This window comes from Argiope bruennichi, chromosome 11 (assembly GCF_947563725.1).
Source record: "Argiope bruennichi chromosome 11, qqArgBrue1.1, whole genome shotgun sequence".
NCBI lineage: Eukaryota > Metazoa > Arthropoda > Arachnida > Araneae > Araneidae > Argiope > Argiope bruennichi.
In genome coordinates this window covers 25,036,940-25,158,835 of record NC_079161.1, presented here as the reverse complement: position 1 = coordinate 25,158,835, position 121,896 = coordinate 25,036,940, and the positions used below count along the sequence as shown (strand labels likewise).

At 29.1% G+C, this 121,896-nt stretch overlaps 4 protein-coding genes across 4 annotated transcripts; 1 reads left to right on the top strand and 3 right to left on the bottom strand.

Annotated features, from left to right (window-relative positions):
• The first annotated feature begins 2,763 nt into the window (after positions 1-2,763).
• LOC129957504 (uncharacterized) lies at positions 2,764-21,066 on the top strand. The gene is made up of 5 exons (XM_056069833.1): positions 2,764-3,033; positions 8,565-8,688; positions 12,883-13,028; positions 19,784-19,919; positions 20,812-21,066. Exons 1-5 carry the CDS (start codon positions 2,994-2,996, stop codon positions 21,047-21,049), a joined length of 684 nt encoding a protein of 227 aa, XP_055925808.1. The 5' UTR covers positions 2,764-2,993; the 3' UTR covers positions 21,050-21,066.
• Positions 21,067-25,073: 4,007 nt separating this feature from the next.
• On the bottom strand, positions 25,074-49,588 carry LOC129957137 (integrin-linked protein kinase-like). The gene is made up of 11 exons (XM_056069301.1): positions 49,224-49,588; positions 42,484-42,649; positions 41,545-41,640; positions 39,779-39,875; positions 37,409-37,489; positions 37,235-37,320; positions 34,903-35,134; positions 32,880-33,001; positions 30,574-30,673; positions 29,403-29,533; positions 25,074-27,711 (listed from the first exon to the last, which is right to left on the bottom strand). Exons 1-11 carry the CDS (start codon positions 49,310-49,312, stop codon positions 27,565-27,567), a joined length of 1,347 nt encoding a protein of 448 aa, XP_055925276.1. The 5' UTR covers positions 49,313-49,588; the 3' UTR covers positions 25,074-27,564.
• A 4,847-nt stretch (positions 49,589-54,435) lies between these two features.
• On the bottom strand, positions 54,436-56,334 carry LOC129956444 (uncharacterized). The gene is made up of 2 exons (XM_056068325.1): positions 55,838-56,334; positions 54,436-54,620 (listed from the first exon to the last, which is right to left on the bottom strand). Exons 1-2 carry the CDS (start codon positions 56,108-56,110, stop codon positions 54,471-54,473), a joined length of 423 nt encoding a protein of 140 aa, XP_055924300.1. The 5' UTR covers positions 56,111-56,334; the 3' UTR covers positions 54,436-54,470.
• Positions 56,335-63,496: 7,162 nt separating this feature from the next.
• Positions 63,497-64,294, bottom strand: LOC129957107 (alpha-crystallin A chain-like). Its single transcript, XM_056069256.1, has one exon. It carries the CDS (start codon positions 64,199-64,201, stop codon positions 63,674-63,676), a length of 528 nt encoding a protein of 175 aa, XP_055925231.1. The 5' UTR covers positions 64,202-64,294; the 3' UTR covers positions 63,497-63,673.
• Positions 64,295-121,896: the final 57,602 nt, after the last annotated feature.

Here is a 121,896-nt window from a genome sequence, read left to right as displayed (position 1 = left end):
AAAATTCTTTTTGTTGTTCTTGGTGTGTGTTTTTATTGTTGAGCAGGCGTTACAGTTTTCTGGCTTTCATTGTTATAGGAACTTAATTCATCTTGTTGAAAAATACATAAGACCATCGAATAACGAGGTTCGGTTTACCGTTAATAATCACAATTGTTCGTGTGCTTTTCCTTTACTTAATTTCGTCCTTGAATTTAGAGATCAATAAGAAAAACTGTGAAAAAAAATGTAAAAACTTCACAGTTTCTAAAATATAACTGTGAAATAAGTTATATTTTAGAAATTTATGCATAATATTGATGAAACTTCCATAAGACCAAAATACCTGTTAAATACCAAAAAAAAATTTTTTTTTTTTTTTTGAAAAAAAAGTGGGAGGAAATGAGTGTCTTTGGTTAAATGTTATTTGAAGTAAAGAAATTTTAGTTTTTAAAAAATTTGTCAAAATAACTTGGTCAAAGTCTCGTAGATTGTTTGAGAAATTTATTACTAAATTACGGAACTAAGCAAGAGGGAATGGTTTCCGCAAGACTTTCTCGCAACATAGTCTTTTTCGAAATATTTGGATTTTTAAGTACTGGTAAGAATGGTTTCCTTTTTTGGTTGATTATAATATATATATATATATATATATATATATATATATATATATATATATATATATATATATATATATATATATATATATATATATATATATATATATATATATATATATATATATATATTTATATATATATATATGTATATATATATACCTTGGAGGCTGGGAATGTGCATCTTAGAGCGATTTTTTTAAACTTTTAATTAGAATTTTAATTAATTTAATATTAAGCAAAATTTTGACCTTTTTTGCGCTATAACCTCCAAAAATATTACAGCATAAAATTGATTTTTACATCACGTTGAAGATCAAAAACTAATCTTTTCAATGATACTAATATTTTAACCAACAAATTACATTTCTATTTTTAATGAATTTTTAGAAAATAATTTAATTATATTTTTCACAATTTATTTTACTCAAAATAAAAATAAAATTTAATCTACACGAGCACTTAATTAGGAAAAAAATTAGCTTTTATCAACGTGCTGCCAATAATCTTTTCAATGATGCCAATGATTTAGTCTATAAATTAAGTTTCTAATTTTAATTTTTTTTAAAGTATTTTAATCATATTTTTTAACAATTTATTTCGCATCAATTGAAAATAAAATTTAACCTACACGAGAACGTCATGAGTGCGTGAGAAAAAGTTGCCATCACCTTGACAAAAACTCGAATTAAAAGATTAAATTAAATTTCAAAAATTCTTACGATAAATGAAAGATCTAGGAAATTGTAATATTTAACATGTGTTTACATGAAATGGAATGAATATGAAATGTAATATTTTCTAAAAAAATGAATGCGAATTTTTTTTTTTATTTTGAGGTTTTAAAATAGTTATACTATTATTTCAGTTTTAATTATGACATACATAGTTTAATATATACAGAATATCAACTCTAATCAGTGCACCACAGCTAATTTTTAAAATTTTATTAATTGATATATATATATCTAATAACAACGGACTAAATTAAAAAATAAATATATTTTATGTAGATTGTAATCAATAAATGTTCTGATAAATTTTAAATTTTTATGCAAAACCTCTGTTTTGTGAGTCATGTTTAATAAAATATTCTAAAGACACTAATATTTTAAATTAAAAAATGTCTACTCTTTTTCAATTAAAGCTGATTAGAGTTATCAAAATTTAAATGCCTCTGTTCTCTAAAAACATGCAATTTTAGACCTCTCCATCACCGTTTTGAGAAAAATACGGCAATAAACTTTTAAACTTTCTCCGATATTGTTTGTCTAAATGAATGAAACCATTGATTGTTCTAAAATGATGAAATTCAAAGCTTTATAACTCGGTCAGGCGTGATCGCAGAGAATTGAAACATTTAGTTTCTCAAGATAATTTTATTGGATACAGTTTATAGGATCAGAGGATTATATAAAATTCAGACTTCATAATTGTTTTTAGAAGTATATTTATTGGTTCAAATAAAATTAAATATTATTTAACGTAAATCGTTTTGAAGTTAAATATAGTATAAAAATATTTTGTGGCACACATAAAATTACAATGCAAATTTACAAATAAAATGAAGAATTCGATCTATTTAGGTTATATTTTTAACTATATAATGTTTTAGGGAAAATGTTTTCGTATTTATCGAAGTTCTATCTCTTCCATTTCACATTCAAATTAAATCTTACGGCAGCTGGCAGTAAATTAGAAAGATAAATAGCACAATGAATAAAATATTGTGAGCCTTCTATAATAACATGAGTCATGTGACTATAGAAAATTGAAGTTTAAAAATATTTTACAAAAGGAGCAATTAAGAGAAAAAGGTACATAAATATTTAATTGAAAGTTTCAGGGAACATTAATTCTGGCAAACCAGCTGGTCGCTAAAGGCGGCTAGATATGTATATTGAGTAGGACAGATTATTTGAATGAAGAAATAGGAAAATAGAAATGTCTTTAATCATTAGAATCAGTTAGTCTCGAGTGCCAAAAGGTTTTTAACCGCTATTTTACATTGCTCTTCAAGATCAAGGTTACGCAATAAAATTTTTGGAACCATTCATTCTATTGCCTTTCTTCAAAAAATCGTCTGCAATCAAACTCAAACGTAATAAACAAGATTTAATCGTCCCTTAGCATCGTCATAAATACTGGAATAGAGATTTCAAACAGTCACACGCTTTGATTCATATCTCCGTAAGCGAATTTTACAAGCAAGTGTAGTAAAGGCTGGCGCAAGAACAAAAATCTATATTTAGTAGTCAGTTATACATTCGGTGAAAAAGTCCCATGTTTCGTTTCGGGAGATTTTGATTCAGATGGCAAAGAACCCACGTGCAAAGAGCAGATCCTGAGCATTCGGCTCTTATGAAATTTCTGTGAGATCTTAATTTGAACACAGAGATGATTTTCAAGATATTTGGATTTTTGCTGTTAAGTATAGGTAAGAAACGTTCCATTTTTCTTTAATTATTTGGCATTCCATATATGTTTTTATACATACAATAGCAACATTTAAAGAAGGAAAACTTTTATTGGATGAAAGATAAATTCGAGATAAATTAATTTTATCTTAAAATGCTTAATTTTAATATGGTTTTTAAAAATAAAGAATTAAAAAAAAGAACTATTATTTAAAAAATCAAACGGTCACTTTCAAATCAAATCTTTCTGCAATATCCAAAAATTCAACAACAAGAAAAAAATATTTCAATAAACATTAATACACTAATTTTAACTGATTTAATATTGTCGGAAATAATTCTTATGAGACCAAACGATAAAAACAAGAATGAGACGAAGCGCTATGATATTAGTTAAAATATTTCTCTTTCGGAAAATGTCGTCTGCTTATTAAAATTATGGCTTATCATTTTCTGTTCAAAATTGTTTGGTTTTATAATTGAAATCATTTTTCAAAATAAATTATCGTCTGTATGAAAATCTGTAAATAATATCCTGTGTTATTTGTTAACTTGCATACATGTTAAAAAGTATTATTCTCTAATGACAATTAGGTGGAATTAATATTTTTAATATGAAAATTTTTAGGTTAAAAACGCTAAGCACTTCTATGAAATTCAAAATATCGCACAAAACTGATTTTTTTCACACACTCATTAGATACTTCCATTTTATACACTTATGCATCAATTCCCAAGTTTAAAAAAAAAGTTATATTTTTTTTAATTATACCAACCTTGCAAATTTTCAAAAATTTTGAAAGATTGGAAAAAATGTTTTTTTTTTTTTTTTTCCATAGCGTTGAACCCTAGTTTTTATTATTGCAAAGAAATTCATATTGCTTTTATTATTTTTGAGATATTTAATTGCTTGATTTATTTTCATTATTAAAAGATAAAAAATGGATTTTGTTAATTATTTACAAATTATATCAATAATCAGAGAGTGAAATTACTGTATTATTGAAGACAACGTGCATTTTGAAAATAATTTACCTGGATACTTAAGTGCTTAATGGTACTATGCAATGACATATTGATGCTATTAATTTTGCTCCTTTAGAAAGGTTCATGTACACAATAAAAAAACAGGTGCAAGGCTATTGAAATAAGGCATCGTAAATGCATATTACAAGCTGGTGCTTAAAAATACTTAACTGAAGTCATGCATATTAAAAAGAACGATAATATACACGAAATAATATTGTAAAAAGAAATAACAATGCTTTAAAACAAGATAATTTAAAAATATTTTTTTCAATAACTGCTTCTGAATTTAAAATTAATTATAAATATGACCAAATTTTCAATTTTATTGAAAGAATTCTTTACATAGATTAGTTTAATCGGGTTAATTAGTGCAGTATTTCAGATAGTTACGCAATAAGAAACCGTAATTTTAAAAAATTCATTATAAGAAGAAAGCAGTTTTTAACCTAATAGATCTACAACATATTCTTGTGCACGAAATAATAACTCTACAAAAGAAGAAAATAAGAAAATAATTCTACAAAGAAGAAATAAAAGAATAATTCTACAAAAAGAAGTAATAATGTTTAAACAAAAATGAATTTTAAAAAATTTTCGTCAATAAATACGTTTGAAAAAATTAACTATTAACTTTTAAGTAATAATAAAATTATTAATTATTATTTAAAAAATTAATAATTGCATTTGGAAAAATAAGACACAAACAAGATGCATTTTAAAATTTTTTTATAAAAAATATTATTTACTCAGATTATTGTAATCAAATTAATTAACGTAATATTTCAAATAATTATTCAGCACAGATTTTTCGTTTCCTTAATTTAAAATAAATTCACTATAATAATAAAACTTATTATAAACTAAAAGAGCGATAATATATTGTTATACACAAAGTAATATTACAGAAAGAAATAGCAATGTTTAAAAACAAACGAATTTTAAAAAAAGTTCGCCAATAATTAATTTTGAACTCAAAATTCAATATAACTAAAACAAATTTTCGAAAATTTTATTAAAAGAATTCTTTATTCAAATTAGTTTAATCATATTAATTAAAGTAATATATCAGATGATTATTCAATACAAATTTCCCTGAACCTTGATTTTTAAAAATTCACTACAAAAAGGAAAATATTTTTAAGAGAAAATACCAATAATTTATTTTTATACACGAAATAACTTTTTTACAGAAATTAATAGTATTTTTAAGAAATATTTTTTTCAGAAATAAGTAATATTTTATAAGATATATTTTTAAAGATAAAAGTAGCAACATTTAGAAATAAACGAATTTTTAAAAATTTTCACCAATAATTGCTTCTGAATTTAAAATTAACTGCAAATAAAACAAAATTTCAAATTTTTTATTAAATGGATTCTTTACTTAGAAACCTACTCCATAAGCCGAATCTATAAGCCTTAATCATCAAGAATGGAAGAAAACTCCAGGAGGAAAAATCTGTATCAACATTGAAAGCGATTTGAATGTCATTGCCACCTAAAATATGCATAAAAATATTTTAAACATTAATTAAAATTAGGTAGAAAATTTGTTTTGCAACTAAATTGGTATTATTCAAAATATAATATTTTGAATTTTAATATGGGATAAAAATGATTTTTGTGCTACGAATTTTTGAAAGTTATGGTGGAAAAACTTCAGCATTTCATTTGATGCTTAATTAGTTAAAATTTAAAATTCGGTTGTGCGAAATCTTTCCAATCAATCAAGATACATCTGTACCACATATGATAGATCTTGGTCTGCCGATCTGACCTGTAGTGCATCATACACACACATCTTCTTTTATTAAAAGTAAAGATAGAATCTTTATTTTTTTTCTCTTTGCTCCAAGTAAAGAATACTATTTATGAACTATAAAATTCCTTGGTATCATTTAATTGCTTTTAAATGTTTAATCTACTGTAAAAATTTTCAAAAAGCACAGTTTTAGTATCTTCTGTAATTTAATTGTAAGGATTTTCTTGTAAAATTCGAGTTTTCCAGTAAATATTTAAAGTCCTGACAATTTAACAGATCTTTCCAAAACTTTTTATCCGAAATATGAATATAAATTCGGAAACCTGTGAGTTCGAGAAAGTACAAGAACTGATATAGAATTATGGTTTTGAGTTTAAAATGCAAAGTGTCCCATTCGGTATTCCAACACATGCTGGTGTAACTGATATGGTGCAACTATATGCCGAATTCCGCACATAAATTTTCAGAGTATTACTCTTTTTATTTTCGAGTCATTTGCAAAGAACTCGGGCATTGTAAAGATGAGTTAAGTTTAGTTGCATTAAAATCTCATTTAGAAGAAATTGTGGAAAGTACGAATATTTGATCAATTTCATCTATATATACTCTGATTAATTTCTGTAGGCCATATGTAAATAGCCTCATAAAACTTTATGTCTCGTGTTATGCAGTAATAATCTGATTCTGAAACGGGAGTTACAAATGCCAGTTCGCAAATTGTACAGACTAAGTCTATGGCAAAGGATACCGACGTACTCTGATTGGTTTAAGCCTTGGCATCTTTTTGGCAATGTTTTGCACTCATAATAGTGTAGTTGTCTCTTATTTGGCTCAAACCTTGTTCCTTTCATTAGTTTTATGGAAGATACGAGTGAATATCAACACGATCTCATTTTTATTAACCTAATTGTTTTCTCTAAATATTAGTAGTAATGATACTAATACTAATTATTATTAATAATGATAAATATTACTAATAATACTAGTAATACAAGTAACTGATGTTGTTTATGCACAGAAGTATAAAAACAAAATGAAAGTAATGACTCAACATATAATGCAGCAATGAAATAATTCTTATTTTTCTATGATTTTCGTGCCTTTATTAGATAATTTATGCAGACATTGAAACTTGTTGCTGAACGTTTGTTACTTTCCCATCAACAACATATGGGGAGATGATTACTTAATGCCCAAAACGTATAAATATGCAAGCTTTAACGGAATATGTGATTTCGTAGCTAATTTTTTTTAGTTGTATCAAAATAATATTAAGAAGAAACACACACAAAAAATATTTTTTAATAAATTTTAATTTTTATATTTCCTGAATTTAGGTTTCAGGATTTGATCTTTTCTGCTGTATATGTGTTCCAGATTAATATTACATGTAAACCGTAAAAAATAGAAGGGGAGATAAATTCACAAATTTTATTTATTTTTATAAAAATTTATTTCGGTATGGCATCTTTTTGGCAAAACATGGCCAAAAAGATGCCAAGGCTTAAACCAATCAGAGCACGTCGGTATCCTTTGCCATAGACTTAGTCTGTACAATTTGCGAACTCGCGTTACAAATCATAACAGATATAATCTAACAAATCAGTTGCGTAATTTCTGTCATACATCGGAATACAGTTCGAAATTCGTGGTCTACTTCAAAAATATGATGCTACTGCTCCAGAAAGGGTTGTTATAGTATAACAAATCAGTTTCAAATTAATTGCTAAATATCGGACATACATTTGAAAACAATTAAAAATCCATGCTTTACTCCCAGTATACAGTGCTGTCTCTCCAAAAAGGACGTATCTGAGAAACATTTGCAAAATTTCTTTTATAAGCAAAAGAGTTAGCAATCTCTGCAGAGATTTCGTCAAATAAATATCATAAACATTTGTAGCAATTTTTAAATCTCATCACTGTGTTCTCATCACTTTTTTACTTTCTCTTATGAAAGGGGCATAGAGAGTATATATTGTAATCGTCAAAAAATTCGAAATTTCGATGAATCTCTACCTTTCAGATCTCCCTGAGATCGAAAAGCACATTTTGGGAAATAGTCTGTCTGTCTATCTGTAACAAAGATAACTCAAAAATGCCTTGAGCTGGACGATTGAAATTCGGTATGCGGTCTTTACAACAAATTTGCATATTTCTATCAAATTTTGATCAAAATGCGTTCAGAGCAAGTCCGTCCATACAGCTGTTCGGATATAATTTAACACGATAACGACAAAATGAAAAGTACTCGATAGATAAATTTCGCTACACAGATTTAACTTAGACATCTATGACATTTTGATCCAAATTCAGGAAAAGATTGACCGTCTGTCAATCTGTACTTTCAGAAATATAGAAATACGATAACTGAAAAAAACAATAACTTATATACATTAGATTTGGTATGGTATTTTGTGACTACAAGTGCAGTTTTGTGTAAAATTCTGGTTTCAATCGGTTGGGAAAAACGCGTCTAAAGCACAACCTCGATTTTCGGACATTATTAACCGCGTGCCAAGGATTAATTGCCAAATAACTCGCCAAGGATGACACGATAGATTCATTAAAAGTGACAAATTCACGCTAAAGGTTAATTTGTCTTAACTATTCTACGCCAATGCCATACAAGGGGTTCTTAGGGATAACATCGTTATTATAGAGTATTCGAGAACGTTTTGGGGAGACCATTTCCGCTGTTTAGTGCTTAATGTATGTAATTATTTTAAAGCGGACATTTTGTTTTTCTATTTTTTTTATCTGGGGTTCGAGCAGATAGCTGCAACCTGGCGGAATTTCAAAAATGCGTAAGCCAAGCTTCAGATTTCGCCGACGGCTATTCTTTTCATATTACCAGTCCAGATGAATTCCAAGAAAGTTGTGAGTAAGTCTGAATTAATTATAAGTTAAAAATAATCTATCTAGGGAAATAGTAATGAACAAATATTTCAAGAGCCATGTATATATCCATCCAGTTAAATAATGTTTAGCAATTGTTTTTATTTTTATTTTCACCGAACTTTTCAAAAACAGAAAATTCTAGATTATCCTTGGACAGTTATATACTTTTTTTATCATTCAATTATATGAAGAAGAGGACAATACAACCCTTTTATGTCAAAATGTTATTGAATAAACAACATTGGCAAACAAACGTTTTTATGACAAGAAAAAGAATATGTATCAACTTTTTTAAATACAAAATTTAATTAAATATTCAATTAATTAGAAATTAACTAAAACTTTTCTATATTTTTGTAAAAACTTTGGAGCAAAGTATTCCTGAAAAAATATTTTACACCATCTTAAAATTCAAAATTTCACTTTTTCAATGACATTAATTTCATTTCCGTGTTATTCTTCCTTCAATTTTTATAAACTTTTCTTAATTAAGTAATAATGGAAAAATGCAAACGATTTTGAAAATGAAACTCTCTGTTGCTAGGCAACGATGAGATTTTGAATTATTCTAACATTTTTGATATTTCTATTTTATTAAATATTTTGTAATATTTTATTTATCATCTTTTATTTCCGTAAAATTTGTTTCTTCCATTATTCTTGTCAAAACTAACGTTATGCAATGTATGTAATGTTATAGTTTATTGTTGAAGAATAAATATACATGCGAAAAACTGTTGCGATAACACATTAGAGGAATTCTAGAAAAAAAAGTTGAAAAGCAGTCGATTAATAATTTTATCAAGAAAAATTATTGATTCTACTCATTTTAATTTTTCAGGGAAAAATTAACAGTTTGATTATTTTTTTTTTCAAAATCTTTATTAACGTTTGTCTGTGCCAAAAATGTTTATTGACTACATTTTGGATGATTTTTAAAAAAAAGCTGTAAAATTATAATATTTTTGAATTTTTGGATAAAGCAAATTGAAAGAATATCAATGGAACAAAATATTCCAGTTAAATTCCAAAGAAAGTTTTAAAATTAGAAAAAAATACAAGGTTTTTTTTTTTTTTTTTTTTTTTGCTGAAAAGAGATATTAAACAAAAAGCTGCTAGTTGAAAAGTTTATCAAAGATTTGTTCAATTTCTTGCAGATAACTTAATAAATATATTTTTTAGCTCCTGAACTAAAAAAAGAAGTTTTCGTTCTATCTAATTTTTAAATATTAAGGTTCGCCTAGTAAATAAATTAAAATTTTCCAATTTTTTTTCTCATTGCTAAGCGATAAAAGTAACTATAGATTATTTTTAAGTGAATTCATTGCTTATTCTCTAGTTCAGAAGCTGTGGAACATATTGCGAAATTATTATAACAGCTTTGAACAAGAATATGCATTAGATTTTAATTTGCGATGGTTCTGTAAGAAAATTTTACAAAAATTTAAGATTTGACAAATTCATATTTAAATTTGTGAAATAACATTAAAGCCTGTATTAAGCAACTATAAAAATCGATGTAATTTCCCAAAACAAAATTCTAATAGCTTTTATGAAGAAGATTGTCCAAAAACTAAGAAAATTAAATAAAAAAATATTTGATATTTTTCAAAAAACTAAATTTTTAACTTAATCACTAATATCAAAAAGTCTTTTATATATTTTGTAAACAAAATTTGAAGCGCTTACATAATAATAATAATCAAATGGGGAAAATTAGTTAATGTCAGTTATTAAAAAAACTTCTTTCAGTTGATAATCACTTTTAACTTTGAAAAATACCGTTTCGGATAGTAAAAGGACTTTATATATCATAACATTTTACAGAAAATTAGTTTCGATATTAAAAATATTAGGCAAGAAAGTATTTTAATCTCGAGAAACGTGGGTTATATCATCTAATCAAATAAAATATTCCTCATGATAAACTGGAAGGCAAAGATAAATTATTTTCATCTAAATTATAGTTTTCGAATTCCTTTAAATCCTTAAAAAAGACTTTGAAATATTTAATTTTGAAGTAATCATAGAAAATGAATTTATTGCTATCACAAAATTTATTTATTGCAAAGTAAATAATATTCAGGTAATAAGTATTATAAAAATAATATACAATTATTTGTTACGAAATTTATAATATTGGAAAGATTTGAAGTTTTTAAGAAGTTTTGTATTGGTCAGCAAGAACTAAACGTTTATCGCTGCGTTTTAAACATTATATGAAACAATTAATAAATGTTCGCAATTATTCTTCTTTTAAATTAAATAAAGAGAATACTATTTTATGATCGAAAGTACGAATTTATCATTTGAATTTTCAATTATATTAGAGGGAAAAAATCGTCTGCTTTTTTTTTCAAATTAATATTGGGGGTAATATCTTAATATTTGTAGTTTTGAATATTTCTTCTATAATCATTAATTAGAGCAAAAGGAAATTTTTTAAAAATTATGATTTTTTCGGTATTTCGGTTCTGAATTTCGATACTTGAATGTTAGTTGCATGCCATTATCGAACTTTAGGCTTAAATGTATGTCATTGACGAACGTAGTTAATATACTAAGATGATATTTTAACGATTAATGTGTTTAATACGAGTACTCATACTTTGGTAAAATCGATAATGTTCGTCTTTTTTTTTTAATACAGCATACTCGCATTAACGCGGCAGACATCAAATCAAAGGACCATAAAATTAACGAAAGTTCCGAAATAATGCATACATTTAAATAACAAAACTTACCTTTATTGCACAAATCGTACAGTATTTCGTAATATTCTCATATAATGAATATTGCAAAACGTAATTCAAAATTAAGTAGTAACCTATTTTGCGCTTTGCCATGTTAATTGGCATCCGATTTGTAAATTGGTTTATTACTATAATAATCAGTTTTATTATAAGTCTTTTCTTTGGATAGAAAGGTTTAATTTAAATTTCTTCGACAGTATTTAATCATATTTAAAAGAGAATTCTATTTCTCAAGAAACAAACAGATTTCAAACGAATCCCTAACAGCTACTGAACCCATAAACAGTGACTTGAATTTTCGCTTTTGTGCATATTGTCATGAAGAAAATACAATTTTAGGAAATAATTCTAAGTATAATTTTTATAGGAGAAATAGCCGTACAGGAGAATATAGTACAAGCCAAAATATGATGCTAAGTTGTATTTTTTTTAAAAACAATAAATATATTCAAAAGAATTAAAAAGCACGTAACTTCTGGAAATTTTAGAATTGATCACTTTTTCATAATATGTCATTCAATCTTTCTCTTTTTTTTATTTTTATTTAATTAGTTTTATTCAAATCTTTAATATTTACCCACGTGATTTAAATAATTTCAAAATATAGGAATGAAATAAAGATTGAAGTTTTATTTCAGTTTTTTTCAAAACTGGCAACATAGATTGTTGACGTTAAAAATAGTCAAAAATAAAGTTTGAAAATCACTATTTTCAGCCTCTAACTTCTAAATAATTACAACTGTCGAAAAACTTTAAATGAAAAAGTTGTTCGCCTTAATGAGGGGCTAATTCGGCTAATTTGATTGATTTTTTCTATGTTCGGTATTAAGGAAGCTACTGGAAAATGAAAATTTTCACCACCATTTCCACTGGCTTTAAGACTGATGGCCCATCTACAAACTCATCCGAGGTTTTTACATTTTTTTTACAATTATTCCAATCCGGTTAAAATTCAAACAAAATTACTCTAGTTATTTTTTTAAATATATATATAAAGAATTGCATTCTTGTTATTACAGTTAAGAATTCCGCAATACTCAGAATATTTCTTCAGTACTTTGCGGTTTCATTTTTTTGTTTTAATTTTCACATTTCTGATTTTAAAAAATTGTATTCTTATTAGAACAATTACAAATTCCAAATTATTTAAAGTATTTCTAACAGTGCCTTACATTTTTACATCTTTTTTTTAAATTCTATATTTTTTTGATAAAAAAAGAAGAATATATTCAGCTTTTTAGTAGAATAAAGAAAGCAGGTTTTTAAAACTTTCTATAGTTATTTTCTTAGATTCGTAATCACAGTTTAGTAATCAACTTTATTTCTAAATGTTTTCACAAAAATTTCAACTTACAAATGATTTTCTGGAATTTTCTTCTGTATATTTCAATGAAAGCCTAAATCTTAATTTTTATGCATTTTAGTACAAAAACAGCCGCCATGGACTGTGTGAATGATTTTGTCTCGAGATGCATGCCAGGTACACAAAAGGAAGTTTTTAAAGCAACTACTGGTGGAAAGTTAAAACTAGTTGAAGAACTGTGCACGCCTGGAACTGACTTCAACAAAGGTATGCCACGTATTTTTGAACATTGAATGTGAACTTGAAACATTTTGATTTAAAATTTTGTACCTATTTACAGCCATTCTCAAAATAATTAAAAGTATTATCTCAAATTTTTATATCTCTGTTAATAATATAGGAGATTGTCTGTGCGTCTGAAAGATTACATCATATTTGAGTATGCATTTGACTACAAAATTGACCCTTTGATATAGAGCTGCCAAATGTGGCATAAATGTACTTCAGAAAATGACAATAGGCACTCATGAGTGAATATTTTAAAATTTCATTAGAATTTTAATTAATTAAAGTTAAGCGATGTTGCACTTTTTTCAACAATAATGCCCGAAAATATAATTGCACAAAACTGATTTTTACAATAGTTATGCTTTAACAAATTATCCTTTTAATGATAACCAATTTAAATGACATGCTATCATTTTATAAATATTAACAATTTTAAAAAAAAGATATTTTTCATAATTTTTGACTACAGTTTTCATTGCAACAATGAAATTCAAATCGTTTGCACTCTTTCATTTAAGTATATTTTAAATAAGTCAAATACATATCACGTGATTTTCTACTATTATTGAAAGCTAAAGAAGGAAAGTTCTATTTAAATTCTGTTAATTTCTGTATTAATAATTCTTGTTCTATAAACAAGAAAAAAATAATCTTTATAAATTCATGTAATTTAGATGAGAAATGAGAACGTGCTTTGAAAGAATATAGATAAATCGAACAGTTAAATTTTGAATAACTAAAATGTCATGGAACTGGTCTCTATTAAGATGGTTCATATGCATAATGAATAGAACAGGTGCAAGAGAATTAAAATAAAATGGCTTTAATGTATGCTACAACATTGTGTTTAATAATTTTTATGAGGGAGTCCTGGACATCAAGTTATGTGTAATGTATTTAATTTATATATAAAATTAAAATTATTATTTAAATATAAATATTTGAAATATATTTTTAATTAAACAGAACTAATATTCTCGATGAATCAGCTGATCACCAAAGGCGGCTAGTTCAAATTAATTTAGGAACGTATATCAAATTTTTCAGAAGTGTTCTATCCTTGAATTTCTCGTATATGAACATAATATAGCAAGTGTATATGAAAAAAGCAAAAGAAACAAATGATATATTTGGAGGGTTCCAAGATTTGACTTAAATCTTTAAGTTCTGTATCAAAATCACATATCAAACATAAATTATCTAGATTGCTTGGGGTTTTTTTTTTTGGAACACAATCACATACACACGAACTGATGGATCGACAGACAATCCACCCTTTGAAAAATTTGCTCTAAAATTTGAAGAATATCTCTAATTCTACAGATACTATACAAAAATTTCATCCACCTCTGACTCTTTGTGCTTTCGATTTATCACATTCATTTTGATTGATTTTCGCCGCCCTGATGGGAACAGAGAGAGGTAAGGATTGGCTACCTCCCGTCGATGTCGGGGCGTACTTCCCTATGGAAGGGTTGTGCCGAGACCGGTAATGGCTCTTAAGACTCAAACATAGTTCTCGCCATTATTTCTGTCGTGGTCCTTGTAGTCATTCAGTTTTACTCGTGTGCCTACGGGGGGGGGGGGGAGAGGTCGGAATAATCATTTAATGGTATAAAATTTATTTGAACACGGATTGATAGACTCACAGAATTGTCGCCTTCGGATTTTAGCGAAAATTTGGCAGAAAAGTATCTAAGGGTAAGTATCTAATTCTCCTTTAATGTTCAAGAAAAATTATTACCCACACAGTAGAGATTCCTGTTAGAAAACTTCCATTTAACTAAGTTTTCTGCTTAAAGAATTTTTTTACGAAATCTTGATTTTAAATGCATTTTTAAAAATTATAACTCACCATATTACAATAATTATTTACTCTCCGTATTGCGTAATTTGTAATACAAAATATTTTCCATTCTACGAACTTTCATTTTTTACAGAACCTTGACTTTAAAAGATATTTACATGTTATTTATTCTCTATGTTATGAGAATTATTTTCACATTTCGTATTATAAAGTTTGTTACATAAAAGAATCTCTATTCAATGAATATTCATTTAGTGAAATTTTCTAGAGAGCCTTAACTTTGATTGATATTTACATGTTATTACTCTTCATATTATGAGAACTATTTATTATTCGTATTATGAGAGCTATTTTTACTCTTCATATTATGAGAACTATTTATTCTTCGTATTACGCGAGTTATTTTTACTGTCCATGCTATGAGATTTTTTTTTACAATAGAATCTCCATTCAGGAATCATCTTTTCAACGAAATTTTTTACTTACCTTCACTTTGAACAACATTTAAGTGTTATTTACTCTACATATTAAGAGAGACATTTTCTAGATAATGATATATTTTTCAAAAAACATTTCATAAAAAACAGTGGTGGGTTGTCTCCCTAAAACTTCATCGCATTCTCTCTAATAAAGGTGTTATTTCCCTTCGCCGCTTAAAATTGTGAACATTGGATAAGGTTACGAATCACAAGTACTCAGATTTTTATTTTGACATGTGAAAATTGTATGCTTACTTGTATAGTAAAGGAAACTGGTTTTATGTCTTAACTGCCCACCATTAGAAAACAGTAACTGGAGCAGATCCATCTTCGACGTGATTCCAATATTTTTTTCTGAATCTATCGAGCGATACTATTCGATTAATCGCTGATATCCAGTCAATGCACAAATACCAGAAAATAGACTATGTATTTGGACGGATTTTTTTCCCGACAGATTTAAATCAAAGTATGACGTAGAATTATCATTGTGGTCACAAGGTCATATACTAAATTTCATTATTTTAATCCATCATGTTTGCTAATCATTATATTAGAATGTACAGGCCCAGAGACGATCAATCCACCCTTATACGGATTTGCTTCAAAATATCACATGGATATTTATATATATTCACAAAATTTCACCTTTCAATTATGTACCGAATTTCATCTGTCTAGCTGTATGCGTTTTGCCGTTATCTTGTTCCCTTGCACAATCGAATAGACACTTCACTCGCACTAAATGGATTTTGTTCAAAATTTGACAGATATCTACAAATTAAGTGAAAAGACCATATACCAAATTTCATCCTTCCAGCTCAAATCTTTTTGAACTATCATATTCACAGACAGTCAGACAAAAATTCTAGACACAAATTCAGGGAGGTTTGAAACATAAAGATTCATTCGTCAAAATCTCAAATTCGAATTTTTCGGCAATTGCAATGATTTCTTTTTGTATACTTTTGTAGTATGAGAAATAAATAAAGCCATTAATTTTATTCCTTTCTATGGAAAGTTCGATACAGATGGGAAAAAAATGCATTTGGTTGTTCCACGTTGATTTTCGAATTCCATTTTAAAGGCATACTTCGAATTCCATTTTGAGGCACACTGGCAGAAGCTAGAGTGCATTCTATTTTTGTGTAAGCTAAATAACGGTTAAAAGGTTCCGTTGAGTTCTAGTTTCACAAACATTATTTTTACCGTTTCTCACATGAACTTGTCATTTGTCAATTAGAAATGCCATCCAAAAATACTTCGCATCTTCTTGGCGTTTTAACACGATCAATCCACCCTTATACGGATTTGCTTCAAAATATCACATGGATATTTATATATATTCACAAAATTTCACCTTTCAATTATGTACCGAATTTCATCTGTCTAACTGTATGCGTTTTCAGGGAGGTTTGAAACATAAAGATTCATTCGTCAAAATCTCAAATTCGAATTTTTCGGCAATTGCAATGATTTCTTTTTGTATACTTTTGTAGTATGAGAAATAAATAAAGCCATTAATTTTATTCCTTTCTATGGAAAGTTCGATACAGATGGGAAAAAAATGCATTTGGTTGTTCCACGTTGATTTTCGAATTCCATTTTAAAGGCATACTTCGAATTCCATTTTGAGGCACACTGGCAGAAGCTAGAGTGCATTCTATTTTTGTGTAAGCTAAATAACGGTTAAAAGGTTCCGTTGAGTTCTAGTTTCACAAACATTATTTTTACCGTTTCTCACATGAACTTGTCATTTGTCAATTAGAAATGCCATCCAAAAATACTTCGCATCTTCTTGGCGTTTTAACAGTCAGCTTATTTTTATAAGCGCTTAAAAAAGCTATTTATTTTTTGTAAAAGATTATTTTTACTTCTTTGTATATGAAGTAAATGAACAGAAAATATAACTGTCAAATTCGACTGCCTTATTTTGATGGATCTTTTTCATTGTGATGGATATGCTAGACTTCATTAAGACCAAACGATATATTTGCTTGAGAACACGATATCTCAAAAACAAACAAAGGAGGGGGAAAAAATGAAAAACAAATAAATGAAAAACAAAAAAATGAAAAAAAACAAAAAAAACAAAAAACAAATGAAATTTTCTATGCGAACTAGTGATTAAAAATTGTACATATGTTTTAAATTTTGGGCGAAATTCACTCTTTAAAATCTTTCTGTCTATTATTATTTCTATTTTAGACAGTAACTCAAAACCGTAACAAACTGGACAAAAAATGAACCAACTTTTTAAGAAGTGGAAAAAAAAATATTTTTTTTTATAATACTCAAACAAAAAAGCTTTAAAAATATTTTTATTATTATATAAAAAATTTATATATATATATATATATATATATATATATATATATATATATATATATATATATATATATATATATATATATATATATATATATATATATATATATATATATATAAATTTGATTTTGCAAACAATTTTTATAATGTATGACTGAATAGTACTTTTATTATTATTATTTTTATAATACGATAAGCAACTAGTTTTTTAATAGTATAAATAAGGAAAGACATCTATGTATCAAAATAAAATATACATTAATTTGAGAATAAATTAAATCGATCTAACAATTTCATATTTAAAAGCTAATCAATGGAAGAGAATTCTATCAGCTTTCTTGCATCCTTTCATGATATTGCATGTAAATTTTTAGTCTTCATTTGACAATCAAATTGCAAATCATTTCAGTTCTTTAAAATCCAAAACGGACACCTAAACCCGTTAAGAATCATTGTTTCATGCCATTATAGAGTTTTTGCTCATTTTTTCAAATATAGGTGTCGCTGGCTGCTAATAAAGTGATTAAACTCGTCGTGAAACTGCTGAGGATGAACCATCGTGAAAAACCGGAAAACATTTCAATCGGTTATTTAGCACAGTTCAATTTTTAAACAATATTAAGTAGCTTAACATATACTTTTGTTATTTTTTAGCCATATTTTCTTAATTATGAAAGATATTTAGAATTTTATGAATTGGAAGTCAATTATTGTTTGTATTATTTTTTATTCTTTCATTTAAATTTTGCAAATCTAAAACAATTCATTTAATTATTTTCGAAACCCAGTAATTTGTTATTTTTAAAAACCTGTATTATACAAATTTAATGTATATGTCCATTTTCAAATATATTTGTTCACCGATTGAGTACAAATCTACAGATATTGTCAGTATAATATAAAATTAATGGTGCTAGTTGATTTTTTTTTTTTATGATATGAGACATGATGTTGTTTGGGTGTGGGGATTTGAAAGCCTCAAAATGCACGGACGGAAAATTGGCGATATATCGCTTTTGAGGCATCAGTTTTTCGAGTTAGAGTTATAAGAAAACGATAGAGAGGCTGTCACATTTGGTGACTTATCGTCAGCAAAAAAATAGAACATGGCGCGAATTTCCACCAGGTACCCGAATCTCTCGTCTGACCAATAAAGAACAGGATCGTAAGAATTTATCGCCCGAAGAAGTATAGAGAAGAAAATGTTAATGCACATGAAACAGCGAGGGGGAGGTATCGAAAGTTATATATATGTATTTAATTTTCAATTTTTTTTTTTTAGCTAGAAAAAAAATTTTTGGAGCTGAAACGATTTTGAGATAAGGGAAAAAAAAAAAAAAAAACGCTTGGCTTTTCTAAAAATTGATAATTGCGCAATACAGTAGTCACGTGATCATTCCAAACTAGTTTAAACCAGATTTTCACACAAACACAAAAAAAATTCTTGCCTTGAGATAAAGTTTTGGAACCCGAATGATTTTGAGATGAATATATATATATATATATATCTGTTTTTCTAAATATTGACGCACGTGTAATCTGATAGTCATGTGATTGTTAAAAACTGGTTTAAACTGGATAATGACTTAAATTAATTAAGACAAACAATGACATATTAAAAAAATAATAATTCTCTCGCATGATAATATGAAATTTGCAATAGCAGATTTCATTCTTTTTTTTTTTTTTTTTTGAGATTGCATTCAAATACACATACTTGATAGTTATAAACAATTCTTAGAATAGAAAAAAAAAAGAACTTTCCTTTACATGCTTTATCCAAACTATTTTATAAGTGAACGATAAAAGAATTTGAATCTCCGAAATGAATGCGTTTCGTTTGAATTTTTTTCCAAACTCCGATGGGTCATAAAAAGATACGAAAATCGATAACCAATTGAATTTATTTTCAAACGCCATGTTCAGTCATGGTTACTTTTCAATAAAGAGTGTCCTAATATTAATATTACATTTTGATATTTAAAAAGAGTCAATCTTCTTACTGCATATCACCTCTCTGAGGAATAGAATCATCCAAAATTGATTCGCTTGATTTTCTAAAACAAACAATATACTGTTTTTTGTGCACGATATTAACAGCTCCAATTAAATCTTTCCAGGATATTTGTCGAACATGGATTGCTGGAAGAGGATTGCAAACGACATTTCACACTGCAACGCTAATTTTGAAAAGTCGCAGATGATTCTAATGCAAGAGGATATGAAAGAGAGGCTTAGGATGTTCCACAGCTGCTGGTATGTCATTTTCTCATTTAAAAAAAGTATATATTTCTTATATTAATACCAGTGTTGGTTCCTTATTTCAGAAATTAGAGTTGTTATAAAGATATTTATCAAGAAACTGCAATTTATATAATGCTATTTTACCCAAATGTTTAAATGTTAAAACTAAACGTTAAATTTGAATTTACAAATGCTGTATCTATTAAATTTCCTAAAAGTTTTTGCAGAATTTTTAAAGGCTTTTTTTTTTAATTTTTTTATGGAAAATGATATAAATTATTCGCATAGTTGACAGTTATTATTATGTGAGAACATGATGTTTTGGCTTGAGGTTTTTTGAAGCGATTTGAAAACAACAAATTGTTGAAGCCTCAAAATGCGTAGACAACAAATTGGCGATTTATCACTTTTTTTTTATTTTGGAGTCGGCTTTCACAGTATAGTACAGTATTTCAAAAAATATCTATCGTCTGCTAATGTAGTTTTATTTTTGTAGTTTTGGAACTTTAAAGTGACTGCCTCCCTTAGAGAGTTTTATGTACGCGATAAACATAATATAACTACGACAATTAAAATAACACTTTTTTTAAAATTTCAAAAAATTTTGTGCGAAATCTTGAACATGGAGTTATAAAAAACGATTCATCTGAAATTAAATATAACTAATATACCCGGCTGGTCGCCAGATGCCTATTTAATATTGCAAAAAATTAATATTTCATATACATTTATTTATTAGACAACTAGGCTAACATCTTTTAACCAGGTAAGCGGGCCAAGTCTCGTCAAAACCGCTTTGATAATATGCGTTTAAAAAGAGGCAACAGGACTCTTATGGCAATACCTTATTCTTATGGCCTTATCCTACCATTGTTCCTTATGGTTTTTTTTTTTCTTATTTCAGTGCCTACGAATGGCATAAGCAGTGCAAGGCAAAAGCTGCAGAATCCAGCTGTTCCGAAGAAGCCAAGGACTATGTCGAGCGTGTATCAACATTGCTAGGAGGTCAAATACTGGCCCAGCTCTGCGGGTCTTCTTCTTCTGATTGTTATGGGCAGCTTTATGGGGTCAATCATGGCGCCTTCTTTTATCCATCTGCTATGATAACTCTGCTTTCATTTGTGCTAACATCATATTTTTAATAAATAGTTTTTATGTATCTTATATAATCAGTTATTTTCAGTTATTTTTGCCCTTGTTTACGAAGTATGAAATGTCCAAAGGATATACAGGATTATCATTCCAACAGTGTTTTAATAGTTCATTTCTAAAGCGTTTGAGATAAGCATATACAGTCAAATATTGTCTAACGAGCAAAACAAAATGTAAAAAAATTGACTTGCTTAGCGAGCGATGTCTCGCAGAATGAGTGGTGAGGAGATACCGTGACTCAAATACTAGATAAGCCTATATCAGTCTGTATTGAGCACTTGTTTGAAAAAAACAAAACTTATGTTTACGTGGAAGAAGTTTTGGATGGATAGCGTTGTCGAATGCGACTACGAAGGGTTTGAGAAAATGCCAGTATCACCTCAATTGACTGCATTTTGTCTCTGAGAAAGATTATGAGACTAAAGTTCAATAACAACGATATCGATGAGCTCGTGGAAGAACATAGCCAGAACTCAAAAAAATTTATGGAGTTACATTCTGTGTCACAGCAAAAAGCTGCGGAGTAGATTTGATCAGGGTAGAAGCAAATAATAGATGCAATCTTCCAGTAAAATAAAGCAGACGCTGAAAACATAGTAATCACTCCGATAAGGCAATAGCTGTAGCTGAACGCTCTACTAAATCATTTAATGATAAAGAAGTGGTCTCCTTTTTGTCACATTTAAAGCGTTTCTAAAGACAAACGTCTTTATATATATTTTTTTATTAAGAAGTTTATGTATGTAAATAACAAATTACATTATTATAATTCGTAATGTAAATGTAATTCGTCAAATTTATTATATACTTATTTTTATAATATAAGATTATTATATTGAATTTGAGTTTTTGAATGGGAAGCATTGATCTATTTTACATGGATTCTTATGGAGAAGAAATTGTTTAACTTAACGAATATTTCGCATAGAGAATTCGTTAAGATAAGTTCCACACAGTATTTTCGATTGAGAAAATATTCTAAACGACGTAAAGAATCACATTCTGTATTCTTTGAAACAATTTATTTGCTACTGAAAAAATTCTAATGTCTAAATTTTGCCTTTACAGTTTCCCTTCCTATTTATTATATTTAATAAAATAACCATGATATTATAAAGAAAAAAAATTGTCCTCCCTTTTTTACGCCCAAAATTAACTGAGTTTATGAAGCTTTGAATTCATTACTATCCAATCAAAAGACGTTTTGAGTAAGCGTGGCTTGCCGTTCGATGGATCTCTTGCTGAGGAATTTTGCAACTCCAGGTAATACGCAGTATATCTCTCGTTTTCTAAATTAATCAATTTAGTTTCATAACTAAGCACCTTTTTTGTTTACTCAACTTTTTAATTCTTTATTTTAGTAATTTCTGATTTTTAAATTTCACATTTTGATAGTCATATAACTCGTACTAATTTAGGAGTCGTACAGCGTTCTGTTTATTGCTCTGTATGAATCAAATTTCTATCATTTAAAATAAAATTTGATTTCGAAACGTCCTTATGCAACAGCAACCAGATAACAAAGTGCTTCATCTCAATACTCTCTTCTGCATCGAGATTTCGCAGACGATAATTTTAGTATACTGATTCGTGCCGCCCATTGTGTGAGATGAAATACATTAGAAATTAAAAAAGAAGAAAAAAAAGCGCTACAGATTAATCCTACATTTATTAGCTTATTTCGAATGTTAATTGACTTTTTCTTCTTAATAATTAACGTTTCTGATCGTCTGCGTATTAAACAATTCATTAAGCTCATTCTATACACGTCTCGAAGTAAACTTCCCGAAAATAAACCAAAAGATATCAGGCTTCCAGAACAGAATGATCATATTTGTGTTCAGTACGTGAGACCGTGGTGTCCTAGTGATAAGATCTTGGCTTCAGGGCTGGTGGGCTACAAGTTCAAGATCCTTTACGGAAAATAGTCTCACGTTAGTGTGGAGATGAGGTGGCAGCTCGGGTGTCGCCCTCGTCATCTGACTGGTTTCAAAATTTTATGGTCCATCCCAAAATAGCCCTCATGTTACTTCCAAATGAGGCGTTGATACGATTAAATTTGTTCAGCACGTATTGTGAAGCATAGCTTTAATAGGGAAAAACTTGGGGATAAACAGTTATCTCAAAGTGGCAAAGAAACCAGCTTATCCCTAGACATAAAGTAGAGAAAATCATAAATGTGTCTTCTTTTTTTTATTCTCCCCCCCCCTACTTACTTTACTTCTCATGATTATTATTATTACTACCTTTGGCGACCAACTGGTTCGCCAGGGATAATGGTTATATTTATTTTCCATTATGTCGATAGTTAATTACGTTTAGATATCTCACAAATCCATAATTTCCTCAAATAGTCAGATATTAAAAACGAGTTACTTTAATTATCTCATGTTCATATCGTACATATAAAACTTGATAATTGAGAAAATTTTTATAACTATTCTTCTAAGTTCATCTGTTGATCGAAATCAATTATTTAATTTCAATTAAATATGGATACATTGTAAAAGCAAGATAAAAAAAAAGTTTCCAAGCAAAAGTCGAGTTGCCGTATTCTAGTTTTTGATGTATGCAAAGAAAAATGAAAAGATGCAATCATAGTTTGTTGCACGATTCCGAATCGGGCACTTCCGAATGATTTAACTCCGAATAACCGGTTCTATTTTTTTCTAAATTTCACGCAATAGTAACTTCGTTTATTATTATTATTTATTCGTCGTATAAGTTACACAGATATTAAACAGAACCCTTCTTTGACTTGCAACAATAAAAAAAATACCACGGGATGAAATATTTGAGGAAGTAGGTAATGAAAACGGTTTGAATTTCAGGGCAACGGTCGCAATATCTCTCTGAATCATCGTATATAAAAAATGAAAATCTCGAAATCTGAATCTGTGCGTTTCAATGACTTCCCAAAACGAATAAATTAAAAATGAAAACTGTCTGCATATATGATAATTTGGAAACACTACACGGTAGCCGGATGAAATTTAGCATTTAATTAGCTTTGAATCAATACTATTCATTTTTAGCACGTTTTGTCCAACATTTCCTTATGAAAGTCTATCTAGAACATATATAATAGCACTGTAAAATGCAGCGAATTTAATGAACAAATGAATTCGAATACTGATTTTTATTATTAGAATTCTAAATCTGTATCAAATTTTGGAACAAGTATGTCAAAGGATTGAGTATCTAACAATCTAATCATTCGTACACATGTGAATATGACATCTCCAATTTCAGAAGAAACTCGATGAGTAAATTTTAGTATGTGATCTTTATTCTAATTATCTAAATTGACCATTGATTAGGACAGATAATATATATCAATCCTCATCCTGTTAATCAAGAATTAAATTATATTCAACTCATTTTGCATTTAAATATTTAGAGATATCTAGTCAACAGGTTAGGAAATATCTTTCTTAATCCTCAAGCAAACAGTGCAACCTATTAGTAGCACTTCCTTTTTGGCTTACAGCAATGAAAATAATTGTTGTAAAATAATTGAATAGACTGAATAAAAATTATTGAATTATAGAAATAATGGAAATTATTGAACGAAAGTGGTTTGAATTTTACACTAGCAATGAAATGTACTTTTAAAATCAAGCAAAACATTTTTCAAAAAAAAAAAAAAAAAAAAAGAAATGTCAAAATTTAGGAAAAAATTGCATGTCAACTAAAACTGGCATTAAAAAAATATAATTATTTGAATTTTTAAAAGGTGAAAAATCATTGAGTAAATATATTTTTTGAAACTATCTAAAGAAAATATCAAAACGGTTACTCAATTCTCAATTAGTTTTTTTAATTTTTTAAATCATCAAGAGATGAACATTCTTACGTTTCTAAGTATATTTGTGACCAATTCGGCAATTTACGTCCAACGATATCCCATGTAAAGCTTCAACACATACACATTTTATTATTATCATTGGTAGTAGTAGTAAAGTTAAGTGTAGACCGGAATAAGAATAGACAGTTGAAAGGAGTCATCATTTTTTAATTAACATATTCACCACAAATTATGGAAATATTTTATTGCACATGATAAAAATATCTTAGCACTTGAAAACACCTCACATAAAAAAAAAAAACCTTTCTGGAACATTATCACATCTCAGTGACATACAAAACAAGTACAAGAGCAGCTAGTCCAAACATTTTGCAACTTCTACTTATATTCTAAATGTTAATAACAGAATTATAATGCTTCATATATATTTTCTAACACATTAATACAATGGCTTAGCAGGTTTAAAATTAAAGTTAGTAACAATTATTAATTCAGCAGAGATACAATAAAACTAAATAATTAACAAACCAGAGATCACACTTTTTAGTACTTACAAACACTGTAAAAAATAAGATAAAAATGTAAAAATAAAAAGATATATTTTTGATTTTCAAAGTTAGAAAATGATATCTCCAAGGTGAGTTATACATACACCAAAAGTATAAAATATATAAATATGATGATAATATCTGGAAAAATGCAAAGATGAAGTAAAAAAAAAATTGCTGAATATTTTTAGGACATAAATAAAAGATAAAAAGATAAAATGAAAGTCAATTAATAAAAGTGCCAAAAAATTTATCAAAACAATTGAGGTCAAACAATATATAAATCCTAAAAGAATAAAATCAAACAAATTTAATCTGAGGGATATTTTTTGTCAAAATAATTCATAACAAATTTCTTTGATGCTGAAAATATTCCAGATAAATTTAAAGCACAAAATAAAATTTAGTAAAGCTAAAATAATTTTAAAAATTAATTTAAGCAAAATTCAAATTAGAAAGAGCCTAGCAAAATTACATTTTATTTCATACAAATAAAACCAATAGCAGACATTAGAGGAAATATACATTTCAAAGCAAGATTATTCAAGGAATATGGTCATTACTTTAGATCTTACAGAATTTTTTTGTTATTTAATTATGAAAGTAGTTCATTACACAAGTATAGGAACTAATTTACTTATAGTTTTAATAAAAACTCTTTATAAAGGCAGTGATATTCTTTATATACAAGTTTCATTTCTCATATTAGAAAAGTTGTTATTTAAATTGTAAAAATAATACTCCAGAATTCTTATTTGATATACACTGGATATGTTTGTGACATTATAAGGAACTTTCAAGCTACTTTGGCTCGCTGTAGATTTGGTTTAGTAATCCAATATTTGGATTTTAAAAATAAAGTTATTTGTTGAAAATAATTGTACAATACTGAAATTTTCTGTGTTACCTAATATCATACATATCCAAGGTTAAAGGTACTGTATAATAACATACAAAATGGAAAGTCCCATTTGATATACATTCTCAAAAAGGTACCAAAGTTAATGACTTTCTTTCCTCAAACTAGTTTCATCCAGGATAATATTTAAATACTGCATTTAATCAAAAATGATAATTAAAGATATAAAAATAAATATTGAGTATCAAATATATGATAACACAGTTTTTTAAAAAGTATTCAAAATTAAATAACTAGTTTCAAAAACAGATCTTTAGCTGCTACAACTACACATTTTAAAATGCAACATAACAAACATTACAAATATGATAATTTATCTAGGTCAGCAACTAGAATGAGAACATACAAACAAGACATGCAAGATCAAATCCAAAATCTACACTCAGGATTATAGGCTGTTACTAAAACAAATTTAACAAGCTAATGCTGCCATTTGCCAATAGTAGCTCTAAACCTAATTATGTGTTTTATTTAATAGTTATCTTGTTTTAAATTTTTTCTATGTTTATTACATTTATAAAGACTTTTAACTTAGATTTTAAAAACTGAATTAAATTAATCTAACTATGAAGAAGAGTTTTTACTATGAAATGAAAAGAATATTATAATTATCAATATTTATAGTAAATCAATTAATAGTTAATTCCATTATAATTTTTTTTTATTACAAGAAAAAAAAAGATGAAAATACAATAGAGCTCTAATTTTTAAGATTAAATGGGACCAGAACTAACTCAGACCATCCAAATATTAGATTTTTCAAAATAAAATTAATTATTAGAGTAAGGTGGTTGCTAGAAAAAATTAATTAAATGACTACAAAAACAATGCTTATATTTTGTATATTTACATACTGCATTAAAATATCCCTTACTTGAATATATCAGTAAAAGTAAGTTGTTTTACTATCCTGACTCATTCTCTATTTGCAAGATTCTGTTTTCGGACACTACTTATTTTTCCTCAAAGTGATCTGTATAATTGGCAAATCAGATAATTAGAATCTGGATAGTTAGAGTACAGCTAAATATATAAATTTTGGTAAATGGCAGTGTTACCAAGTTAAGATTTCTGCAAATTCAACACGGGGCTTAAAACCATAAACAAGAACACAAAAGGTAAAAGCTGTAAATGGCACAAATTCCTCCAAGCACTGAATAAAGGCAACAGTTAATATACTTTTCTAAATAAACAACACATGAGAACTTCAACAAGTAACAGCATGATTTCTCATTGCTTCATTTTCTCGAGAATTGGTAGAATCATATCAAATGTGGGTCTTTTTCCTGGATCTTCATTCATACAAATTCGAATAAGTCTGGACATGTGCTGGGAAATGCCAGGAGGAATTGTTATCCTGAGACCTTCTAATGCAATCTGAAATTACAAATAAATTTAATAAGAACAATTTTTAAAAATGCACATATTAATATTTATTAATTTGCATAATCATTATTGCTTTAATTTATTATTTATTACAAATTCTTAATGTACCAATCAAATTTTTCTTTATAAAATAATTATGTTTGTAAGAAAGTTTATTATATTTCCATTTAATTTGAAAACAAACATGAGGACTATTTGGGGATGTACTTAATTTTGATCTGTGGTGACACCTGAATCAGCATTCCCTCTACAAACATTCTACTCCAAATTAAAGGGGCTATATTTGACTCAGATTAACTTAACCTATACAAGACACATTTACATTCTAAATCTTACATGGAATCAGACATTGAACACGGAAACCTCCAAGACCAAGACTTTAAAACCAGGCCACCATGGCCTCTTGTATGAAAACTAAACTAAATTAATTCAACAAATAATTAGGCTTTTAAAATATTAAAATAATATGTTGTCAAGAGATTGCATAAATATATACAAATGAATGTATACTGGTCTTGGGTTTTAAACCCTATTATGATCTAATTCTCAAAGACTGCTATTTTTGTATGAATTATAAAAGATATGAGGAAATGAATAAAAGGCATATCATAAAATGACAGTTTCCAACCTTAGAAAGTATTACTTAAATTAAGATTACATTCAGATGATGTTTATTGCCCCTATTTTATTTGCAATTCATAATTAATCTACTACATAAATGGAGCTGAATAATTATACAATTGTTAATTCCCCTAATTGTTCATTTATTAACCAATTTTGAATTATTCATTTCCTTATTCTAAAATACTAACACGAAATGATATTCTTATGGCCACCTATTTTTCTTCCTCCACTGCTTTGACCTATTTTAGTTTGGAATATTTAAATTAACCATGACTTTGTTTTTTACAATGCTCCTAGGAAGGATTGTTTAATGCTAATCAAAGAATGATTAAGAAAAATTTTAAGGTTTAAAAAGACATTTTCTTATCATTAAAAAATGAGCTGCAGTTGAAAAAAATTGAAATATTTTCAAATTTATTATGATATAGTAGTTTTTCAGTTTTTAATCAAATTACTTTACAATGAAACAAACAATAGAATATGAGATAGCGTAAATCTGAGTATAAAGATTTAATTGATAAGGAGGAACAGTTAAATGTATAAAAAAAACAGGTTAAAATATTTTACTATAGTATGAATTAAAAATCCATGAAACATTGAAGTGAATTTTGACTGATTGATTATTGAATCAACTCATTAAAATTATATTATATATTACAATAATTTATTTGTTTATCAATTCTATATGCATCGAAATTCAACCAAGAAAAATAATGAAAAATATTAAATTTTTAAAATTATTTTTGAGAAAATTAATGCTTTTTATAGAAAATATCTGCATAAATTACAAATAAATTAATAAATTTAAAATAAACATAATTAAATTTAAATTAAAGAAACCTACATTGAGAAATTCTAAAATGTTATTAGTTAACTAAATTATAATCAGCTAAAGAAATAAAATGAGATATTTCAGAATGACTTTCTTTATTCAGCAGTGTTACCCAAACAAATTACAGTTTAAAAAAATGTTAACTCGCATTCAATTAGAGTATTTAAAAAAAAAGACTCCAATCTGAAAAGATATGCAAGTTTTTCTGTCGGGTCCGTCTCATTACCTTCATTCCACATTCCATTGCCGATAAATCTGAGAAAGGTACTTCACGAGTAGCCAACTCCCATAACAATATGGCATAGCTCCACATATCAGCTGCTTTCACATTTATCTCTTCTGGTTTCTTTTGCAGAGCTATGGGGTAGAGAATAAAAAATATAAATCATACATCACTTTAAAAGGAAACATTTCAACATAGTATGCTTCATTTAAAGGTAAATACAGCTTAAGAGAGCTTAATCATAAAAACTATTTTATTTCAACAATATTTTAATTATTTATTTATCCTTTTTTTTACATCAACAAGATTGCAATATTATACACTGTAAAGGGTTGTGGCTAAAACTACTAAAGAACATGGTAGAAACTTATTTGGAACTGCAATTTATCACCTTTAAAAAATTACAGTTTGGTAATTGTATTGTATTCTTTACTTTAGTCACCTGTGTCATTTAGTTATAAAAGATATCAATTTCAAGATGAAAAAAAAATATTATGATTACACATTCTAAAATACAGGTATTAATTTAACTAAAACTTTTTTGTAATTAATATTTAAAAAGTCACACCAAATTTAAAATTCCAATAGGGTTCTAAATTGTGAAAACTATATGAAAAAAAAAACATTTCATATCTTAGATAGCATATTAATTATGTTTTATTTATACAGAGAAAGCATCTGTACATTATACAAGATGGTCAAAAAGTTTCCCTATTAATTTAAAAGTCAAAAGTTTTTGTGGCGATAAACACCCCCCACCCTTCATTTTTTAGATTTATAAATTTCTAAAATATACAATTAAGATTGAATTAAATTTGTAGAGTTTTAATTGGAAAGTGAATGTCTGGTTATTTGCTTTCAACTTCAATAATCTTGCATCTTCTTCTATATCCGTTCAATTTTGAGTTCTACAATGATGGAATATGTTCTATTGAACAAAGCTAATATGCTTTGGAATATTGTTCAAGAATACACAAAATGATGCATATATGACTACAATTTTTTTGTCTTAAAATGAAAATGTTAACTGATTACATGTATTTATTCAGTTTGAATTCTTGTCTATAATCAAATTTTTCAATCTGAAGCAGAAATTAAAGACAAATAAAAACTATTAATCTTTAAAAATCATTGATGCATTTTATAGACCACTGCATATTTTATAATAACTAACCTTCTGGAGATATCCAGGCAGGACTGTACATTTTGCCCTTCTCTTGGAAAGAAAATTTGGCATCTGCCATATTCACTCTAGCCGTGAGATCATCATCAATCTATTAAAAATTTGTACATTTATCAAAAAATATACACATGTTTTATATAGAATACACTTATTTTATAATAAACCAATTATTATACAAACACAAAAAAAGTTTTAAAGAAAATGTATTGTAAATAAAAATATTAAAAGAAAGTATTTTCTTAAACAAAAGAATAAATAAATTCTATCAATTTCAATTCAACTGCCACAATAATTATTTAATGCAATAACCATGATTTAAAAAATATATTACTAACTAAGATAAATGCCATAGAATGGAACATTTAATACTATTTTTAACTAATAAGTTGGATAGGCTGAAAATTGAATTCGGTATGAAATTTAATATAATAGTAATAGATTTGTAGGATGTTCATTCAACGAAATATGAAAGTGCAATAGCATGACAACTCTGAGAAAATGTCCTTCAAACTTTTTGCATAGCTTATATAATAGTAATTTTCCCCCCACATTCAGCAGCCCAATGGCATGGTTGTCTAGTCAATCTTAAACTCGAGGTTAGAGTTTAATCCTTGGAGCATCTTTTTTGTTTTCTTCCAAAATTATTCAGATTAAATTAAAAATGTTCACATTGTTTTAATTAATATGTTTTTTAATTGTTTATGTAAAAATAAATCCTCATATTTGAATTATGATTTAATTTTTTTAAAGAAATTTATAAATATAAATGTGTAGGTGTTTTTTTTTAAATTCAGAATTATTTAAATCAAATTAATAATTCATATATAATTTTAATTAATATGTAATCTTTTTTCATGCAAAAATAAATGTTCATTCACGTAACATGTAATTTATAATTTAATTTTTAAACAAAAAATAATTATAAACATAAATGATTATCATTATTAATCATAATTACTCACATCATAACAAAATTTTATTCAATATTTCCAGATATTTATTCTACACTCAATAATTTTGAATCACATGTAAGAATAAAGTTGGTAATTATTATAAAAACAATAGAAAGGAATTACATTTTGACATCTTGCACAATTGATAAATCATGATTGTTCAAAAGAGCAATATTACTTTAAGAGATATATCAGAAAACAAAAATCATTTACATTCAAAAATATTTGTATTTCATCAGAAAACTGAGAGTGTATCAAGCATACTGATTATCTTAGCATCTTGAAACGTCTGTCTACACATTCAATAACTAATATCTGCTTCCTACTTTCTTTCTCTTTTTTTTTTTTTTTTGTTTTTTTTTTGTTATTATTATTATTGGGAAAATTTTCTTACAGATATAAAGAAATTATTAGATACTTTTTGAAATTTCAGATATAAATGCAGTTTCATTGATATAAAACAAACATTTCATTATTACCAACTTCCAAAAATTTTAAATTTCTCATTCTTTTAAAATGATAATAATAATTAAAATTATTTATAACATTTAAACTTATATTTGTAATTAAATTTCTTTTTAAAATGAAATAGTTTTTAAAGGTGAATAAATATTTCTTTTTGCATAAAAAATGAAAACACATTAATTAAAACTGTCTGTAACTTTATTTAATTTGACTATTTTGAAAAAAAGGATGCATTGAGGACCCGACTATGACTTCCTGTTTATGAAGGAATTGTATTGACAATCATATTGGGCTCATGAAACACAGTACAAATTACTAATATATCAACAATGCCATCATCATGCCCTCCTCTAGTCAGATAAATATAGTATTAATATTAAACATAATTTAAAAAAATTTTAATATTTTTAAAGCTGGAATAGTCAAGTCATTTATTTTTTCTTTTCATTTTAAACAAACACACAATGATTTATTTATAAATTTAATAAGAATCAGTTTTCTAATAACTACCTATCTATTAAATCTTGCTGAGTATAAAAAGTTATAGGCATCAATTATTAGAAAAAAATTAAAGTGAAACAAAGATACACAAAAAGAAACAATAACATGTACTATTATTTGAGGGGGGGAAAAAAGAAAATCATCAATACTCATAAGAAAATAAGCATTTTAAACAAATCATTTTTTACTATTACACAGACTATTATCTCCATCTATAAATGTAGAATTATTTTATGAGAGAAATTTAATATCCAATTTGGACATTTGTGTAAAAGAAATTATAAATAAAATAAAAATTATGCAATTATTAAATTAAAATCTACACATATAGTTACAATATATATGCAAAAATTAGATATTCACATTATTTTAACATACCATTACATGTTTACTACTCAAATACAAACGAGGAATCAGTGGATCTAGAGTATGGAGAAAAGCCATTCCTCTACAAATATCTATAGCAAATTTCAAAGCTTGGGCTGTATCCACAACGATTCCTGAAAAGCGACACATATATAAGGTACTATAAATTTTATAATATATACATATATAAATGTTCAAAAGAGAGAAAAAAAAAAAAAAAAACTTCAGAAAAAATTAACTAACTGGCTTTGATCATTCCGAAAATAAGAAACATTTAGAGACTTAGAAGCAAATACATAATTGATACACCTTTCTATTACAGTTAGTGCATGGGTGAGATAAATATTACACTTTCATTAAACAAATAATTTTTTAAAAAAAAGACCAACCAGAATAGCCTTTAAAAAAATTACACCCAATTATAAGGAATTAAATACACTTACATCCAAAAAATGCATAAATCTAGAATTTACAATGCAATTTATAAGAACATAAACTTAATAGCATTTGCAATTATAAAATTTATCTAGATTTAAATAGATATTTTTATCTATATACAAAGAATACAAATTATTTGACAGATACAAGCAAAAAAAGACATTTAGACAAAATTGTGTGCTGTCCAATATATTACATACATATATAATGGAGAATATATGTAATATGTAGTCCATTGGTTCATTGCATGTTTCCAACCTATATATATTGTTCATTCTTGGATTCTGAAACCTTCTGCATTTTTGTGGATGTGTCAGGTGTCATTTACTTTATCAAAAAATGGGTGAGAGGAAAGATGAAAGGAAGAGACATTTACAGTTAGCAACAGGGTGAACTCAAACTATTCGAGAAATTAGAAGAAATAACCAGGTTTTTTTTTTTTTTTTTCCATATTACCAATTAATGAAGTGCAAGTGCTGAAAAGTGCTAGTCACAGGATCCTGGAATGAAAAGTATATATTGTAAGGAATTTCTAGTGTTTCTTCCTAGAACATTCAAGTTCCATGATATGAAGACACTTTTACAAGTAACACAAAGGGATGTTAGATTAACGAGTCCCAACCTTGACAACAAAACTGAAAATTCCAGAAATAAAACAAATCTTGTAAATAGATCCATTAGGTATGCATCTTTCAAAAATCCTTCCATCATATTCTATACTCTGACACAGAAATCATAAACAGACAGAAAACAAAGCTGAAATCGATTGCTACTGAGTCAAGTGACAATCATCTGAAACGAGTTCAAGTGAATAGTTGAGTGAAAATTCTCAGAGCAATTTATGCTTTTAAGCTAATCTATTATCAATTAATTGTTTGAGAGATACTTTTTATTCCAAGTGCTGTTTTGTGTGTGCTTTGGATGAGTTTTGTTGCCTGTGTGTTCGAGTTTTTGTTTATAATAAAGCGTCTTTACTTATTACTGAGTTTGTTAATTGTACACCCACTCAATCTGAACCCTTGATTTTGAATTTTCTGTAAAAATATATATTTCAATAAAATTTTGGGGGCAAATTAATGAACATTAAATTATCTCAAACACCTAACTTTTCTATTTTTGAATTTTATCTTACTAAGCAATCAAATAAGGTACAAATTTAACCTTTTTTTTTTTTCTTCTCATTTTTATATAATTTTTATTTTTAACCTACTTCTATATAAATTATAAGAAAAAAAATCACACATAAGAAAGTCATATTTAAGCACTTATATAACATAAAATTTAACACTAGTACTACTCATTAAAGCATTGGATAAAAAGCATGGGCATTAATGGGCTAAAATCCTACTAGCAGGATATAATAATGCTGAATTTTTAAAATGAACATATACAAAATGTGGAGTTATCAACCGATAAAAGTTAAGTGTGCTTTATAATTAATTATCACATAGAAAATCACTTAATAGAACATATTGATTTTATTTAGAAAGGAATTTATTTGAACAGAAATGAACATACTGCAATAGTTATTCATTGGAGTTTTTAAAGAATAAAAATGATAGTTGATTTGAAATTCAAATTGAAACTTTTCTCTTACCAGTTCCTTCATGTAGAACAGTGTAAAGTGATCCAAAAGGCATATATTGGTTGATTACAACTAAACTTGGTGGATGGCAACAACAGCCTATCACTGGCAGAACATTTGGATGTGAAAAGATTCGGAGACGTGGATATTCCTCATTAAAATCTCGAGTCACACGAGGAATCACTTCTCTAACTTTCAGGATTTTAGCCACAACATCATTCTTCTGCCATCTACCTCTCCACGTCTGAATTAAATAAATAAAATATTGAATACTGCTATTTTTATGCACAATACTATTTCAATGTTTGAGTATAATTGTGCCTTTATTATTTAGTTATACAAATAATTAATGAAATCTGTCTAATAAATTACCTTTTATTCAAAATAAAAATAATTTGAAAGCAATCTTTTATTGATAAATTAAATTAAAATGAGCAAAAAATTTTCACTTAAAATTTTGTAATTAAAAAAAATATATAAAACTGTAATGCGTTAATATAACTCAGAGCATAAAAGATTTTAATCTTGCTTATAAAATTTCTATTTTGAATAAAAATTTAAAAAATTTCATTTTTTTTAAAAATATTTATTAAGATTGAATTTCCTAAATATATTGTTGTTGTTTTTTCTTCAAAAAAAAGTTATTTTTATTAATTTTCATTTTTAATTACTTTATAATTTATCACTATAAATATAATGAAATTCTGTAACAAATTTTTCTCAATTAGACTACTGGATGGTCTCATAAAGAATCAAGCCTAAAGAAAAATGATTAACTACTAAGTAACTTCCAAAAACATAAAAGAATTTTCTTGTTTGGAAATACATAACTGTACATGATTTCAGAACTTTAATAAACTAAGAAGTTAATGAAAAATAATAATTATGAAATTTTATTTTCATAAACAAAAAAATATTTTTAAAAAACCAAAAATTTGCAGTGAATTTTTGTTTTTTCATAAATGGGAGTAATAATCATAAAAATGAGGAAAAAAGTACTAATATAATGATAAAAATTAAGAAGACTCTTTGATGCATTTAAAAATTGCAGTGAGAAAAAGTCAAAATTAAATTTGTGTGTGAATGAAATGGATAAAATTAAGTAAGAATGAAGCAGACTTAAAGATTACCCTATTTAAGGATGAAGCAAGTGTATTTCATCCTTACTGGTATTTCTATCTGTAAAATTTTTTTCATGATTACAAACGTTGGTCAAATTATAAAAGTTGAGTGTTATAATCTTTAATGCAGTTATAAGAAAAAAAAAGGCATTTTTTTTTCCAGAATTAATTAGTAGAAATAACTTGAAATCTTTTTTTGATTCTGCAATTTCCATAAAATTTGTTTTAAAAATATTCTTAATTGAAATTCTTTTTTGCTCCTATGTATTAGAAAGTCATTTTTGATAGGCCAAGAGAATTTCTGTCAGAAAAAAATGTCTCAGAAAGTTATCTCTGAAATACAGGTGAATTTAAAGAAGCTTTGCTATTGGCTAAACTAAAAAAACAAAATGCTATGTGTGAATGATAGTACAAATACAAATATCTAGATGTGAGAAACACTAAAAATTTTCATAAAAAGCTTCTTTTTTTCCTAAAGATGCATGAAATCTCTAGTGTTATTTTATAGATTAGAAATTATAAACATTTCAGCAAAAATTATTTTATAATGTAAAACTCCACAGACTACAATCTCGATCATGTAGGTAAGATAGAGGAAGGGGGAAATGAGATATCCACAAATAGTCTAAATTATTTAAGATAGCAAAACAACTGACTTTGACTAATAGAATCAAGAAGTGATATTTTAATACAATATGGAAGTATATTAAATATAAATATTGCTCTTGCAACCATTAAATTAATTCATTACAAGGAAATCTAAGCTAATTCCTGAGAAATAATCTTTGCTTCATCAATATCAGGTTATTCCATTATTGAGATTGAATCTGGAATAATTGGATTTTTACTGCATACAGGGAAAATAAAATAATTACTAATTAAGCAAATATTAATTACTAGTTAATATTGTCAAATTAATTATTAGTTAATAATGTCAGATTCATTATTATTTGCAAATCTAAAATGATATAAACATGTTTATAAATATTTAAGATAAATAAATCATAACTCTTTCAAGAGGTACGATTTATGTAACTTAGATTTCTCATTAAATATATCATCAATAGAAAAGGTTCGACAACAATGTGTGAAGATGCTTATCCGAATATAATATGTAATGTCAACATTTAACACAGAAAAATCAATTATTTAATTCAGAAACAAAGTACTAATGTCTTTTAAAGGACAATAAAAATTAAAAATGACAGCAGAAGAATATCTACCTCTCCTGAAGGGGTCACAGCCAATTTTACTTGAAAACTTATTTCTTTAAGATTTATTCCAGAGTGCCGAGATAATGTTGCATCTCCTAAAAATATATATCTTAAATAAATAAATTATATAATAAGCAAAGTACTTTAAATAATCAAGTCAGATTTTATGAAATGCTGTCTTACGAGATCTGGTTTTGGTGCCCAGCCAACTTTGATCTTTATATGCAATTTTTGTTGTATCTTGGCCAAGCTGGACAGCAAGGTCTGAAAAGGAAAATTGTATTACTTTTAAAAATCAAAATAAATATAATCTAGTTTAAAAATTCAAATATTCCCAATAATATAGTTTTAATTTTTTTTTTTTTTTTTTTTTTTTGACAGTGGAACCCAGATTGTAGACAAGCTTAATGTTATTGACAGAATAGAATAATGCCAACATTTCTCATTTAGTCTAGCCCTTAGCAAAATATTAAAAGATTTTCACTAATATATAATAAACACGAATAAAATAGAATAAATGGGGCAGAATAAAAATGAATTGTTGACATTTTTTTTCTAATCTTCCATCATTTTCCATTGAATTAAGAAGTGGTGAAACAATTCCTTTCAATTATTTAATTTATATATTTCTTATAAATGGAATTCATGGATACTGTTGATTCCAATATGTGTAAATTTTACCAGGCAAAAACTTTTGTTTTATATAGATAATCTTAACAAACACACAAATTGTTGTTCTGAAGAAAATCCTAAGTTCCAGGGGAAAGTTCAACATAAAAAGATTTTTCAATACATGGAAGTTCAATATGTAAGGCAGGGGTGTTTGTGGGACCCCAAAAAATCCCCTGAAACATTTACGGACTTACTACCGGCATTTTGGAGTTTCGAGAAGGGGGGGGGGAGAAATGAAAAATTACAATTATGAAGTATTGAATGACCTAATTATAAAAGTTCAATGAATTACTTTTTTTGCAAAATTAATAACCATAAATTTTCAAACATATAAACTACTACATTTTATGCAAATATTTTAAATTACCTAAATTAATTCTTTTAAAAAAAATTATCTAATTTCTGCTGCTTTTTTTTTATTTTCTGATGTTTGTGGGCTTGTCTTTCTTTTGTGGTGAACTTCATAATTGCAGGAAGGTTGACTTTTATTTTCCTCATTTACAGTTGAAGAAATTTCCTCGAGAACTGCACATGCAGAGGTAGAAGCAGTTTGCTTTTCTGCTAATGTAGAAGGTTTTTCAGAGACTTTTATAGGTGAGTCATCTGAAATACATGTTTTTAAGTCCTCTTGATATGTTTTCCAACTTCTGTTCATATTCAGTAAGAGATCTTTGTGAATTGGATCAGTCATTGGATTTTTTGAGCCATATTTTTCACATGAGGTTTCTTTAGAAGCCATTAAATCATATTTAATAGTCTGCACTGCATCTAGGGAATCAATCTTAAGAGAGGTTCTATAGTCAGTGACAAGTGTATCCATTAAGTTGAATGCACTTTCCACTAATGGGCCATGGAAGCAGCTAAGGCAGGCTTTGACCAACTTAGCCAATGTAGGATACTTATAATCATTTGTGAAATCATCTTTTAAATTAAAAACTTTAGACCAATATTTATCAATTGTACACTTGACTTGATTTCCACTTTCATCAGATGTGTAGAGCATTTCTTTGGTGATATCAATATCACTCTGGTATAACCTTATTTCAGCTTCTACTTTTGACTTTTCATTATCACTAAAAATATGGGGCATAAAAGATGATAATTTTTCAAAAGCTAATATTGTACTGGTTTTACCTCTTAGCTCTGGATCTAATGCTGTAGAACTAATTAGATATGAATTTTTAAGGGGTAATTTCTGTTTCATATGCTGAAATTTCTAAATGAAATTCTCTTGCGTACATAAATAAAAAAATATTTCAATAAGCGAAACGAAAAATTTACACGTGCATCAATAAATGAAACGAAAATTTTACACAGCGGAGAAAAAAAAGTTGCGAAGCGATCAATGACAAATAGCTAATACGGCGAAAAATTCCCCTTCTCTACTTATTGGCGCCACGCCAGTAGAGATAAGACCTTTGAACCCAGAGTCACGTTATCGCACATCTGGTCGAACGAAGTCTCCCCCTTTTTTTTCTGCCGCGCCTACTTGCCGAAAAGAATCCAGAAGAGAATGTCCGAGAACCGGGGGAATGAGTCATAACTCGCAATAAGGAAAGAACAAAAAAGAAGTTTTTTCCCCCTTTTCACGCATTATCACTGCCTTTGGAGAAAGAAAGGAAAAGTTTTCACCACACACACTGACCTTGCGTTTTCTGCTTTAAAAGCAAACAAAATTACCCAGATCAAAATAAATAATTCATTATTATTCCTACTTCCTTTTGAACGACGATCCCCGGAAATTCCGGGGATCGAAGTTCAAAATCCCCGGAATTCCGGGGTTTCCCCGGAGCACAAACACCCCTGGCTAAGGGTTTGATTACAATTTGAATTATTTCAAAGAAAACACCAAAAAAAAAAAAAATAATAATAATAACATACCAAGTAATTTCTGGGCCATTGCACCCTTGCACTTATCTAAAGGAGTTTCGCTATATTTATTTGATATAGCTACCAAAGCACCATTATTAATCAGATCCTAAAAATGAAATATTTTTAAAAGTTAATAATATAAAACTTCAAAAGTATAACACACTTGAATCAATTTTAATACAAAAGAATATATAGTTATGGAATATATCAAATCCATCTAATATTTCCTTCAAAATATAAAATAATTTAAACTGATAATTTAAAGATAATTAATAATGAAAAATATAAGGACATTTTACTTAATTAATACACTAAGGAAAGAAAGAAACCATCTTCAAAGAGTTTAGCATAATTTACAATTAAAATTTTATCATATCAATTTTCTTAAAATTTTGTTATATTCATGTATACTACCTCTCATTTTGCGATTATTTATAGTATTCAAATTCTATAGTTTCAGAAATTCATGTCTGCAAACCCATTTTTTCCAAAAGGAAGAAGAAAAAAAATGTTTATAAAATTTACAAAAGAAAAATTTTATGCATTCGCTAATGACTAAAAAGAAATGAGAAAATGCATATGCATTATTTTATTTTTAGTCAAACAAAATAATTTAACACTTATTTTAGATCAATTCATATTAGATGCTTTCAATTCATTTTGTTGAATATAATTTTATTCTTTTAATAAAAATTCTAAACAATAATAAAGAGGCACCTTTATTTTGCAAACTCTTAAATTCACTACAGCATCATCAGATAAAAATTATTTAAAATTCTGCTCTCCTTTTTTTCCCAAGCTGATTTTGGTTATAACAATGCTATGATTATTAGAAGGTTTAAAATTTTAGTTTCAAATTTAAACTAAATTATTGCTATTATTTGGAGAAATGATTTTTTAGAAAAATGAATGAAAGACTGGAGTTCTAGTTCAGGGAAATTTTCTGCACCATTGATTTAACAGATTTGCAAATTTTCAGACCACAGATTTCTTATTAAATTAGTACAATTTGAGTATAAAGTGTCAAGAAACTGAACATTGATAGCAGATTTTCTAAATTTTTAGATAAATAAGATGCATTTAGTTTTTAATGTGACAATACATACATAGTAATATTTTACAATAGCATTAATTAACACAATGACATTTGTAATCTTTTTTATAAATTATAAATGAAGATTAAATGGACATACAATTTTAGACATTTTGTTGCCACTGTTAAATCAAACAATTACTAATTGTAGCATTTTAATTTCTTTGTAAAAAGCAAAATTGTACTCATGTTTAGAAAAAAAGCTTTCAAATATTAAAAAGTAAGAAAACATGAAAGATAGTGTTATAAAGCAATTTTAATAAAAAATTTTAATTATAATTCACAAAGCAGAAAAAAAAATGCTATCAGGTCCCCATTATTAGTCATTCAGCCATTATTTTCCCCCCCTTGACTTAACTTGAAACAAGAAAATAAAAAAAATTATATGATTTATTACTTAATATATTTTTCTATTAGCAATGACCTACTCAGTCAACAACATGAATCCAGGCACAATTCTGCAAGTGAAGATTCATCCCCAAGATTTGGAGAGTAATTACTAAGTTCTGGAGGATTTTCCTTTGAGGCTTAACAAACAAAAAAGTAGCCTATATTGAAATCCACTCTAATTACAAAATCTCATGAGATTTTTCCCATTCCAGCAATATAAAATGACTATCTTGTTAAAAATTAACAATTCCATTAAAAATATTACAATGGAATAAAAAAAATAGATACATACCTCTGCTATGGCTTGATAACCCCAAAAGCAAGCATAATGCAAAGGAGTATTCCCATGTTCATTCACAGCATTAATGTCTGCTTTGTTTCTGAGCAGCTGGAAAAATGATAATTTAAGAATAAATAAAATTACCATATATCTTTATTCTAAAACTATTTTTTTGACATTCCTGGAAAGAAGAGGTTTAATACTACATTTTTTTTTCATATTTTATAAATCAATAACTAATTTATTCACTCTAATTGCAGCTCCAAAGTTAATTTTTAAATTACTAGAAACAGATAGTTTAAATGAAAAAAAAAAATGCTCTGAATGAAATAAATTATACATCACTTTATCTTAAATAATAAATGTACTAATGAAAAAATTATAATAGCCAAATTTTAATACAGTTCTCTGCACATATTAATAAAATATTCTTAATACACTAAAATTTTAAACAAAAAAAAAAGCTCTCCTTTTTTGGCAATTAAAATTATTTAAATTATGAAACTTTATATAGCAATATTACAGATCACTTCAGATTATATCAAATGCCCTCTTGATGAATATCCACCAATCAATGAACACTATTTCAACAAATTGTTATAAAATAACAAAATTAGAAGCTTCATAACAATTTTACTTGTAAAAGAGTTGAGTTTTTTTTTTTTTTTTTTTTTTTTTTTTACATTTTACCGTGTCAAAATTATTCAACTAATTATTACAATAGTACTGTGTTAAAATATACACTTCATAATTTTTTTATAAGTACATTTAATAAGTCAAACAATTCTTTCTTTAAGCATAGGAAAGAAGGAATACAATTCATTAAGCAATTTAAAGCATTTTTTGAACTTAAGCAAATGTCTAGTTTTAATTTTTTAGAAATTAGTTAATCAGCTATAATTAGAATAGACAACCTGTATATAATTTGGGAGTATTTATAGTGACTTTTACCATATGAACTATATCTCGATGCCCATGAGCAGATGCCAAATGAAGTGCAGTATCATCTCCTAAATTTGTGGCATTTATCCGACAACCTCTAGCAATCAACATTTCAACTATATTAGCTCTTCCCTCCTTAGAAGCCCAATGTAAAGGACTGAAGCCATGATCATCACTAAAAGATAAAAATACACTGTAAATATTATAAAAAAATACTTAGGCCAAAATTTTATTTAGTTTTTAGTTATATATAACTAAAAACTAATTTTTACCAATAAATGGAGAAAATACAAAAAGTATTGCATTTATAAAAAAAATAATAATAAAAAAAAACTTTTGATCTCTTAAGTTTTGAATAAAAAAATAATAATAATAATGTTTACTTATGAACACAAAACCACAAAAAACAAGAATGATGAAATTTAAAATATCTGCATATTATAAATGGAAGAAATCAACATATATGGAATCTTAATATGATTATCTATAAGCACATAAACATGGCAATTCAAATATGAAATAAGATAGACAGAAGCAGTATGACATATGATTTCGCTTAAATCTGCAAAATGGTCAATCAAAAAATATCTAGATGCTTCTTATTGCATATAATCTATAAAAGATGAATATAAATGAAATATTTCCTTCAACTTCAAAGCATATTTTCTTTATAAATATGTAGACTACATTCACATAAAAGACTTTATCATCTACAAATCTACATAATCTTCAAATTCTCCAACTTTAACCTCAAATTTTTAATTTTGTAAAAGATTCTGAATAATGAGAAATCTGCAGGTTTTAAAGAAAAAAAATTTAAATTTCAGACAAATCAGGTGAAAGTTACAGGAGATATATGAGGAAAAATCATAAGAAATTATTTTGATAAATGTAAACATGACAAACAGGTCAATCGGTCAACATTTTTCTTCATTTGATTTTTAATTTCAGATATTAATACAATAACTTCGTTCAAAAAAATATTTTTGTTTTCTCTTTTCTTTTTTACTATTAGGAGTGATAAAACAAGACCAAAGAGTTTAAAATCCATGTATCAATTTACATGTATAATTACAGGGAAAAAATAGAGAATGCTTGAAGTATATTATTTAAAATAATCAAAAAATATTATATAGGTTTAACAATTCATATTATAAAACAAACTTAAAGCAAAAAATTTTGGAAATATCTGATAAAAAGAAGCCTTGCTTATTTCTTGAAAATTCCTTCATAACTGAAAGCATAAATAGCATGATGTTTTTAATATTTTAAATGATTCTGAATAATGAGAAATCTTTAGTTTTTAAAGAAAAATCATAAATTTATTCAAGATTTTACTAAATAATACTTTAAATAATTGTTAAGAATGATTTATACTTTAATTACTTAAACGAGTACAAATAAGAAAATTAATTTACTGAAATATTTTCAAACTTTTGTTTCAATATTTAAAAAAAGTATTTTATCATAATCAAATGATATTACATAATCCACACACACAAGGAGTATTTTATTCAATAATGTTTCATTTATTCCTGAATTTAATGCTATATAAATTAGTATTTTTCATAGAATTTTACTTCTTCATGCTTTTCTTTAATAAGAAACCACACAAATCAAATATTGATTCATCTTGTTAAATATATTGATCTTTTTAAACACATTAACAGGGTTGCCATTCAAAATTGTAAAACCAAATTCCCTGCATTTTCCCTGTATGTATATTCAAGATATGAGAAAATGCACAAATAGCACTCATGAGAGTTATAAAGCACTATTATTTTAAGGAGTAGAAAAAGCAAGGAAAGGAAGCAACAATTTAACATTATTTGAAATAATGATCAATTAAAAGAAGTTTTATAATTATGTACCAAAAAAACCCCATTCTCTTTGTTTATTATCTAGAATTTAGTAAGACCAAATTGATATATATTAAGGGAGGAGGGATATTACCTCTCATGCTCTTTAATTGTAAGTCACACAAAATTAAGGACAGAAATGTATTATGTTCTTTGATGCAGTTACAGAAATCTCACTCATGTTCAATAGCTGCAGTTTGGAAATTAATGGAAAAAGACAAAAATGTCTTGCACATCGAAACTGAACTGATCTGTAAAGAAAAAAAAATTGGAAAAGAGCAGAAAAGAAGCAAGTTTTCGCACTGCACAATTGCGAATAGTATCATTTCGTTTTTAGAAGCTGTATCTACAGTCTTTAATTCAAGGAATCGTTAGAGATTTTCATTTTATAGACATGAAAAAATAACTAAGAAACTTAAAATTCCTTGTATTTTCCAGGTTTTTATGAAAATTTTCCTACATTTTTCCTGTTTTTATTCTATTGATTTATAAATTCCCTGTGCTTTCCCAGTTTTCAAAGTTCTTCTGGTAGCAAGACAAACCTGGCTAGTTTCAAAATGCAAAAAAAAAAAAAAAAAGCATTTTAATATAAATTAGCATTAAATTACTATAAATTAGCATTAAATTACTATAAATTAGCATAAAAATTACTAAATCAGGACTTTTGCAAGAGAATGTTTTTGTTAAGTTATGATGCCTGCTAAAGAAAGTAAAAAGAATGGTGTCCTAAAGCCTAAATTATTGTTTCTTATCTTAACTCTTTAACATCCAAGCACTTTTCAAGTGGCACTCCCTTTAACATACAGACTTTCTCAGCGTGTCTCTGAAAGACATGGACTCTTCCTAGCTCAGGGGCAGTTACCCCTCGCACTCTGAAGTAATAAAACTGTTGACGCTCTACCTTGAATAATTGCCTTGCGGTTTTCGACAATGAGATTCATTTTCCATCAGCTTACGAGTTTTATTCTAATGTATTTATATTTTTTAGTGGGAATTGTTTCGCTCATCATCTTTGTGGTGTATTTTTTTTACAAAAAATTTGAAATTTATTCTATAATTTAGAAAATAGTTTTTTTTTTTTTTGTAAGTTTTATGTTAGGCTTCTAAACCATTTAAATAAAAACTGGCTTTACTAGCAATTTCAAAAACATCTTTATGTTTCATTTAATTCTCAATAAGCTTTTACATTTTTTAGTTGCCAAAATTAAATAATATGTCATATATTAAAATGTAAAAAAGTTTTACATAGTAATGTAAAACATACATTATACATATATCAATGCAATTAGTACATTTTTTTACATAGTATAGATGTCAATGCTTTTCAGTGATAAACAAGATAATGTTTTAAATCTTCATTTAATACCGAAATAAAAACAATCGTTGGATAAAAAAAATGTTATTGCTCTTTTTGAAAGATGTTTCGAAAATATGTTCTTTCAACACTCAGCTCAGATTTTTTTTATTGTCTTTAGCATTTTTTTTTTAGTATAAACGATTATCTTTATTGAATTTTCAAATACAAAATATTATTTTGCATTTTCGATAGTGATACTAAGAGAAAAGTTTTAAAACTTTAATTAAATTTTTAAAGAAGTTTTCACATTTTTTTTCTCCAAAACCTTACGCATTCTTGCTTTTACATTAAATAATCGAAAAAGAATGTAGGGTAAATATAATTCCAAAAATATCTTCATTTTGCCACTCATTTTTACTAATCTTTTAAAATATAACTATTAAAATTTTTTTCTAACCAAGGGAATATATTACGTCAAACGTTATAAATCTCATCTATCGAATTGTTTCGATAGATGAGATAACATATTTTTAAAACTTCATTTAATACTGAAATACAAATATTTATGAAATAAAATTCGGGGGAAAAATTACTCAGCGAAATATATTTCGAAAATACATTCCTTCAGTTTTCAGCCTGAACATTTTACTAAAACATTACATTCTTCATATACTAAATATCAAGATTAAACACATTTAAAATTACATTCATCATAAATATTATTTTTCTAGTATGAATTGTCATGTTGAATTTTTCAAGCTGAATTTCTGATTTTAAAATGTTATGTGAAGTTTTCTATAGTATTGTTAAATTTTTGAAAGAAAGCTTCATATTAAATTTCCACAAATTTACACACGAGGGAATCATTTGCAAATTTTTGATAATATGTACATTATATAACATTTTTTGACTCCTCATCTCTATCTCTCTCGTTCATCTGACCCTCGTTAGTTTCATCTCCTGCTTCTTTGCTTAGAATAAACGAGAGATCAGCTAAAGTATCATTTTTTGGCCAACCATCATCTTCGCTGATAGATCACTGTCACTTTCATCAGAATCAAGTAAAATAGCTTTAATTTCTTCTTCAGTGTGTTCACGATTTCTTTTACTCATAATGAAGAAATAATAAGCGTTTCAATACAAAAATTACTCTGATAATCCAAACACCCTATTCACAGTACATAAAATAAACAGTAGAAATTCACAACTGAAGAGAAATTTTCAGAATGGCATTCTAAAAAGGAACTCAGTATTTATATAACTTATCTCACTCTTTGAAGAGGGCGATAAAGAATACTCCCAATCTTTTTTTTTTTTTTTTTGTCTTTTAATTTTATTTTAAAAGCGGTAGTTTGTACATGGCCTCAGAATTTCCGACAGTCCTTTGATGACAGAATAAGATGCTTGGAGTGTAAAACGACTTTCTTCCATAGTAACAAGTGTCGCTACCTATTTTGTGAGAAAACTGCGATGTGAATAGGCCGCATTGACAATGCAATGGTTTGTCTTTATATCATTACAATAGTCTTACTACTGAAAAGGGCTTCTGATGCTTGTCCGAAAAATAAACAACGTGTCGGTATCCTTATATATCATTCATCGTTACCAGAGAACTTCAGTGGAAAATTTCTTTTATAAATGGCCATAAAATCTTTCCAATTTTGAGCTAACAACATGTGAAAATAGAAACTAAAACCCTTTCAAAATACAAAATATACGCCAACAACCTATTTAGTGAATCCATCCTTAACCCCTACCGCCCTAAGGCACAGGGGAAACTACTGTGAAAAAGCCACGATTGTCGAAGATAACGAGGACCTCCTGGAGTGGTCAGTAGAGTACCGCTTTTAATACCCATCTCCCCTAAAACGGCTAGCAGCCGCCCCAAACGGACCCACGTGGATGTTATTGGATAAATTCTCAAACCGCCCCGCTGGAATCGAGAGGGTTAAAGACTGTTTGATGGAATTCAATTAAAACTTGAACAGTGATATTTTAGATTCTGCTCCTTTGAATTCATCAATTTGAAATTGGGTAGTGCTATTTGAAGAATTTGTGCATATATATAAATATGAAGATGACCATTGTATTAAACAATAGATTTGTAAGAACTTTCATTCATATACGAAGAACATAATTTTATAGTGACAAGTATTTACAAATGTATTATGCGATAATTAGTTTTAGAATAATGAGCAGTGTTTGGATACATTTTTGATGAACTGTGCACTAATTTCTTTAATGAGCAGGTTACCTATTCTTGCATATGTGAACATGATCTGAAAAAGGCAATAAGCTATATAAATAAAATTTGGCACGAGGTCTTTTATCGAAAATTTTGTATATGAATCAAATATTAGCCTCAACAATTAAAAAGAAATTCAAATTGCACACTTTCTTTTTCTTCACTATAGTACATGACACAAAACAAACTATATTATGTAAGTACATAAGAATAGTAGTCTATGTAGTAAGAACATTCTAGCATATTTTCAAAAGTTTAAACAGGATATTGAATTCAATCACGTAAACTATAATTAATGATACTAAGATGTCACATTTTTTTTTTAGATTAGAATAAAATTAATACAAGGTGTGTGTGTGTGATATGTTATAACATGATGCTGGCAATCAAAGACTGATAACTGAGTCATCAAAAATGGTGGTAGCACAATTCCATTATCTCAAATATTAGCAAAAATTTCACTTGCTCCAACAGGAGGAATAGGTTATACAGGGAAATCAGATATGTGGTGAATGTACCAAATAGTAACTTTTTTAAGATGAAAAATTGGCGAATGTGTTAATTTATTTTTTAAATTTCTTATTCTATTAGTATTAGTTACTGTGACGAAATTTTGTTAGAACTTAGTTATTACCTACTTTACTAAAGAACAAAATCATTTTTGAACAATTTCGCTTTTTTTGTAGAAAATTTCATCTTGCTTTTATATAGTCAAAATTTTACATAAAATAAACATTAATTTATAAATTTACAGTAAATACTATTTTAAGCTTTAACCTAGCTTACAAAAAATTTCATTGAACAGATATTCTTTTAAAAGTATATGCATAAAATTGAGTAAATTTATTCATTTCAAAAAATACCTTACAATTTCGAAGTCAACAGATATTTTTTTTAAAAAATATACAAATCCCTGTTTGAGCAATTCACAAGTTAATCAGATTTGACTTCAATTAAACAGAAAATTCCAATGAGAAAATAGTTGCAATCTATACATCTGAAATATGAAAAATAGGATAAATTAGATGTTAAAAATTCCAGTGATTTGTGGAAAAGAAATTAACAATTATTCTTCACAGAGATAACACGTTAATTTTTATTTAAAGCAAGTTTTCACAATAAAACAACCACAAAAATAAGATTAAGTAATTATAAAGCTAAAGTAAAAATTAATCACACAAAATTGTGAACGATATAAAGAATGCGGCAATTACAATATAAATATGATGAACAAATATGTAATTATTTACGCTAGTGCAGTAATAACAAAACTATATAATATATGAAAATGACACAATAGAACATTAACATAACACACACTAAAGATAATAAATATACAATAACTTACCCTTGATTCATATCATGTTCTGTATCATCCAGCCACACGCGAACTTGGAAAGCATTTCCTTCCCTACACCAATGAAAAATATCTTCCATAATTTACAAAATTTCACTTTATTAAACACTAAAATACTTGAACATACGACTGCTTGAATTTGTAAACAAATGATAATCAGTTTAAGTTCACAAGTATTCTTTTAATGACATACAAAATAAATAAGCGTGCTCATACAAAATTGAAATACTTGGTTGAAATAATTCATTGATTAAAGTGAAAGAAGATGACACAATTTCCTATTGACTTCTTTTACAACCACACCTCCGCGAAAAATAAAACAAAACCATAAATGGAATGCATGAGGAACGGATGTCTGTATCTTGCACTCATCCTTTCGCTTTCTGCTAAACAACTGCGCATGATCCGTAAACCCGACATAACTCTCCATAATAGCCGGCTCAGCAGCAAAGAAACTAAATAAAAATTCTAAGGATAGTATTATTAACTCTGATCAATGTTTTTAAATGCATAATTCTGAAATTAAATAATGTAGTTTTAAAGAAATTGTTTAGATTTTTTTTGATCATACAGTTTCTGTTAAGAAACAAGTGATAATTTTAATCAACCAGAAGTTAGTACCAAACGATTTTCGTTGACTCGTAATTCATTCAAGCAAAAATGGTGAAAAAAGGGAGAACCGGGATTTGAAAAGAGACAAGAACAATTTTCCTAGAATGCAATGCACCATGGATATGTAATAAAAAAAAAAAAGAAGAAAACATACTTTTCTTCAAAGAAGGTTGGTGTAATTCTGAAGTCGAAGTCTCACTGCTGTTAGATTTCCATTAATAATAATTTTATTCTTTCATAATAATTTTAATTGGCTAAAAATTAAATGCATAGTTCGAAGTTCAAATGAACAATATTAGAAAGAATATAAACAATAACACATTCCATTTTCCACACAATTTTCAAGATATCTCGAAGTAACAATGAATATTGCTGTATTTTAACTCTGGCGTTTCATTCTTTTTTTGTATGTGCATTTATATAATAAATAAAATCTATTCTGATTCACGATCTATTCTGATTCACGCACTTTTAATTTGAAATTTCACAAACAAAAGAAAACGAAACAGAGTTCGACATCAGATTTATTAGTACCTTGAAGTTATTGAATGTTTTAGATGATTTTTTTAGCTTGAGTTACGTACAAATCTAACAACGGCAAATACAATATTTAAATTTAGGTTCCATCGTAGATGATTGTTTAGATCTTTGATAGGTATAAATTGTTTTATGTTTGTGGGTGTGGAGCGGCACGCACCTGTGACATTTCAATATTCTGCATCTTTGATCTAAGAGAATAAAAATTACTTTTTTTTTAGGCATAATTGTAGACGTATTGTCGTTTAGGGTTCTATGCTTGAAAGATAATGGTTATTATTCGACTAAATGGTTTTTTCGGATTATTAATAAATTTTAATAATTGTCCTTCACTTATGCTATATTTTAATGCTCATTTTATAAAAAAGAAATTGCACCTTTTAATATTGTGCTAAATTTTTTGGTTCTGATATATTTGTTTTCAAAATTTTATTACTGAGTTTGGTAGTTTATCGATATTTTATGTTTAGGATCATCTTTTCCAGTAAAAGATTTCGATATTTTTAGGTAGATTCCTTATACTATGTCTACCCATTTCAATGGTTCTCATGACAAGACTTCAAAAAAATTGCTGCAGATTTTCACCGATCATGGTCCATAAAACCTTCGAATCCTCAGCCACCCTTCGTTTAAAAGTTATATATAAGTATAAAGCTTTACCCATGTTATCTTGTTGACAAGATAATTAGAAATTTTTGTTTGGATATTAACCGACTTAGAATATGTTGTAAGAAAGATGAAACCTCGGATGAGTTCGCAGATGGACCATCTAACGGCCGTATTCACCAAACCGGTTGCTAAACATCGGATCGTTCAACCCATGATCAACGATAAATCATCAACCAATGATCATTGGTATTCACGAACGGTAATTTCACGACTAAGCATCAAGGTTGCGACAAGCAGCTTTTTCTGCCTTTTTCAACCGGAAATGGATCTTCATTGGTCTATATATATCACATGATTATCAGCTAATGGGTGGCGCTGTTTCGTGTTTTTGTTGTTATTTTGTTTCTTTCCCAGATGTGTACAAGGATCAAACAAGAAAACAAAGGTGATATTGCCTAGTGATAATCTCACCGATTTGCTTACATGATATTATAGCTTTTCGTAGGATTGTTTCTCTGACTATACATTATTAACCAAGTATATTTTAAATTTCCACTGTATTATTATGTAATAAAACATTTGAGCATTTGCTCTCTTTTGAATTGAGAATATGCATATTAGCTGTGCTTTGAATAGTTTTCCAATGAATTAAACTTTTACAAAAGGTCTATCTGAATTAAATTTTTGAAAAAAATGCATATTAACCTTAAATTAGTTCATTTACTTATGGAAATATTTAAACATTTTTTATATAATTCTAGAGTATATACATAAACAATAGAAATAACAAACTGCTGCAAACTGATTTCGCAAGTGAGGAGTTCATTGAAGTTTCTTCTAAACAATGAATTTAACAAAAATTGTAGTATCCTGTATTTTTAATATAATAAAAGAGGAGGAAATGTAGTGTATAAAATCTTGCTTACAAGTATTATGACTTTCATATTAGTAAATAATTTTCATTTACACAAAATATTTCAATTTCCAAAGGTTATTTAAATTGCAATGATATCTCTGGCAATCCCATATAATTGTTTGCATGAAGTTTATAGCATATATTACAAACTTCTCTTTAAGATTGTTATTAGACTTTCAGCATTTATTTTTAAACAAATAGGTTTTAAACTTCCACAATATATTATATTTAAAAAAAAGTACTAAGATTGTTTTTGGTGTCAATATTTAAATATGTATTAGCTGTCTACATATTCAGTAGTTTTCGAGATAATTTTTTTCCCTCAAAGCTGAATAAAAGTAAAAAATACTTATTCTGTGGTATGCTTTTATTTCTATCAAAAAGCAAATATGGAAAAATTTTCTTTTATTAACTATCAGAATATTAAATTTTTACATTTTGTTAAAAAAGATATAAATTTATAGTTATAAATGTCAGAATATATACATATAAGAAGAATATATACATTCAGAATATATGCTGCAAATCAGAAGATTCAAATTATAAACAAAAGTCAGTGAAAATTGTATATGAATATTGAAGACCAACAGCTATTTCACCAAAATAAATATTCATGCAATAAATTTGTATAGTATATAGTTATTGTGGAAGTGAAGAAGCTCATTTATACCTCATATCTAAAACTTTTTGTAAACAATGAATTTAACAACTCTTTAAATTTGAATGGGCTAATTGTTAGCTTGACAACATGTACTTGACATTACAAATCAGTATAAAAATAATGTAAATATTGATGAAAACCATACGTATTTTAGAATTGATATCCCTGAATGAAATAAATGATTAATTTGCACATCATAAGCATTCACTTTTTTTCAAATAAATTGAGTGGCAAAACATCTACAATTAACAATACATTTTTTAACACTTTCTGCTTAATGATTCAAACTTAATCAAAAAGCAACACAGGTTAACTTGATTAGCCTGTCAGAAACTAGTAATGATATTTTAATTCTTTCAAGTAAATGTGAAATTCCATTTTTTTCAACAAGTTTTTGCCTTTTTCTTTTCTTTTTTTTTTATTCCCAGGATTTTGTACCAAAAAAAGTTATTAATTTTTTGATATTTTAATATTTAGTTTCTACTCATACTTGAATAATATCTGTCACTTTATTATATTAATTTCCAATGATGTTTTTAATTATTCATATCTTCATGACAATCATTACTTCCTGAAATCATAAACCTATGAGCACAACATCTAACTAAATACTGTTAAGTCAGCATAATTTCCTTTGTTTAATTGTCAAATTTTTCAACTCAGGATCTTGTGTATTTAAACAAGGAATCTCTTTCTATATTTAAATTTGATAAAAGATGATCCAAATTGAAATGTTTCAAAAAAAGAAAGAATTTTTCACAATTTTTTTTTTCTTGAAATCATCTTAAATACTATTCTAATAGGTTACATTAAACTGTCAGTTAAGTTAAGTTGAATTTTTAAAATAAAAACCTCTTTTTTAAAATTTTATATTTGCATCATAATTTGTAGAAATTTCAATTAACTCGGATAAGTTATTATCTATACTTGTTTTTCAAATTCCAAAATTTTCAAATCCCGATTAATCTATTTTCTTTGTTTTTCACACACTTCTCAGAATGTCTTAAAATATGCAAAATTAAAAAAGGACTTCTGTATACAAAAATCTATTTTATTCAAATTTGACTCGAAAAGTAACATATATGAATTACAAAAGAAAATTCTGACAGAGAAGTTACAGCTTCTACAAGCATTAAAACAAAGTTCCATTAAAGGTACTTTAAAATATAACATTCATGCTGATTATTAATTCAAAATTCTTCTACAAGAATTACAAGAAAGTGTCAATAGAGGTGCAACATTAATGCTGCTTCTTAATACAAAATTCTTCTATATGTGTCTTTTTATTTCTCTAATACATATACATATTGTAATAAGATAATGAGCACATAAAACCACTAAAAAATAACTACACTGATATGAGCCATGCATGCATGTCATTTTCTATAAATCATAAAAAGAACAACATCAAATTAAAAATACATTTGATTTTCAAAGATGGGAATAAGGAATTATTTAGTCATTTCTATACAGATAAATTCAAAAAATAATCAGGTAGAGAATACATTAGAAATAATGTTAAAATTTGTTATGTAATGAGAAGGAAAACATTAATAAAAATTGGGAATCATTTTCAGCAGATAACAAAGGTCAAAATTTGATTTCTTTAAAAAATGTTAATTTTATACACATTGTTGAAGATTAAAGCTGAAGTAAACTGATATTGTAAAAGAGATTAGCTATATTGAGTGACTAAGCACATTATTATATCACGCAGTTTATAAGTAACAAAAGTAATTTCTTTAAATTTCTAATTATTAATCATAATAAAAACTGCAATAATTCTTTTTCTATAAAATAAATAATAACATAAAAAATCAATTTACTAAAAAAAAAAAAAAAAAACTTATATACCCATGTGAAAACAGTGTACAATCATGGAAATGAGTCATACAGGAAAGTTTCAAAAATACAAAAAGCAATCCTGTATAATAATCACCAGACAGATGAAAAAGATTTTTTTGTTTGTTGCTTTTCTTTCTTTCTTTTCTTTTCTTTTTTCAGGAGGAAAAGGCTGTTCCTTATTTCTTCCATATCTTTGCAAGTCTTTAATCTGAGAAATGTGAAATAAGAATTAATTATAATATTATAAATAACTAATGAAAAAAATTGCTAATTTATGTTATAATACTTACATGACATACTTAAAAATTGATAGTATAAACACAAATATTATAATTTATTTGATTATAATATTAAATATTTTAAATATTATAATATTTGATATAAGTCAAAAATTCCATTTTTTGTAACTAAATTTAGAATTCATTTATACAGTACTTTTTAAAACTTTTATATATATATAAAAAAAAGACATAAGATATTCTATTCTCAATCACTAGAAATGTGCATTCTAAAATATTTGTAAGTGATTTCAGATAACTTTGGAAAATATTCTACAGAAAGAATATTTTTTTTCCTAATCTTAAAATATTATTTGTTCAACGAAAACATATTTATTATTTAGGTGGTTGTTTCTCAAAAACCCTTCTTGCTTTATTCATACAAAAATCTGCCATAATCTTTGATATACAGTGGTAGGGGTAGAAGAATAAGATTTTTCAATATGGAATAAAGCATAATTAAAATGTTAAGTTTATATTGCAAATAATCTTTAATACTTGAATTCTTTATTATATTTTTACAGATTTACGAAATTGAAAAATAAAAGGAGCAAGGTTAAAATTGATTAACATGTACACTGTCTATGTAAAGAATGGGAAAATTTTCTTATAGCATAACAAATGCAAAAACTGTTACAGATGAATTCTAGTTATAAAAGTAATATTAAAAGTTAATTAAAAATGATTTTGAAAAAATATTACATACATACATTATCAATTTTTAATAACTTATATCGCCATAATAACATAATTAAAAAAACTATAAGACTACACAAATGATATGAATATGTATAGATATGAAATAACTTATTTTATTAGCAAGTCATTAGATTAACCAAATAGAAAATATGCAATAAAATGTTTTTAATGGAAGCATTTTAAGGAACAAAAAACTGTAAAACAGTATTGACAAAAAACAGTATAATCGTACTAAACTTGATGAGTTTTCTAAAAGGTATTAATAAGTTTAGATAATTCTTTTAATTATAATTCCTTTGCTTCAAAAATTTGAATGTTCACGGAATTATACAAATGACAGATTCTAATTTTAATTCCAGAAAATAATAATCAAAAATCAACTCGGATATAATAACAATAAAAAGGGATTCCCATATGAACGATGTAAAAGGGATAAATGTAAACATACCTCAAGTCGCTCAGATTCATTATTTGGTAGGTAAATGAATCTTGGCCTCATTTCAGCTATACATCTAGATACTTCATTTATAGCCCGGCAACATGATGACTGGCTAGTTTGATTGAAATCATCAATTATTTTGTTGAGGACTTCCTGAAGCAAAAAAAACGTAAGGCAATACACAATTTTCTCTTCAGTAGTTACAGCACTGTTTCGTAAGATATTGGTGCTTAATTTCTCCTTCTCAAAGATAAAATGCATTGGAAACAAAATCACATTCATCTAACAAATCAACATCAGAAACTCTGTCAGTGTAAATTATTCACCTCCAATCTGATATCAACTGCAATAATTCCAATGTATCTAAATCCTCCATGTTTGTTTGAAAACTAATGTAACAGTTGTCCTTCTTGAGAACTGCGCATGCGGAAAACCGTTGATCAAATTTGATTATCGGAAGTCCGTGAATCAAAAAATGGGGCAAAACAGGGGGAAATCGTCAACCGATTTGGTGTGGTGAATACCGATTTGACTGCTGATCAGCGTTTAATCATCAGCTGATGTTTAACAACGGTTGGTGAATACGGCCGTATATCTTCCTTAATATTGAAAAATCAAATTAGCACCGCATTAAAACGTACAACTTTTGCTTTTAAAGTTTTTCGACAGTAGCAATTATTGCGAGTTAGGGGTTAAAAAGTGATTTTCAAGTCCTATTTTTGTATGTTTCTAACAGCAACAATTTATGTTGCCAGTTTTTTTTTAATGAAATAAAACTTTTCTTTTATTTTCATAGTTTCGTTTCCATAGTTTTAAATGCACATGGACTAAAGATTAAAAGCTTTAATGAAACTAATTAAATAAAAATGAAGAGAGAGATTTAAAGAATATGATTTATAAACATGTTATATAGAGACAACGCTTAAAAATTTCTAGAAGATGCGCGTTTTTTAGTTATTTTTATATAAATATATATTTTTAATGAACTTTGTTGGCTTGATGATCCTTTAGTTTGAAGTCTGCCGCATTATTGAGAGTATAATGTATTAAAACTATTGCAGTAATAAAAGCTGTTATGGCTTTAATTTAAGTATGGGTACTTTTATTAACCGATTAATAGAGATTAATTGCCAAAAAAGATGTACAAAGGTATCTTGTCAATCTACTCTCTGTGTTCGCCAATAAAAAGCAGCTAAATCTAAAGCTTGCCAGTGCCATTCAATTATTAGACAAAAAAAAAAAAATTAAATAATAATAAATTTTTAAAAAATCTTGGTATTAATTTTCCTTCGCTCCAATCAATAGTTATAATTAAAGAATTTAAAAGTGTAACAGAACGATCTCAATTCCAATATTGATTAAGAAAACCAGACGATTTTTTCCTTCATTATAAATTTAAAATCGAACGATAAATTTTTACTTTCTTTCACAAAATTTTATTGTTTGCATTTTAAGAGATAGATAATTTCTTCAAATATGTTTAAAATGCAGTAATAAACTTGCCGACTAATGCAAACTTTTAGCACTTGCTAACAACTTCAAACATTTTCAATAACATAAACTTTGCAATAAGTATAGATTTGTGCAAAGTAAGTATTCTTGGTTGCTTCAATATGTAATATTTCATTTTTACTTCATCTTATACTATGTATAGAGAAAATACTGTAATCGTCAGAAAAAAAAAAAAAAAAAAAAAAACTAAACTCGACATTTTAATTAAATTTTTCATTTTAAACTTCTTGGTGCACAAAAATATATTTTTGGCGTTATTATTGTCTGTCTGTCAGTCTGTGTCTGTAACAAAGATGACTCAAACACTTTGAGACCGATAGAGGCAATTCCATATACGGTCTTTTCACTAAATTTATATATTTCTATCAAATTTCGAGCAGAATCCGTTCAGAGGAAGTCTGTCTTTCCGTCTGTTTGGGATTTTTAGTAGCAAAGGCTGTCATCCCCTAATGTCAGAGTTAGTAAATATAAAAAAAACTTCAATGAACGAAGAAAAAATCTTGAAGAAAGTGCTTATGAAAAGCAATTTTCTGGATCAAAATTTTAAGGGACGAAATTTCTTAGTGTTTGAAAGTATTCAATATCTAAAATATAGATTCTTATCAAATTTTGAATCAAAGTTCTTGACCATCTGTCGGTCCGTACTTTCTCATGAATTTAAACGCGATAATTCATAAACGAAATGAAATTCGATATGCTATCTTGTGACTACAATTTTAGTTCTTTATCAATTTTGATGTGAACCAGTTTTCAAAAAGGCGTCTGAAACATATATTCTCAAAATTGATTTCTTAAAAATGGTAGATTTGTGCCAAAGATATGCATTTTGAAATTATTACCAGATCTGTAATTTGTAGCTGTTATAGTTTGTGTAATTTCTGTAGGCGTTTCAAGGACACTTGTTTCCCTACTCTTCACTCTTTCTCCTTCTCCGTTGCCATAGTTTCAACAAAGCTTGTTTTTTTTTCCCAAGCCAGAACGTTTTGGGAATACCTTACCTTCGGAATACCTTAACAGCTGTGTAAAAAAAAAGAATGCCACTGTTATCTGCCTCAACGTTGCGAGGCAGACAACCGGTTAAGAGGTAGAAAATGTGACCTTGAATCACCTACAGAAAATATAGACTATAGGTATTAATGAACGTCCTTCAATGTATTCGTGTCCTTATCCAAGGTCTTCCGTTTTATACAGGGAGAAAGGGGGAGATTAATTGAAAGGTAAGCGAGAATATTTCAGGAAGACCATTCCTTTGATTTTTGTCCAAAGATTGAAAGGAAATTGAAAACTGTAACTTAGATTAAAAGCCTTCGAGCTTAGGTACATTCCTCCCATCATTGGTGTAAAAATATATTGCTGAGTCAAAAAATATATATTGGAGGTTTTCACCTTGATGACTAGACCTAATATTAATGCTCGATTGTCCAGGTTGGAATATTTGGGGAAGATTTCTCCGCTATGGTAATTCTGAAGTTTGTTTTATTGTAATCTGAAGGATATTTTTGTAACCATTTCTAGTAGCCATCCTTGGTGGTGGGTTCTTGATGCGTTTCTGGACGGCTGCAGAATTTTGCTGTACTTGGCGATATATATATATATACCATGATAGAATTTTGTGCTGGTGCTTTTTATTTCTATAAATAATGTATTACATTATTAATTGTAACTATAATTATTGCCGCATTGAAAAGAGGCCGTCGACTGTTCATGGGCGAATGGTCATAGCACTAATCTCATAATCAAGAGATCATAAGTTCGAATCTCGCAGACAATATCATTCACAGTTTGTGTAAATATTTTATTCGTTGATTTTATGTTTTCCTTTGTTTCATGTTCCAGCAGATTTTGGACCTTTCTTTAATTTACCAGATAAGTGTTCTGGACTTTTCTTACTGTCTCCAGAAAAGTATTCTGGAACTTTCCCTGTTAGTATAAAAGCAGTAGATCTGACAGTCACTAAGTTCTGAGTTCAGAGTTGAGTTAATAAATTAAATTGGTTTAGCTCTACTTCTTGTGTGTGTCATTGAGTTCCACACTAGAGTACCTGCGTGACATTATTATTTTTGATAAATGATGAAGTTAATGTTATATATATTTAACGATATTTTCAAATCTACGGCTACCGTACAGAAGTGCCAGAATAATTTCGAAAAGCATAACATTTAGTTGGTTTTGTAAATTAATTGAACACCTTTTAGCAGCAGTTTTCCATTAATTCGACAGCAACCAAAGTAAATTATATACAAACTTTATGGTGGAAAATAACAATACTTTATGCAAATTTGATGGCCATTATACCCCCATTATACCATATTTGGTAACAATTGTTATCAATTACTAAAATTATTAGCAATGAAAGAGCAATACAAAGTAATATGGTATTATAGCTATCTAAATTACTTGGAGTTGTTTCAAAATGTGCTGACTGATTCCTTACGTATGTGACCACGCTTAAAAGCCGATTATTTTTGCTAAATTATGAAACTTTTTTTTTATTTAATATTCTTAATATTTGAACAGGTTTCTTTATAAAACTGAATTTTATTTATACGACTATTTTTGGGGAAATTACACTGATTTTTTTATATTTTCATTTACATTCCTTTAATGCTATTTTGTATCTTTAAATGGTATTTTCTCAAATTCTAATCTTTGATATCATTTCCTGAGGAAAAACCTCACAAATTACATTCTAATGCATATTTTTTGCTCAAATTTAGTATAATAATTTCTCAATATATTTTGCAGTTCCTGAACTAGAGAATAAGCAATCTATTTTTTAGAAATATTTTATGGCTCTTTTCTGCTTTGCAATGTGAAAAAAATTGAATATTTTGTTTTATTTATCATTTGAATCCCAATATTTAAAGAACAGATAGAAATAAAGCTTATTTTTTAATTCAGCACTAGATAATACATTTCTTAAACTATCTGCAACAGTTTAAGTAAATCATTTGATACATCTCTAAACAAGAAGATTTTTGATTTATTTATACCTTTTTTTTAGCAAAAACCTAGCTTTTTTTTCCCCAATTTTTGAAAAACATTTGCCATTTTACTAGTATATTGTAGTTTCATAGATGTTTTTTCAATCTTATATATGCAAATATTCGAAAATATAACTACCTTAGAATTCAGTATGAATGATCATATACCTTAACCAGAAATGCTTTTCAATTCATTTAGCTTTACACATATATTTTAAATAACGAGGAAATCAGTTTTTAGAGGAATCTCTAAGATCTCCTTCATTCTACATTTATATGAGAAAGGGGAAGAATTTTACTGCACCACTTTTCATACGTTAAATTTAACTAGTTCTAGATAACTAATCAATAGTCACCTGCCTCCCAGCATCCCTATTTTTAAGAGAAAGACATTGCATTGCAGTAAACTCTCCAAGGAGGGAAAACGAAATTAAATCTATCTATAAACAGTATATCAATTTTGTCTAGTTTTATTTCATGTGACAACTCTTTCTTGATATATCATTAATAGTTACCTACCCTCAATTTTTCAAGAAATATTGGAAAATAAAATTTCAAATGAACCATTAGCCTCACTAATTGGAAGTTTTGCAAATTAAGTTTTCTATTTTACAAGAATAACTGATCTTTCAGAATACTTGTACTTATTGTGCAGATATAATTTTAAAAAAATAATTAAAATTTTTTAAAATTTATTTTATTAATTTAAACCTGCATTTGGTGTGATAAAATGTACTACATCAAAATGATTGGTATTATTCAAATAATGTTAACAATACATTAGATAAATAATTGAATGTCAAAAGATATTTTTTTTATGAGAATGATGCTTCATATTTTAACAAATTCCTGAATTCCAGAGAAAAGTTTGTAACATTAAGAAAGCTCCAAATAATCCAAAGAATGAACAAAGAGAATAAATAATTTTGAATTTTAGCTTTCATTTTAGATTATCTATGTTATCCTAATTGAAAAGGCAAATTATTTGACTACAATTGTTAGGAAATCAAGAAGTAAAAAAAAAAAAATGATATGGGCATTGCAACAGTCTTTTTTAAATGTTAATTATATGAATATACCTCAAAATACTGCATATTTATTATGTAGACTTGACAAAACATTGATGAAAGTTTTTTCCCCCTTTCTTGCAATGTGAACATGCTATTAATCATTGCAATAATATTACTTCTTACAACAATGACCTGGGCATGATAATTTTTTGTTGCATCTTATTAAGCTGATTTATACAATTAGGTTTTAGATTCAAAATCTTTACATTCACTGGCATATCATATACAAGAAAGAAATTTAACATGTTATAACACATTACGTAGTATACAATTAGATTTCAATTCATTTAATACTAACAAAAAATATGAACTTTTTTCATATTCTAACAATTTCTGCCAATATATATTTAAAAAAAATATGTAATAATAGTTAAAAAATTAATTTAATCTATAAGAACGTGCGATTCTTTTTTAAAGTCATGAAAAAAAAAAAATTTAAGGTATAAAATTAACTAACATTGCTAAATAAGCCAAAACAAATTAAATACATGCCTGTTTTATAGTTACTTTAAAGTAAAAATAAAAAGGCATTCTTCAAGATGCCTGAATATTTTTCTGAAAAGAAATATGCACAGAATGAATTATTACAAGACTGCTTGTTCCATTTTATATAATGTACTTCAACTCGTTTCCAATAAAAGGTCATAAATCCAAAATTTGATGACAAATACCATTCAAGACTCGAAAGAATTAGATTTTGATTTCTCATAAAATTTGAATATCAGTTTATTTGTATAGTTAAAAATATTCTTTATTAAAGAAATTTTAATAAATAAAGAGTTTATTAGAACAAAAGATATTAGCTAGAGGCAGAAATCACATATTGAACATAAAAATTTAAAAGTTACATATGCAACTTATTTCATTAACAGTAAGAAATTTCATTATATCAAAAAATTATATTGAAAATTTCCAAATCACATTTTTTCCTTAGAATTGATAAAAAGTAAAATCTTCATGAAATATAAGACATTTTAATAGATTACGACTTTTTAACCTAACGATTTTTAATCCATTTTATATACTTGTACAGTTATCGGCATTTTTATTAAAATAAGAATTTTTTATTTATACTTTAATGAAAAGTTTTTTTTATATCTTTGTAAATCATTAATAATTTGGAATTTTAATTATACATTAAACTGAAAACAACAATATGCCTTTAATATATAAAATTTTAAACGTTAAAAAAAAACTATTTGCAAGATTTCTACCTTTAAAATTATGAAATAAACTTAAGGTAATTTTAAAAAAATTTTATGCACAGAATATTTTGCAATTTAAGTAAAAGAGTCTTGCAAGACAATTTAATTTCAAAAACGCTTTTAAATATAATATATATATATATATATATTAATTTATATTGACAATCTAAAAAATCTCTTTTTAGATAAAGTTTAACTTTAATAGTAGTAAAGAGATTTGAATCTGATCTTTGTAACTTTTATAATATTTATATATCTCTGCATTTAGAACTAGATATTACATTTTCAAATTTCTCATATTAACACATTTATATATTCTTAAAACATCAATATTATACTTATAGATACAATATGATCATCTCCAATTACAAACCAACATAAAAACAATATTTAAAAAAAATAACTTGAATTTTTAATTATATATGCTAAAATATCTCAGAAAAGATATTTCATTATATCATAAATTTAGATATTATGAATAGTTACTAGAAATTTATAAAATACATGAATCAATTTTAAATGAAAATTGATGAATTTGCAATACAATTAATTCAACCTTTAAGAATGAAATTTAAATGGATAATTTCAAGTTACTGTATACAACATAAGCAAGTGAAATCATAGTTAGAAGTTATAATTAATTTCTAGTTATAAAATTGTTTCTAGTTATAATTTCAATTGTTTATAAAATCCAGATAGAAATACAAGTTTAACAATAAAGGTTTTCTAAAATTCTATTTTATATACTGTACCAAGATTTTGTCAATACACTAGAAGAGAAAAAAAAAAAATCCCGAATTTCTGTAAGGTAAAGATTATGAACAATCCAAGATTAAAGAACACTAGTTTGGATATTAGATAAAGCATCTGAAAAGCAACAGTTGAGAATCAAACTACTCAGTTTTAAAACAACTTTATTTTTCAAAAAGAAATGCGACGCATACTTTTTAAACAGAAGTTTAGCTAGATAATCACAAATCTGAAATTCATAGACAAATACACAGAATACAAGGTATTCAATTAAGCTGAACATATTGTTAATATAATGTCCGCACATTTATTCTAAATTAATGTTCATTCAGATTTAGAAGCACTTTTACCTTCTACAGCTGGCTGTTGTAAAGTAATTGGCACAACTCTTTCGTTGGGTTTTGAAGGTTCAGTAACTTTCCTTGGGGCTTCGACAGTCAGAATTCCATCAGGAGTGAGTTTAGACACAACAGCTTCAGGTGCTGCACCTTCGGGTAACATGTAGCGTCGAGTAAACTCACGGGATATGAACCCATGTTCGTCACTCTTTTCCTCGTGTTTACAATGAATGACGATGAAGTTGTCAACGGTCTTGACTGAAATCTCATTGGGCTTGAAGTGCTTGACGTTCAACCTTACCTTGAACTTGTCAGTATCTTTTTTGATCTCCGACAAACCAGAGGAATCGATGTTGGCACGAGTACGAGGTCGTAGATGGAATCCTCTATGAAGAACTGTCGGTAAAAGATCACTGTCAAAAAGACCCATGCCGAAATGTGGGTCATTGAGTAGGGCCGGGTAATCCCTGGGATCCCACCAACCACGAGAAGGATACAAACTTGAGAATGCCATTTTCAGTACAAAATGAAACCGCGACGGAACTCACTGAAATAATTACAGATTAATACAGCTCAGCTGGAAAGATATGCAGTGGAATCCTAAGAATTTTATCGGCTTTTATAAGCAATTCAAAAGTGCGCGTCAGTTCTCCTTAGTCTAGAAATTACCATAACTAAACTGAAGCGCGGTTACATATTTGGCTGTTTATCGCTCAAAAGTTTTCCCCCACTACTAAAAGAAAATGAGGGACTTAAGATGGTGGCTAGATTTGGCGTTGAATCTCTAGAAACACAAGTTTTGACAAGTGGAAATAAGTTTTTTTATTCGAAAATTCTTTTCTCTTTCATCAAACTTTTTAAAGTCTGCTGGATTTTTCTAGAAACGCTGTCACAATAAAAATTATGAAAAATTATTTATCCTCGAAAAATCTCAATATCATTAAATTAGATGTCACGAAAAGTATGATCAAGTAATAAACCCGCAGTAAATGAGGTAAACAAAATAAATAGAAAGGACGCAATGTTTACCGAATAAATAGGATGATTAAAGTATGTTTCCGACAAAAAGAAAATTTCTAAGAACAAGAATAATCAATTTGAAAATTTTATTCTATGTCTGCATAGTATTTATTAAAAAAATAATTATCTAAAATATAATAATTAGATATTCAGAAATTAAAATTTCAAAAATCAGCATTTGTAGTAAATGTCAAAAAAGATAAAAATAGAATAAACTTATTTTAAAAAGGTGAAAATAAATTTTGGAATCATTATAGTCAGTTTCATACAATTAAACGGAGGTTTTTCATATTCTTATATTGAAATATATAAATTATATCGAATTTTTAGAGCAACCTTGTATACTATTTTATGGCATTTCGTACGTTTACAAAATCTCTTATTTTTTATGTAACTGTTTAACCCGTTAACGGTTTTTTTTTGTGTGTGTGTTTGTAATTACCGAATTAGATGAAACCTTCAGATTTGGAATATGATATCTTACGGATTTAATAAAGAATCCGTAGTATACTTAGTGCTTACATATTACGAGTAATTTTTGTATCAAATTATTAGCGTATCAATGATTCAATTTTGATTCATAAATATGAAAAAGGATAATTCGACGCCCGTATAGCGCAATGCTTAAGGGTTAACAATTTATGTCAAAATTTAAATAAACAATGCCTATTTGAAATCAAATATTCTAAGTATAAATCGTTTAATTACATTAACAACCCATTTTTGAAGCAACACGAGATGCATTTTGGGATAGACCTCCTAAGTTTGATCTGTGGCCAGATGACCAGAACGATACCAACTCTTTATAATCTCTCCCTTGTTCATACTTTGTCGGTGTATATTTAACTCTGACAGGGCACCATGCCTGCCTAAACGATGGTTATTCTGTGTGATTGAATTTCGTTCTTGATATCTTCCGGTTCTGAAGCTGTGACGGTAAATATTTACGAGAGCTATTAAATTAACATCTGTATTATGAAATATTGCAAAAAAATCCTTAATTTAACGCGGTAATCTTAATTTTTTAAAAAGGAAATTAAAATGTCTAATGGCAAGAGCTCCAAAAAGTTAGCTTAAGAACTTTTACCTTAAAATTAATTAATCTAAATAAGAAGATTCTAACTTTCTGGGGAAAAAAATCATTTGAGGCAGATTATGGTCATATCCTCCCATCCCTTTCCAACTGAAATATATATGATTTTAACGAACTATCTAAATTGATGAAGAGCATTTTAATTCCTTGGTATATTTTGAAAAATTGGATCACTGAATTTTGAAATTTAAAACTATGATGTGGAAACAAAAGCACAACAGTTGGACTTCTACATATCGAATTTAAGGATCCCTGAAAAAATTCGATATATAGAAATTTCAATGCATGTGTGGTGAATAGCGTATAAGCCAGTTAACAACTACGCTACATGAGCATATGCTTTTGTATTGTGGTTTAGTTACTGGAATGCAAACCAAAAGGTCCCAGGGTCTATCCTTTGCACATCCCAATTCGCTAAACATGCAAAAATGTAGATTGGATTGTAGAAAATATACATTATTATGAAGTTTTCACTGTTTTCTTACTAAAAACAGTTGTGCGTAGTTAATTCTTTATAGTTTAAGAAAATGAAATAGAACAATGGAAGAAATTTACTTAAAAGATGCTACGAAAATAATAATGATTATTCTATATTTTTAGTTTAATCTAAATTTTTATTCTACCGCGTTTTTATTTTTTTCCCGAGTTTCTATATCTTTAATTAAGCTGGATTTCTTTTCTGAAATTTGAGATTTTTGATAGAATCTGGCTTATTATAAGAAATCTAAAGCTAAATCAAATAAAAAAAAATTCATTCCAAAATAAGAAAGGTGCAAAATAAGTTTTGAGACTATATTACGTTTCCAATTGACAGTTTTTCAGAAGGTAAATAATGCATTTCTACTCTCCATAGATCATAGATATAATATGCATTCAACGAAAGTATGCATAAAAAGTTTTACAGAATGAAGAATAACCAGTTTATAGTAGAGACGATTTAAACATTTTTTCTCACTAGCGGCGCTGCAGTATTCATAAGTCAATATTTTCACATTGAGGTTATTTTTCTATTTATAGAGAAGAAGCTAAGCGTAACATATGAGTCACTGCCAAATGTTATCGAGAATTTCCATTGCAGTAAATATCGAAAGAGATTCCCTTACCACTTATTTAATTTATTAATATATATATATATATATATATTTCAATAAAATCATTGATATCTCTATTAATTGCAATAAGCATATAAAACAAAATTTCTGCTGAATACATAGAAATTATTTTTTTTTATCAATATCGAAGCAGTTTTTCTATAGAAAAAAAAAATGCATTGAAATTTTTGAAACAGAGATTTTCGATAAATGGAAGTTCGATATATAGGTGAAATTCAAATGTAATTTTAACAAAACTCAGACGAAATCTATAAGCATCTGAAATGTTGAATGCATCCTTTACTTCAGTAGATAAAGTAAAAATGTGTACGCTATGAGCGAGAACTATAAATTGAACATTATCAAGAAAAAATAGGCCAAAATTTTCCTTTATTTTTTATTAAAATTTCAAAAAACAGTGCAGAGAAACAAAAGACCGAATTGCAAATTTCTGGCCTTCAAAGCAAGTATGCGTCAAGTTTAGTGCTTCTAAATGAAGCAGTCTGGGTTGTAAGGAGCCAATAGAAACGCTGATTCACAAACTTTCATCATAATAATTTTTTTTTATTTAAAAAACTGCCTTGAAGTGCGCATTTTCAAACTCCAAATTATTTATGTACCACTTTTGGAAACCCTAGAGCAAACGGTTGAGATTATAACAAGTTAATATACATTTACACTCAAGAACAAACATTGCTTATTATTACAAATAAGGTAAAGACTATAAATTGGTAAATTGTATTGCGTTTGAAATTTCTCATTGCATTATTTATGATTACAGCTTAGAGAGTAATTTAAGTGCAAATGAACAAAAGGCCTTGAAAAATAATCAGAATACTTTAAAAATGAAATTGTTTTTAAAATCATTCACTTTTATTTAACCCTAATCGGAGGAAATAAATATTAAACATGACGGAATTACTTTTCAGGTAATGAGAAAGAATTATTAATTGATATTCTGTAGTCATGATGGTTCTGGAAATTTATTTGTCATTTCAGAATCAAGAACTGCCAGTCAGTCTGATTTATTTCAAACGATATAAAAATATTGATTACTGAACCTCGATATATGTAGAAACTGTATACTTCCAAAAATAACTAAAAGCGAAAGGCTGAAGACTTGCTGACTGACAATTTTGTTATTTCTTATTTTTTTTTTTTTTGTCATTTTCTGTTGTTATTAGCAGTATTCTTTTACAGTTATAAGAGACGAAGCTAGAGAGCTCGATTGCCAGTTTCGGAAATGAAACCGGTCAAGTATGATTGCCGAAATTACGGTCAACACTCAGATCTACAAGCACTTCTAACCTAACGCTAAGGATAGCCACGTCGACTGAATTTATAAACATTCAGCAATAGAATTATCTCTTTTAGTGGTAAATTACACAAAATTTAAGACAAAATCTTTCAAACTTTTATAACCTTTTACATATTCATTTATTGCATAATTCTTCATTTTGTTCACAGCATTCATTTTTCAGATGTCAATGCACATTTTTCTCCAGGACCCATTTTACTTTTTTTTTTTTAATCTGACAAAAGTGCTTCTTTAAGATAAATAGATACAGATGGGGGGGATGAGTAACGTGTGTATAATGCTTGTTTACACTTTTACAAAATTATTGCACTTACATCAGAAAATTGTAAGAAATTTATTTAAAAAAATTAAAAAATGGTAAAAAATATGTATGATGAAATAATTTTTCATTTGCGTTAAGCAAAATAATATTTCGAAAAGTATATAAGATTTTAATGATTAAATATGATAGATGCATATTACTTCACTATGAATAGATTGAAGGAGCAAGAAGTCCTTGGCTCAATCCAATTTCTTCAACCATAAGAAAATGCTTTTTAGGAGCGATCGCGGCGCCCTCAGCATTCATAATTAGAAATAGCCACTATGCCTATACTCACCCTGTTTTGTCATCTATTGAGTAATTTTTTGTCAGGTAAATTAGTTCTTTGAATGGTTAGGGTATTCCTCTTCAATAAATGTATTATATTAATAGGAATAATGATACAAAAAGTATGCATCTGTGTACCGTTGACAATCATACAAGGCATTTGCAATTGGGTCTCAGGATTTTTCAACATTTTGAATAGCACAAAAACGCCACTAAGTGAATATATAATATTTACCCTCTTCCTCCAATCAACAAATATATATAATATAAAATGAAGTCTCCTGAAAGCGTCTGTATGTTTGAACCACAAAAACTCGAGAAATAGTTAACGGATATTGGAGATATTGATATCATTTTGTAAAGCATTTATTTGGGAAGGTTTAGTACATTAAAGTCATATCAAAATAAAAAAAGGAGTTTTATAATTGCGATTTTAATTATTCCTCGCATTCGCGAAAACCTCAAACTGTGCATGTGTAAACAGCAAAAGCTGTGGTATGCCAAGACCTTTTACGAAGGTCGTGGGTATGCATATGCAATACATTTCTTTGTTTAAGTCTGATTTTAAACAGCGATTCAAATCTCGTTATGCTCAAAAGAAGGAAATCCAACTGTACAATTTGCGAACTCGCGTTTTGTGAAAAAAAAAATTCTGGCCTCGTAGAAAAAATTCTAGAGCTCGATTGATTTTGAAATGGTCGTAAACCATCGCTTTTCTAAATGTTGGTGATTGTGAAATATGAGGCGAGTCATGTGATAACATGACGTTTTTTCTGTCGGACTGATACCACGTGACTTAAAAATACTGTTCTCTCCTGATAACTTGAAATTTGCCATAGAGATTTCAATTTTTTTGTTTTTAATTATCTTTCAATTTGCAGATTTTATCGCTAAAAATTAAAACATTCATAATTGTGTTATAACATACAATAAGTAATGTTTGTTTGATATTCGTAATACTTTATTTTTTATGACGACAATAAAAATGTTTTAATATTTTAATAGCGAAATTTTTTTTAATGATGTTCGTAGCTTCTATAAAGCTTTTTATAATTTCCTTTTTGTATTAAAAAAAGGATACATAAATGAGAAATACATTATTTCAGAATTACATGATTTGAATTTTATAAGCAACAAATCAATGCATCATGATTTTTTAAGTTTAATAATATTCCGTGGAAAGTGAAATAAAACTAGAGTAAATACATATTAATTATTTACATCGTTTTCACAACAGATATTAGTTTTGTTTTCTCTATGTCAGGCTCAGAGTGATGCATTTCCTTTTAATTCCTTCTTCCAAGAATGAGCGCGCTACAGTCTAAGTTCAACACAGTGTTAAATGAGTTGTCTTTACAGTTTCTGTGAATAAAGCCTCTATTTTCCTTCTCTATGGTTTTACTCTAGCTCTAAGTAGTGCTGTTTGAAAGTTCTAACGCACAAATCAATTTTTCTTGCCAGAAAATTTCGTTATCTGTTAACTTGAAAAAAAAATGGAAGCAACGGCAATATATTTTAAGAAATGAAAAATAAAATATTCTCCATTGTAGTTCTAGTTCTCAATTCTTGTTTCACAATGCTTGTAGAATGAAGAAAACCATGACCTAAAGGGAACAAGCAAATAGTTTTATAAAATACTGGTTCAATTATATATAAAGCATTTTTATCTTTATAGTAATATTAAAATTTTATTCTAGCAATTATATTACAAAATATCTATAAAATGCATTATTTGAAAGTAGCTATAAGACTCTCATTTAAGAATATTCTGGAGAATTAATATATATTATTTCTCCCTTTTTATTAAAAACACGAGCATGCGTAAGATAATTTAACAATTTTATTAAAAAAGATTTTGTGTGAGATATGTTAGCTATCAAAACTGAAAATTAAAGGATATTATATAGAGCAATATCTATATAATTGATGAATCATATGTGCGTAACTGTCAAAATATAATTTCTCTCATATATCTTAAAAGAAATGGCCATGAATATTAAAGTTTATATCATTTTATTTAAAAACATTTTTACATGAAGTATACAAGCTCTCACATGAACAAAAATTCAAAGCAAAAGATATTCTGGGGTGCAATATCTATATAATTTCTCTCATAAATCTTATTGGTCACCTATATTCATTCTATATTTTTATGTTTGTTTGATGTTGCGTAACATGCCCATGTCATATCGGGTGAAGGCTTGAAAAGTTTCAAGATAGTTTAAAGCTAAGTTTTCTTCTTGGATGCTATGCCACGAGCAACGCCGTGCAGTGACTGCTAGTATACAGGGTGGTTATAATTAAAGTTACCTTGCTTAGACCTACGTAGTGTCCGTTCTAGTGGAAGGATGTCGAAGAAACTTGATACTTAGGTTGTATGGATCATGGGGAACAAAAATCTACAATAAAAAAAAAATTAGTTCAAATTTCAACCGCCAGGTGAGAAGGCGGCGCATGACAAACAAAAAACACAATTTGGAACTTAAACACTTTATTTAACTGCAATATATGCTCAATGTGCATTCCATTTTCGTCAAGCACATGTTCAAAGCATGTTCAACAGTGGCACGAAGCGTTTCTCGATCAATTTCAGCAACATGACGTGTTACACTTGCTTTCAATTCATGCAGAGTCCGTATGCTTCCTCCATAGACACGATCTTTCAGGAATCCCTACAACCAAAAATCACAGGGATTCAAGTCCTTAAAACGCGGAGGCCAGGAAAAGTGTAAAACTTCTTGAAATTACCCGTTGATCTTCAAAATGGGCACGAAGCAATACCGTTACTGATCGTGCAATGTGAGGTGGTGCAGCATCTTGCATGAAGACAGTAGTCCCTAAACATTCTCGTTTTTGTAACGCAAGAATGACTTGCTGCTGAAGAAGTTCGCGGTAAAGGGCACCCGTAACGGAGCACCTTTGAGGGCCATAAGGTGTGTTCTCCTCAAAAAAAAAAAAAAAAGATCAAGAATGAAATCAGCAGTAAAACACACCATACAGTAGTGTAATCAGGATGTAGAGACTGTTTATGCACATCATTGGGACTTGCAGTACCCCATATGCGATACTTCTGAGTATCAACTGCTCCGCCTAGGGTAAAAGGAGCCTCGTCCGATCACAAAATGTTCCAAGGCCATGAATTGTCAACGGCTATTCTGGCTAAAAAATTCTAGCAAATTGATTTCGTTTCTCCGGGTCTGCAGGATTCAGCGCTTGCACATGATAGATGTGTATGGATACCACTTTACAATGGGTCGAAGAACTCTTCGTACTGTAGACCAAGGGAGGGACAAATCACGTGTCACCGTTTGAGCACTTGATGAAGAATATTACAAATCAGATGCTCTTTCGACACGGCAAGAGTGACATCTTCCGCAGTTTCATTTGAAATCCGTTTCCGTTCTCTTCCTTGTACCACACCCAACTCTCCAGTCTCTTCAAATTTAACAATCATTTTTTTCAAAGCCTGCCTGAACATAGGCCCTTTCTGTACGTCTTACAAGCGCCGATATTCTCGCAGTGCAGCGAGAATATCGGCGCTGCACTGCGAGAATTATGCTGTTCTGATAAAACAATTTTATCAGTAAAGCTCTTCCTTTCTTCTCTAACGATGTTACTATGAATATTAATAGCGAAAAGTTGGTCTTTTGAACCGACATTTTGTTTCGGTGTTATTTTATCTAAACCATTTAGCTGTTATGAAATGAAATCATCAGTTGCTTGTCCGAAATCGAATAAGTATTTAGCCGATATTACCTGTATACATCTAGATACAAAAAAACACTTATAGTCCATTACTCAGTTACACAACTATAAAAATAAATTTATAACTTTAGAAACTAATAAGTACTTAGATCTCTGTAATTAATTTTTAGTGGTGAAGTTAAAGAAAACTCGTGCAATTTTTTTTTAACAACTTTCAGTTTAGATGCTTGTTGTCATGCACAATTCTTTATTTGTTTGCAAAATTCTTTGTTTGTTTCCTTATTGAATAAAAATTCAAACTTTTGTTTTAACGTTCTTAAAGGGATTTATAGGTGCTAATTTTATTAACTCATAATTTTGAAACTAATAACTTATACTTATGAAATTTAGTTTCCATGAATAACTTTTGACGTTGTTTCGAACAATAAGTAGTGCCATTCAAAATTTTGAATGTTTTTCTTATTTCTAAAGGTTATGAAATTTTTAATGGAAAGACTTTTCTAAGTGCATTGGTCCCTTTCAAATGATCTTTTTTTATTTTATTGTGTGATGACTGGTGCCAGAATAAAGCTATTTCCTTTTTTTTAAAGCTTCAATTATATTTCTTTCATCCCCCCCCCCCAATGTATATATGTGCTTCTCATTTTTTTCGCCACTATAACTCATTGATATCTTTTTAGCAGAGGAGTTTTTGTCGCCTCAAGAAAAGTAAAATTAGAAAAAAAAATGAAAAAGTATTTGGGAAAAAAAATTGTCCAGAGATCTCTGATAAATGAAATGTTATTGACTAAGAGAGGATTTACGTAATAAACGAATACATGATCATTTACAAATACATTAAAAAAGTCACATTTTTAATTGTTTAAATTACCACTGCAAGAATTTAAGCAGTCTTTATTCGTATGTATATAGACCATTTCACAATAGGTAGAAGCGTGAGGGTTGAAGTGCATGCGTAACTGAGTATTGCCCGCAAACAGCGGCAATTCTATTTGACCGATTTCGTTCGCGAGATTGGCAAGGGTTTTATAAGAGCAGATTGCTCCGCCACTAATTGATACATAATTATAACAAGAAAACATTAAAAAAAAATACAATCAGTTAGCATGCCTTCAATTCTTCGCTTTTAATATTTATAACATACTTCAAGAAGGTATTTTGATCTACTGAGTAAATAAACTTTGTAGATTGCCAAAGAACATTTTTTATTTTTAATGCGCTACAGTATTCAAATGTATAAACTTCAAGAGTGTCAACAATAAGCACTGGTGTGAATGTTTGTCCTTTTTGTAATGTAAATGTCCCTAATAATATAATTTTAAGTGCTTAAAGAGAAGTGCTTTTTTTTTTAAATATAAATGTCGTAAAGAATAAAGTAATGTAGTCTATATGGAAAATTGCTCAATAGATGTCAGCACGGGAATAGTTACAATTAATGAATAAAAGATAATACATTTTCTTCAAGGGCGAAATCTGGAAGCATTGAAATAAATAGGCAGAGAATATCCAGAAAAATAATAAAATTCAAACATTTAAACGAAAATTTTTATCTATAAAGCATCTTTTAAGATAATAGTCATGGTTTCTAACAAATACACAAATTCTAAATAAACGAATGGATGGGAAAGGACAAAGATTTTTCTCAATATCAGGTTTGAGCGCCATCTGTCAGTTGAAGGAATATAGGGTTTTTTTTTTTTCTGTTTCTGTAAAAAAATTTATTTTGTTTTATTTCTGTTATGTATTAAGGATTATGTTTGAAATGATATATGGGTACGTCGCCTTTCATTTTCTGTAATTTTTTAAACGGCATTTTAATCGTGTTGCTTCTTGCTCTTTCAAATATTATTATTCTGGTGGCAGGGAAATACATATTAGTGTGGGTATCATGCATGAAATGTTTTTTAGTTATTAGATCTTCATATCGTTCCAAAAGTTAATATATCTGTTATTGAGTTTCATTATCACAAAAATTTAGGTAGTATTTTTACATTTTAATGGATTTAAATTTCAAAAATTGTAGTGTGTTTCAGATAATTTCACACATATAATTCTTTAATGCATTATGTATGTAACATGCATTTTGAATACAGTGGCTCAAATAATGGTGAGTACACCTTACTTTTACTTGATAAATCTAACTTTCATTATAAATAACACATTAACGGAAAGTGCAAACATGTTTTTATTTTTACACAAAATAAATGGTTTAATTTAAAGTAAAAACAAAGAACAACCAACAAAAAAGTTCTAAATTGAAAAATTTTAGAAGCATTTTAAATAAACATATGCAGATTTTTATCTCAAAAAATTGAGATAAAAATCTGCATATGTTTATGAAATTTTTGTAATATCTTGTATAGAAAGTGTAAGTATTTAAGTGCATGTATTTTGGCTTTTATAATGGCCTTTAAACGTCGTGGTACCGATTAGACCACTTTTTGGTGGTATTTGAAGGTATTTTATCCCATTTTTCTTACAATACTGGTTTTAAATGGTTTTATTTCTAATTTTGTGTTTTGGGACCACTGAGTGTGGCCCACAAATATTTAATGGCATTGATATCGGGTTACTGTGGTGATGTGTGAAACTGCTGTTTACAACGAAAAAGATACTACATTTTAACGTTATGTGCAGTATGTTTGAAGTCGTTGTCCTGCAGAAAAATGCAATTTCAATCTAAACCCAAATTTTTTGCACTTTCATTTAGATTTCTGCTACCATCTGATTCATCCAACTTGTTGCAAAAATTTCTCAAACCATAGACAGAAGTGTAACTACAGAAACCCTGCGGAAGTAATTAGATTAGCTGGATATAAAAGTCGAATTATTCGAGAGAAACCGTTCATCGGCTTGCAAATTTAGAAAACGCATTTGAAGTTTGCAAAAACTCATCAACTGAGGATCAATAACTTTTGGAACAAACTTATATTTAGTGATGAAAGAAAATTCAACATTTTTAGAAGTGAAACCGTCGCACCATATGGAGAAAGACTAATATTGCTTTCGATACAAACAATTTACGTTCTACAGTTAAACATGGTGGTGTCTCCATCATGATTTGTGGTTGCATGACTTCATCCGGGGTAGGAAATTTAGCTTTTATAGATGGCATTATGAACCATATGGTTTAATTAGCTATATTTCACAGCAATCTAAAGGAAGGTGCTAAAAATTTGGGTTTAGATGGAAATTTCATTTTCCAGCAGTACAACGACCCTAAACAGAATGCAAATAATGTCAAAATGTGGCGTCTTATTCATTGTAAACAGCAGTCACACACACCACCACTGTACCCTGACATCAATGCCATTGAATATCTGTGGGCCACACTCGAAACAGTGGTCCCCAAAACAGAAAATTGGAAACAAAACCTATTTAAAACAAGTGTTGCAAGAAGAATGGGGTAAAATATCTTCATGTCATCGTGGTACCGATAATACCACCAAAAATTGGTCTAATCGGTACCACGACGTTTAAAGGCCATTATAAAAGCCAAAATACATGCATCTAAATACTTACATTTTCTTTCTATGCAAAATATTACAAAAATTTCATTGGTGTATTCTCAATTTTTTGAGATAAAAATCTGCATATGTTTATTTAAAATGCTTCTAAAACTTTTCAATTTAGAAATTTTTTGTTTATTGTTCTTCATTTTTACTTGAAATTAAACCATTTGTTATATGTAAAAACAAAAACCTCGTTAATGTGTTATTTATATTGAAAGTCAGATTTATCAAGAAAAAGAAAGGTGTACTCTCACTTGTTTGAGCCTCTGTACATATAATATAAAATGGCAGAAATATGGTAGTAAAGCATGGATTTGTGTAATGACTGGAATAAACGATTGAAACATTATTGAATTCAATATAAATGGCAATCCTATTGCAATTAGAAGATTTTATTTTATGAAGATGAAAATCCAGATACAAAGTAAAGAGAGTTGTGGCGAATTGTGATGAGCGAGGATAGCACCTGCGACCTAGTGGTTCGCAGCCCCGTAACATGACCAGGATATAAAAGCTCGGGTAGCGTAGCTGTTAATTGGTTTACAAGCTTTCACCACAGAGTTATTAAAAAATGGATATGGAAACTATGGGAATATCATTGCTTTTCACATGCTATCTTTTTAAACGGCACGGATTGTGGAATATGTAATACAGAAATATCGCTAGTATATTCGCACTCAAATTGTCCAAAGTATAGTTAAAAGAAGGAATATTCCTTTGATCAGCAATGAATTTTAATGTTCAAAAGTATATCAAATGAATATGGCATTAAAAATAAATATTGACATTTTTATATGCGACATTCATTTTCGTTATGTTTATCCTATGAACACTTGTGTAATCCGTCAGAAAATACGTGTGAGGAACTACTTTATCAGGAAGAATATGTTATTCAATTTGAAAGTATGCGCTGTTTAAAAATATATAATTTATTTATATGTTTTTAAGATATCAATATATTCTGGCTGAAAGATATTTGCTATTTAGTATGGGAATATGGGTTTCGGAATAGCTTCAATACTTTTTAGACTGAAGTTACAATAATATTGGCTTGCGCTAATGTGTCAAATTTATTTGAAACCGGTTGTTTGAAGAAAATTATGATTATTTTATAACTAGCGTGAGTATAGAATGAGTTGCTACCAACGAAAATTTTAAATGGTTTTGAAAGAGTTGTTTTGAATTAATTGTATATTGAAAACTTATTCAATAAAAGCAATTTTCCAAACTAGTTTTATTTATAGAGCTTTCTTTCTTTTGTGCCTCATTTGAAACGTTAATTCAAAATTTATTTTTACCAGAATTTTTATCATCATTTTTAACATCAAATCTCTATGTTGTGAAATTCAACCATAAAATGCTTCAGGTTATTTGACTGTCATTACCAAAAAAAAAAAAAAAAAAAAAAAAAAGAATTAAATAAATAAACAAATAAAAACATTGTTGCTCATAATTGTTGATAAAGCGGAAGCCTTTATTAGACAGCTTTCAACTGTCTTGTTTGTGTTATAATGCAGACACGTATGTGTTGAAAAAGAAATTTAAAATTTTATTTCAAAATAGAGTTTACAATCAATTAAATTTAAATGATGCTATAGTGTAACTAAAATCGGAATATATTATGATGCTAAATAAATGTATGCAACGATTTTTAAAAAAAAAAAATAAAACTTTAATATACGTAAGAATATAGAAATTTCAAGGAAAATCGATTTTTGTTTATTTGAAAAATGCACAAATTATTGTGATAATGAAATAATTCGAACTCGAAATTTTCCTCCACGCCTTCGAGAAACAAATTTTTGGAATTGTGTTTCAAAAAGTTTCAGATTTGTCATATTCGATTAGATGGAAAAAATTTCGCGTACAGCTTTCATATCGAATTTGTAAATTTCTATGCAATTTTGAACAAAAATAATGGGCAACAATTATGTCTGTCCTAATGTATTCGAACACGATAACTACAAAACTATAAATAGGAAGATAAAATTTCTATCAGCATCAAAACTGATGATTTGTATTTAATTATGAACAACAATCGAAAACAGTTCGTCTTTCTCCATACTCTTTTCAATGCATACGATAAAAATAATTAAAAAATAAACAGTTATGGTAAATTAAAGTTTATTGACAGTTTAAGCATCAAATATGCAGATTTTTTCTCCATCAAATTGTGAAATGATATATCTGTTAGTTTGTATCATCATGAGCATGTAAACGCAATAACTAAAAATCTCAATTTAAAATACGAAATTTTTATTTGCCCTTCAGTTATAAAGGGATACAAATTTTGTTTCCATTCGATTGAAGAGAAAGATGTTTATCATCCTTTTGTGTGTAATTTGCACAAGAGCCTGTTTTCTGCATTTAGCATATAACATTCGTATAAATGACACTGGGAATGAAAACAGGAGCTGTTTTGCCATTCATGAGTTTACCCGATGTCCACTATTTTGTGTTGGAAGAGGGGAACAACATCTTTATAAGAGAATATTTGAAAAACGACTCTCCCTCTGTTTTTTTCTTTCTCATGTCGCTATATAACAGGAAGTAATTTGTTGTTTAGAACTAGTCGAAAGTAATAGAAAATTGACCTCGATCCCGACAAATCGTCAATTATTCCACATATTTTAGATTTTCCTGCGAATATAATATTGGAAAAATACTTTTATTTTGAGTTTAAATCATCTCTATAAGGGTTTGGTAAGCAATGGAGTCCTCCCATAATTAAAACTTTCGAGTATCATTTGGCAAAAATGTAGTTCCGTATAAAAAACGAAAATACAATTTCTAAAGTTCTCTTGATTTTAGCTTTTTTTTATTTAAAAAAATCTTGCTAATTATTCTTTACCGATAAGTGATATTTTAAATTATTTACGAAGCTTAATCTTATTATTTAATGTGTTACGACCAGCAGAAAAAATAAATGAAGGTACTATTTTTTTAGACGTAAATAATTTTCGCAATAAGAATGTCGAGTGTTTACGATTCATCCACAAGATGGCGCTTGAAGGTTAAGGCGATGATTAGGAGCCAAATCCTATATAATAAACTTCAGTGTTTTTTGAAAAACGGGAAAATGTGAGGAAAGGTCATGGATCCATTTCGATAAAATGAATTTTATTTAGAATAATTTGGGTAATTATCAATTAATGTTATTATAAGCAAAGAGAATTTTAAATGTGAATGATTATCAATTTAACCACTTCGTGAATTTTAAGGTTTACGATTGTTAGTATGAAAAACTTCAACACTGTTTAAATAGTCTAATTGTTATGAATGAAATAAAAGTTAAACCGTAAGATATGAAGATCTCGATTCATCCCCCCCCCCATATGTGAATGAATTAAATCGCTTACAAAAAGAGAAAATCAATTTCAACTTTAATAATTACTAGCCGCCTTTGGCGACCAGCCGGTTCGCCAATCTTAATGTTCGTTAAAATTTTAATAATTAAATATTTTATGCAATTCCAACTTTAATAGATTCTTCAGCAAAATATTTTAAAACTTCAAATTTTGATAGTCATATAATTCACTCATAATATTATAAAGGCCTTCAGTCATAACGTGATATGTATCTCTCTAATTTTCTGTTACCCCTCATAGAATTTATGCTTTAAATTAAAGTGTAAAGGATTAATCTGCAAGTAATATAATAATATTTTTTACTGAAACAAAGCATTTTTTTTAATAATATGATTACTGATAATAGAGTCACTGAGCGTTTAAACTTTATGGGCGCTAAAGAATATCTTTCTTAATTTATATAATATCTCAAGAATTTGTCAACAAAATTTTCTCAGATTCATCATGAACGGATCGATTCATTAACAATGTTTCATTTTAAATGCATCAAACACTAAGAAAATAAAATGAATCGTTTAAAAAAAACTACTTAAAAAACGATGTACTTAAAACTATAAGCATATATCAAAAAATATATAACTAACATAAATACAATTTAATTACAAAAGCATGCAATTAGCCTAAAAATAATTTAAATCATTGAAAACAGGTTAAAAAAAACTACTTAAAAAACGATGTACTTAAAACTATAAGCATATACAAAAAATATATAACTAACATAAATACAATTTACTTACAAAAGCATACAACTAACCTAAAAGTAATTTAAATCGTCCGTTGAGAATGGTTGCCATGCCAACAATCAGAACACAGTGCGCATGCGTGAATTTTCTTCGCCTTTTACGGTAACGCAAATGCGTGAATTTTTCTACTCCAGTTGGGGTAACGCTATGCAGATTATACATTTTTAATTTCCTTTATTCTGTGTTATTTTAATTCAAAAGTACTTCAGAATGAATCTGAAACATGGATTAATTAACAATGTTTAATTTTAAATGCATAAAACATTAAGAAAATAAACTGAATCGTTTGAAATAATCCGCCGAAATATATTAACCCTAGCCTCATTACTGTTGGGAGAAAAAAAGAACTAAAGCCTAAATCATTTGGCGTTGGGGAAAATGGAAGATTATTTTGGCGGAAAAGTTGGCGGTGGGGAAAATGGAAGATTTTTTTGGTGGGAAAGTTAGTTTTTAATTAATAATTAAAATTCTAATTAAAATTTCAAAAAAAGGGACCCCAGGTGCACATTCCCGACCTCTAAGGTATACATGTACCAAATTTGGTAGCTGTATGTCAAATGACCTGGCCTGTAGAGCGCCAACACACACACACACACACACACACACACACACACACACACACACACACACACACACATTGAGCTTTATTATAAGTATAGATTACTTTTTGACCAGATTACTTGCCTGTTTTAAAAGGATTTTTTTAACACCTATTCTAAATATTTCGGGATTTTAAAAATTGAGAAATTTTTTGAAGAAAATAGTTTTCACTTCATAAATTTAAAGCTTAAAATTATAAGAGGGAGATTATTTGAATAATTTTTTTTTATGTTCAGTACGTTTTTAAATACATTAAAACAATTTAAATAATTAGAAAATAAAATCGTCTCTTCGTTTCTGCTCATTAATTTGCATTTTCAAAATTAGTCTTTATAAATTTAAAAAAAAAACATTAACTGAAATGGTAATAAAAATCGCAATCTATTTTGTTAAAACTGAATTTTAAACAAATCGTTTATAGCGCAGTTTTTTAGCAGAAATGTACGCCGCACAATTTCGATGTGTTGAAGATGTTTAATTTAAATGTGATTAAAATTTGTATTTATAATCAAATCTAAAGATATTTATTCAAACTTATTTTCTGAATAAGATTTCTATAATTTCTTATTCAGATTCTAATTTGATCAACGCTAAAACTGGTTTCTTTTGCTTCTTTACTAAAATTATCGGAAATACTTGCAAGGACATTTTTACTAAATCAAATTTTTTCTAATTATAATTAGAATGATTTCACAGATGTCACATTGAGCTATTTACAGATTTTCTTCTGTCCTTTCCGATCGTTTTGTTGAAAAACGTCTTGTTTGGTATTTCAATCCAAGCTCGTTCCCTTGGGAACCAATCGTAGAGGACGCTACAGTCGAAGTCACTGTAGCTTTTTCATAAATGAATCGTAAATTCACAAAATTAAAAAATGTAACAGATATGAAGCGTAAGAATAAAAATTACTATAATCAAGATAATTAATAGTATAGAGTGATTCCCATTTTAATGCAATATTTCATATTATTAATTTTATTTACATGCAATTATAAGGATAATGAAGTTTATTTAGATATCAAGAATTCTTGACAGTGACAATATTTCATTGGAAAATATATTTATACTCGCATGATATTCAAAGCTCATAAAATGCCTCATAATAACAAATAAGCTCTTCCTGTGTTTTGCCAAGTGTTGTATTCCGGATTTTATAGTCGCTCCGAAACTCCACCTAGCCTCCTCCAAGCAAATGGCTCTTGATCCTTCCTAGAAGTCAGGAGCCAAGCGGCCGATTTCATGGATTCAGCATTGGTATGGATGACCGAGATTGGCGACCGGTCGAAGGGAAGTGTGACCTAGAAAAGGATATTTTAACTCGTAACCAGTGTTTAATAATTTTTTTAAAAATAAAGTATTCGACTTCAATATACCAGTTGTTCCTAATATTCAATCCTGGAATTTTGAAGGTGTTAAATGACCAAGAAATGAAGATTTAGTTTTCTTCATCTTGAGTAGGTTTCTGCATAAACCAAGCTTTTAATGAAAAATTTAAAAATACGATTCAAAATTTATTTACAATACAAAAAAAAGTAATAAATCACATTAAAATATCATTTATGGAGGACAGAAGGCTTCATAATAGCATAGCAATTCCTGTAAAGCTTTTACAAACGCTTCCATCCCAGAATTCACAGCATTCCCGGCATTTTGGCAGGCCCTTCTAAAGTAAGAGACTCCCTGGTCCTTCGTAGAGCTCGGGAGTCAGGCTGCCGAACTCCCCGTCCATGGATTCAAAGAATATTAATACAAAAAAGTAATTCACACAAAATATTACATTATTTAGGAGGACAGAATGCTTCATAGTAGCGGAGTAATTCCTGTAAAGCATGTACAAATGCTTCCATCCCGGAATTTACAGCATTCCAGACTTTCAGCCATGCTTCTTTAAAGTAAAGGGTCCCGGGCCCTTCGTAGAAGTCAGGAGCCAGGCTGCTGGATTCCTCGTCCATGGATTCCGCATAGGCGTGGATAAGCGGAAAGGGATCCCGGCATTATTAATACAAAAAAGAAATTACAACACAAATATAATTACATTACATTGTTTTTTCATCTTATATAAGTTCTCATATGGTAAAATTTTAAGAAAATTACAAATTTAAAAATTATTGCATTACAATAAAAAAGTAATTATTGATATTAAAATCTTACAAAAAACATTTACAAAAAGCCTTATTATTACAAAAAACATTTACGTCACATTTAGGAGGACAAAAGGCTTCATAGTAGCAGAGTAACTTCTGCAATGCATGGGCGAACTCTTCCATCCCCGAATTCACAGCTCTCCCGAGCTTCAACCACGCTTCTCTAAAGTAAGGGGCCCCGGGTCCTTCATAGAAGTCGGGAGCTAGGCTGCCGAAATCCGCGTCCATGGACTCCGCATGTTCGTGGATGAGCGGGAAGGGATCCCGGCAGAAGACAGCAGTCACCTAGAAAAGAACATATTTAAACTCAAACTCAGTGTTTAAAAATGAATCACTACTATTAATGGACCTTCTTTTAATTCGTAAAATTGGGCATTAAACTCGCCAGAGACAATGAACGTCTTTTGGTAAGTGCAATTTATATGCAACTAGAGACCTTGGATATCTTGTATTACATTTTTTGCCATATCCTTTAAAACATAAGAGCTCGCTAGGGGACAGTGCCAGATTTTATTAAGAGTTCTTTTTACAATTATTTCATCTGGAATCGAAGATTTAAAAGTGCATTCCTATAGACTGCGAGACGGAATAAAAATAAGAGAAGCAATCAGTTCTGAATTTGAAAATATCAGTCGCTTAAGATCTCTTTATATGAAGGTTAGTTAGGGTCAATAGATTGAAATGAAGTGTATGGGAGATTTTAGACACATAAATCGTGCAGAAAGTGCCTGTATTATTCTTTCTGTGTTCTCTCTAATTTCTTAATCAAAGCATCTGCTGATCCATTTTGCTTTAAAAAGAATTAGATATTGAATAGCTTTAAAAAAGGCAATGAAGCCATTTCACCACTAAAATCAGTTGATATTTGCAATTTGTATCAATGCTACCAATAAAAATCAGTCATTCAGAAACAGATGCCGCCTATAAGCTAAGCGAAAAGAAATTCTTAATTCTAATCTCGAACAGAATAGCAAGACAATCGATACGCCTATTTTTGCGTTCCTAGTTACATTACTAGGAATGCCATTTATCCATTCAACCATCATAATTTTGGATCACCACTACTAGAAATCTCCGTTTTATAACATTAAAACACGGTCTCGTTCATCTGCTCGGTAAATATCATAATCTAAATCTGTTAATAGATATTTAGCAGACGATTCCTTTTCAAACATTTTATAACTGTTACCATTTTTATTTTGTCAAAATATTATTAAAACGCAAAAGTAAACGATTTTTTCTTTGATAAACATATTTTGTTAATATTATTTCGTTTATTTTTTTGTATAATAGCCGATGATTAATTGTAAACCTTCTGGAATCTGGCAATGTTTGTAAAATACGCTGTTCTGTTGAAAGAATAAAACCGATGGAATTCTAAATTGCTTGGAGTATTATTTTAGTTTTAAGAATTTAAGATGTTCTGCAAGCTATATTTTGAAGCTTAAGAAAACGGGTAGTTTTCTAGAAAGCATGTAAAATTCATTAATGTTAACCTATAGGTGAGAATTGATGAACGCTTGAAAAGACAAATAGAGGCACAAATGAAATATCTTGTATTTCCCCGCAGATTAATCTTTTTTCAAACAATCCTAACAATTATAATCAATTTTTGTGATGTCCAATTTCAAATTAAGTGTTAAGATATGTATTTTTCTAGCACTTGAACATTTATCCAATTAAACATCCATTGCAGGAGCTAATATCTGTAAATTGCATGTTTTGACTGCATCTATAGTAGCATCTTTTTTGTCAAGAATTTACATCATAAAATGTACCTCAAATAAAATTCATCAGTTTGATAATTCATGAAATTCGCTAAGGAATAAACAAAACTTCGTTGACAGTAAAATCTGAATGGGAGTTGGGAATAATTAATTTTATAACTGATCGAATGAAAATATTCGTTAAATTAGTCTGGTTAATGAGAAGGCATTTGAACCTTATTGAATTTGCAAGCTTCATCCAGAGCATTTTCTATAGTAACAAAAGTAAACTATAAATACAATTGTTGCATTCAAAAATTTTTTTGTTAGAGAATTCGTTGAATGTGAATTTATAAATAATTTATTCTCATCATCACATAAATAAATTACATACTTATTATTCTATGGAACTCACTGAATATTTTTTAAGTTAATGAAAGAGAGCTACCTCCGACCGGATAAAATGCCCATGCTGAGCTGTTGTGAATTCTGGATGTATTTTCTGGGAATTTTCACCCACACTTCCGAGTTCTTGATTTGGAATTCTGCTTCGAAGAACTGCAGGGGAAAAGAATTCAGTCAGAGTATTACTTACTCAAAATCAAAAATAATGTAAACTGAATAATCAATGCTGCCAAATTGTTATATCCAAGTAAACTGAGCTTTTCGTTTTCCACTTCAGTCGTGTACAAAGTTAGGCACATAAAAATAAGTCTCCAGTTTCTAAGGAAATCGTTGATCAAATAATCTTGATTAAAATTTTATTTACCTCGATTTCTATTTGATGTTTAATTCGGTTATTCAATTATTTTCTTACCATAATTATAACATGCGTTTGTTTTATATATAGCATTAGCTTATAGGGCGAAACATTTTTACTAAGAAATACTATAAATGGATAAACCGAGAGAATTTATATATTGATTAGACTGAAAACAATCTCCTTAAATTGAGAAAGTAAAAAAAAAAAAAAAAAAAAATGGTCATCTCCAATTGTTTGGTTTCTTGTTCCGATACACCCGTTTCCTGAACTCGGAATGTAGTTGAAAAATCCCGAGCAATTCTTCAGAGGAATTGAACCTTAAAATTTCTATTGTGACTTCCCGGCAGCGGCTGAAAAAAAAAAAAAAAAAAAAAAAAAAAATTGATTTAATACAAAATTTGAAATTAATGCCAGATAATAAACTGAACAAAGGAAAGGCAATTTAATAAAAACTTAAATGTTGTGCATTTCTCGCAACAACATTTAAATTAATTTTGGATAAAATGTGAGGAATGAATGCATTGAAAAAAAACTATTTAGGCGTAACTTCCAAGGAAAATTTTTTTCCCCCTCACTCTTTGTCACATGAGCAATTATAATTGAAGGTTCCAGAAATGAAATGAAGATCCTGTATCTTAAAAGTTATTGAAAACGAAAGACAAAAAATGTGTAAACATCTTTCGTGATTGCAAGATGATGCTGACAGATGGCGCTACAGATGGAAAAATTCAGGAAAATAGTTTCTTTCCTCTTTTTCATTTAAATTGGTTCTAAGTTTTAGATTTCTATTTCCTTTTTTGAATATTCTTCGCTATTTTTATTTTTACAGATTACTCCTATAAAGCATTAACAGATAACTGTCATCTATTGAGCAATCTATATACGATACATTATTCCATATATTATTTTGTTAGAATATTTATACTAAAAAAAAGGTATATCTTTTAAACGAAACCGGTCATTTTTATCTGTGTATCGTTCTCTGGCTGTTACACGTTTTACAAAATTTTTAAATTGTAGAAAATTGAAATTGTTTTAAAATCAGGAGAGTTAATGGATATAACGAATTGATCACAGCGCCATCTTCAAAGAAGCCTCATCAAAAGCGAAAGGTCGAAGCCTTATGAACTAATAATAATTAGTTTTTTTTTTTTTTTTTTTTTTTAGATTTTTTTTATTGTTTTCATAATGCAACAACGAACGTGCGCCATTTTCATTAAGCCAATTTTTGTATCAAACCACCATTGCCAGTTACAAACAGTAACCGGTCAAATAACCATTGCCGTATTAAACGGTCTACACTCAGTTCAATAGGCACTTCGAAACCCACGCTAAAGTTAGATGAGAGGAGAAAGAATATATACAATACAGAAATGACTTTGTATATATTAGTGGTAGGAACTTACAAATTTCTTTCTTGCATGTTTTTGTAGTGTCATATATTTATTAATAATCCTTCATTTCGTTGATTGCATTACATTTATCAGACGTCAATAAAACATATGATATTTGATGTTACTCTTGTTTTGTAAATTTAACGTCACGAGAAGTGCACTTTTTTTTGGAGATTTTAGCGGCAACAGTATAAGTGTGTTCTTTCCAAGTCTTATTAAGCTTTACTCTTTTGCAATAACTTTTCGTCGAAACAGCAGTGTGTAGAACCAAGGGAAAAAAAAAGCATTGTAATAAATTTCAGCTGACTGTATATAATAAAACTATACTATATAACTACATTTTATTATAATTATGTGTACTAAAATGATTCGAAATTTAAAGTTATTTTTTTTCTAATCTTAACTAAATGATACAATACATTGAAAAGACAATTTTTTGAATTTTTAAGTGATATAAAAATTATTTTCGTGTTATATTTTCGTATATTATCAGGGAAAAAAATGGCAAAATTTCTCATTCTTTTTAATTAAAATTTCAAAAAAGGTGCTAAGAAACAAGAGACCGAATTGCATATTTCTAGCCTTCAAAGCAAGTATGCGTCCATTTTGGTAGCTCTAAGTCAAGCCGCCTGGTTTGTAAAGTGTCAACACAAACGCTGACTCATAAACATTCAACTTTATTACTTGGGGGGGGGATGCCGAGAGGCGCACATTCCCATCCTTCAAACTATTTACGTGATGAGTTTGATAGCCCTAGATCTATCGGTCGTATTTTTAGAACGCTAACACGTACTCACACTCACACACAAACGTTCTTCTTTATTATAAGTAAGGTTAAGGACCATAAATTGGAAAATTGTATTGCGTGTCAGATTTCTCGTTGCAACACTGACTAATTAAAGTGGAAATGAACAAGAAGCATTGAAAGATACTCAAAATAATTAATTTAATAGTAATTTAAGTATGTTATTTTAATAGTAATTTAAAGTATGTATTTAAAATCATTCACTTTCATTTAAACTTTGACCGGAGAGAATAAATATTAAGCATGATGAAATTACTTTTTAGTTTATGAGAGAGAATTATAAATACGTATTGTGCCAACATGGTAACGTACATAACAACGTGCTAGGAATTCGTTGGCAATTTCAGAATCAAGAACCGCCAGTCAGTTCAATTTGTTTACTAATAAAAGAATACTGATTATTTTCCCTCGAAATCAGAGGCGGCGGCAGAGATTTGCTGACGAGGGGGCAAGGCAACTCCGACAGGGGAGCAAGCGCAATTTCTCTTATTTGGCTTCAAAATAATATAATAATTAATTTGACATAAATTAATTACATTGATTTTATTAATTTTGCATTTAATTAACAAAAAATTAAGTATTATTATTTTGAATTAATTATTATATATATTTTTTTTCCTTCAGATCCTGACCCTTGCTTTCACTCTAAAAATTTATACCGATAATTCTCGGCGTCATTGCATAGGGGTAACGCATCTTCCCCGTGATTTGGGCGTCCCGGGTTCGTATCCTGGTTCGGGCATGGTTGTTCTTCATCTGTGCGACATCATCATCATTATAAAGACATTTGCAAAAAATGCTCTCAGTTTTTGCCCCCTATTAACTTCTCCTATTAAATTTAATTTAACCATTAACTAGATTTTTGTCAGACAATTCTTATAGTGAAATAGATGAAAAAAAAATTACTAGTTCGTTACCGAGTAAGTAACAATTAAATGAAAAAGATGACGATTTATTTTAGAACTTGAATTTGAAGGATGTCAGGAAAACCAACTCTATCGCCGTATTCATGTGTAATATAAAAACTTCAATTTCCCTTATAATTCCATTGGCAGGTAATGAGACTACTCGATGAAAACAATTTTTTTTTTCTCCAGAACCTATGATAACATCTTAGCCGAAAGATAAAATTTAGTAGGAAAAAAAAGCGATAATTTATTCACTTGCCAGTTTATTGATTATTCTACTAAATATAGTACAAATTATAAATTGAATGAACGGATCAGATGACTGAAAATTTGTGGACTTAACATCGTCGACATCTCTCGCATTGAATTCTTAGTCGACCGATTAAAAATGTTTGGTAAAATGTTGTTGTTGTTGTTGTTTCTAATGGCACTTGCCGTGGACAGCCGATTTAAGCCTCAAGGGGAACGCCTCTTGTTTCAATAGTAGCGCCATCTAGGGCCAAGAGTACGACTTAGCTACACACACGTCACAACCCTTTTTACGGGGTGGACTTCATTCACGCATTTCATTCACTCAACCACAGATCGTAATTTAGACCTGAATCAGAGAACGATCACCCCTGATCCAGTACCCCCAGTGGTATTACTCTCGACATGGAGGACTTTGTGACCACGACAGATTTAACTCCCGGCCTTTGGTAAAATGTGATATGTTGTAGCCTTGTCGGTTGGTTATATTGCCAAAAGTAGTGCAAATTAAAAGTTTGATGAACGACATTTGAATCAGGGGTTTGAAAATCTGTGGATATAGTGCTCAACATTCATTGCATTCAATTCATAGTCGGCCGACCAAAATTGTCAGCGGAATGCAAATATCTTTTTCACTTTGACGGAAAAATTATAAGCTCGTTGAACGACATTTTAATCAAATATTTGAAAGTCTGCAGACTTACATCAGCAATCACCGCATTGAGTTCATAGTCGACCGACAAAAAATTGTCCGTAAAATGTGCCTATAACCTTGTCGATATCTTATTCACTTGTTACCTTGTCAGATCAATAGTTATCCAGGCAATTAAATATTTAGGTTCAAATCATAAATACTAGGTTAAATTCTTAAATATTATAAGGTTTCGGAGATTAAGGACCTACGAGTCCAGGTGCTCCGCCGAAATACTCATCACGTCGTCGTCGTTGTATTTCCAAAAGTAGTGCAAATTATAAGCTGAATAAAAGGTATGCCTGAAATCAGATGCCTGAAAATCTGCGAACTTTAGGTCCCAATTGAATTCAGTTCTAAGTCGGTTTATCAAAAATTGTTTGCAAAATACGTCCTCTTACTGACCTGGCACCCTGTCATTATTTTGCCAAATATAGTCAGACCGCTTTAAGCATTACTTGGATAGTTGAAAAGTTTACAATATATTAACTTTAAGGTGGTTTTTAAATAATCATGTTCGATGATGCGCAACTCTCTACAATCATCCTGAAGTGATGAAGACTTTTGCCAACAAAACTCGCAATCACTCGCCGATGGGGGGTGCTCAAGAGGCTGCCGACAGGGGGGCAAGTCACTAGCAAGTGCCACCCTGCTACCGCTGCCTCTGCTCAAAATGTATAAGAAATGTCCGAATCCAATAACTAAAAGCGAAAGGTTGAAGACTTGCTGACTGATAAATTTGGTTTCGTACTTTTTTTTGTCGTTTTCTGTTGTTATCCATAAATTTCCCTTAAGAACATGTTAATATTGACAGAGCCTTTTTCGCTTTGTGCACGATTGCCAGTTTCGGGTTTGAAACCGGTCAAGTAAAATTGCCGGTAATACGGTCAACACTCAGTTCTGCAAAGTGCTTCAAACCTTACGCTATTCGCCAATGAGAACACTAAAGTTATAAACCGCTTCTAACAAATTTTTCTTTTCTAGTGGTATATTAATCGAAATTGGATAATAAAATGTTTCACGTTTTTGTAGCGTCTAATATATTCATTTCTTGCCTAATTCTTCCTTTTATTCATAGCAGTCGTTTATGAGACATTTTTCTACAGGACCCATTTTCCTTGTTGTTGTTTTTTAATCTGACAAAAGCGCAGCAAGATAAATAATGAAAAGCTATTGATAGATAATTGAGTAGAAAAACAATTAAGTAACATGTAAGCGAAACTTACCTGCACGAACACTAAATAACTTTTACAAAATGTTTCACTCATCCATCAGAAAATTGTAAGAAATATTTAAAAAAAATAAAAATTGGTAAGAAATAAGTATGTTAAAATAATTTTTTATTTGCGATAAGTAAAATAATTTTACGAAAAGAAGATAAGATTTTAATCATTAAATATGAGAGATGCAGAAAATTACCTTCATTATGAATAAATTAAAATGCCCGCACCTTTGACTCCAATTCCAATTTATTCATCCATTAAAAAACACACACATTTCATAAGCGATCGCAACATTGAAAGCTATTAACTAGACACTAGGGCAGGTTTACATTAATTTTTATTGAGGCATATTGTACGTTCCAAAACTATTAATTAGTGATAATTCTTCAGTCGGTATTTCGCCATTTAAATTCATTTGATTTTCGTTTCAAGCATGTTTAACAATGAACATTTCACTTTATATTAGAATATAAACAATCTTTTATAAAAATTATGAAATAATTACGATTAATTATAATATTATTTTTATGTTAAATTAAGCAGATTACCCCGTGTTTGCTTAATAAAATTTGATATTAAGTACTTCTATATATTTAAAACAAATGAAATGAAGACGATTAATTTTTTTTTGTCATGCATGATTCTACTTCAGATTTTTTTTTCCTTGTGCACTCGTTAGACATAGAAATAATTATTCCGTTTTTCTACTTGATTTGCATTGTTCTTTGTATACATATGACAGGAATATCAGATATTTTCATTATTCCAAGTATTCAAATGATTTTCAGCTTAGTAAGTCATTTTTTGAATTTGTCTTCAAATATAAAATGTAATAATACCAAATATCGCCAATTTTACGCTAAACGTCTAATGTAAGAAACTTGAATGAATTTCTGTTGTTGTTTCTGATCCCAAGTGGTATAGTTGCGCTATACCACCTCCATGAAACCAAAGATTTCTAAAAAGTCCAAAAACAATAGCGGATCCCTTAAAATCTCAAAAATTGTAAAATTTAAACATTTAAGAATATGACTGGGGAGGCTTGATCTTCCTTTGCACCAAGGACATTCAGCAAAGATCCTCCGTCCGTGTTGGAAGGAGAGGGATTTGGTGTGTGCATTCAAAAAACGAGAGCCGTTTTCTGTTTTCTAGAGATATTCAGACGGTGGCATCAACTAGGGTACCAAAGTACCAAGAGTGAGCAGGTGGGACTCTCCAAAGTGCGTTCGACTCCATCTTTTTGATAGAGGAGATTTCAGCATAAGTGAGTGTTGCATCATCATGAAACATGTCAGTTGAGGCAGTCTTAGCTAAGTTATCAGCTATCTCATTACTTTTAAACCAACACGTGAGGGGACCCACTGAAAGCGTATAGAGTGTTCAACGGAGTGTCTGGCAATAAGGTCTAAGATATTCATGCTAATCTTGTCCCCCACTTTCGTCCAATGAGAAAGGTGCTGTATAGAGGGACGACTATCCGTTAGAATCCAAATGTCTCCGAAGATAGTTTCAGAGTACGTGTCGATATATAAAAGTCCCTTATAAATTGCAATAAGTTCGGACCTGAATACAGAATAGTTGGCAGGATTTGAATGTACTTCTATCTATGCGAAATGAACTCTTCCTACAGTAACCTGATTCTTTAGAGACCGCCGTAAACATAGACATTTATCTGAAAGTGTTCTCGTGGTGGACACACAATAAGTCTAAGAGAAATGAAGTCTAAAGAAGAATATGACGTGATCTTTTACTTTTGGGATTAGAGTTATATTTAGGAAACAGGTATTACAGGTATCAACAAAGTTAAGGTATTATCATCAAAACATCTTCCTTAAAGCTTTAATACAAGCACTATAAGCGAAAGGATGCTGATATTTTTTTCTTTAGTTTTTTTTGTGTGTGTATTATTTAACTAAAGAACCATCAGGTGTTGCAACATAATTTTGCCGCCGACGAATATGATACCGGTCAAGGAAAATCGCCATTATAAAAAGTCTATACTCAGTTCTATAAACCCTACGTAAAATTAGACATTTGAGAGGTAATCTTTTATTCGAAGGAACATCTTAACAATTTTTAATGGTTAATGAAGCGAATATTCATGCAATTTTTTTTAACGTGTTTATAGTTCAGATGTTTATTTCTTGCATAATTCTTCATTTGTTTGTTAATATTTCTTTTTAATAAATGACATTGCATCTTCATTGTCAAAAGACATTTTCTTGAGGTAATAAAAGCACTTGATATAAACAGTGAAGAGCTGCAGAGAAAAATAAATGGAACTTGTGAAAAATTTGGTATATCTGAGCTTTTATGACACTTTTAGCCTTACTCCAGCTTTTATCAGAACTAATATACAAAAATATTGAAAAGAAATAAGCAAGATAAAACATTTAAAAAAATCTGTGAAACTTTACTGAATAATTATTACATCCGTAGATGGATCACTTTTATCACTTTCTGAGCGTACTGTTCTAAATTTTGTGATTAAATATCACATGTGCAGATAATTCCTTTTTATTATAAATAAATTAAACTGGCTTGTAATCCCTCTCTTTGAAATTTCAACTGAATTCTAATCATTATAAACGAATTTAGTATCCTCTTTTAAATCTTCCTAACAACATAAAAAACAATTTCAACATGTTATAATAGGTAATTAATGTAATAATTGCTTGGGTAATGCATAAGTATATGATATCATTGAAACTATTTTCATTTACTCTAGATGAACATTTCTCGCAGCTGTAACCTGCTGACAACGCGCGATGTATCAGCGACGGTTATGCCAATGTCTCATTCTACGAAAGGGAAAGAGAGAATGGTAAGAGAATGAGTGATACACAAGAGCATATTTTCTGTACTAAAGCATACAACAACAGTATTACGACACTGGAAATAGATGGCGGAGCTCGTTTGCCGTTCACGGGTTAAAAGTGAGGTTCACTATTTGATGCGGGGAAAAGAGAATAAATAACATCTTAATAACAGAATGCGAAATTTCTGAAAGCCCACTCTCCCTCTTTGTTATCCCCGTCTCTCTCTCATGTAGCTAGCTATATATACACGTTGTATGAGAAATAATTTCCTTATATCTCATATAAGGAAAAGTTACTAATTGATGAGATGCACAAAGGGAAAATAATAAAATTGCCATCTAAAGATTGGCAGTTTGTCGGATATGAAGTTAGTCAGTTATTCCATATATTTTAAACATTTTGGGGCAAATATATTATTGGTAAATACTTTGTCTCGAGTTTAAATCAAAATACGGTTGCAAAGGTTTTGATAATATTAGATATGAAAAGCTTTTCTGCCGTCACTAAGATTTCCAAGTGTTGTCTGGTAAGAGTAAAGTATCAGTTTCCTCACGAAAAAGTGGAAACATATTAACATGTTTAAATATCCAAAGCATCTGTAAAGTTCTAACTTTAGATACATCTTTTTAATTCCGCTAACCATTCTTTACCAATACATGATAATTAAAATAAGTTGCAAAGCTTAATCATATTTATTTAATGTATTACGAATAGCAGAGACAATAAATGAAATCTATATCTTTTAAACCTAATCTTTATAATAAGCCTGGAGAAGCATTGTGATTTATCGATAAGACGACGTTTGAAGGCTATGGCCATGGTTAAAATCATCAACTCTATTTCAATGGTATTATTATAAATTAAGTAATGAAAATTCATTTGTAAAATATAAAATTCACCTCATCCACTTATGCAAAACGAATCGAAGTACTAATACACCTTGCAAGTCTATACTTATAATAAAGCTCAATGTGTGTGTGTGTGTGTGTGTGTTGGCGCTCTACAGGCCAGGTCATTTGACATACAGCTACCAAATTTGGTACATGTATACCTTAGAGGTCGGGAATGTGCACCTGGGGTCCTTATTTTTGAATTTTTAATTAGAATTTTAATTATTAATGAAAAACTAACTTTCCCGACAAAAAAATCTTCCATTTTCCCCACCGCCAAATGAGTAAGACTTCAGCTTTTTTTTCTCCCAACAGTAATGAGGTTAGGGTTAACAATTTTCGGCCGATTATTTCAAACGATTCTGTTTATTTTCTTAATGTTTTATGCATTTAAAATTAAACATTCTTAATTAATCAATGTTTCAGATTCATTCTGAAGAACTTTTGAATTAAAATAACACAGAATAAAGGAAATTAAAAATGTCTAATGTGCATAGCGTTACCCCAACTGGCGTAGAAAAATTTACGCATTTCCGTTACCGTAACTGGCGAAGAAAATTCACGCCTGCGCATTGTATTCTGACTGTTGACATGGCAACCATTATCAACGGATGTTTTAAATTATTTTTAGGTTAGTTGCATGCTTTTGTAAGTAAATCGTATTTATGTTAGTTATATATTTTTTGTATATGCTTATAGTTTTAAGTACATCGTTTTTTAAGTAGTTTTTTTAACATGTTTTCAATCATTTAAATTATTTTTAGGTTAGTTGCACGCTTTTGTAATTAAATTGTATTTATGTTAGTTATATATCTTTTTGTATATGCTTATAGTTTTAAGTACATCGTTTTTTAAGTAGTTTTTTTAAACCTGTTTTCGACCGATTATTTTAAACGATTGATTTTATTTTCTTAGTGTTTGATGCATTTAAAATGCATTGTTAATGAATCGATCTGTTCATGATGAATCTGAGAAAATTTTGTTGACAAATTCTTGAGATATTACATAAATTTAAAAAGATATTCTTTAGTGCCCATAAAGTTTAAACGCTCAATTACTCTGTTATCAGTAATCATATTATTTAAAAAAAATGCTTTGTTTCAGTAAAAAATATTATTATATTAATTGCAGATTAATCATTTACACTTTAATTTAAAACATAAATTCTACTAGAGATAACAGAAAATTAGAGAGATACATATTACGTTATGACTGAAGGCCTGTATAATATTATGAGTGAATTATATGACTATCAAAATTTGAAGTTTTAAAATATTTTGATAAAGAATCTATTAAAGTTGGAATTACGTAAAATATTTAATGGTACGACAGGAGTTTAACCCCCTGCGTGGCACAATTTTTAAAAATCGTCAACTATGGTCTTGCGAAATGTTCAAAAGCAAAGGAGCAGATATTCAATAATAGTGCATAATAAAGATTGCCAGCTTTGGCGCGTTATCGCAACTGGGCGAAGAAGGGGGTTAAACTTCGGTTCAACCTATTTAGTTATCAAAATTTAAATGAACATTAAGATTGGCGAACCGGCTGGTCGCCAAAGGCGGCTAGTATTAAATAAAAGTAAAACAGTTTAAAAGTTAATTTTGTCAATTCATCTTTTTCATAGATTACTTTGCTATTTAAAAGGAGACTTTCTTAATACTTTTTCGAAATGTTTTAATATTTCATAAATCAATACAAATTTTAGAAAATATTCTTCACTTCATACATTTTTTTATTTCAAATAATCTCCTTTCCAAGATCCAACTGTTAAATATTGATATGGATTTAAGAAAAACCTCTTACCACCGATGTAAGGAGATATTTCGTTAAAATAATTTTAAATTTGAATAAATGGAAAACAAAATACTGACTTCGTTTCTGAACAATAATTGTCATGAGTGCTCACTACTTTCAAAATTCTTTATAAGATAAAAACAACAATGTAAATAATTAAAATTGTAAAATAATTTGTTAAAACTGAAGTTTAAAAAGATCAGCTATCAATTGAGCTGCAAAAATGGCACTATATTTTGAAATTTCGATATGTTGGAGATACTTTATATTTTATTAAAATTTGTCGTTTATGTTACCAACTTTCTTAGAATAATTATTGTCATTTCTTCTAACTGATTTTCAGAATAAGATTTCAGTCATTTCTTTATTCAGAATCTTGTTTGATAAACTCTAAAATTGGTTTCGTTTATTGGCTTCTTTACAAAAATTAAAGGAAATAAATGAATCACAAGATTCGTTCTAATTATATTTAAGAGGATTAAACAAATGCAATATTTATATTGAATTATTTACAAATATTCTATTTTTTTCCAACCGTTTCGTCGAAGAACACCTTGTCTCGTCACTGATATTCGTTCCCTGCGCTTGTTCATTCCCACGAAAATCAATCGTAGAGGGCGCTACACTCGGAGTTACTACGGAGCAATCTCATAAATGAATAATTGTAAATTCGCAAAATAAAGAAGTAAATTTTATTCCCACAGTCAAAAAATGTAGCAATGAATGAGATCTGAAACGTCAAGTGAAAATTGTTATAATCAATGGTCATTTTTAGGACAGAGTGATTAAAATCGCAATGCCGCATTCACAGCACCATTTTATCAATTTTATTTACATGCAAAATACTAAAAGTAGCATTTAATTTAGACACAAAGAATTTTTACATTGAAAAGAATGCACACATTTATATTCGAAAATGTATTTACCCTTGCAGTGTATTCAAAGCTCATAAAATGCCTCATAATAACAAATAAGCTCTTTCTGTGATTTTGCGATGAATTGTAATCCAGATTTAACAATTGCTCTGAAATTCCATCTAGCAACATCCAAGCTAATGAGTCTTAATCCTTTCAAAAGTCAGGAGCCGTTCTGCCGATTCCGGTGTTCATGGATTCAACATGGGCGTGGATGACCGGAAATGGTTTACCGTTCAAAGGAAATGTGACCTAGAAAAGAGCAGCCTGTTTAAAATCGTAATCAACGTTTAAATTCATAATCAATTAATTTATTTAAACTTGCAATCAATTAATTTATTTAAACTCGTAACCAATGTTTTGTAATTTTTCTATTTTTAACCCTTTCTTGGAAAATATTTTAAGTATATTTTACAAAAAATATAAATTTCTCTAGCTCTTAATATTCCATCCTTGAATTTTAAAATTCTTAATGATGAAAAAAAATAATAAGATTTTGTTTTCTTCATCGTTTCTGCATTAAATTTTTCTTTTTTTAATAAAAATTTAAATAATTAAAATTTTATTAAAGCAAATGATTTAATACAAAAAATAATTTACTTTAATAAATCATTTGCCCTGCTTCATAATAGTATATTAGTTCCTCTATAACTTTTACAAAATCTTGGATTCACAGCAATCCCGCCATTCTATACGGCAGTTTTCAAATAAATGACCCCTGGTCCTTCATAGAAGTCAGGAGATATGCTTCTGAATCCGGTGTGCATGGATTCAGCAGGGACATGGATGACCGGGAATGGCGACCTGCTGAATAGAAAAGTTAACGAGAAAAGAAGAGCATATTTAAACTCATGCTCAGTTTTTAAAATTAAGTACAAATTATAACTGACATTTTTCAGTAAAATTGGGCATTAAACTCGCCAAGGACAATGAGTTTTAGCTTGTTTGTGGTTAATGGCACGACAGGCATCTTTGGCTAAGCTGCTCCACATTCATAGAATTAAAATATTTGTATAAATCTATAATAAAATCGAAACATGGAATGTCTACAAAATCGAAGTGTCAAAAATTCATTCAAGGTCAATGAACTTCCTTTGGTAAAAGCAATTTATATCTAACTAGAGGAGCTGTGATATTTATTATTGTATTTCTTGCCAAATCCTATCGAATATAAGAGCAGGCGATGAAACATGATGGAATTACTTTTCCGGTTACTAGAGAGATCATTAATTAATATTTTGTAGTCATAATGATTCTGGTAATTTCAGTCATGAACTGGCAGTCAGTTCAATCTGTTTCTAATAAAAGAATACTGATTACGGAACCTAGAGATGTGTAGAAACAGTCCGCATCAATATATTCGGAGACTAAAAGCGAAAGGCTGAAGACTTGCTGACTGATAACTATTCTATTATTTTTATTTTTTGGTCATTTTCTGTTGTTATTAGTGGTATCCTTAAGAAAGGTATAGTCCACCTCAGTATTGTTGGCGCTCGACGGTTGAGTCGAAAACATCGAATTAGCAGGAAATGGGGAGGGCCATAAAAGCAAGCCGCAAATCAAGGTTTCCATAGTTGGCGCATTAGCGGGGAGATTTGTCTCAAGCATTCAGTTAATTTTTTTTTTCAGCTTCTATGATACGATATTTGAGAAAATAAAAAGTCGTGGCGAATGAAATAATACTACAATTATATGGCTGAATCAATCATTTATCTTATGATTTAATTAATTAATTATCATATGATTAAGTTAATTCAGCATTACTATAATCAATCAAGATAGCTGGTATTTGCATATGCAGTTTCAGACTTTATATAGATTCCCAGGAACTTAGTGAGAGGAGGGGTGACACCGCTCCCCCTGTATTTGGCTTCAAATCGGTAATATTTGAAAGGAACTCGAACGTGATATTTTATTCTGCAATATCGATGACATCTAGATAAATACGATTACATTGTTAAGAGAAAACAGTAAAATACTCGAGTATTCCGTGAAATACTCAACTACTTCCTCCCGAAAAGTAATTCAAGGTTTAAAAAAAAATGTGTTGCAAATAATTTAATCGAAAGAAAAAGCTGTTGCTTCTCTGATTTTTAGAAAAATCTTTATTGCCTTATATAATAAAATTCAATATTATTTAATCAAGTTTTATATTAGCCAGATGAAATTTCATGTTATTACGCATTAGCTTTCAAACCAAATCCTTTTTTCAGAGATATTTTTGTCTTAATTCTATCTAAAACAAAGAATTTCTAATTTGAATATTAACAATCTATAATATTTAAGCATCATAAGAACCGTCAATAGAGAAAGTTATATATACTAGAAAGTTATATATAGAGAAAGTTATATATACCAGGATGCAAATCATGCAAAAAAAAAGAAAAAAAGAAGAAGCCACAAAGCTGATGAATGTTCAATTTTACGGTGTTCTAGTCGAAACACCGGTCGCTTCTGCAGCTCTTTTGATCCGTTGAGAAAGTGGGATACTTAATTCGTTTTAAGAACATTCATTTTCAAAATACCTCAAAACATTCATAATTATTTTTCTTTCTTTGGAAACAATGCGATTCCCAGGCATTATGGCACTGATATTTAGATGGATTTAGATTAGAAATATAAGAAGTCGGAAAAGCACCAATAAACGCAAGGCACTCGCAAAGCCTATCGTAAACAAATAATGACGCTACACGAAGGAAACTTCTTTCGCCAACGCATGATTATAGCAACCTTGGCTCGTCTTGTTTCCAACCTGTTTTGAAGTGGACTAGTCTGAAGTCGAACGCCAACAATCGTGAGGTGGACTATAAAGAGACATGAACATTGCCATTTGTAAGATTGCCGATTTCGGGAATGAAATCGGTCACGTATGATTGCCGCATTGACGGTCAATACGCAGTTCTTTAAGCTCTGCAACCTTCACGCTATTTCAAACATTTTAGACATAATTTATAAAACTGTAGAAAAACTGTATTCTTTGCTAGTGGTATACTAATCGAAATTGAAAACAAAATCTTTGACACTTTTGTAACAGCTCACATATTAATTTATTGTACAATTCTTTCTTTTATTCATAATATTTATTCATATTGTTCATGCATTTTATTCATTCATTTATGAGCATTTTTCTCCTAAACACATTTTTCCTTTTTCCGATCTGACAAAAACTCCTCAGAAAGATACATATGTGAAAATGCATAGAGATAGATAACTGGATGGGAAAAAAATAAGTAGGGTGTATATGATATTTGTCGACACGAATACGAAATATCTTTTACAAATTTTTATAGAAAATAAGAATGACGAAATAATTTTCCATTTCAGTTAAGTGAAACAATTTTACCAAAATTATATAAAATTTTACTGATTAAATATGACAAGCGCAGAAAATTTACCTTCATTATGAATAAATTAAAATAGTTGGAAGTCCTTAGACTGAAATTCCAATTCAGTTACCCTTAAAAAAAAAAAAAATGTTTTATAAGCGATAGCAGCGCCCTCTGGGTTGCAAATTACTACTAGCTAATTGGATATGCTTGCCTTAATTTTTATTGCTATATTATCGTACATTCCGGAATTCTTCATTGGATATAAAACCTCTTTAACTTTTGGGCCATTTAAATTCGTTTTATTTCATTGTTTTAATTTTTTTTTTTTCGTTTTTTTATATTGAAGAAAAATGACAAATGCGATAGGAAGAAACAGGAGAAAACCGAATGCCTTCTATAGAAGCATGTAAAATACTTTTCAATTCGATAGGGGAGGGCCTGTCTTCTTTTTAGACTTATAAAAAATCCATTATTTTTATTAGCAACGGCTAATTTCAAATACATATCCAAATTTTACATATTAAATAATTCTACAATGCCTATGGCCTTGTGGTCCGAGCGTCATCATGCAAACCCGTGGCCGTAGGTTAGTTCCACCCTCTCAGAATTTCTTTCACTTTTATTTTTTTCCCTTTCATTGATTTATTTTTTTAATTTTTAGAATAATGGAAATTATTCTTTTTCTTTCCAAGTAGTAATATTTTGACCAACATTTACAAAGATTTCAATATTTTATTTTAAAATTCCTCCAAAATAAAGAAATTGTAGAAATAAAAGTATAAATTCGGTCAGAGATTTTGGGCATGCGTAGACTTATTCTTTCTGATATACACATGGCTTTCTTGCAGGGATTTGCACCATTATAGAGTATCAATAAAGAAATAAACATGTGGCTTCAAATTCGATCTCCCATAGGATCGTATGTGGCCTCCTGGTCCGAGTGTCAGCATTCAAACCTGTGGTCGCAGGTTCGGTCCGCCTTCTCCTAGTTTCTTTCGCTTTTATTTTTTCCATTTCATTGATTTATTTTTTTTAATTTTAAATAGTGGAAATTAATATTTTTCTCTTCAAGTAGTAATATTTTGACCAGAATTTACAAAGATTTCAATATTTTATTTTAAAATTCCTCCAAAATAAAGATATTGTAGAAGTAAAAGTATAAACTCGTTCAGAGATTTTGGGCTAGCGCTGAGTCATACTTTTTGATATACACATGGCTTTCATGCAGGGATTTGCACCATTATAGAGTATAAATAAAGAAATAAACATGTGTCTTTAAATTCGATCTCCCAATGGATCGTATGTGGCCTCGTGGTCAAATTGTCAGCGTGCAAACGTGTGGCCGTAGGTTCGATCCGCCTTCTTCGGTTTTCTTTTACTTTTATTTTTTCCAGTTCATTGATTTATTTTTTAAATTTTAAATAGTGGAAATTAATGTTTTTCTCTTGAAGTAGTAATATTTTGACCAGAATTAACAAAGATTTCAATATTTTATTTTAAAATTCCTCCAAAATAAAGATATTGTAGAAACAAAAGTATAAACTCGGACAGAGAATTTGGGCATGCGCAGAGCTATCCTTTTTGATATACACATGGCTTTCATGCAAGGATTTGCACCATTATAGAGTATAAATAAAGAAAAAACATGTGGCTGTAAATTCGATCACCCAACGGTTCGTATGTGGCCTTGTGGTCCGAGTGTCAGCATGCAAACCCGTGGCCGCAGGTTCGATCTGCCCTCTTGGGACTTCTTTTACTTTTATTTTTTCCATTTCATTGATTTTTTTTTAATTTTTAGAATAGTGGAAATTAATATTTTTCTCTTCAAGTAGTAATATTTTGACCAGAATTTACAAAGATTTCAATATTTTATTTTAAAATTCCTCCAAAATAAAGATATTGTAGAAGTAAAAGAATAAACTCGTTCAGAGATTTTGGGCTAGCGCTGAGTCATACTTTTTGATATACACATGGCTTTCATGCAGGGATTTGCACCATTATAGAGTATAAATAAAGAAATAAACATGTGTCTTTAAATTCGATCTCCCAATGGATCGTATGTGGCCTCGTGGTCAAATTGTCAGCGTGCAAACGTGTGGCCGTAGGTTCGATCCGCCTTCTTCGGTTTTCTTTTACTTTTATTTTTTCCAGTTCATTGATTTATTTTTTAAATTTTAAATAGTGGAAATTAATGTTTTTCTCTTGAAGTAGTAATATTTTGACCAGAATTAACAAAGATTTCAATATTTTATTTTAAAATTCCTCCAAAATAAAGATATTGTAGAAACAAAAGTATAAACTCGGACAGAGAATTTGGGCATGCGCAGAGCTATCCTTTTTGATATACACATGGCTTTCATGCAAGGATTTGCACCATTATAGAGTATAAATAAAGAAAAAACATGTGGCTGTAAATTCGATCACCCAACGGTTCGTATGTGGCCTTGTGGTCCGAGTGTCAGCATGCAAACCCGTGGCCGCAGGTTCGATCTGCCCTCTTGGGACTTCTTTTACTTTTATTTTTTCCATTTCATTGATTTTTTTTTAATTTTTAGAATAGTGGAAATTAATATTTTTCTCTTCAAGTAGTAATATTTTGACCAGAATTTACAAAGATTTCAATATTTTATTTTAAAATTCCTCCGAAATAAAGATATTGTAGAAATAAAAGTATAAACTCGGACAAAGAATTTGGGCATGCGCAGAGTCATCCTTTTTGATATACACATGGCTTTCATGCAGGGATTTGCACCATTATAGAGTAATAATAAAGAAATAAACATGTGGCTTTAAATTCGGTCTCCTAACGGATCGTATGTGGCCTTGTGGTCCGAGTGTCATCATGCAAACCCGTGGCCGTAGGTTCGATCCACCCTCTCAAGATTTATTTTACTTTTATTTTTTTAATTTCATTCATTTATTTTTTTAATTTTTAGAACAGTGGAAATTAACATTTTTCTCTTCGAGTAGTAATATTTTGACCAGAATTTACAAAGATTGCAATATTTTATTTTAAAATTCCTCTAAAATAAAGATATTGCAGAAACAAAAGTATAAACTCGGACAGAGAATTTGGGCATGCGCAGAGCTATCCTTTTTGATATACACATGGCTTTCATGCAAGGATTTGCACCATTATAAAGTATAAATAAAGAAAAAACATGTGGCTTTAAATTCGATCACCCAACGGTCCGTATGTGGCCTTGTGGTCCGAGTGTCAGCATGCAAACCCGTGGCCGCAGGTTCGATCTGCCCTCTTGGGACTTCTTTTACTTTTATTTTTTCCATTTCAATGATTTATTTTTTTGATTTTTAGAATAGTGGAAATTAATATTTTTCTCTTCAAGTAGTAATATTTTGTCCAGAAATTACAAAGATTTCAATATTTTATTTTAAAATTCCTTCGAAATAAAGATATTGTAGAAATAAAAGTATAAACTCGGTCAGAGATTTTGGGCATGCGCAGAGTCATCCTTTTTGATATACACATGGCTTTCATGCAAGGATTTGCACCATTAGAGTATAAATAAAGAAATAAACATGTGGTTTTAAATTCGATCTCCCAACGGATCGTATGTGGCCTCGTGGTCCGAATGTCAGCATGCAAACCCGTGGCCGTAGGTTCGATCCGCATTCACCGTTTTTCTTTCACTTTTATTTTTTCCATTTCATTGATTTATTTTTTAAATTTTAAATAGTGGAAATTAATATTTTTCTTTTCAAGTAGTAATATTTTGACCGGAACTTACAAAGATTTCAATATTTTGTTTTAAAATTCCACCAAAATAAAGATATTGTAGAAACAAAAGTATAAACTCGGACAGAGAATTTTGGCATGCGCAGAGTCATCCGTTTTGATATACACATGGCTTTCATGCAAGGATTTGCACCATTATAGAGTATAAATAAAGAAAAAACATGTGGCTTTAAATTCGATCACTCAACGGAGCGTATGTGGACTCGTGGTCCGAGTGTCAGAATTCAAACTCGTGGCCGTAGGTTTGATCGGCCTTCAACGGATTTCTTTTACTTTTATTTTTTCCATTTCATTGATTTATTTTTTTAATTTTTAGAATAGTGGAAATTAACATTTTTCTCTTCAAGTAGTAATATTTTGACCAGAATTTACAAAGATTTCAATATTTTATTCTAAAATTCCTCCAAAATAATGATATAGTAGACATAAAAGTATAAACTCGGTTAGCGATTTTGGGCATGCGCAGAGTCATCCTTTTTGATATACACATGGCTTTCATGCAGGGATCTGCACCATTATAGAGTATAAATAAAGAAATAAACATGTGGCTTTAAATTCGATCCCCCAACGGATCGTATGTGGCCTCGTGGTCACATTTTCAGCATGCAAACCCGTGGCCGAAGGTTCGATCCGCATTCTCCGGTTTTCTTTCACTTTTATTTTTTTCATTTCATTGATTTATTTTTTAAATTTTAAATAGTGGAAATTAATATTTTTCTTTTCAAGTAGTAATATTTTGACCGGAATTTACAAAGATTTCAATATTTTATTTTAAAATTCCTCCAAAATAAAGATTTTGTAGAAACAAAAGTATAAACTCGGACAGAGAATTTGGGCATGCGCAGAGTCATCCTTTTTGATATACACATGGCTTTCATGCAGTCATTTGCACCATTATAGAGTAATAATAAAGAAATAAACATGTGGCTTTAAATTCGGCATCCTAACGGATCGTATGTGGCCTTGTGGTCCGAGTATCAGCATGCAAACCCGTGGAAGTAGGTTCGATCCACCCTCTCAAGATTTCTTTTACTTTTATTTTTTTAATTTCATTCATTTATTTTTTTTAATTTTAAATAGTGGAAATTAATATTTTTCTCTTCAAGTAGTAATATTTTGACCAGAATTTACAAATATTTCAATATTTTATTTTAAAATTCCTTCGAAATAAAGACATTTTAGAATTAAAAGTATAAACTCGGTCAGAGATTTTGGGCATGCGCAGAGTCATCCGTTTTGATATACACATGGCTTTCATGCAGGGATCTGCACCATTATAGAGTATAAATAAAGAAATAAACATGTGGCTTTAAATTCGGTCCCCCCAACGGATCGTATGTGGCCTCGTGGTCACATTTTCAGCATGCAAACCCGTGGCCGAAGGTTCGATCCGCATTCTCCGGTTTTCTTTCACTTTTATTTTTTTCATTTCATTGATTTATTTTTTAAATTTTAAATAGTGGAAATTAATATTTTTCTTTTCAAGTAGTAATATTTTGACCGGAATTTACAAAGATTTCAATATTTTATTTTAAAATTCCTCCAAAATAAAGATTTTGTAGAAACAAAAGTATAAACTCGGACAGAGAATTTGGGCATGCGCAGAGTCAACCGTTTTGATATACACATGGCTTTCATGCAAGGATTTGCACCATTATAGAGTATAAATAAAGAAATTAACATGTGGATTTAAATTCGATCTCCGAACGGATCGTATGTGGCCTCGTGGTCCGAATATCAGAATTCAAACCCGTGGCCGTAGGTTTGATCCGCCTTCAACGGATTTTTTTTACTTTTATTTTTTCCATTTCATTGATTTATTTTTTTAATTTTTAGAATAGTGGAAATTAACATTTTTCTCTTCAAGTAGTAATATTTTGACCAGAATTTACAAAGATTTCAATATTTTATTCTAAAATTCCTCCAAAACAATGATATAGTAGACATAAAAGTATAAACTCGGTCAGCGATTTTGGGCATGCGCAGAGTCATCCTTTTTGATATACACATGGCTTTCATGCAGGGATTTGCACCATTATAGAGTATAAATAAAGAAAAAACATGTGGCTTTAAATTCGATAACGCAACGGATCGTATGTGGCCTTGTGGACCGAGGGTCAGCATGCAAACCCGTGGCCGTACTTTCGATCCGCACTCTTGGGATTTCTTTTACTTTTATTTTTTCCATTTAATTGATTGTTTTTTTTTTCAAATTTAAAATAGTGGAAATTAATATTTTTCTCTTCAAGAAGTAATATTTTGACCAGAATTTAGAAAGATTTCAATATTTTATTTTAAAATTCCTCCGAAATAAAGATATTGTAGAAACAAAAGTATAAACTCGGACGGAGAATTTGGGCAAAAGCAGAGCCATCCTTTTTGATATACACATGGCTTTCATGCAAGGATTTGCACCATTATAGAGTATAAATAAAGAAAAAACATGTGGCTTTAAATCCGATCACCCGACGGATCGTATGTGGTCTTGTGGTCCGAGTGTCAGCATGCAAACCCGTGGCTGTAGGTTCGGTCCGAACTCTCGGGGTTTCTTTTACTTTTATTTTTTTTAATTTCATTCATTTATTTTTTTAATTTTTAGAATAGTGGAAAATAATGTTTTTCTCTTCAAGTAGTAATATTTTGACCAGAATTTACAAAGATTTCAATATTTTATTTTAAAATTCCTCCAAAATAAAGATATTGTAGAAATAGAATTATAAACTCAGTCAGAGATTTTGGGCGTGCGCAGAGTCATCCTTTTTGATATACACATGGCTTTCATGCAGTCATTTGCATCATTATAGGGTATAAATAAAGAAATAAACAAGTGGCTTTAAATTCGATCTCCCAACGGATCGTATGTGGGCTCGTGGTCTGAGTGTCAGAATTCAAACCCGTGGTCGTAGGTTCGATCCGCCTTCTCCGGGTTTCTTTTACTTTTATTTCTTCCATTTCATTGATTTATTTTTTTAAACGTTAAATAGTGGAAATTAATATTTTTCTCTTCAAGAAATAATATTTTGACCAGAATTTACAAATATTTCAATATTTTATTTTAAAATTCCTTCGAAATAAAGACATTTTAGAAATAAAAGTATAAACTCGGTCAGAGATTTTGAGCATGCGCAGAGTCATCCTTTTTGATATACACATGGCTTTCATGCAGGGATCTGCACCATTATAGAGTATAAATAAAGAAATAAACATGTGGCTTTAAATTCGATCCCCCAACGTATCGTATGTGGCCTCGTGGTCACATTTTCAGCATGCAAGCCCGTGGCCAAAGGTTCGATCCGCATTCTCCGGTTTTCTTTCACTTTTAATTTTTTCATTTCATTGATTTATTTTTTAAATTTTAAATAGTGGAAATTAATATTTTTCTTTTCAAGTAGTAATATTTTGACCGGAATTTACAAAGATTTCAATATTTTATTTTAAAATTCCTCCAAAATATAGATTTTGTAGAAACAAAAGTATAAACTCGGACAGAGAATTTGGGCATGCGCAGAGTCATCCGTTTTGATATACACATGGCTTTCATGCAAGGATTTGCACCATTATAGAGTATAAATAAAGAAATTAACATGTGGCTTTAAATTCGATCTCCCAACGGATCGTATGTGGCCTCGTTGTCCGAGTGTCAGCTTGCAAACCCGTGGCCGTAGGTTCGGTCCGAGCTCTCAGGGTTTCTTTTACTTTTATTTTTTTAATTTCATTCATTTATTTTTTTTAATTTTAAATAGTGGAAATTAATATTTTTCTGTTGAAGTAGTAATATTTTGACCAGAATTTACAAATATTTCAATATTTTATTTTAAAATTCCTTCGAAATAAAGATATTTTAGAAATAAAAGTATAAACTCGGTCAGCGATTTTGGGCATGCGCAGAGTCATCCTTTTTGATATACACATGGCTTTCATGCAAGGATTTGCACCATTAGAGTATAAATAAAGAAATAAACATGTGGCTTTAAATTCGATCTCCCAACGTTTCGTATGTGGTCTCGTGGTCCGAATGTCAGCATGCAAACCAGTGGCCGTAGGTTCGGTCCGCCTTCTCCTAGTTTCTTTCGCTTTTATTTTTTCCATTTCATTGATTTATTTTTTTTAATTTTAAATAGTGGAAATTAATATTTTTCTCTTCAAGTAGTAATATTTTGACCAGAATTTGCAAAGATTTCAATATTTTATTTTAAAATTCCTTCAAAATAATGATATAGTAGACATAAAAGTATAAACTCGGTCAGCGATTTTGGGCGTGCGCAGAGTCATCCTTTTTGATATACACATGGCTTTCATGCAGGGATTTGCACCATTATAGAGTATAAATAAAGAAATAAACATGTGGCTTTAAATTCCATCTCCCAACGTTTCGTATGTGGTCTCGTGGTCCGAATGTCAGCATGCAAACCAGTGGCCGTAGGTTCGGTCCGCCTTCTCCTAGTTTCTTTCGCTTTTATTTTTTCCATTTCATTGATTTATTTTTTTTAATTTTAAATAGTGGAAATTAATATTTTTCTCTTCAAGTAGTAATATTTTGACCAGAATTTGCAAAGATTTCAATATTTTATTTTAAAATTCCTTCAAAATAATGATATAGTAGACATAAAAGTATAAACTCGGTCAGCGATTTTGGGCGTGTGCAGAGTCATCCTTTTTGATATACACATGGCTTTCATGCAGGGATTTGCACCATTATAGAGTAATAATAAAGAAATAAACATGTGGCTTTAAATTCGGTCTCCTAACGGATCGTATGTGGCCTTGTGGTCCGAGTGTCAGCATGCAAACCCGCGGCCGTAGGTTCGATCCACCCTCTCAAGATTTATTTTACTTTTATTTTTTTAATTTCATTCATTTATTTTTTTAATTTTTAGAACAGTGGAAATTAACATTTTTCTCTTCGAGTAGTAATATTTTGACCAGAATTTACAAAGATTGCAATATTTTATTTTAAAATTCCTTCGAAATAAAGATATTGTAGAAATAAAAGTATAATCTCGGTCAGAGATTTTGGGCATGCGCAGAGTCATCCTTTTTGATATACACATGGCTTTCATGCAAGGATTTGCACCATTAGAGTATAAATAAAGAAATAAACATGTGGCTTTAAATTCGATCTCCCAACGGATCGTATGTGGCCTCGTGGTCCGAATGTCAGCATGCAAACCCGTGGCCGTAGGTTCGATCCGCATTCACCGTTTTTCTTTCACTTTTATTTTTTCCATTTCATTGATTTATTTTTTAAATTTTAAATAGTGGAAATTAATATTTTTCTTTTCAAGTAGTAATATTTTGACCGGAACTTACAAAGATTTCAATATTTTGTTTTAAAATTCCACCAAAATAAAGATATTGTAGAAACAAAAGTATAAACTCGGACAGAGAATTTTGGCATGCGCAGAGTCATCCGTTTTGATATACACATGGCTTTCATGCAAGGATTTGTACCATTATAGAGTATAAATAAAGAAAAAACATGTGGCTTTAAATTCGATCACTCAACGGAGCGTATGTGGACTCGTGGTCCGAGTGTCAGAATTCAAACTCGTGGCCGTAGGTTTGATCGGCCTTCAACGGATTTCTTTTACTTTTATTTTTTCCATTTCATTGATTTATTTTTTTAATTTTTAGAATAGTGGAAATTAACATTTTTCTCTTCAAGTAGTAATATTTTGACCAGAATTTACAAAGATTTCAATATTTTATTCTAAAATTCCTCCAAAATAATGATATAGTAGACATAAAAGTATAAACTCGGTCAGCGATTTTGGGCATGCGCAGAGTCATCCTTTTTGATATACACATGGCTTTCATGCAAGGATTTGCACCATTATAGAGTATAAATAAAGAAATAAACATGTGGCTTTAAATTCGATCTCCCAACGGATCGGATGTGGCCTCGTGGTCCGAATATCAGCATGCAAACCAGAGGCCGTAGGTTCGATCCGCCTTCTCCGGTTTTCTTTTACTTTTATTTTTTCCATTTCATTGATTTATTTTTTTAATTTTAAATAGTGGAAATAAATATTTTTCTCTTCAAGTAGTAATATTTTGACTAGAATTTACAAAGATTTCAATATTTTATTTTAAAATTCCTCCAAAATAAAGATATTGCAGAAACAAAAGTATAAACTCCGACATAGAATTTGGGCAAGCGCAGAGTCATCCTTTTTGATATACACATGGCTTTCATGCAAGGATTTGCACCATTATAGAGTATAAATAAAGAAAAAACATGTGGCTTTAAATTCGATCACCCAACGGATGGTATGTGGCCTTGTGGCCCGAGGGTCAGCATGCAAACCCGTGGCCGTACGTTCGATCCGCACTCTTGGGATTTCTTTTACTTTTATTTTTTCCATTTAATTGATTGTTTTTTTTCAAATTTTAAATAGTGGAAATTAATATTTTTCTCTTCAAGAAGTAATATTTTGACCAGAATTTAGAAAGATTTCAATATTTTATTTTAAAATTAATCCGAAATAAAGATACTGTAGAAACAAAAGTATAAACTCGGACGGAGAATTTGGGCATGCGCAGAGCCATCCTTTTTGATATACACATGTCTTTCATGCAAGGATTTGCACCATTATAGAGTATAAATAAAGAAAAAACATGTGGCTTTAAATTCGATCTCCCAACGGATCGTATGTGGGCTCGTGGTCCGAGTGTCAGAATTCAAACCCGTGGTCGTAGATTCGATCCGCCTTCTCCGGGTTTCTTTTACTTTTATTTTTTCCATTTCATTGATTTATTTTTTTTAATTTTAAATAGTGGAAATTAATAATTTTCTCTTCAAGTAGTAATATTTTGACCAGAATTTGCAAAGATTTCAATATTTTATTTTAAAATTCCTCCAAAATAATGATATAGTAGACATAAAAGTATAAACTCGGTTAGCGATTTTGGGCATGCGCAGAGTCATCCTTTTTGATATACACATGGCTTTCATGCAGGGATCTGCACCATTATAGAGTATAAATAAAGAAATAAACATGTGGCTTTAAATTCGATCCCCCAACGGATCGTATGTGGCCTCGTGGTCACATTTTCAGCATGCAAACCCGTGGCCGAAGGTTCGATCCGCATTCTTCGGTTTTCTTTCACTTTTATTTTTTTCATTTCATTGATTTATTTTTTAAATTTTAAATAGTGGAAATTAATATTTTTCTTTTCAAGTAGTAATATTTTGACCGGAATTTACAAAGATTTCAATATTTTATTTTAAAATTCCTCCAAAATAAAGATTTTGTAGAAACAAAAGTATAAACTCGGACAGAGAATTTGGGCATGCGCAGAGTCATCCTTTTTGATATACACATGGCTTTCATGCAGTCATTTGCACCATTATAGAGTAATAATAAAGAAATAAACATGTGGCTTTAAATTCGGCCTCCTAACGGATCGTATGTGGCCTTGTGGTCCGAGTATCAGCATGCAAACCCGTGGAAGTAGGTTCGATCCACCCTCTCAAGATTTCTTTTAATTTTATTTTTTTTAATTTCATTCATTTATTTTTTTTAATTTTAAATAGTGGAAATTAATATTTTTCTCTTCAAGTAGTAATATTTTGACCAGAATTTACAAATATTTCAATATTTTATTTTAAAATTCCTTCGAAATAAAGACATTTTAGAATTAAAAGTATAAACTCGGTCCGAGATTTTGGGCATGCGCAGAGTCATCCTTTTTGATATACACAAGGCTTTCATGCAAGGATTTGCACCATTAGAGTATAAATAAAGAAATAAACATGTGGCTTTAAATTCGGCCTCCTAACGGATCGTATGTGGCCTTGTGGTCCGAGTATCAGCATGCAAACCCGTGGAAGTAGGTTCGATCCACCCTCTCAAGATTTCTTTTACTTTTATTTTTTTTAATTTCATTCATTTATTTTTTTTAATTTTAAATAGTGGAAATTAATATTTTTCTCTTCAAGTAGTAATATTTTGACCAGAATTTACAAATATTTCAATATTTTATTTTAAAATTCCTTCGAAATAAAGACATTTTAGAATTAAAAGTATAAACTCGGTCCGAGATTTTGGGCATGCGCAGAGTCATCCTTTTTGATATACACAAGGCTTTCATGCAAGGATTTGCACCATTAGAGTATAAATAAAGAAATAAACATGTGGCTTTAAATTCGATCCCCCAACGGATCGTATGTGGCCTCGTGGTCCGAGTGTCAGCATGCAAACTCGTGGCCGTAGGTTCGATCCGCCCTCATGGGATTTCTTTTACTTTTATTTTTTCCATTTCAATGATTTATTTTTTTAATTTTTAGAATAGTGGAAATTATTATTTTTCTCTTCAAGTAGTAATATTTTGACCAGAATTTACAAAGATTTCAATATTTTATTTTAAAATTTCAAATTAAACATATTTTAGAAATAAAAGTATAAACTCGGTCAGAGATTTTGGGCATGCGGAGAATCATCCTTTTTGATATACACATGGCTTTCATGCAAGGATTTGCACCATTCGAGTATAAATAAAGAAATAAACATGTGGCTTTAAATTCGATCTCCCAACGGATCGTATGTGGCCTCGTGGTCCGAATGTCAGCATACAAACCAGTGGTCGTAGGTTCGGTCCGCCTTCTCCTAGTTTCTTTCGCTTTTATTTTTTCCATTTCATTGATTTATTTTTTTTTTTAATTTTAAATAGTGGAAAATAATATTTTTCTCTTCAAGTAGTAATATTTTGACCAGAATTTACAAATATTTCAATATTTTATTTTAAAATTCCTTCGAAATAAAGATATTTTAGAAATAAAAGTATAAACTCGGTCAGAGATTTTGGGCATGCGCAGAGTCATCCTTTTTGATATACACACGGCTTTCATGCAAGGATTTGCACCAGTAGAGTATAAATAAAGAAATAAACATGTGGCTTTAAATTCGATCTCCCAACGGATCGTATGTGGCCTCGTGGTCACATTTTCATTATACACACCCGTGGCCGAAGGTTCGATCCGCATTCTCCGGTTTTCTTTCACTTTTATTTTTTCCATTTCATTGATTTATTTTTTAAATTTTAAATAGTGGAAATTAATATTTTTCTTTTCAAGTAGTAATATTTTGACCGGAATTTACAAAGATTTCAATATTTTATTTTAAAATTCCTCCAAAATAAAGATATTGCAGAAACAAATGTATAAACTCAGACAGAGAATTTGGGCATGCGCAGAGTCATTCTTTTTGATATACACATGGCTTTCATGCAAGGATTTGCACCATTAGAGTATAAATAAAGAAATAAACATGTGGCTTTAAATTCGATCTCCCAACGGATCGTATGTGGCCTCGTGGTCCGAATGTCAGCATGCAAACCAGTGGCCGTAGGTTCGATCCGCCTTCTCCTAGATTCTTTCACTTTTATTTTTTCCATTTCATTGATTTATTTTTTTAAATTTTAAATAGTGGAAATTAATATTTTTCTCTTCAAGTAGTAATATTTTGACCAGAATCTGCAAAGATTTCAATATTTTATTTTAAAATTCCTCCAAAATAATGATATAGTAGACATAAAAGTATAAACTCGGTTAGCGATTTTGGGCATGCGCAGAGTCATCCTTTTTGATATACACATGGCTTTCATCCAGGGATTTGCACCATTATAGAGTATAAATAAAGAAATAAACATGTGGCTTTAAATTCGATCCCCCAACGGATCGTATGTGGCCTTGTGGTCCGAGTGTCAGCATGCAAACTCGTGGCCGTAGGTTCGATCCGCCCTCATGGGATTTCTTTTACTTTTATTTTTTCCATTTCAATGATTTATTTTTTTAATTTTTAGAATAGTGGAAATTATTATTTTTCTCTTCAAGTAGTAATATTTTGACCAGAATTTACAAAGATTTCAATATTTTATTTTAAAATTTCAAATTAAACATATTGCAGAAACAAATGTATAAACTCGGACAGAGAATTTGGGCATGCGCAGAGTCATCCTTTTTGATATACACATGGCTTTCATGCAAGGATTTGCACCAATCGAGTATAAATAAAGAAATAAACATGTGGCTTTAAATTCGATCTCCCAACGGATCGTATGTGGCCTCGTGGTCCGAATGTCAGCATGCAAACCAGTGGCCGTAGGTTCGATCCGCCTTCTCCTAGATTCTTTCACTTTTATTTTTTCCATTTCATTGATTTATTTTTTTAAATTTTAAATAGTGGAAATTAATATTTTTCTCTTCAAGTAGTAATATTTTGACCAGAATTGGCAAAGATTTCAATATTTTATTTTAAAATTCCTCCAAAATAATGATATAGTAGACATAAAAGTATAAACTCGGTTAGCGATTTTGGGCATGCGCAGAGTCATCCTTTTTGATATACACATGGCGTTCATCCAGGGATTTGCACCATTCTAGAGTATAAATAAAGAAATAAACATGTGGCTTTAAATTCGATCCCCCAACGGATCGTATGTAGCCTCGTGGTCCGAGTGTTAGCATGCAAACTCGTGGCCGTAGGTTCGATCCGTCTTCTCCGGGTTTCTTTTACTTTTATTTTTTCCATTTCATTGATTTATTTTTTTAAACTTTAAATAGTGGAAATTAATATTTTTCTCTTCAAGAAATAATATTTTGACCAGAATTTACAAAGATTTCAATATTTTATTTTAAAATTCCTCCAAAAAAAAGATACTGTAGAAACAAAAGTATAAATTCGGACAGAGAATTTGGGCATGCGCAGAGTCATCATTTTTGATATACACATGGCTTTCATGCAGTCATTTGCACCATTATAGAGTAATAATAAAGAAATAAACATGTGGCTTTAAATTCGGTCTCCTAATGGATCGTATGTGGCCTTGTGGGCCGAGTGTCAGCATGCAAACCTGTGGAGGTAGGTTCGATCCACCCTCTCAAGATTTCTTTTACTTTTATTTTTTAATTTCATTCATTTATTTTTTTTAATTTTAAATAAAGGAAATTAATATTTTTCTGTTCAAGTAGTAATATTTTGACCAGAATTTACAAATATTTCAATATTTTATTTTAAAATTCCTTCGAAATAAAGATATTTTAGAAATAAAAGTATAAACTCGGTCAGAGATTTTGGGCATGCGCAGAGTCATCCTTTTTGATATACACATGGCTTTCATGCAGGGATTTGCACCATTATAGAGTATAAATAAAGAAATAAACATGTGGCTTTAAATTCGATCTCCCAACCGATCGTATGTGGCCTCGTGGTCCGAGTTTCAGCATGCAAACTCGTGGCCGTAGGTTCGATCCGCTCTCATGGAGTTTCTTTTACTTTTATTTTTTCCATTTCAATGATTTATTTTTTTAATTTTTAGAATAGTGGAAATTAATAATTTTCTCTTCAAGTAGTAATATTTTGACCAGAATATACAAAGATTTCATTATTTTATTTTAAAATTCCTCCAAAATAAAGATATTGCAGAAACAAAAGTATAAACTCGGACAGAGAATTTGGGCATGCGCAGAGTCATCCTTTTTGATATACACATGGCTTTCATGCAAGGATTTGCACCATTAGAGTATAAATAAAGAAATAAACATGTGGCTTTAAATTCGATCTCCCAACGGATCGTATGTGGTCTCGTGGTCCGAATGTCAGCATGCAAACCAGTGACCGTAGGTTCGATCCGCCTTCTCCTAGTTTCTTTCACTTTTATTTTTTCCATTTCATTGATTTATTTTTTTAATTTTAAATAGTGGAAATTAATATTTTTCTCTTCAAGTAGTAATATTTTGACCAGAATTTGCAAAGATTTCAATATTTTATTTTAAAATTCCTCCAAAATAATGATATAGTAGACATAAAAGTATAAACTCGGTCAGCGATTTTGGGCATGCGCAGAGTCATCCTTTTTGATATACACATGGCTTTCATGCAGGGATTTGCACCATTATAGAGTATAAATAAAGAAATAAACATGTGGCTTTAAATTCGATCTCCCAACGGATCGTATGTGGCCTCGTCGTCCGAGTGTTAGCATGCAAACTTGTGGCCGTAGGTTCGATCCGCCCTCATGGGGTTTCTTTTACTTTTATTTTTTCCATTTCAATGATTTATTTTTTTAATTTTTAGAATAGTGGAAATTAATATTTTTCTCTTCAAGTAGTAATATTTTGACCAGAATATACAAAGATTTCAATATTTTATTTTAAAATTCCTCCAAAATAAAGATATTGCAGAAACAAAAGTATAAACTCGGACAGAGAATTTGGGCATGCGCAGAGTCATCCTTTTTGATATACACATGGCTTTCATGCTAGGATTTGCACCATTAGAGTATAAATAAAGAAATAAACATGTAGCTTTAAATTCGATCTCCCAACGGATCGTATGTGGTCTCTTTTTCCGAATGTCAGCATGCAAACCAGTGACCGTAGGTTCGATCCGCCTTCTCCTAGTTTCTTTCACTTTTATTTTTTCCATTTCATTGATTTATTTTTTTTAATTTTAAATAGTGGAAATTAATATTTTTCTCTTCAAGTAGTAATATTTTGACCAGAATATACAAAGATTTCAATATTTTATTTTAAAATTCCTCCAAAATAAAGATATTGCAGAAACAAAAGTATAAACTCGGACAGAGAATTTGGGCATGCGCAGAGTCTTCCTTTTTGATATAGAGATGGCTTTCATGCAAGGATTTGCACCATTAGAGTATAAATAAAGAAATAAACATGTGGCTTTAAATTCGATCTCCCAACGGATCGTATGTGGCCTCGTGGTCCTAGTGTCAGCTTGCAAACCCGTGGCCGTAGGTTCGGTCCGAGCTCTCGGGGTTTCTTTTACGTTTATTTTTTTAATTTCATTCATCTATTTTTTTTAATTTTATATAGTGGAAATTAATATTTTTCTGTTCAAGTAGTAATATTTTGAGGAGAATTTACAAATATTTCAATATTTTATTTTAAAATTCCTTCGAAATAAAGATATTTTAGAAATAAAAGTATAAACTCGGTCAGAGATTTTGGGCATGCGCAGAGTCATCCTTTTTGATACACATGGCTTTCATGCAGGGATTTGCACCATTATAGAGTATAAATAAAGAAATAAACATGTGGCTTTAAATTCGATCTCCCAACGGATCGTATGTGGCCTCGTGGTCCGAGTGTTAGCATGCAAACTCGTGGCCGTAGGTTCGATCCGCCCTCATGGGGTTTCTTTTACTTTTATTTTTTCCATTTCAATGATTTATTTTTTTAATTTTTAGAATAGTGGAAATTAATATTTTTCTCTTCAAGTAGTAATATTTTGACCAGAATATACAAAGATTTCAATATTTTATTTTAAAATTCCTCCAAAATAAAGATATTGCAGAAACAAAAGTATAAACTCGGACAGAGAATTTGGGCATGCGCAGAGTCATCCTTTTTGATATAGACATGGCTTTCATGCAAGGATTTGCTCCATTAGAGTATAAATAAAGAAATAAACATGTGGCTTTAAATTCGATCTCCCAACGGATCGTATGTGGCCTTGTGTTCCGAGTGTTAGCATGCAAACTCGTGGCCGTAGGTTCGATCCGCCTTCTCCTAGTTTCTTTCACTTTCATTTTTTACATTTCATTGATTTATTTTTTTTAATTTTAAATAGTGGAAATTAATATTTTTCTCTTCAAGTAGTAATATTTTGACCAGAATTTGCAAAGATTTCAATATTTTATTTTAAAATTCTTTCAAAATAATGATATAGTAGACATAAAAGTATAAACTAGGTCAGCGATTTTGGGCATGCGCAGAGTCATCCTTTTTGATATACACATGGCTTTCATGCAGGGATTTGCACCATTATAGAGTATAAATAAAGAAATAAACATGTGGCTTTAAATTCGATCTCCCAACGGATCGTATGTGGCCTCGTGGTCCGAGTGTCAGCTTGCAAACCCGTGGCCGTAGGTTCGGTCCGAGCTCTCGGGGTTTCTTTTACTTTTATTTTTTTTAATTTCATTCATTTATTTTTTTTAATTTTTAATAGTGGAAATTAATATTTTTCTGTTCAAGTAGTAATATTTTGAACAGAATTTACAAATATTTCAATATTTTATTTTAAAATTCCTTCGAAATAAAGATATTTTAGAAGTAAAAGTATAAACTCAGTCAGAGATTTTGGGCATGCGCAGAGTCATCCTTTTTGATATACACATGGCTTTCATGCAAGGATTTGCACCATTAGAGTATAAATAAAGAAATAAATATGTGGCTTTAAATTCGATCTCCCAACGGATCGTATGTGGTCTCGTGGTCCGAATGTCAGCATGCAAACCAGTGGCCGTAGGTTCGGTCCGCCTTCTCCTAGTTTCTTTCGCTTTTATTTTTTCCATTTCATTGATTTATTTTTTTTAATTTTAAATAGTGGAAATTAATATTTTTCTCTTCAAGTAGTAATATTTTGACCAGAATTTGCAAAGATTTCAATATTTTATTTTAAAATTCCTCCAAAATAATGATATAGTAGACATAAAAAAATAAACTCGGTCATCGATTTTAGGCATGCGCAGAGTCATCCTTTTTGATATACACATGGCTTTCATGCAGGGATTTGCACCATTATAGAGTATAAATAAAGAAATAAACATGTGGCTTTAAATTCGATCTCCCAAAGGATCGTATGTGGCCTCGTGGTCCGAGTGTCAGCTTGCAAACCCGTGGCCGTAGGTTCGGTCCGAGCTCTCGGGGTTTCTTTTACTTTTATTTTTTTTAATTTCATTCATTTATTTTTTTTAATTTTAAATAGTGGAAATCAATATTTTTCTATTCAAGTAGTAATAGTTTGACCACAATTTACAAATATTTCAATATTTTATTTTAAAATTCCTTCGAAATAAAGATATTTTAGAAATAAAAGTATAAACTCGGTCAGAGATTTTGGGCATGCGCAGAGTCATCCTTTTTGATATACACATGGCTTTCATGCAGGGATTTGCACCATTATAGAGTATAAATAAAGAAATAAACATGTGGCTTTAAATTCGATCTCCGAACGGATCGTATGTGGCCTCGTGGTCCGAGTGTCAGCATGCAAGCTCGTGGCCGTAGGTTCGATCCGCACTCATGGGGTTTCTTTTACTTTCATTTTTTCCATTTCAATGATTTATTTTTTTAATTTTTAGAATAGTGGAAATTAATATTTTTCTCTTCAAGTAGTAATATTTTGACCAGAATTTACAAAGATTTCAATATTTTATTTTAAAATTCCTCCAAAATAAAGATATTGCAGAAACAAAAGTATAAACACGGACGAAGAATTTGGGCATGCGCAGAGTCATCCTTTTTGATATACACATGGCTTTAATGCAAGGGTTTGCACCATTAGAGTATAAATAAAGAAATAAACATGTGGCTTTAAATTCGATCTCCCAACGGATCGTATGTGGTCTCGTGGTCCGAATGTCAGCATGCAAACCAGTGGCCGTAGGTTTGATCCGCCTTCTCCTAGTTTCTTTCACTTTTATTTTTTCCATTTCATTGATTTATTTTTTAAAATTTTAAATAGTGGAAATTAATATTTTTCTCTTCAAGTAGTAATATTTTGACCAGAATTTGCAAAGATTTCAATATTTTATTTTAAAATTCCTCCAAAATAATGATATAGTAGACATAAAAGTATAAACTCGGTCATCGATTTTGGGCATGCGCAGATTCATCCTTTTTGGTATACACATGGCTTTCATGCAGGGATTTGCACCATTATAGAGTATAAATAAAGAAATAAACATGTGGCTTTAAATTCGATCTCCCAACGGATCGTATGTGGCCTCGTGGTCCGAGTGTTAGCATGCAAACTCGTGGCCGTAGGTTCGATCCGCCCTCATGGGGTTTCTTTTACTTTTATTTTTTCCATTTCAATGATTTATTTTTTTAATTTTTAGAATAGTGGAAATTAATATTTTTCTCTTCAAGTAGTAATATTTTGACCAGAATATACTAAGATTTCAATATTTTATTCTAAAATTCCTTCAAAATAAAGATATTGCAGAAACAAAAGTATAAACTCGGACAGAGAATTTGGGCATGCGCAGAGTCATCCTTTTTGATATAGACATGGCTTTCATGCAAGGATTTGCACCATTAGATTATAAATAAAGAAATAAACATGTGGCTTTAAATTCGATCTCCCAACGGATCATATGTGGCCTCGTGGTCCGAGTGTTAGCATGCAAACTCGTGGCCGTAGGTTCGATCCGCCTTCTCCTAGTTTCTTTCACTTTTATTTTTTCCATTTCATTGATTTATTTTTTTTTAATTTTAAATAGTGAAAATTAATATTTTTCTCTTCAAGTAGTAATATTTTGACCAGAATTTGCAAAGATTTCAATATTTTATTTTAAAATTCCTCCAAAATAATGATATAGTAGACATAAAAGTATAAACTCGGTCAGCGATTTTGGGCATGCGCAGAGTTATAATTTTTGATATACACATGGCTTTCATGCAAGGATTTGCACCATTAGAGTATAAATAAAGAAATAAAGATGTGGCTTTAAATTCGATCGCCCAACGGATCGTATGTGGCCTCGTGGTCCGAGTGTTAGCATGCAAACTCGTGGCCGTAGGTTCGATCCGCCCTCATGGGGTTTCTTTTACTATTATTTTTTCCATTTCAATGATTTATTTTTTTAATTTCTAGAATAGTGGAAATTAATATTTTTCTCTTCAAGTAGTAATATTTTGACCAGAATTTGCAAAGATTTCAATATTTTATTTTAAAATTCCTCCAAAATATAGATATAGTAGACATAAAAGTGTAAACTCGGTCAGCGATTTTCGGCATGCGCAGAGTCATAATTTTTGATATACACATGGCTTTCATGCAGGGATTTGCACCATTATAGAGTATAAATAAAGAAATAAATATGTGGCTTTAAATTCGATCTCCCAACGGATCGTATGTGGTCTCGTGGTCCGAATGTCAGCATGCAAACCAGTGGCCGTAGGTTCGGTCCGCCTTCTCCTAGTTTCTTTCGCTTTTATTTTTTTCATTTCATTGATTTATTTTTTTTAATTTTAAATAGTGGAAATTAATATTTTTCTCTTCAAGTAGTAATATTTTGACCAGAATTTGCAAAGATTTCAATATTTTATTTTAAAATTCCTCCAAAATAATGATATAGTAGACATAAAAAAATAAACTCGGTCATCGATTTTAGGCATGCGCAGAGTCATCCTTTTTGATATACACATGGCTTTCATGCAGGGATTTGCACCATTATAGAGTATAAATAAAGAAATAAACATGTGGCTTTAAATTCGATCTCCCAAAGGATCGTATGTGGCCTCGTGGTCCGAGTGTCAGCTTGCAAACCCGTGGCCGTAGGTTCGGTCCGAGCTCTCGGGGTTTCTTTTACTTTTATTTTTTTTAATTTCATTCATTTATTTTTTTTAATTTTAAATAGTGGAAATCAATATTTTTCTATTCAAGTAGTAATAGTTTGACCACAATTTACAAATATTTCAATATTTTATTTTAAAATTCCTTCGAAATAAAGATATTTTAGAAATAAAAGTATAAACTCGGTCAGAGATTTTGGGCATGCGCAGAGTCATCCTTTTTGATATACACATGGCTTTCATGCAGGGATTTGCACCATTATAGAGTATAAATAAAGAAATAAACATGTGGCTTTAAATTCGATCTCCGAACGGATCGTATGTGGCCTCGTGGTCCGAGTGTCAGCATGCAAGCTCGTGGCCGTAGGTTCGATCCGCACTCATGGGGTTTCTTTTACTTTCATTTTTTCCATTTCAATGATTTATTTTTTTAATTTTTAGAATAGTGGAAATTA

Bases quoted from the DNA above. Each gene is read 5' to 3' on its own strand.
- LOC129957504 (XM_056069833.1), top strand. From the start codon at position 2,994: ATGATTTTCAAGATATTTGGATTTTTGCTGTTAAGTATAG. The intron at 8,689-12,882 runs GTAAGTCTGAAT...TATGCATTTTAG, and splicing joins GAATTCCAAGAAAGTTGTGA to TACAAAAACAGCCGCCATGG. The intron at 19,920-20,811 runs GTATGTCATTTT...TTCTTATTTCAG, and splicing joins AGGATGTTCCACAGCTGCTG to TGCCTACGAATGGCATAAGC.
- LOC129957137 (XM_056069301.1), bottom strand. From the start codon at position 49,312: ATGGAAGATATTTTTCATTGGTGTAGGGAAGGAAATGCTTTCCAAGTT. The intron at 41,641-42,483 runs GTAAAAGTCACT...TCATTTTTCCAG, and splicing joins ATCGAGATATAGTTCATATG to CTGCTCAGAAACAAAGCAGA. The intron at 39,876-41,544 runs GTATGTATCTAT...TTTCATTTTTAG, and splicing joins GTTATCAAGCCATAGCAGAG to GATCTGATTAATAATGGTGC.
- LOC129956444 (XM_056068325.1), bottom strand. From the start codon at position 56,110: ATGAATGTGATTTTGTTTCCAATGCATTTTATCTTTGAGAAGGAGAAA. The intron at 54,621-55,837 runs GTATGTTTACAT...CACATTTCTCAG, and splicing joins ATGAATCTGAGCGACTTGAG to ATTAAAGACTTGCAAAGATA.
- LOC129957107 (XM_056069256.1), bottom strand. From the start codon at position 64,201: ATGGCATTCTCAAGTTTGTATCCTTCTCGTGGTTGGTGGGATCCCAGG.